The 105,141-nt window shown below is 32.3% G+C and overlaps 2 protein-coding genes and 3 long non-coding RNA genes across 6 annotated transcripts; 2 read left to right on the top strand and 3 right to left on the bottom strand.

Annotated features, from left to right (window-relative positions):
- Nucleotides 1–13,193: 13,193 nt before the first annotated feature.
- Nucleotides 13,194–24,269, top strand: LOC134725642 (uncharacterized). Of its 2 annotated transcripts, none has more exons than XR_010108579.1 (4): nt 13,194–13,330; nt 19,208–19,346; nt 22,196–22,245; nt 23,754–24,269. It is a non-coding gene; the product is annotated as an uncharacterized LOC134725642 (long non-coding RNA). The 2 variants fall into 2 exon arrangements; XR_010108580.1 differs by lacking the exon at nt 13,194–13,330 and adding an exon at nt 14,028–14,135.
- Nucleotides 24,270–30,616: 6,347 nt separating this feature from the next.
- Nucleotides 30,617–41,693, bottom strand: LOC134725641 (uncharacterized). The gene is made up of 4 exons (XR_010108578.1): nt 41,476–41,693; nt 33,532–33,670; nt 32,182–32,231; nt 30,617–31,182 (listed from the first exon to the last, which is right to left on the bottom strand). It is a non-coding gene; the product is annotated as an uncharacterized LOC134725641 (long non-coding RNA).
- A 4,588-nt stretch (nt 41,694–46,281) lies between these two features.
- Nucleotides 46,282–60,666, bottom strand: LOC134727227 (uncharacterized). The gene is made up of 3 exons (XR_010108740.1): nt 60,585–60,666; nt 47,872–47,990; nt 46,282–46,600 (listed from the first exon to the last, which is right to left on the bottom strand). It is a non-coding gene; the product is annotated as an uncharacterized LOC134727227 (long non-coding RNA).
- Nucleotides 60,667–73,155: 12,489 nt separating this feature from the next.
- Nucleotides 73,156–77,763, top strand: LOC134726608 (uncharacterized). Its single transcript, XM_063591019.1, has 2 exons — nt 73,156–73,482; nt 77,050–77,763. The coding sequence occupies exons 1-2, from the start codon at nt 73,465–73,467 to the stop codon at nt 77,761–77,763; spliced, it is 732 nt and encodes a 243-aa protein (XP_063447089.1). The 5' UTR covers nt 73,156–73,464.
- Nucleotides 77,764–84,535: 6,772 nt separating this feature from the next.
- LOC134725640 (uncharacterized) lies at nt 84,536–104,938 on the bottom strand. The gene is made up of 12 exons (XM_063589630.1): nt 104,680–104,938; nt 103,570–104,051; nt 102,120–102,218; nt 99,420–99,482; nt 98,730–98,810; nt 97,847–97,950; nt 95,974–96,057; nt 94,368–94,672; nt 93,057–93,232; nt 91,859–92,031; nt 90,236–90,456; nt 84,536–86,051 (listed from the first exon to the last, which is right to left on the bottom strand). The coding sequence occupies exons 1-12, from the start codon at nt 104,924–104,926 to the stop codon at nt 85,810–85,812; spliced, it is 2,277 nt and encodes a 758-aa protein (XP_063445700.1). The 5' UTR covers nt 104,927–104,938; the 3' UTR covers nt 84,536–85,809.
- Nucleotides 104,939–105,141: the final 203 nt, after the last annotated feature.

Here is a 105,141-nt window from a genome sequence, read left to right as displayed (position 1 = left end):
GGGAACAAACTGTGCCCCTCTATTTCCCGACTTGTTCCATTGAGGCTGACTTCATGCAGGAACTTCTTAGGAAGAAATATAAGAAGTTAGCAATATCCTTTAACTCTACTTTTCTCTATATAGATGATGTTCTATCACTAAATAATTCAAAATTTGGTGACTATGTGGAATGCACCTATCCCATCGAACTAGAGGTAAAGGATACTACAGATACAATTAAGTTGGCCTCATATCTTGACTGACAACTAGAAATTGACAATGAGGGTCGGTTGAAAACAAAACTTTACGACAAAAGAGATGATTTCAGCTTTCCAATTGTGAACTTTTCATTTCTAAGTAGCAACATTCAAGCAACACCTGCATACAGGGTATATATATCCCAATTGATACGATATTACCGTACTTGCATACCTATCATGATTTTCTTGATAGAGGGTTGCTGCTCACAAGGAAGCTATTAAACCAAGAGTTCCAAATGGTGAAGCTGAAATCATCCCTTCGTAAATTTTACGGACGCCATCACGAGTTGGTTGACCGTTATGGAATAAACCGTTTCACAAATGATATATCGGATATGTTCCTTACGTCGTACCTACAACCCCTTTCCCATTTATGGTAGTGACCTACCGAATTGGACTATTTACCGATGTGTTATCACATAAGCAACACGACGGGTGCCACATGTGGAGCAGGATCTGCTTGCCCTTCCGGAGCTCCTGAGATCACCCCTAGCTTTTGGTGGGGTTCGTGTTGTTTATTCTTTACTTTTCTATGTTGTGTCATGCTACTTTTGTTTGTCTGTTTGTCTTTTTCATTTTTAGCCATGGCGTTGTCAGTTTGTTTTAGATTTATGATTTTGACTGTCCCTTTGGTATCTTTCGTCCCTCTTTTATATTGTTTTTAAATGTTTGTTGCTAGCACATTTTTCGTATGCAGTGTGACCTTTCTCGTAGAAATCCGGTGATCGCAATACGCAAGGGCGAAGGAGAAAAACAAACGTACACATCGCGCCATCATCGAAATAAACTGTTTATTACTGTCCATGCTTCTTTGTTGATTGTGTACAACTGTGACAGACAGTAAATTTCGGCTTCAAAATACGACCATTAATTAGCTGTCATATTGTCACAATAACACTGACCAATTGAAATATTTCTTTCACGAATATACGAAATGAATGCGTAAAAAGAGACTTAGTTTATGGTATATGTATGCATTGGTTCAAGAATCAGTTACACATTATTTTTCACCGGTCACTCGTTTCATATGACTTAATGGTGTCTTATTTTTTGTACATAAAAGCAAACAATGTATAAAACTCATGTACAATTATGTATGCCAGTAACAGTTTGTTAAAATCTTAACTCAAAGTACTGTCACTAATATTATATCCTCATTAGGACAGAGGCGGATTTAGGGGGGGGGGGCAGGGGGCCCGGCCCCCCCTTTTTGGGGAAAAAATTTGGTTGCCTATATAGGGAATCACTGAAGCGTGACTGGAGCGGGTCCCCTCTTAGGTCAGTCAGTGGGCCCCCACTTATGAAAAATTCTGGTTCCGCCACTGTAGGAGATAAGAGGTATAACATTTTGTACACTGAAAGCCGAACATTTGAAAACCAAGGATGTGTAAGAAACAAAACATCCGAAAAGCTATATGACAAAAAAAGGCTTAAAAAGATATCAAAATCAATCAAAAGGTCAACAATGCATGGGAATTGACACCTTAGCCTCATTAAAATTTCCAAATTTATAAACGGACAAGTTTAAGAACTGACTACTGTCTAGATCAGTAAGATGTGATGAACGAGAGAAAATAGGGAACTCTGGTGTCTAATCATGTCTTCTGGACATATTTAAAGTTGGACCATATCTAATAGCTACGAATTACCTAAGTCTTTAATTGAAACATATCTTCTGGACATATTTCAAAATATTGTTTAATTACCAACAATTACCTTTCACATTGTGCAAATCATCATGATTTTGTTTCTTTTAGTTTTTCATTTATTTCAATTTCTAATAAAGCCGTCCTTGAAAATACGTTTTTTTTTTTAATTTTATGTCCTTCTGTATTTACCCTTAGCAGGAAGATTGAAAAAAGTCATGAAGTAAATTATTGCCAACATTACACAAACCACTAACGCAACACGGTGATTGTAACAATCCAGAACATTTATAATTCTATCCTTTCTTTCATCCTTAACTATAAATAAAATATGCATGTATGTATACAAGGGTAATATATTATATGTGGAAGAGAGAATATATATCAAACGATAACAGCATACCCCTCATAAATTCAAATTGTTTTTTGACTTGGCTATACTTTTGGGTCCTTTTTTGTTTATTGTTCTTCATATTTTTAACAAGCTTTGGATTTTCAAATTTTTTTCTCCCTCGAGCACCACTAAAGAGTCATTGATCGAAAAGCGCATCTGGTGCAGAAAAAACAAAATACCGTTTATGTTATTATGAAGATTCTTATCCTATTAATCGAATGAATGATGAATAATTAGTTATCAAATGTAACAGGCTTATAATTTGAATCGCCGGACGCGCGTTCCGTCTGCATAAGACCCACCAGTGACGCTCATATCAAAATAGTTATATAGCAAATCAAGTATAAAGTTTAAGAGTTTTGAGTATCGAAATTTCCAAAAAGTTGTGCAAAATGCGGCTAAGCTAATCTATGACTGGGATAAGAAAATCCTTAGTTTTTCGAATAATTCATACTTTTGCAAACAGTTAATTTATAAAAATTACCATATAATTGATATTCAAGTCAACACAAAAGTGCTGACTACTGGGCTAGTGATACAAATCAGAATTTAGAAATTGTATGGGTCTATTAATACCCATGCAAAATCATTCATTAAAAACCCGAATGTTGCGAACACTTGTCCTACCTCCATGACAAATATGTTGTTTTCACCACAGATAAAGTCCCCAAAACATATGTTTGTGATTTAATTACATCACATAAACTGCTTGATAAATGAATTAGTATAAAAAAGAAGATGTGGTATGATTGCCAATGAAACTCTCCCACAAGAGACCAAAATAACACAGAAATTATAAACTTTAGGTCACCGTATGGCCTTCAACAATGAGAAAAGCCCATACCGCATGGTCAGTTATAAAAGATTCCAAATTGAAAATGTAAAACAAGTCAAACGAGAAAACTTACGGCCTAATTTATGTACAAGAAATGAACGAAAAACATATATGTAACACATTAACAAACGACAATCACTGAATTAAAGGCTCCTGTATTGGCAATTCACTTGATCGACAACATATGCGTTACGTTTGAAGGACGTATTTTTCAACAGACAATCGGTATTTCCATGGGAACAAAGTGTGCCATTTGTCTTGCCAACGTGTTCCTTTATTCCCATGAGGCTATATAGAAACGTCTGAGGAAGAAAGAAAAAAAGTATGCATTATCCTTGAACTATAATTCCGCTATATAGATAATGTTTTCTCACTAAATAATTCAAACTTTGGTTACTATGTTACTATCCTATCAAAATTGAGATAAAGGATACAACAGCTATAGTTAAGTCGGAAACCCAAATGTAAGTACACAAATAAAGGCAACAGAAGTATACCGCTGTTCAAAACTCATAAATCCATGGACAAAAAACAAAATCGGGGTATCAAACTAAAACCGAGGGAAACGCATTACATATAAGAGGAGAACAACGACACAACACTAAAATGTAACACACAGAGGAAACGGACCAAGCACCAGACAAAATCCCACGAAATTAACAAATATAACATCTAAACCAAATACATGAATTTGGGATAGACAAATACCGTGACACGTCTTATCGCAATGTGAATTTACACTAAAAAATAAGAGAAAACAAACGAGGAACTCGTTAACGAAAACGTATATCGACAAATGTAGACGAATTACATTGACCTAATAAAACCAGGGTGAATTCATTTTCTCGTAAATATGAATGAAATTAATAAAGTCATGAAATTTCTCACACAAAAGCAAAATCTGGGGCAAATAAATCAGAATCGTAAATAAACATAATAATAGCACGACATCTTATAAATGATGGTAAAAAAATTGAACATGACTTCAAAGATATCATATTTAACGCCACTTTGGCGCAATTGGGTCTTAAGAAGTGGTATGACGTTGCACTGGATAGTAAGGTTACCGAAAGTATACCGTTACATCGATTTAAATTATGAATGATTTATACTATTGTCGCTAGTGGTATTACTATTTCAACAATGTAATTGTAACATTACATAGAAAGTCATTATTGATGTTAAATACTTAAATGATATACTGGTCATACTTGGACTGAAACGAAGATGAAACGGAAAAGATCTTTATCATGTTTTTAAAATATTCACCGAATTTAACTAAAAACCTTGAACTGAATAACGGTTTCATGTAAACTATCCACCGAGTTATGATTGAAATCATTATACTTGAACTTACTTACAGCTTTTCAACTAACATTTACGATTAGCTTAAAGAAAAAAAATCTCAATGTTTTAGAAATGTTAGCACACTTCGTCTATTTTCTGGAAAAAAAAACTCTAGTCGCTTAATAAAAAAAATGGAAATTGCATTAATAATGTCGAATAATATCTGATAGCATATGGTAATGTAAACCGGCTTATATGATCACCAAAATGCACACGTAACGTAACTGTAACTGCATAAAAAAGAACATGTGGTGTGATTGCCAATTAATGAGACAACTCTTTACACGTGACCAAATGTTCCTACATTTTTCCCCTTTTTCTCTTTGTCAATTTTGATTTGATCACCTCTTCGACATTTATATCAGGTTTTGTTCATCAAAATATTTCGGACTGGAGAGGCTTTAATTGTCAAATATGCATCTGGTGCAGTAAAATTTACCTTGTTAATGTTATTACTACGCTGCGTCGATACCACTGCTGGCTGTCTGTTCGTTCACGAGTATATCACCAGCCAAGTAGCCAGCAGTTCGATACAGAAATACAATGTATATAATGTTTGTATTCGCTGTTTTGAAATTTGCACCCAATTCTAAAAAAAAGAATGTTTTCTAAGTTGGATAGCTGTGATTCCTTTTCTGGTTTTTGCTTTACTTTACGTCCTGTTTGGTTTTATCAGTTCTCCAACGTTCGAATACTATTCGAACTTCAAGCATCCGTGAAGGTACATCAGTTGTCGAATTGTTCAATCTGTACAGTAAGATTGGTATTGTATATGTTATTATATCGAACTATGATTTTGAAACCACAAAATTAAAATGAGTTGAATCCCGCCGAACTTTATATTGATTGTTCTATATCATGATAAATAGTATGACTTTGTATCGGTATAGTTTTAGTTCTTAATTCTATGGAATTTTTATTGTATTTTGCCATTCCTTTTAAGTTACAGGGTATATTTTCAAGTTGTTTTTTTCTTTGTTGAAATAATTATTTGTTTTATTGTGATTAAGATTATAGCACAATATCGACTGCTTTACCCTTATTTTTGAAATTTGTACCAATGATATCTGTTGTGTTTTACTCACAAAATATTGTAAATATATCTGAATTCTGTGCGACTCTCATAAAAGTGAAAGGTCTTACTAGCTATAAAACTAGGTGGAATCTACTACTTATTACACAAGGAAATACGTATACATAGACAGGAATATACTCATCATATATACCAAGATTAAATTTAGTATATACGCCAAACGCGCGTTTCGTCTACAAAAGACTCATCAGTGACGCTCGAATCCGAAAAAAGTTAAAAAGGCCAAATAAATTACGAAGTTGAAGAGCATTGAGAACCAAAATTCCTGAAAGTTTACAGCTAAGGTTATCTATGCCTGAGGTAGAATAGCCTAAGTATTTCCAAAAATTCAAAAAATTATAAATATAACCATATTAATGACAATTCATGTCAGCACAACACGTGCTGACTACTGGGCTTGTGATACCCTCGGGGAAATAAATCTCCACCAGCAGTGGCATCGACCCAGTGGTTGTAAATGAACCCAACATAGATACCAGGACTAAATTTAGTATATACGCCAGACGCGCGTTTCGTCTTCAAAAGACTCACCAGTGACGCTCGACTCCGAAAAAAAACCTAAAAAAAGGCCAAATAAATTACGAAGTTGAAGAGCATTGAAAACCAAATTCCTAAAGGTGTTGCCAAATACAGCTAAGGTTAACTATGCCTGAAGTAGAATAGCCTTAGTATTTCCAAAAATTCAAAAATTTGTAAACAGTAAATTTATAAATATAACCATATCAATGACAATTCATGTCAGCACAAAAAGTGCTGACTACTGGGCTTGTGATACCCTCGGGGAAATAAATCTCCACCAGCAGTGGCATCGACCCAGTGGTTGTAAATAAACTCATCATAGATACCAGGACTAAATTTAGTATATACGCCAGACGCGCGTTTCGTCTACAAAAGACTCATCAGTGACGCTCGAATCCGAAAAAAGTTAAAAAGGCCAAATAAATTACGAAGTTGAAGAGCATTGAGAACCAAAATTCCTAAAAGTGTTGCAAAATACAGCTAAGGTTATCTATGCCTGAGGTAGAATAGCCTTAGTGTTTCCAAAAAATCAAAAATTTGTAAACAGTATATTTATAAATATAACCATATCAATAATATATACATAGACAGGAATATGACAGTTGTTTTCCATTCGTTTGATGTGTTTGAGCTTTTGATTTTGTCACTTGAAATAAAACTTTCCGTTTTGAATTTTCTTGGGTTCGGCAGTTTTTTGTTATTTCACTTTAAATATATTTTGAAATTGTTATTTTTGGTTTGTTCTTATATTGTTTGGGTCAACCATGACACATTGACCGTCGTGTGAAAATTTATGCTGCATTGAAGGTCATGTGTTATTACTTCTGCACTGACATACTAAGGATTTGAACTACTTAAACCGTTCAATAATAATATAATAGCATGTCTCAGAACATAGTTTCTGTTATATTTATCTTTATTTAGATAATTCGGTCCTATAAAGCATCTGTATGTCCCAAAAAGGGTCCGAATCAAAAATGAAATATGTTAAATATTTATTGTTCAATTGTTATTGTTTGGCATGTTTGAACTGCAGTGAATGTCGTGACATGGCCCCAATTCCTTTCTTTTAAATATATAATAAATATCAAGATGACTTTTGAATTGCCGTTGTGACATTGTCCCAAATGTGATATCTTTTCAGATTGTAAATTGGAATGTAGTTTTGTAGGTGGGTTTATTTTATAAAACGGCCATAAATCGTTTGTGATTGATACTTTTACCAGAGTTATACGATAACTTAAGTGTACCTAAACAATGCATTATTTGATTTTATACATTATAAGTGATGACATGTGATCACAAATTATTATCTTGTGATCAACAGTGGCATAGAAAATCTTAAAATAAATGTTGCAATGATACACTGAAGTCAGTTTTACACAAATAATCTGAGATAATAAAGCAAACAATCTTAATGAAAGATGTGACCCCTCCCCCATCTCGCCCTTAATAAAAAAAATAAAAATTATATAATAATAATTTATTTTATTAAAATGTCACACACTTGTCTACAGATTGTTTATACAGATTATATAATATACATTGCACAATAATATAAAAAAGAAAAGTATTCAGCCTTATGATATATTGATCGAATTTTTGTTAACGCCACTTTTAAGCTTTTTGTTTGAGGAGGAAGCCGGAGTGCCCGGAGAAACCCACCGACCTTCGATAACAAAACTGACAATCCTTGTCAATTAAGATTGGAGTCGAGTGCACCTGCAAGAGCGGGTTTCTATCTCACAACTTCAGTGTGGACTGGCTTGAGTGATTACAGTAGTAACTACTTACACCACTCGGCCACCGAGGCCACTAGATAGATACATTGGAACATCAATGTTAACGACATCCTTCTTTATTATTGATTTAACTAACAAATTGCTAATCGTTTAACATTGATTGCCAGTGCTAATAATTTAGGAAAAATGAATTACATGAACGATAGTCTGCTAGAATAAATTGGGAAAAATGACCGAAAAAAAATATGGAAAAGAGAACTATAAATAAAATTGAGATAACTGCTAAAATTTTGATAAATATAGGGAAACATGTGCTTGAATTTAAACAAATGTAGAACTTTGATACTATTAACTTAATTCACTAATTGTAGGTGATCAGTTTTATAGTAAGACATGTTTCAACATATATGTTCATATAATTGCATGTGTCAGAACATAATTCATGTGTCTACTTAATATATGGTTTTTATTTCATGTTAAGAAATGTTATAGTAGAAATAAGGTATTGTTTTTAGATGCACATTAAGCTGCAACTGAATATATTTATTAAAACAAGGTGTTATACACTTCCCGTCACTATTGGGGCAGCAATGTTTACATTAAGCATAAATTCAAAGCAGGTCAATAAAATAATTAAACCTTTAACAAAGGCGTGTTCGTCGTCGTTGCCTCTAAATTATTAAATCTTTAAATTTATGATACAGAACACTAAACCCAATAAGCTCGAGGTAGAAATACGTCTTACAGTGTCACCTTTTTTCTCCAAAATTATTGTCAAAAGTCAAACGTGTGTAGGGTATATTTTTGTGCTTGTCTCGCAATAAGTTTAGTTCACCTTGCGCTAGTTATGCATTTTGTTGTGCCCTTTAGTGTAATTGCTTTTATATTTAATGGGACCATCCAAAGATTTCTGTTTTGGGTGGACGGTTAGCATCACATTTTCGACTGTGTGTTGAACCCTGTATGTCTTTTTTTGTGAGGTTTTTTTTTTGTCGTCGTTAAGTTTCATATTTGTCTGAAGCAGATTGAAGCATTTGGTTTTTTTTCATTTTGAAGAGAAATAAGTTTCACTTTTGTAGAATGCGCAAATATAATGTGTATTCAACTACTGTTTCATATCTAACCTGTTTTCTTCAATATTGAAAGGGATCAATGAGAGTTAATCTTAAGCCTCCTGCAAGGTTTCGAAAATGGTATCATGTTGTTTATTTCAGTATACTTAACTTATATGGGTTATATACTATTAATTGTAACATTTTCAGTTTAAGTTTAAGTTGCAGTAAATGGGCTTAGTCATAGATTTTCATAAAATTTTGGAAAGTTTTTTGAGCTTTTATTGAAAATCGAAACTAACTAATACGCACCTAAACATTACTGATTGAATTCCGTCAACATAGATGAACACCTACAGTGTGAAGTAAGCACATACAATCGGCAAAAACGTTCTTTAATTTGTTTTAAAATAATCAAATCTTTAATTTAATCAAAAAATTATTAACCAAAAAAAACCCACTCTTTGTTGTCAATTGGTACAATATTTTCCATTTTAATTATGTACACCGAGTTCGTTTTATTGTTTAACATGATTCAAAATAGTTTACTTGGTGAGAAATACCACATAATGTCGAAGTTATTTTAACGTCAACGCGTTATGGGCCCTAAAACGTAGATTTTTGATAATTTTGTTATACCATTTAGGAAAGAGTTAGGTTAAATCACAAAAAAAACAAGTCGGTGATTAGCATTTTTTTTTCTTCATTCAAACAGAAATTTATGCATTAACAATATTTTAGTTTTTTTTAAAGAAAAATCTATGGATTTGAATTTAGACATTTGATAATTTTTATACAAATGAATGAACGTTTTTCGATATGTGGTTTCACAAATGTTCATATATCTTGATAGAATTAAATCAGTAATATTTAGGAAGATAAAAGAGGTAAAGGCATTATTTTTTTATATAGATTTTCATATATAATTCAACGAGTCAAAGTTGTATACAACATTTTACCAAAAACTGTGACATACCATACTTTCTGTTCATTGACTTTAAACGGTTATCCGATATCCAGAGAGAGCTATTTTAATAAGTGGCATTGCAATATTGACAATTAAATCCTAAAATAAAGGTAAACTTCTACCAATTTCATTAATGTTAGATTTACATAAAAAGAAAGAGATAGAACGGTCACCTTTGAAGACAAGACTCCCCTTTATTATAATTATACAGAAACATTTTAATTGTTTTCGAACAAAATGTCAGTTAACCGAATAATATAGACTCACCCCGTCACCGATTCTCACCGATTGAGTCACTATGATGTAATTTCAAAATTATTTTTTGTCATTTTTTTAACATTGTCAATTTAAAAGGTTATCAAGTAACAAGAGCGGGTCATATGATTTTATATCTTATTTATGTATGTGGCACTGGCTATGGCATTGAAATATTGATTTAAAATGAATGTATTGATGTTAGATTAACACACACACAATAAAAAAAGAGATGGAATAATCATTGTTGCAGACAAGACTACCCTTTTTATGTAATTTTACAAAAACCTTTAAATTATTTTCTTAAAGCAGACAGTTCGGTCCTTCCAATCACTGCTTCCAACCAAAGATATTCACTCAACAGCACTCGGAGATCGCCGGAACTAAACGATTGATAAACTGTAAAGATTTGAATTAATGTTCTGTTTCTATATTCCTTTCGGGGTTTCTTTGATATATATATGAAAGAGTTATCAAAGGTACCAGGATTATAATTTTGTACGCCAGACGCGCGTTTCGTCTACATAAGACTCATCAGTGACGCTCATATCAAAATATTTATAAAGCCAAACAAGTAAAAAGTTGAAGAGCATTGAGGATCCAAAATTCAAAAAAGTTGTGCCAAATACGACTAAGCCTAAGGTAATCTATGCCTGGGATAAGAAAATCCTTAGTGTTTCGAAAAATTCAAAGTTTTGTAAACAGGAAATTTAAAAAATGACCACATTATTGATATTCATGTCAACACCGGAGTGGCGTGCTCTGTACTTATACATCCCGTTAGTGTGCTATTATAAAACATTTTTGCGAATGTGCTTTTATTGTCTTTATGCATTTTTTTTGTGTTTATTTGATACCTATATCTTACGAGGCTCTGTACTAATACATCCCGTCATTGTGTTATTGTACTATGGTAAATTTGAGAATTCTTGTTTTTAATTGTTGCTAAATGATTTGTCTTAATGACATTTTGTGATTATTTGTTACATATTTGTTTGTTTTATAGTGATTAAGATCACAATGTTGACCGCTGTACCCCTATTTTGAAATTTTTACCTTTTATGTCTGTTTTTTTTGTGTTCACGTATCGTTGTCAATATAATGGAATTTAATGCACTGTTATACAAGGGAGAGACTAGGGTATCACCAAACCAGTATTCAGCACTTCGGTGTTGACATGAATATCAATTATATGGTCATTTTATAAAAATTTTTGTTTACAAAAGTATGAATTTTGAGAAATACTAAGGATTTTCTGATTCCAGATAATGATTACCTTAGCCGTATTTGGCACAATTTTTTGGGGGAATTTTGGTCCTCAATGCTCTTCAAATTTGTACTTGTATGGCTTGCATTTTTGTGATTTTACTTTTGAATAACTATTTTGATCTGAACTTCACTGATGAGTCTTAAATAGACGAGACGCGAGTCTGACGTATTAAAATATAATCCTGGTACCATTGATAATTATTTAAACCTGCAGGTTAAATTCACCATTTGTGTACATATTAAGAAATTGCCTGTACCAAGTCAGGAATATGACAGTTGTTATCCTTTCTATTGGTGTGATTGAGCTTTTCATTTGATTAGGGACTTTAAGTTCAGTATTTTTGTGATTTTACTTTTTAATACTAATTTGTTATATTTATTCTATCTAATAAGGTAACGATGGGAAACGATGATATATATATAAATATCCGTTGTAGTCACTCATTTATCGAAGATTCAATTATTTTTCTTCACGATTTTCTTATTTGTCGTCTTTTGAAATCAAACCATCTAACTAAAAAGAAAATCAAATTTAATTAAATGATGCTACATTTGAAAAAGAAGAATTGATTTTAACTCCTAAACATTTAGTCTATTACAGTTACACTAATTGTCGTGCAATACATATCGTGAGAATATAACTTTATATAGTTAAATAAATAATAGATATAAGAAGGTGTGGTATGAGTGCCAATGAGACATTTCTCCATCCAAGTCAAAATGACGTTGGTAACGTAAAATGTTATTTTCTCGACGTCAAACTGTGATATATTGGGAAAGATGCATTTTCGACTGATTTTTTTTATCATTTAAACGTAATTAACTTGAAAACGAGTTCATGGAACCCTCTTTTCTAAATTAACACTTAGTTTGATTAAATATCAAGATAAGTTGTACCAATTTTTTATGAAAACGTCAATAGTGCATTTTTTTAATTTAATAAAAAAATTACGTGTTTTTCTACATTCATGAACATTTGATAAACATGAGTTGTTTTTTAAAAATAAAATACATAAATTTATAGGCCATTTATATGAAACAGAAATTGCAAATAATTACTATACTATATATAAAAATATTAATTTTCGCGAACCATTTAGGTCACGGAAATTCCAAAATATGGCATCAGTAAGGAGAGTTGTGCAAATAATGTGAATACACAGAACCCCCATCCAAATTATCTCTAGCCAAAAGTATTTATCTTTTTCTATTTTATATGTACTAACAATATTCAATTTTTCTATAATTTCGATTAAAATATTACAAAATCTGAGTAAAAATAGATCGAATGCCCCAAATAAACATTGTTTGATTGGTTGAAGTACTGTGGCGTCGATGCTTAGCATAATAAGCCTCGATGTAAAGCACACGCTTCACAGGAATAAGGAGAGTTTTACAAATAATGTGAATACACAGATCCTCCATCCTATTTATATTTTGCTGGAAATGTTGCAGTGTTCATCATTTCTGTTTTGATTCTGCTCACAACATTCCATTTTTTCTATTATTCCGATTTAAATATGTGGAACCCGCAATAAAAATAGATGGCCTCAATCACGTGGCCTCAATGGTTTAATAGCAACGCAAAAAAATCCATTAATCATGTTGTACTTTGTTACCAGTCGGAACTACTCGGCCTTTCTGGTTGCACGAAGTGAATAGCCGAGTAGTTCCGACTGACGATGTTACATAAGCCAAATCACGAGGTATATAATATACAAGGTTATAGATATTGTAACCCGGACTGTAACCTTGTATTTGTGCGCATGCGCGACCGGTACTGGGCGGATCCGGTAATTTCTACTTTCACTTTTTGAAAAAAAAATCTTCTATGTGGAGATAGATTTGTACGCTTTTATTTACATTTATCTGCGAAAGAAAATACACGTCGTGCTCAGTTGTTGAAGTGGCTCTCTTCCCAGTACTTCAGAGCACACATAACGTCTAAAAAGTAAAAAAAAACATGTGAAAGGTATGCAAAATAATGCATTGTAGCAATGAAAACATACATGATCAACTTTAAATGCAAAATAACATTTAAAACTAGGAAAGGAGGCTAACCCCCCCCCCCCCCCCCCCCCTTCTTTTCCTTTTCCAACTAAAAAATGTGATTTGGTTCAAAAGAGTCCGACAATAAATTCTTTTTATGTGTATTTATCATGTCAGTGTGCATAGGAGGTGACCAAATCATTTCTTGCGGCGTCAAGAAAGTCTTAAAAATATTGTTATGGATCGTGCATGTATGAGGGGGGATAGGGCCTTTATCAGGACTCCAGGATCTGGTGTTTTTAGGCTCAGGGTTTCGGGATCTATTAAGAGATAAGGAATTCTTTTTTTGAATTACTAGTACTGGATGTCCGAATTTAAATTTATTTAAATTCGGGATTTCATGTTTAAGGGATCAGGACCCCTCCTACCCCTGGTCATGTATGAGGGTGATACTTGTAATCCCTGGGAAATCGGGAAATCACAAATAACCGTTAAAAAAAATTGGCAAATGACGTTTATAACAGTAATTTTTGGTGCATGACTATAAAAAAGTACACATTCCTTTAGGTGATATCAAAATCAATTAATTTTGACACTGTCAAGAGTGGATAAATATCGTATTGCAAAAGATTATGTGGTGAAATCTGTTTCTCTGTCTTCATGTCGTCACAATGGGAATTTCAAATAATAGCCTAGATAGATAGATTTGTGTTAGGACTTGAAACTTGAAACCTATATGGTGAAAAATGTAACAAATCTTGTAAAACGAGAGTGGTTTGATGTTGATGGTAATTTACATACATCTCATCAGGGGCGAATCCAGCCATTTAAAAAAGGGGGGGTCCAACTATAAGTCACCATTCCAATGCATTGATCGTTAAAAAAAGGGGGGTTCCAACCCCCCTGAACCCACCCCTGGATCCGCCACTGCACCTTATCACTATGTGTCCACCATAACTGGATATCACACAGGTTGTAGTAAAATTTTGAAGTAAAAAAAAAACTGAAGCCACAAAGGAAAAATGATTGTCATGATTGTTGTATTCGTCATAAGTTCTATGCAGTCGGGTCAGCCAGGATTACCAATAATTAAGGTGTATTCAATATGATAGATAATTGCTATATATCTAGGACCTCACTTGATTTATCTCTTCTGTCACTTTATGATATTGATCGAGGGTGATGCGGCATGTGATACGGATTTTGCCATGTTATATACGCTTTATCATATATTTCACCAGACTTTATATATATGTCACCATACTTTATATATCTGTCACCACACTTTATATATATACATATTTATGTCACCAGACTTTATATATCTGTCACCACACTTTATATATATATGTCACCAGACTTTATATATCTGTCACCACACTTTTTATATCTGTCACCACATTTTATATATCCGTCACCACACTTCATATATCTGTCACCAGACTTTATATATTTGTCACCATAATATCTGTCACCACACTTTATATATATATGTCACCAGACTCCGTCACAACACTTTATATATCTGTCACCACACTTAATATATATCTGTCACCACACTTAATATATATCTGTCACCACACTTTATATTCTGTCACCACACTTTATATATCTATCACCAGACATTATATATCTGTCACCACACTTTGTATATCTGTCATTACACTTGACATATCCATAACCACACTTTATATATCTATCACTACTTTATATATCTGTCACCACACTTTATATTCTGCCACCACACTTTATATATCTGCCACCACACTTTATATATCTGTCACTGAACTTTCTATATCTGTCACCACACTTTATATATCTGTCACCAAACTTTATATATCAGTCGTCACACTTTATATATCTGTCACCATACTTTATATATCTGTCACCACATTTTATATATCTGTCACCACTCTTTGTATATCTATCACCATACTTTATATATCTGTCATTACACTTGACATATCCATCACCACAATTTATATATCTATCACCACTTTATATATCTGTCACAAAACTTTATATATCTATCACCACACTTTATATATCTATCACCATACTTTATATATCTGTCACCACACTTTATATATCAATCAGCACACTTTATATATCTGTTACCACACTTTTTAAATCAATCAGCACACTTTATATATCTGTCACCACACTTTATATATCTATCACCATACTTTATATATCTTTCACCACACTTTATATATCTGTCACCACACTTTATATATCTATCACCATACTTTATATATCTTTCACCACACTTTATATATCTGCCACCACACTTTATATATCCATCATGTCACTGTATATCTATCAACCCACTTTATATATCTGTCACCACACCTTATATATCTGTCACCACACCTTATATATCTGTCACCACACTTAACATATCCATCACCACACTTTATATATCAATCACCTCACTAAAAATATCTATCACCTCTCTTTATATATCTATAATTACACTTTATATATCAATCAACACACTTTATATATCTATCACCGCTCTTTATATATCTGTCACCACACTTTATATATCTGTCACAACACACAATATATCTGTCACCACACTTAACATATCCATCATCACCCTTCATATATCAATCACCTCACAATATATATTTATCACCTCACTTTATATATCTATCATTACACTTAATATATCTGTCACCAGACTTTATATATCTATCCCCACACTTTGCATATCTGTCACCATGCTTTATATATCTATCACAACACTTTAAGTATCTGCATCAAACCTTATATACCTGTCACCAGACTTTATATATCTATCACCACACTTTATTTATCTGTTACCACACTTTATATATTTATCACCACACTTTATTTATCTGTTACCACACTTTATATATCTCACCACACTTTATATATGTGTCACAATATTTTATATATCTGTCACAACACTTTATATATCTGCCACCACACTTCATAAATCTTTCACCACACTTTTAACATCTGTGACCACACTATATATATCCATCACCACACTTTATGTATCCATCACCTCAATGTATATTTTTCTATCACCTCACTTTATATATCTATCACTACTTTATAAATCTATCACCACACTTTATATATATGTACCATTATTTATATATCTGTCACTACACTTAACATATTCATGATCACACTTTATATATCACTCGCCCCACTATATCTATATCTATCTACTCACTTTATATATCTGTCACAACACTCTATATATCTGTCACTAGACTTTATATATCTATCACCACACTTTATATATCTGTCACCACACTTAACATCTCCATCACCACACTATATATATCAATCACCTCACTATATATATCTATCACCTCACTTTATATATCTCTAACTACACTCTATATATATGTCACCAGACTTTATATATCTATTCCCACACTTTACATATCTTTCACGACTTTTTATATATCTATCACCACAATTTATGTATCTTTCACTCCACTTTATTTATCTGTTACCACACTTTATATATCTATCACCACACTATATAAATGTGTCACCATACTGTATATATTTGTCACCACACCATATATGTCTGTCACCATACTTCATAAATCTTTCACCACACTTTTTATATCTGTCATCACACATTATATATACATCACCACACCTTATACACATCACCACACCTTATACACATCACCACATCTTATATATCTATCACCTCACTTTATATATCTATCACCATACTTCATAAACAAATCACCTCACTTTATATTTATCTGTCACTAAACTTTATACATCTATCACCACACTGTTCATTTGTCACTATTCTGTTCATCTGTCACTACACATTATATATCTGTCACCAGACTTTATATATCTATCACCACACCTTATATATCTGTCACCATACTTTATATATCTATCACTACACTTAACGTATCCATGATCACACTATATATATCCATCACGTCACTACATATATCTATCACCTCACTTTATATATTTATCACAGTAACTACACTTAATATATTTATCACCAAACTAAATATATCTATCACCACACTTTATAAATCTATCATCACACTTTATATATCTATCATCACACTTTATACATCTATCACCTAACTGATCATATGTCACAACACTTCATATATCTATCAACACGCTGTATATATGTCACCACACTTTGTATATATATCACTTCATTCTATATAAGTAAGACCTCATTTTATTAATATACCACCTCTGTTTATATATCTATCACCTTATTCAATATATCTATCAATACAATGTACATCTTTCACTACATTTTATATCTCTATCACCTCACTTTATACATATATCACCACACTGTGTATCTGTCACCACAATGTGTATATCTGTCATCTCACTTTATATATCTTTCACCTTTATCTTTCTCCTCATTTATATATGTATGACATCACTGAAAATATTTTATTGACCTCACTGTTGATATTTTTTCACCATATTTTATATATGTATCCCCTCCACATATGTATCTTTTAACTAACTGCACTGTTTAAATCAATCACAAGACCATTGATATATATATATATATAGACGTACTTATGAATATAATTATTTTCTGTGACTGTATCTTACATTAATTTGTAGGATCCTTTACTATAGATAATTTAGCTGATCTGTAAACAATCACATCTTCATGCCTTATATATCATGTACTGTAGTACGCCGCTTGATTAAAACTGACGTGGAAAGGTAACATATGCCCACCGAAAGCTCTTTTTTGAGAGCCCAGGTGGTCGTGTGGTCTAGCGGGACGGCTGCAGTGCAAATTTACAGATCTAACATTGTTGGGTTGATGTTTAGACGAGTTGTATATATATATATATATATAAACGAGTCTAAATTGAAAACTACGTTCAAACCTATGACTGCGTTGGATAAAAACCGCAATTTTTATACGTGTGCATGTCAAACAAATTTCGTTGTAGAAGGGTCTAAAAACAGCACAAACAACATTTTCCAAAAGACCAAAAGAGTGAAAAAGTATATTTAAACAAAACGCATTTGACTAACAGGTCGAACAACTGATGTTCTTTAACCCTGCTGACTGCCATTGGCGATTATATATATATATATATATTAGAACGTCTGAGTCAGTGACAACTCTACAACAGATGTATCCATCGGATCGCTATCAATGATGGTGATACATGGCTGTGTACATAATGTATATACAACTCGTCTAAACATCAACCCAACAATGTTAGATCTGTAAATAACATCTTCATGCCTTATATATCATGTACTGTAGTACGCCGCTAGATTAAAACTGACGTGGAAAGGTAACACATGCCCACTGAAAGCTCTTTATTTGAGAGCCCAGGTGGTCGTGTGGTCTAGCGGGACGGCTGCAGTGCAGGCGATTTGGTGTCACGATATCACAGTAGCATGGGTTCGAATCCCGGCGAGGGTGGAACCAAAAATTTGCAAATTTTTGGTTATATTATCCTTTTGTTTATATATCATCACACTGTATATATCTTAATACTGTTCTGTGTATTCTTTACCTCACTGTATATACACATAACCCCACTATAACTAATTTCACACTTATCACCTATCTATATCTATTTATCACCATCTTATCATATTTATAGTAACACAATGATTATATCTATCATCATTCTGTATCTATTTTTCACCAGACTGTATACTATAACTTGTATATTCTATAAGTGAGAGAAATATACTGGTCAATATATAATTTACTGTGAAAGGAGATATGCAGATATGCAATGTCTACTGAAAAATGTTTGTATAAGCGTGTATACTTATCATGTAGCGATTCTCAAATTCATTATTTATATTTTTTTTCTTCTTACAGAAATACCAAACGACATTTTGCAGGGATTTAGAGGTCGTTGCTGAAAATGAAAGAAAGAACATGGATACATCTAATTTTAAATGAAATAACAAGAATAGTTAAATGATTTACAACCAAGCAGCACTCAGTTATAGTGATGGTAAAGTATTTTTAGAAAATGATACTTGAAAAAAGATAACTCGAAAAAAAATGTATATAGTGTGGAGTTTTATATATTCCTCCATTGCTACAGTCGCTGTATTCATCACCACACTCTCCATATATATCCCAACAGTCTCAATAGGTACCCCCATACTATGATTATCTATCACTACAGTCTCAATAGCTACCCCCATACTATGATTATCTATCACTACAGTCTCAATAGCTATCTCCATACTATAATTATCTATCACAACAGTCTCAATAGCTATCCCCATACTATGATTATCTATCACTACACTCTCCATTCCGATGCCAACAGTCATTATGTATATATCATAATAGTCTCTATGTATATATCAGGATAATACAAAAGCTTCCCCTTTACTTTATTTATCAATCACCTCACTTTATATATCAATCACCACACTCTCTATATATATCCCCATACTCTCTATATCTACCCCAATAGTCTCTCTGCATATCTCCACACAATAAACCCCTATCATCTTACTTTATTTCTCAATCACCACACACACACTCTCTATATATCTATCCCCAACTCTCTTTATCTACCCCAAAAGTCTATCTGTGTATCTTTCCATAATAAACACCTATCACCTCACTTTATTTATCACTAACCTTACTGTATATATCAATCACCACACTCTATATATATATCCCCAACTCCCTATATCTGCCCCAAAAATCTCTCAGTATATCTCCACACAAAAAACACCTGTCATCTTACTTTATTTATCAATCACCTCACTTTATGTATCAATCACCACACACACACTCTCTATATATCTATCCCCCACTCTCTTTATCTACCCCAAAAGTCTATCTGTGTATCTTTCCATAATAAACACCTATCACCTCACTTTATTTATCACTAACCTTACTGTATATATCAATCACCACACTCTATATATATATCCCCAACTCCCTATATCTGCCCCAAAAATCTCTCTGCATATCTCCACACAATAAACCCCTATCATCTTACTTTATTTCTCAATCACCACACACACACTCTCTATATATCTATCCCCAACTCTCTTTATCTTCCCCAAAAGTCTATCTGTATATCTTCAAATAATAAACACATATCACCTCACTTCATTTATCAATCACCTCACTTTATATATCAATCACCAAACTTTCAATGTATATCCCAACAGTCTATGTTTATGACCACATCATAAATACCTGTCACCTCATTTTATTTATCAATCACCTCAGTTTATATATTAATCACCACACACTTTTTATATCTATCCCCATACTTTGGATATCTATCCCACAGTCTCTATGTTTATGACCAAATAACAAACACCAATCACTTTACTTTATTTATCCATCACCTCACTTTATATATAAATCACCACACACTTTTTATATCTATCCCCACAAAATAAACACCCATCATCTTACTTTATTTATCAATCACCTCACTTTATATATCAATCACCACTCACACACTCTCTATATCTATCCCCCACTCTTTTTGTCTACCCCAAAAGTCTCTCTGTATATCTTCACATAATAAACACCTATCACCACATTTTATTATCAATAACCTCACTTTATATAGCAATCAACACACTCTCTATATATATCCTCATAATCTCTGTGTCACTCACCACACTGTCAATATCTATACCCACAGTCTCTATGTTTATGACCACATTATCAACACCTATCACCTTACTTTATTTATCCATCACCTCACTTTATATATCAATCACCACACACTTTCTATATATATCCCCATACTCTCGATATGTATTCCCACAGTCTCTATGTTTCTGACCACATCATAAACACCTACCACCTTACTTTTTTAATCAATCACCTCACTTTATACATCAATCACCACACACTCTCTATATCTATCCCCAAACTCTCTATATCTACCCCCATAGTCTCTATGTTTATGACCAAATAACAAACACCAATCACTTTCCTTTATGTATCCATCATATAATTTTATATATCAATCACCACACACTTTCTATATATATCCCCATACTCTCGATATGTATTCCCACAGTCTCTATGTTTATGACCACATCATAAAAACCTACCACGTTACTTTTTTTAATCAATCACCTCACTTTATACATCAATCACCACACACTCTCTATATCTATCCCAAACTCTCTATATCTACCCCATAGTCTCTATGTTTATAACCAAATAACAAACACCAATCACTTTTCTTTATTTATCCATTGTCTAATTTTATATATCAATCACCACACACTCTCTATATCTATCCCCATACTCTCGATATGTATCCCCACAGTCTCTATGTTTATGACCACATTATAAATACCTATCACCTTACTTTATCTATCTATCACCTTACTTTATCTATCCATCACCTCACTTTATATATCAATCACCACACACTTTATATATATATCCCCATACTCTCAATATGTATCTCCACAGTCTTTATATTAATGACCACATCATAAACACCTATCACTTCATTTTATTTATCAATCACCTCACTTTATACATCAATCACCACACACTCTTTATATCTATAACCCACTCTCTATATCGACCCCAACAGTCTCTATGTATATTTCTACATATTAAACACCTTTACTTTATTGATCAATCACCTCACTGTATATTTTCACCTCAATTTATATTTTATTTCTATCACACCACTGGGTATATCTTTCAAAGCCCTATTTATATCATTTTAAAAGTAGATATGAGCATGATAATAATCCACCGTTTTGTACAGAAATCTGTTTATGTTTATTTAGATTTTAAACTTAAAATGACTCAATGTGACACCTCACTGTTATTATTTTTTTTCTTCAGAAAAATGAAACTAGATTTTTGAAAGATAGAACATAGAAGAAAAGGAAAAGGTAATCTTCATTGAAATTAAAAGTATTACTCATAGTTATCAAAGGTACCAGGATTATAATTTAGTACGCCAGACGCAAGTTTCGTCTACATAAGACTCATCAGTGACGCTCATATCAAAATAGTTATAAAACCAAACAAATACAAAGTTGAAGAGTATTAAGGATCCAAAATTCCAAAAAAATGTGTAAACAGGAAATTTATAAAAAATTACCAAATAATTGATATTCATATCAACACCAACACTTTACTCTTTACATATGTATGTAAAGAGTTAATTAGCAAAGTATTATACATATGATGTAAAGAGTTAATTAGCAAAGTATTATACATATGTATGTAAAGAGTTAATTAGCAAAGTATTATGCATATGTATGTAAAGAGTTAATAAGCAATTAAACAATCCTGGTTGAAATGAAATATTTTAAAAGAAATTATTTTTAAAGAATAGCTGCTCCAACATATCGTTCAATATTTTATGTAAATATCATGTCAGATATCTTTTCAATAAAAGGAGCAAATATGGTATACTAACTGTCAGTCAAAGATTCTAACATTCAAGATGAGTAAACCTTAAAAATATATTGTGTCAGTGTTATTGTACTTGTAACTAGGTCTACATGATACTTCTGCTGGCACACACATAACGTATATACCACCACATATTATATATCTAGTATAATTATGGCCACATATAATATATCTACCGCCACACATGATTAATCACCACACTACATAAATCATTCACCACAGTCTGTGTATTTATCACCACAATATTTTTGTCTATCACCACACTGTGGTCTATCACCACACTATTGTCTTTCACCACACTATGTTTGTCTATCACCACACTGTTGTCCATTACCACACTATTGTCTTTCACCGCACTATGTTTTTCTATCACCACACTATGTATGTCTATCACGACACTAAGTCTGTCTATCACCACACTATGTTTGTCTGTCACCATGTCTATCACCACACTTTGTTTGTCTATCACTTGAGTATGTTTGTCTATCACCACACTATTGTCTATCACCATGCTTTGTTTACCTATCACCACACTATGTATGTCTATCACTTCAGTATGTTTGTCTATCACAACACTATATATTTTAATCATCACAGTTTACATATTCACCAACACATTCTTATTACCAATACTTGATAAAAAGAAAAAAGTTATGATGAAGCCTTGTTTTCTCTCACATTGTCATTTCATAAAACAAAAAGGTAAATCATTTGAGTCATGGTTCTGTGTAAAGTCATTAGTAAAGAAAAAAATAATTTTAACTTTTCATTTAAATGATTGGTCTCACAAAAGAATTGTATTTCTGCATTACAAATTTTACAATTTGATACAATCTTGGGATTATGTTCTGTTTTTGCACTGATGAAACACTCCTCTTTATTCTTAGATGGAAAATAAATAACAACTGTTTGAGGCATTGAAATTCTGTATTGTATTGGACTTATTATTTATTCAACTGAACCATATATTATTTTGTAGGTTAAAGATTTAGTGCCGGCCTCACAATTAAGAAAGAATACGAACAAGCATTCTTTACAGAACAGGGGAGACTATTTTACTGTGCTTAGATCTGTGTTTTTGTTATAATTAATTAATATTGTAATTTGTTCTTGGATAAATATCTGCAATGTGGAGGACAACTGAACTGTGTTCTTATATATTGAAGACGTGCAATGATTTAAAATGCATTTAAGATGAACTTTTTACTACTCGGAAAATGGTTATCATTAAAGTAACAAACATAGAATTCATTTACAGGAATACATTTTATATTCTATGTATAAAATTTTATATCTAAAAGGTGAAAGTAAACAGATTCCTGGCTGTTTAAAATCAAATGAAAACAGTTTTATTGTGTAGTTAAGAATGTATATACGTTGTTCATGCATTTATGTATTGGAATATCTAGAATTGTACAATGTATTGAGTTTAGTGGATCTTTCGTTCTATGTTATTTAAGTTTTATTTTCATAAAATAAAAGTTCTAAAATTTAATCAATACTTTTACTTTGTATCAATGTGACAATTGTCCAGCAACAATCCTATATGATTGCTTTTCTGTATATATAATGAAATTCCTCATCTCTTTATTGACAAGAAATAAATATTGTGTCTATGATGATGATAAGAAAATGTAAACAGTCTTATGATATGGAGACTTGGAAAATCTTGAAATAATTATATATGAAGCTCATAAAATAGAGTCATTGGTTTCCGAAAATATTCAGATTATTCCAGAGGGAACATCTACAATCTTTTATATGCACATTTTATATGTTATCGACTGTTAGACATGCATAGGTACTCTAGTCAGGGTGAAATATATCCAAAAGACACTTATAGAGTAGGCTGTATGTGTTGAAATTCTCCATGAAAATTTATTCAGTAGGCTGCAAGTGTCAACCTTTGAGGACATCTACAATGCTTCATACACATTTGATATTTTACTAACTGCAAGGGATATATAGGTACATTGGTAAGGATGAAATCTTTCCACAAACATTTATACAGTAGGCTGCAAGTGTTGATATTTGAGAGGAAAAATCTACAATTCTTCATACATTTTTGGTATTTTCCCAACTGCAAGAGATATATAAAAGAGGAACGAAATATACAAGAGGAACAGTCAAACTCATAAATAGAAAATCTGAAGTACATTAGTAAGGATCAAATCTTTCCATAAACCTTTATGCAGTAGGCTGCAAGCGTTCATATTTGAGATAGATAATCTACCATCCTTCATACACATTTTGTATTTTACTAACTACAAGACATATAAAAAAACAAATATGAAATATTTCCAGGAAAATTATAAAGCTGTGGTTTGTGCTCATAGTTGAAGGCAGTATGGTGACCTTAAGTTGTTATTTTCTGTGTCGATTTGGTCTCTTGTGGAGAGTTGTCTCATTGACAATCATACCATATCTTCTTTTTTTTTATAATAAGGAGGATGTAAGTGTTGAGAAGGAACATCTACAATCCTTCATATATAGATATAACAAGATGTGATATGAGACAAATCTCAATTCAAGTCCCAAGTTGAAGAGTAACCAATTATAACATGTTTAAGTCAAAGTTCGGGCTTCAACACAGAGTTTTGGCGCACACCGAACGGCAAGCTATATAGGGCCCAAACTCATTAGTGTGAACCATTCAAATGGGAACACAAACGAATTTATCTAAATGAAAAAACGAGAAACACTTATGAACCACGTTAACAAACAACAACCACTGAACATCAGGTACCTAATGAGGACAGGCGAATAACAAATGCAGCGGAATTATTTTTTTTGATAGGTACCAAGCTGAACCCTTAACTTAACAACAGTGTTACATCACAACATAGAAAGACTCACTATGAAATATGAATTAAAATGGGTTAACTTAATCAAAAGACATATAACCACAAACTTGAATGTATACACTGAACGAATGAGTTTGATATATGCCACAATGATAATACAAAATCATTATAATAAGGGATTATATGTTAAACAATTTCACATGGATAACCATAACCTTTATTGTAAAGGATCACTGTTGGGAGTTTACCGACTACAGGAGCTATATAGATACTTGGGTATAACTGAAATCTATCAATGTACATTTATACAGTAGGCAGTATGTGCTTGAATTCGAAAAACAACACCTACAATCCTTTGAGTACATTTGATATAATACAAATTGCAGGATAATGGTCAGAATTTGTACAGTAGGCAGTATGAGCTTGAATTCGAGAAACAACACCTATAATCCTTTGAGTACATTTGATATAATACAAATTGCAGGATTATGGTCATAATTTGTGAATCTGCACAAACTATCGTATCGTTTATGTTGGCACCACCCACAAAACGTAAATCGTTAGTTCTTTATCTGTAATTTTATCTTCAAGTTGTCTTTGTGTTTACTTTTGTAGGACATGTATCTGCTCATTATATTACTCGTTGTAATTGTCACCATCTACTCTAAAACTCCTAACCGAAATGAAATAATCTTTTGGCATAATGTTAACTTTCTAATGGTGTAGTGCAATTTATATTGTAGTAGATTTTTGGGTCAGCATTGTATGTGGGTTCCATTACCGAAGCATGAACGTATTTTACAATTATAGGTTTATTTGAGAGATACACAGTGTTAAGGATTTGTATAGTGAGAAGGATTTTGCGGTTTATACACATTCTTGCCAATATTTATCCATAAATTCTGAAAACCCTTTATTACAATAATTTATACCTTCTCATAATCTTAACCATCTTACCATATAATCTTTAAGCATCTCATTCTTTTATCAGATTTTTATAGCGTATACTTTATGCACTTGGAGAAACACTTATATTCCCATGAAAAGCCTGAAATTAACAGATACGCAAGCTCAAAATATAATTGTAGTTATCTTTAAGGTAAATTCGTTTTGGCATGACTTATATCTCAATTATTATATAAATTAGGTTAAATCTTAAGTAGTTAATATACAGTTACACGAACGGCTGTTCTCTCAGTCGTATTGATTTAAATCAAGAAAGGATTTGTCTTCAGAATAACCGATATTGCTTCAATTTAATACGCCGTTTCAGACTGTGTTCCTTTTTTGAATAGCAGGTACACTTGTTCCAAGTTGGGGAGTAATTTTTAATCAATTATGCGACAGTTATATCAGTTGTCCATATAGTACTTAACCCTTTTGCACCATGGTATTGAAAAAGTCCAACATTATAGGTGTAAATCATATGTTAGCTGGTGTTCGCACATCAAACTTCAAGATCATTTAAGATCGACAGGTTATAGTTTTTAAAGTATCATCAGTCATCGAAACATTTAACAGAGTGTTGTAAGCAATTAAGATATTTTCTTCATTCCATTGTAAAATATGTTATAAATCTGAACATCGGACAGACGCTAAATTGATTTTTAGTCAAACAAATGTGTTAATGCTATACCTCCATTTCTATGATTACTGATAGAATAACTGAATGCAAACAAACAGAAAAATATATTGAAAACTTCTTCAAATCTTGTATCTTGTATGTTTTAACAAATAACAAAGTTTATTCATATATTTTTTTAAAAGTTTATTCACATGTATCAGGACAAATGTACACGTATCAAGTTCAACTTCTAACTAATTTTACTACTGACTTCTGTGCGTGAAAGATTCGTCGCTGGGCGTTGACCATTTATTCTAAAAACAGTTGTTGGCATGACACGTATTGAAAATGCCTGTACCAAGTCAGGAATATGGCAGTTCTTGTCCATTCGTTTTTGATGCGTTTTGTTATTTGATTTTGCCATGTGATTATGGACTTTACTAATTGATTTTCCTCTGAGTTCAGTATTTTTGTGATTTTACTTTTTATGTTCTTCTCATATATGTTATGATGGTATGATACTAAACCCCTTACGGGAAGGATTGTGCCTGATGTTCATATGATGAAATCATAATCATTCAGTCAGTTTAATCGAAGTCTGGAACTGGGATGTCAGTTAACTGCTAGTAGTCTGTGGTTATTTATGTATTATTGTCATTTTGTTTATTTTCTTTGGTTACATCTTCTGACATCAGACTCGGACTTCTCTTGAACTGAATTTTAATGTGCGTATTGTTATGCGTTTACTTTTCTACATTGGTTACAGATATAGGGGAGGGTTGAGATCTCACAAACATGTTTAACCCCGCCGCATTTTTGCGCCTGTCCCAAGTCAGGAGCGTCTGACCTTTGTTAGTCTTGTATTACTAGTATTTTAATTTTAGTTTCTTGTGTACGATTTGGAAATTAGTATGGCGTTCATTATCACTGGACTAGTATACATTTGTTTAGGGGCCAGCTGAAGGACGCCTCCGGGTGCTGGAATTTCTCGCTACATTGAAGACCTGTTGGTGACCTTCTGGTGTTGTTTTTTATTTTGTCGGGTTGTTGTCTCTTTGACACATTCCCCATTTCCATTCTCAATTTTATGCAACAGGAATCAATCAATATATATACCATAAAAAAAATCAAGTACTCAGAAAACGTGGAAAAGTTGTTCCAGCGAATGATTTAGTAACAAACAAATATGGTAGTCGGAAGAGGTAATACTTAATTAAATTCCATAAGAGTGAAATTATCTTCATTCAATAGCAAGTTACCTCTGTTAAGTAATTTTATATCACAACCAGATCTGAGCTTAAATCATGCCTTGAACATTCAACGATCCGTGTATATGAGAGAGTCGACAATTTGCTTAAATAAAATGACTATCTTCAGTTAAAAACCAAATCCTCTAGATATTTGCGGCTTCTGGTTGGTACTCCACAACATATATATTTTTTTTATCTTTTTATCTTCATCTCTATTATTAACAAATATCAGTCTTTTTCAATAATTCTAAACCACCCACGGAGAAAGATATGTTTAGTGAAGATTTTTGGTGTGGTTTGTGTTGCTAAGTCTTTAGGTTTTTTATGTTTTTTTTAAACTGTTGTTTGTGTTTGTGATTTGGTCTTTTTCTTTTTTATCTCTGGCGTTGTCCCTTTATTTTCTACTTCTCAGTTTGTAAGTCCCTTTGGTATCGATCGCCTCTCTTAAGCTTAACTTCTGCGAGGTTTTGAATAACTGCATCTGCTGTATGTTCCCTTCAAATCGATTGATAGTTGTGACTTTTTGAATCGCTATACTACTTTTTCAATCAAATGGTAGAATTTTTTTTTTTTATAAATAGCCATTTATTATCAGCAACTAATAATAGCATGTCCTCTTCGGTCAGGAAAATGATGAATACGGCATATATACGTGTAAAGAACTATGACGAAATCATCTTAGCTTTATATTTTCTCCATAAAACTGTATATTAATGTTCGGCAAATAAGTTAAAATGCATGACTGTAGTTTTTCGTATTTTTCGCCAGTGTCCATAGATTTGTTCGTGTGTTGTGAACAAAAGTGTATTATCAAGACATTTTCTTCATGAAAACTGTATATCAATGTTCGGCAAATAAAGTTAAAAACGCATGACTGTAGTTTTTTGTATTTTTTTCCAAATTACCCTTAGATTTGTTCGTGCACATGTGTTATGAACAAACGTGTATTATCAAAAGACAGCAAAGACCGTGTAGATTCCATTAACTACAAACAAGTTAAAAATATCTACCGGTACCTTTATGATTTTTTTGCTTTGAATAATTAAGACTTGATTTTCTCAATGCTAGTATGAAGAGATCAACTCTTTCGACTAATGTCTTTCTGGATTAGATATTTCACCTTATAATAAATTTCCAAGTATTACCCAAATCATGAAATAACGTCTTTTGAGTAACAAACAAGTTTTAACTAATTAACTGTGTAAATTCTTCAATGGTTTCAGTACATACAAATATACAAAAAAATACTGAGAACCACGGCTGATACAAACTGGTTCCTAGAATTCGGAACAATACCAACTGCCTATATCTCATAACCATAAACAAAACATATACAGACTGTATATGGGATTCACAGACAATAAAAAGACTAGATGTATCTTACAACCACAGAAATACAAAGACTGTTTTAAAAACCACAGACTATTTACATTCAGATAACTTTAAAGAACCAAAGACAATACATTCACGTACCTAACAATTAGACAATACTTAAGAATACATGCAGCGCTATAAAACCTGGTTAAATCCACCATTTTCTGCATTTGAGAATGCAGGTACGACATCAGGAATATAACCGTTGTTGTTTATTCATTTGATGTATTTCATCATTTGATTTTGCCATTTGATTGCTTTCCTTTTTGAATTTTCTTCGGAGTTCAGTATTTATTTATTTCACCTCCTATGCATTATGTTTGATGTGTTTGAGCTTTTGATTTTGCCTTTGATCAGGGACGTTCCATTTCTGCTTTTCCTAGGAGCTCTGTAATTTTTTATTTTACTTCATACAAATCAAGCATATTCTTTTTGCTCTGCATGTTCTTTTTTTGTGTCATGGAAGAATACCCATATCATGTGTTATTCTAATACATGAAGAAAATCTTGAAGTAATCTTTCAATTAAACATTGTTTCACACATGCTTAGGACTTAAAAACTTGAAATGTGGTATGATTATCAAGAAGATAACTATCCAATGGAGACTTTCAACAATGGCAAAACACATACCATATTGTATAATGTAGTTCAAAAGGAGAAAACCAACCATGTCATTAGTGTAGACAACACATTCAGAAAGTGAGTAGGTTAAAATCAATCCAGTTTAGTCTGATGTATAATCATTCTGTAATTGCCAAAAGTGCATTTGATATAAAACATGTATAAGGCAATTTCCTATAAAAATTTTATTTCCAAGGGACATTACTCATGGTGAAATAGTGGATTTGAAATGAATTTCAATCTAACCCTAATACTTGCTAAGATAAACCTTCAATATAAATTTCGTAGCAATCCTATGAAAGATGTAGATTTGAAAAGGCTTTCCATGCAATTTTTCGTATAATTTATATTTCCAAGGGGAATAGCTCCTTCAATAATAATTGTTTGGCACTGAATATGACTCCCCTATAAAAGGAATACTAAACACTAACTTTCCTAGGAGCTACATTACGTTTAAGGGTTATCAAGTATAAAGGTATATTAAAACTGCTTCTGAATTTACTAGTTGTTACAGATACACATGTTAGAAAAAGGTTAAAAAAGATATGCATTTGTCACTTTACTAAGAGTATCCCATGTTACCAAAGAACCCCAAGCATGAGAAGGAGAATTGACATAAAGTATTTTTAAAAGAACATAATATAACAGGATTTTTTGTACATAACTCTTTAATACTAATTGAATATAACTAAAACACAAATCTAAGTGCAGTACAAATAATCTCCTCTGTTCTGTAAACATTCTTGCCTCTAATTCTTTCTTAATTGTGTGGCAGGCACTAAATCTTGTTTAACCTAAAACATAACAATATGGTTCAGTTGGATAAATAATTATTCAAAACAATACAAAATTTAAAAGCCCTAAAAAGTTGTTATTTGTTTTCCATCTAAGGACAAATAGGAGTGTTTTATCCTTGCAATGGCAGAATCCCAAGACAATATCAAAATGTAAAACTTATAGAAATAAAATTCATTTGTGATACCAATCATTTAAATGAAAAGTTCAAATCATTTTTTTCTTGGGTAATTACTTTTCTTTGCTTTACAACTGTGATGATTAAAATATAATGTGTGGTGATAGACAACAATAGAGTGGTGAGAGACAAACATAGTGTGGTGATAGACAAACGTAGTGTGGTGATAGACAAAGATAGTGTGGTGATAGACAAACAGTGTGGTGATAGACAAACATAGTGTGGTGATAGACAAACATAGTGTGGTGATAGACAAACATAGTGTGGTGATAGACAATAGTGTGGTGATAAACAATAGTGTGGTGATAGACAAACATAATGTGGTGATAGATGTACACAGTGTGTTGATTGATTATGTGTGGCGGTAGATATATTATATGTGGTCATAATTATGTAATGTGTGGCAGTTGATACATAATATGTGGTGGTATATACATTATGTGTGTGCCAGCAGATGTATACTGTAGACAATGCTACAAGTGCAATAACACTGAAACAATATATTTATAAGGTTTACACATTTTGAATGTCACAATCATTGACCCACAGTTAGTATATCATATTTGCTACTTTTATTGAAAAGATACCTGACATAATATTTACATAAAATATTGCATGCCATGTTGGAGCGGTTATACTTTAAAAAACATTTCTTTTAAAATATTTCATTTCAACCAGGATTGTTTAATTGCTTATTAACTCTTTACATACATATGTATAATACTTTGCTACCTAACTCTTTACATACATATGTATAATACTTTGCTAATTAACTCTTAACATACATATGTATAATACTTTAAATTTCAATGAAGATTACCTTTTCCTTTTCTCCTATTTTCTATCTATCAAAAATCTTTTTTCACTTTTCTGAAGAAAAAAAATAATAACAATGATAGGTGTCACATTGAGTCATTTTAAGTTTAAAATCTAAATTAACATAAACAGATTTCTGTACAGAAACATGGATTATTATCGTACTCATATCCATTTTCAAGTTGGAATAAATAGGCATTTGAGAGATATACCCAGTGGTGTGAAAGACATAATGTATAAATTGAGGTGAAAATATTAACAGTGAACTGATAGATATTCTGAGTGAGGTGATACATATGAAATGAGCAATTGATTTACAAAGTGAGGTTATTGGTATTTCCAGTAAGGTGATATGGTATATTGTGTGGAGATATACATAGAGAATTTTGGGTAAATATAGAGAGAATGGAGATATATATAGAGAGTATGTGGTGATTGATATATGTAGTGAGGTGATTGATAAATAAAGTAAGGTGATAGGTGTTTATAATGTGGTCATAAACATAGAAACTGTGGGGATAGATATGGAAAGTATGGGAATATATATAGAGAGTGTGTGGTGATTGATATATAAAGTGAGGTGATTGAAAAATAAAGTAAGGTGATAGTTGTTTATTGTGTGGAGATATATACAGAGAGACTTTTGAGGCAGATAAAGAGAGTTGGGGATATATATATAGAGTATGGTGATTGATACATAAAGTGAGGTGATTGATAAATAAAGTAAGGTGATAGTTGTTTATTGTGTGGAAATATATACAGAGAGACTTTTGAGGCAGATATAGAGAGTTGGGGATATATATATAGAGTGTGGTGATTGATACATAAAGTGAGGTGATTGATAAATAATGTAAGGTAATCTAAGGTGTTTATTATGTGGAGATATACTGAGAGACTTTTGGGGTAGATATAGAGAGTATGGGGATATATATAGAGAGTGTGGTGATTGATATATAAAGTGAGGTGATTGATAAATAAAGTAAAGGGGAAGCTTTTGTATTATCCTGATATATACATAGAGACTATTATGATATATACATAATGACTGTTGGCATCTGAATGGAGAGTGTAGTGATAGATAATCATAGTATGGGGATAGCTATTGAGACTGTAGTGATAGATAATCATAGTATGGGTATAGCTATTGAGACTGTAGTGATAGATAATCATAGTATGGGGGTAGATATTGAGACTGTAGTGATAGATGGTCATAGTATTGGGGTACCTATTGAGACTGTTGGGATATATATGGAGAGTGTGGTGATGAATGCAGCGACTGTAGCAATGGAGGAATATATAAACCACCACACTGTATATATCTTTTTTTGAGTATAATTTTATAAAAATACTTTACCATCACTATTGCTGAGTGCTGCTTGGTTGTTAATTATTCAACTATTCTTGTTATTTCATTTAAAATTAGATGTACCCATTTCCTTTCTTCCTTTTTCACTAATGACCTCTAAATCCCTGCAAAATGTTGTTTGGTATTTCTGTAAGAAGAACACAAATATAAATAATCAATTTGATAATTGCTACATGATAAGTATGCAAGCTTATACAAACATATCTCAGTGGACATTGCATATCTGCATATCTCCTTCCACTGTAAATTATACAATGACCAGTACATTTCTCTGACTTATAGGAGATACAACAAGTTATAGTATACAGTCTTGTGAAAAAAAGATAAAGAATGATGATAGATATAATCATTGTGTTACTATAAATATGATATGATGGTGATATATAGATATAGATAGGTGATAAGTGTGGACTGGGGTTATGTGTATATACAGTGAGGTAAAGGATCCACTGAATAGTATAAAGATATATTACAGTGTGATGATATATAAACCAAAGGATGATATATATATATATACATACTGTGTGGTGACATATATATCAATGGTGTTGTGATTGATTGATTTAAGCAGTGTATTTAGTTAAAAGATACATATGTGGAGGGGATACATATATAAAATATGGTGAAAAATTATCAACAGTGAGGTAAAAAAAATATTTTCAGGGATGTCATATATATATAAAATGAGGAAATAGATATATAAATTAAGGTGAAAGATATATTAAGTGAGGTGATAGATATATAAGGTGTGGTAATGTGTATAAGGTGTGGTGATGTATATATAATGTGTGGTGACAGATATAAAAAGTGAGGTGAAAATTTATATAAAGTGTGGAGACAGATATATAAAGTGGGGTGACATATATATATAAAGTATGGTGACATATATATAAGGTTTGGTGATATAAAAAGTGTGGTGATAGATAAATAAAGTGTGGTGACAGATAAATAAGGTGTGGTGATAGATACATAAAGTCTGGTGACAGATATATAAGGTGTGGTGACAGATATATAAAGTGTAGTGACAGATAAATAAAGTGTGGTGATAGATATATAAAGTCTGGTGACAGATATATAAGGTGTGGTCACAGATATATAAAGTGTGGTGACAGATATATAAAGTGTGGTGACAGATATTTTAAATGTAGGGATAGATATTTAAAGTCTGGTGACAGATATATAAAGTGTAGTGATAGATATATAAAGTGAGGTGATAGATATATATATAGTAACGTGATGGATATATAATGTCTGGTGATGGATATATAAGGTGTGGTGACAGATATATATAGAATGGTGATAGATATAAAAAGTCTGGTGACAGATATATAAGGTGTGGTGATAGATATAAAAAGTATGGTGACAGTTATATAAGGTGTGGTGACAGATATATAAAGTATGGTGACAGATATATAAAGTCTGATGATGAATATGTTAAGTGTGGTGACAGATATATATAGTGAGGTGATTGATATATAAAGTCTGGTGACAGATATATACAGTAAGGTGATGGATATATAAAGTCTGGTGACAGATATATATAGTGAGGTGATTGATATATAAAGTGTGGTGATGGACATGTTAAGTGTGGTGACAGATATATTAAGTCTGGTGACAGACATATAAAGTGTGGTGATGGACATGTTAAGTGTGGTGACAGATATATTAAGTCTGGTGACAGACATATAAAGTGTGGAGATGGATATATATAGTGAGGTTATTGATATATAAAGTGTGGTGATGGATATGTTAAGTGTATTGACAAAAATATAAAGTCTGGTGACAGATATATAAAGTATGGTGGCAGATATATATAGTGAGGTGATGGATATATAAAGTATGGTGACAGATATATAGTGAGGTGATGGATAAATAAAGTGTGGGATAGATTTATAGTCTTGTGACAGATATATAAAGAGTAGTGATAGATATATAAAGTGAGGTGATAGATATATATAGTGAGGTGATGGATATATAAAGTGTGCTGATGGATATGTGAAGTGTAATGACAGATTTTTAAAGTATAGTGACAGATATATAAAGTATGGTGACAGATATATATAGTGAGGTGATGGATATATAAAGTGTGGTGACATATATATAAAGTATGGTGACAGATATATATAGTGAGATGATTGATTTATAAAGTGATCAGGTTATAGATATATATAGTGAGGTGATTGATATATAAAGTGTGGTGATGGATTTGTTAAGTGTATTGACAGAAATATTAAGTCTGGTGAAAGATATGTTAAGTATGGTGACAGATATATATAGTGAGGTGATGGATATATAAAGTCTGGTGACAGATATATAGTGAGGTGATGGATATATAAAGTGTGGGATAGATTTATAGTCTTGTGACAGATATATAAAGAGTAGTGATAGATATATAAAGTGAGGTGATAGATATATATAGTGAGGTGATGGATATATAAAGTGTGATGATGGATATGTGAAGTGTAATGACAGATTTTTAAAGTATAGTGACAGATATATAAAGTATGGTGACAGATATATAAAGTGAGGTGAGAGATATATATATAGTAACGTGATGGATATATAATGTCTGGTGATGGATAAATAAGGTGTGGTGATAGATATATATAGAATGGTGATAGATATAAAAAGTCTGGTGACAGATATATAAGGTGTGGTGATAGATATAAAAAGTATGGTGACAGTTATATAAGGTGTGGTGACAGATATATAAAGTATGGTGACAGATATATAAAGTCTGATGATGAATATGTTAAGTGTGGTGACAGATATATATAGTGAGGTGATTGATATATAAAGTCTGGTGACAGATATATATAGTAAGTTGATGGATATATAAAGTCTGGTGACAGATATATATAGTGAGGTGATTGATATATAAAGTGTGATGATGGACATGTTAAGTGTGGTGACAGATATATTAAGTCAGGTGACAGACATATAAAGTGTGGTGATGGACATGTTTAATGTGGTGTCAGATATATTAAGTCTGGTGACAGACATATAAAGTGTGGAGATGGATATATATAGTGAGGTTATTGATATATAAAGTGTGGTGATGGATATGTTAAGTGTATTGACAAAAATATAAAGTCTGGTGACAGATATATAAAGTATGGTGGCAGATATATATAGTGAGGTGATGGATATATAAAGTATGGTGACAGATATATAGTGAGGTGATGGATATATAAAGTGTGGGATAGATTTATAGTCTTGTGACAGATATATAAAGAGTAGTGATAGATATATAAAGTGAGGTGATAGATATATATAGTGAGGTGATGGATATATAAAGTGTGCTGATGGATATGTGAAGTGTAATGACAGATTTTTAAAGTATAGTGACAGATATATAAAGTATGGTGACAGATATATATAGTGAGGTGATGGATATATAAAGTGTGGTGACATATATATAAAGTATGGTGACAGATATATATAGTGAGATGATTGATTTATAAAGTGATCAGGTTATAGATATATATAGTGAGGTGATTGATATATAAAGTGTGGTGATGGATTTGTTAAGTGTATTGACAGAAATATTAAGTCTGGTGAAAGATATGTTAAGTATGGTGACAGATATATAAAGTATAGTGACAGATATATAAAGTATGGTGACAGATATATAAAGTATGGTGACAGATATATATAGTGAGGTGATGGATATATAAAGTGTTATGACAGATATATAAAGTATAGTGACAGATATATAAAGTATGGTGACAGATATATAAAGTGAGGTGATAGATATATATAGTGAGGTGATCGATATATAAAGTGTGGTGATGGACATGTAAAGTGTAGTGACAGATATATAAAGACTAGTGACAGACATATAAAGTGTGGTGATTGATATATATAGTGATTTTCCCTCTGGTTTATATGATCCGTTCATCCTATATTGACTCTTAAAATTCAAGAGTTATCAAAAAATGAGGGTACTTTTTCTAAAAATGAGGGTACTGTTGATATGGCCTTCCAAGTACCGTTTTGAAACATAACATCACTGAAGAGACATTTATTGTCGAAAACCGGATCTGGTGTACTAAGGAAATATTGACACCATATGTTTGTGGCACAACATCTTGGCCACAAGTTAACAAATTTTTTTTCTGTTTAGTATTATATTTATATTAAGATCCATTTTGTTACATCATGTGATCAATTTTATTTGGCAATCGCCAATGGCAGTCAGCAGGGTTAAAGAACATCAGTTGTTCGACCTGTTAGTCAAATGCATTTTGTTTAAATATACTTTTTCACTGTTTTGGTCTTTTGGAAAATGTTGTTTGTGCTGTTTTTAGACCCTTCTACAACGAAATTTGTTTGACATGCACACCTATAAAAATTGTGGTTTTTATCCAACGCAATCATGGGTTTGAAGGTAGCTTTCAATTTAGACTCGTTTATATTTTTTGTTTGGGCATGTATCATATTTTCCCTCCGGTTTATATGATCCGTTCATCCTATATTGACTCTTAAAATTCAAGAGTTATTAAAAAAATTAGGGTATTTTTTCTAAAAATGAGGGAACTGTTGAAATGGCCTTCCAAATACCGTTTCGATCCCCAACATCACTGAAGAGACATTTATTGTCGAAATCCGGATCTGGTGTACTAAAGAAATATTGACACCATATGTTTGTAGCACAACATCTTGGCCACAAGTTAACAAAAAAAATTTCTGTTTAGTATTAAATTTATATTAAGATCCATTTTGTTACATCTTGTGATCAATTTAATTTGACAATCGCCAATGGCAGTAAGAACATCAGTTGTTCGACCTGTTAGTTAAATGTGTTTTGTTTAAATATACTTTTTCACTTTTTTGGTGTTTTTGTTTGTTGTTTGTGCTGTTTTTAGACCATTATACAACAAAATTTGTTTGACATACACACATATAAAAATTGCGGTTTGATAATGACAAAAATATAAAGTCTGGTGACAGATATATAAAGTATGGTGACAGATATATAGTGAGGTGATGGATATATAAAGTGTGTTGATAGATATATAAAGTCTGGTGACAGATATATAAAGTATAGTGATAGATATATAAAGTGAGGTGACAGTTATATATAGTGAGGTGACAGATATATAAAGTGTGGTGACAGATATATAAAGTATGGTGACAGATATATAATGTATGGTGACAGATATATAAAGTATGGTGACAGATATATAAAGTATGGTGACAGATATATAAAGTATGGTGACAGATAAATAAAGTCTGGTGACAGATATATAAAGTATGTTGACAGATATATAAAGTATGGTGACAGATAAATAAAGTCTGGTGACAGATATATATAGTTTGATGACAGTTATATATAGTGAGGTGACAGATATATAAAGTGTGGTGAAGGATATACATAGTGAGGTGACAGATATATAAATAGATATAGGAAGATGTGGTGTGAGTGCCAATGAGACAGCTCTCCATCCAAATAACAATTTAAAAAGTAAACCATTATAGGTTAAAGTACGGCCTTCAACACGGAGCCTCGGCTCACACCGAACAACAAGCTATAAAGGGCCCCAAAATTACTAGTGTTAAACCATTCAAACGGGAAAACCAACGGTCTAATCTATATAAACAAAACAAGAAAAGAGAAACACATATATATTACATAAACAAACGACAACTACTGTACATCAGATTCCTGACTTAGGACAGGTGCAAACATTTGCAGCGGGATTAAACGTTTTAATGGATCCAAACCTTCTCCCTTTTTCTGAAACAATAGCATAACATCACAACATAGAAAAACACACGATAAAATATCAATTTGCAGACTTAACTCAATAAAAAAACGTATGATTACACAATGAATATATAAAGTATTGTGACAGATATATAAAGTATGGTGACAGATATATAAAGTATAGTGACAGATAAATAAAGTCTGGTGACATATATATATAAAGTATGGTGACAGATATATAGTGAGGTGATGAATATATAAAGTGTGGGGATAGATATAAAGTCTGGTGACAGATATATAAAGAGAAGTGATAGATATATAAAGTGAGGTGATAGATATATATAGTGAGGTGATGGATATATAAAGTGTGGTGATGGATATGTTAAGTGTAATGACAGATATATAAAGTATGGTGACAGATATATAAAGTATGGTGACAGATAAATAAAGTCTGGTGACATATATATAAAGTATGGTGACAGATATATAGTGAGGTGATGAATATATAAAGTGTGGGGATAGATATATAGTCTGGTGACAGATATATAAAGAGTAGTGATAGATATATAAAGTGAGGTGATAGATATATATAGTGAGGTGATGGATATATAAAGTGTGGTGAAGGATATGTTAAGTGTAATGACAGATATATAAAGTATGGTGACAGATATATATAGTGAGGTGACATATATATTAAGTGTGGTGACATATATATAAAGTATGGTGGCAGATATATATAGTGAGGTGATTGATATATAAATAGATCAGGTGATAGATATATATAGCCAAGTGATTGATATATAAAGTGTGGTGATGGATATGTTAAGTGTATTGACAGAAATACTAAGTCTGGTGACAGATATATAAAGTATGGTGACAGAATATATATACAGCCTTTTACAGAGTGGTGATAAATACAGAATGGTGATAAATATATACAGCGGTTTTAAATATAAACATATGTTGATAGATTTATAGAGTGGTGATAAATATATAGCATGGTGATAGATATATACAGTGTTGTAAAAAGTGGTGATTAATACAGAATGGTGATAAATATATAGCATGGTGATAGAGATATACAGTGTTGTACAAAGTGGTGATTGATACAGAATGGTGATTATTATACAGTGTGTTGATAGATTTTTAGTGTTGATAAATATACAGAGTGATGTTAGATATATTCAGTTTCGAGATTTTAATATATTGGTAATATATAGTGTAGTGATAAATAAAGTGAGGTGATAGATATTTATATTGGTGATATATATAAAAACAGTAGGATGATAGATATATACACTGGTGATAGATGTTTGTAATGGTGATATATATATACAATGGTGATATATGTTTACATTGGTGATAAAAAATAAATATTTTTTTTACTATGAAGATTTTTTTAACTCGTTTTATGGCATTCCCGACCTGATGATTATTTTCATTTAATCTAGGTGAGGTTAGTTTGATCTTAGTTGTTCATTGGTCAATATTTGATTATGACGTCAAATTTTCAGGCTATTATCTGAAATTCCCATTGTGACGACATGAAGACAGAGAAACAGATTTCACCACATAATCTTTTGCAATACGATATTTATCCACTCTAGACAGTGTCAAAATTAATTGATTTTGATATCACCTAAAGGAATGTGTACTTTTTTATAGTCATGCACCAAAAATTACTGTTATAAACGTCATTTGCCAATTTTTTCTAACGGTTATTTGTGATTTCCCGATTTCCCAGGGATTACAAGTATCACCCTCATACATGACCAGGGGTAGGAGGGGTCCTGATCCCTTCAACATGAAATCCCGAATTTAAATAAATTTAAATTCTGACATCCAGTACTAGTAATTCAAAAAAAGAATTCCTGTATCTCTTAATAGATCCCGAAACCCTGAGCCTAAAAACACCAGATCCTGGAGTCCTGATAAGGCCCTATCCCCCCTCATACATGCACGATCCATAACAATATTTTTAAGACTTTCTTGACGCCGCAAGAAATCATTTGGTCACCTCCTATGCACACTGACATGATAAATACACATAAAAAGAATTTATTGTCGGACTCTTTTGAACCAAATCACATTTTTTAGTTGGAAAAGGAAAAGAAGGGGGGGGGGGGGGGGGGGGTTAGCCTCCTTTCCTAGTTTTAAATGTTATTTTGCATTTAAAGTTGATCATGTATGTTTTCATTGCTACAATGCATTATTTTGCAAACCTTTCACATGTTTTTTTTTACGTTTTAGACGTTATGTGTGCTCTGAAGTACTGGGAAGAAAGCCACTTCAACAACTGAGCACGACGTGTATTTTCTTTCGCAGATAAATGTAAATAAAAGCGTACAAATCTATCTCCACATAGGAGATTTTTTTCAAAAAGTGAAAGTAGAAATTACCGGATCCGCCCAGTACCGGTCGCGCATGCGCACAAATACAAGGTTATAGTCCGGGTTACAATATCTATAACCTTGTATATTATATACCTCAAATCACACATACAGATCTTAGCGCTCAAATGTAATTCTTGGTGAAGTATACAGGTAACTTCGTTTACGAAAATTTATACACACTTTTTCATTAACATATTACCAGACTTTTGCATATATCAAAGATCTGTATATCCCATTTATCTCAATACTATCTCCGATGACAGAAATGTCAACTCGACCTACACTACCAACAATTTGACTAGCGTTTACATGTACATTAAATGCCGCTATAAAAACAGTTCTTTTAGGAAACATTACTAATCAGTACATTAAATGCCGCTATATAAACAGTACTTTTAGGAAACATTACTAAACAGTACATTAAATGCCGCTATATAAACAGTACTTTTAGGAAACATCACTATTCAGTGCATTAACTTTTATATCTTTTTCAGTAATGTTGGGAAAAAGTTGATTACAGTACTGAAAATTACAGTCATTTTTCAGTACTGAAAATTTCAGCCATTTTTCAGTACTGAAAATTTCAGCCATTTTTCAGTACTGAAAATTTCAGTCATTTTTCAGTACTGAAAATTTAATTATTTTACAGTACTGAAAATTCAATCATTTTTAAGTGCCAGTCTGCCTAAGAATCAGGCAGTGATGAAAACATGACAAAAAAAACCCACCCAATTTGACAGTAATTTCAGTTCATAATTTGTAGTTATGCACAAAAATAGCATTCATTTCTGTTTTCTGTTCTGGTAATAGAAGATACAATTTGGTTGAAAAGCACTAGAAATTAACAAATAAGGGGAGATAACTCTGTGATTTGCTATCGTTCTAACCAATATTCTAACCGAGTTATTTGATATTACCAGAAACACACAAACGAAAGACTTATAATTTTTAACTCAGGATGATGATTAGTATTAAATAGCTTGATTAGCTCGGTGGGTTTTTTCTGATCATGTTTTGATTTTTACCTTAATTGCCTGATTCTTACAAAGACTGGCACTTAAGTACAAAACCTAATAAAAAAAACTCGGTTATGCTATCACAAGGGGCCCTATCACAAATATCATAAGCCCCAAGGGTGAGTTGGGAATAGAAATATGCTCACTTGGTCCTGTTCCGATTGGCAGTAAAAAGCTAGTTAAAGTGGGGCGTCCGTCTGGCTGTGAAAGATGTACCAAGTTTGCAGCTACGTCCTGACAGAATGCATATATCGAGGTTTAATCCAATGTCTCGAGTAAAGAGAGTGACAAGATCTCTGCACGTTAAGAACCCTTGCAACAACTCTTCTTGTTGCATTGCAAATTTTTTGTCCCTTACTTATATACCTTTATTTTCAAGTGGAAGTCGAAACTCCCCCTGATCATCATCGGGATGGGCCTCTATTATTAAAATACCTACTAGTACCTGTTTTATTTATTGTTAACTTGTTCTCGTCCAGAACCATCGTGAAATATTTGCCACTGGACATAAAGCAATCATCAATCAATAAAAATTAATCATCAACAAATATCATAAGTTGGTTTGGGATAAAAACAAGAATTTTATTTTAAAACTCCATGGCTATATTTATTCTTTCATTTCAACACATTAATACATTAAAGAGGATTCTTTTGATGAACTTTATGACCACATTCGTTATGTGCCTGTTTCAAGCCACGACTTCTCACTTTTGATTGTTGTTATTTGTTTTATGTCATAACTGGCGGAAAAGGAGCTGTCATAAAAAACAGTCAAATTCAATCACATTAGCAACAAATACAAAACTATCAGACAGGGGTCACCAATACAGTTTTTCAATATTAAGCAGTCAGCACCATACAAGAAGTTCTGAATAGGTCCGAGAGAAAAAAATAGATGTCATCTAGATGTAAAGCACAATGTCAGAATATGTTCATCAAACTAAATGTATAACTACACAAAGACATATCTATAACATGACTTTGTCCGACTTGGGACAGAGGTGCATATAAATATGGCGGGTTAAACCGATTTTGTCGACGTCTGACGTATCCTTGTTCTGTTGTTGTTAGTTGGGAGGCATACCACATCTCCTTGTTTAAATAATAGACCTAAATATGTAGATTATATATATGCAGTCGTCTATATTAAAACTGTTGCTCTTTCATACTTTCATGTAGCACTTGAAATGCAATGACGTCTTTAATATAGTTCACGTTTCTCTTATAGATATAAAAGATTCTTTTGATGCCATGACAGTTTGTTATCAGTAATAATGCAAAAGTAATTTAAAAGAATAAGCACACGTTTCAAGATATTTTTATAACATTAACCTTGGATCAAGTCAGGAACCTGTAGTCTAGTGGTTGTGGTTGGTTCATTTCGGTAATACTTGTTGTTTGTAAATTGTTTTGTTATACATGTACATTAGGCAGTTAATATTCTGATATGAATTGTTTCATATTCATATTTCACATGTTTAAACCTTTTATAGCGACTTTTACTCACTCTATGAAGGTCGTACAGTCGACTAAAATTGCGTATATCTACCTTAAACTTTGGTGAATTATTATAGTTGTATCATTGAAAATTATAACAACATTCCTTATTTTTACCAACACTGATATTTTCTATTCAACGGCAAGAAAATAGAACTTTGCTTCGTATTGTTCTTTGTGTGGTTTTAATATAACATACGAATTTTGACAGCAGTAGATTTTGAATGAAAAGCTGGACTAGTTTTTAGGGTAGTAAGGCAGAATCCAATTAAAATACATAATTCTAAATATGAAAAGAAATGTTAGTTAAATCTCCACAAAACAGTAACACTTCTACAAAAGATATTTCAGTCTATTACTAATTGGAGTCTTATTCGGTTTTCTTCATTTTTTACGTTACAAGTAAAAGAGTGTTCAATTGCAAAAAAATGATTTTTTTTGTCCTTGACCTAAAACACTTTCAAAATCACGGTTAGTGTAAAAGATCTAAACTACAGACAAATGTTCTACCTATGAACCCAAAGTGAATCGAGCTATCACATGATTTTTTTTTTAATTGGAAATGAACACGAATCGAGTCTTCTCAAGAATTTAACAGTAACTGAACATATTGTAGATAATATTATAGAAAGTAAATATGACTTTTTTTTTGGTCGTGAGCATGTTTTATACAACCTATCTTTATTTCTTTCTTGTTGTTCAAATTTCTTGGTCCTCAACAATTAAAGTGAGTCCTGTAAGCTCTAACCAATAATGTCTCAGACAAATACAACTTATAAGATGCAACGAGAATGTTCAAGCTGAAACGTTTCGCCTGCTTTTATATTCACAAATTATTTTATTCTGATAGACCAAGGTTAGAGTTTTAGTACAGGTGTCACATACATCACACATTGTGAAAGATCCATGAAAATGAAGTCAATGTGAGATAAACCAATGTAAGTCAGAAAGACATGTATAGCTGACAATCATTATACACGCGTAATATAGTTTTTCTATTGCTTATCTCATACAAGAAACAGCCAAAACAATGAAAATTACATATTGACCAATGAACCATGAAAAAATAAAGTCAAGGTGACTCGTCAGATGACCCCTGCTAGACAAGACATTTAAATCATAAAATCATTTCATACACTATATCTAGTTTTATATACTAGTATTGCTAAAAGAAAAAGACAAAAAAACTAAATTTAACATTGACTAATGACCTGTGCAAATAAGACAAATAATAGTTCACAAGACACATAGAAAACTAATGACTAAGCAACACGAATCCCACCATGGGTTTGATCTCGGGTGCTCCTGAAGGGTATGCTGATGCTGTTCCACATATAAATGTAGCACCCATCCTGTTGCTCATGTTATTACAAACCCGTTAAATAGTCCAATTCAGTAGTTCATTAATAGGTAAGTGAGAAAATAACATAATAAAAATAGAAATTTGTTTTCATGCAGTTGCAGTCTAGGCCAACAGACATAATACAGACTTTCGTTATACATGTATAAGCCACAAGGTATGAAGCCTCTAGTTAAAGTCAATTACCATATAAAATATCAAGCTCAATACAAATAGCTAACGCCGTAGGATTGTTATCTGTATCTTTCGCATGTCACAGGCACGACAATAAAGCAAGAAGACAAGCAAAGTCATGTACTTGGATGACTCGCATCCTGGATTTTAGTTGTATTTGTTGATCAACTTTGAAACAAATTACTCAGGGAAAAGGGTCTTACTTGCAAAAGACAGGACGAAAGATTTTTTTCTAATCCATTTATCAACTTAATATTCTAAAAATAATTTATTCAAACGCCTGTACTAAGGTAGGAACCTTCTCATTGCTTGTCTCATGTCAAAGAAACATAAAAAAATCTTTGTTGATTTAGTTTTCATTCACAATGCAGAGCATGCTACATGTATCAAGTGTCGATGGTATGTTTTCCCTTTTGATTTTTGTTTGGTGTTTTTTATCGATTGATTGCTGTTGGATACGAATGCGTTTTTTTAGGGGGAGGGGGCAGGGACCCATTCCTCTATATGGAGCTACATGAATGGTGAAAGCATAAAATTTCTACATGTCACACAACATGGAAAGGACTATTTCAATGTGTTGTACTTAAATGTTTCATTTAAAACTAAATTTTCTCTTTTGAGACTTTATCTGTAATGTTCATACAATAATTTTAATTTAAATTGTATATTATTATGAACGAGCTTCTGGTTTGGAAAATATACACTCATGGCAAGTTATTATAGGTTCTTTCGGTCTCTTTAAAAATACACCACCACTGTATGTCTCTTACAGTTTTGTTTAAATGCTCTTCCCTGCACATAATTACTTATTTGTATGTTATATTCTTGTAGGATGTTGATTCAATGATAAAATCCTGTTTAATAAACCGTATTAGACTCTTGGAATTCTTCATTCTGTTGCTGAAATCTAAAAATAAAATTCAGGTACAATTTTCTTAAATAATCATCAAATACTACGGTAACCTTACCAATCAGGGTTATTATTAAGGAATTTTAAGATGAGTCCATATATTTAGCATTTCTGACACGTGCAATGGTGAGATTAAGGATTTTTTGTGATTTATAATTTATCATTGCAGTCTCCATGATAAACTAGAACAAGATAAACAAGAGTGCACACGCTGAAATGTCTCGCCTTCTTTACTTATCATTGATATTATGTTGATAGTCCTAAGTATAAAGCTTTATTAAAGACTGTCACATAAACTTAGCATTAACCAAGATGACTAAAAAAAGACCAATGAACCATGAAAATGAGGTCAAGGTCAGATGAACCATGCCAGGCAGACATGTACAGCTATGCTTCCATACAACAAATATAGTTGACATATTACTTATAGTTTAAGAAAAACAGACCAAAACACAAAAACTTAACACTGAGCAATGAACCATGAAAATGAGGTCAAGGTCAAATTAAACCTGCACGACTGACATATAGATCATAAAATATTTCCATACACTAAATATAGTTGACCTATGGCATATAGTATTAGATAAAAAGACCAAAACTCAAAAACTTAACTTTGACCACTGAACCATGAAAATGAGGTCAAGGTCAGATGACATCTGCTCGCTAGACATGTACATCTTACAATCATTCCATACAACAAATATAGAAGATCTATTGCATAAATTATGAGAAAAACAGACCAAAACACAAAAATCTAACTATAACCACTGAACCATGAAAATGAGGTCAAGGTCAGATGACATCGGCCAGTTGGACATGTACACCTTACAGTCCTTCCATACACCGAATATACTAGCCCTACTGATTATAGTATCTGAGATATGGACTTGACCACCAAAACTTAACCTTGTTCACTGATCCATGAAATGAGGTCGAGGTCAAGTGAAAACTGTCTGACGGGCATGAAGACCTTGCAAGGTATGCACATACCAAATATAGTTATCCAATTAGTTATAATAAGAGAGAATTTAACATTACATTCAACAACACTTATCTATTCAGTGATGCTCGTGGCCAAATTATTCAAAATCCAAAGCGTATATAAAAGATGAAGAGCTATAATAAGTTAACCCTTAAAATTAGATCTATGAATATTTTTTAGTCATTGCTATAACATTGTTTTTATTATCCATAGTTCATGGATGGAGTATGATGCATGCACAAATATTATTTTTTAAATTCTGTATTTTACTGATAAATATACTCACTTTTATAGTCAACATCACACTTTTACACTAACAGCAGCAACTGCAGGTGAGACACAGAGTTCTGTGGATCCATTTAGAAAATGTTCAATCTATGTATCCCTATGAAGATTTCTTGTTCCCTAGTTTGGTAAAATAATTAAGCTCATCAGTATGCAGAGGAAACCAGTTTTTACAATTTTAGATAAGTTAACGGACAATGATAACGGATAAAAATTTATGAATATATATAGATAAGACTTGAAAGAAATTATTTTGCCCAACATGCCCAGAGCATGAGGAAAATAACTCTCTGCAACTTAAAATGCAGGAACTAAATTGTGTACAAGTTAAAATAAACAGCTGCGCCATGATGCGCATGATACGCCTGTCGTCTTGTGTGATAGTTTAATGCAATAATCATAAATATTTTTTGAGAAAGTTTTAAGCAATAACCATATATTGTTTTTGAGATACAGAGGGACATATGAACCCCCAAAAAAACTGAATATCACTAAAATAAATTTTGAATTAAAACCAAAAAGTGTACAGATCTTAAGATTAATGTTACAAAGAAGTATGTAAAGTTTTAAGCAATAATAATTACATTAGATGTATGTTTCATTATAATACTTTATTTTGATTGGCTAACTGCACATTACGTGTTATTCCGTAGGCAATTGCATCACTCAATAACACTTTTCATTCATGATAGCACGTGGTCCCACAATAAAGTGCACAGGTAAATAAAATACAAAATTTATAAAATTCGTGTTTTAAGGTCATAGCTGAAAAATGTAATTATAAGTATTGAATGCTTCTTTTTGTAACTTTATAGGGTTGTAAAAGCGTTGACCGTGCGCACATTTTTGGTATGAAGCGCTTCCGCAACGACATCATACCATTATACGATTCAAAAAAATGTTTGAGGTCGTATAAAAAACACCTATAGTATAATTTTTTCATTTCACTGGATAATGAATTCCACGCTTTTGTGCCACTAAAAGAACCAGATGCTCCGCAGGGCGCAGCTTTATACGAAAACAAAAACTCCCAAAATCAATCCCAACCTTCCTTTTGTCGTCATAAACCTTGTGTGAAAATTTCATAGATTTCTATTTTCTTATACTAAATATATTGTGCAAAAACTAAGAAAAATGCTTGTTTTGGACCGTTTTGGCCCCTAATTCCTAAACTGTTGGGACCAAAACTCTCAAAATCAATCCCAACCTTCTTTTTGTGGTCATAAACCTTATGTTAAAAGACGTAGGTCCGGTAAGGGCCGATTTTGGTCTCAATTTTCAAGTTCATCTGACGAAATATTTTAGACACTTTTTAAACACTTAAGTGTCTATTTCAATTGATTCAATTAGTATTTGTGAAAGATTTCAACTGATTAAGTCATTAAAAACGCTCTGATTCAAGCTTAAATATGAAAAATCTATCAAATTCGCCAAAAATCGTCACTTTTCAGATGGTTTTGGTCAAAAATGAAAGTGGCCGCATCCGTGTTCATCCTCAACCTTTATATATATTATGTATTATCATCAAATACAACTTACATTTCAATATTATGGATGAACACGAATGCGGCCACTTTCATTTTAGACCATCTTCGCTAGCCAAGGGTTACGATCCACTCCCGCTCTCTCGTAACCCTTGGCTAGCGAAGATGATTTTAGACAGAAACCGTCTAAAATTTGTCTAAAATGCTGAAATTGTGAAGATTTCAGTAATTTAGCGTGACTTTATGATGCTAGTACCCGATATATGTGCATTGTATTGTCAAAAACAGCCCATATTTATGTACCAGAATCATTCTACTTTCCAATAAATGGCTTAACGATTACATTATCACAATTTTGTAAAACTGCTATATTTTGGGGCCAAAAAGGAGTCTTACCGTACCTACTCCTTTAATAGAATTCTGTTTACTGAAAGTTCTTGTGCGAAAACCAAGTAAATTGCTATTTTGGGCCCTTTTTGTCCCTAATTCCTAAACTGTTGGGACCAGAACTCCCAAAATCAATCCCAACGTTCCTTTTATGGTCATAAACCTTGTGTTTAAATTTCACATGTTTACATTCACTTATACTTAAGTTAAAGTGCGAAAACACCAAATGCCAACGCCAACGTCATACCAATATACGACCGAGACCACAATTGTCTGCTCTTCTTCGCTTCGTTGTTCACGAATATAGTCCCTAGTGTTTACTCGTTTAAACTAATATGATATGTTACTTGTAACTTTTCTTTTCATTTAAAGTACCTAATACAATACCAAAGAGCTTTCAAAACTTAAAATTACTGGAATTTATTACAGCTTTGTGTTTATTAACTTAATTCTCTGGTTGATGAGCTCTTTTGTGGCCGGTAACAGAGTAGAGAGTAAAATCACTAAATACTGAACTGAAGGTCGTGATAACGTCGCTGTGAGATCGTAGCGCAATCTCTCCGAATAGAAACACGCTTTCGCTACGCTCTCGCAACGATTGTACAGCAACCTTTGCGATCTTACTTCGATCTTAATGCGCTTTCACTACGCTTCTACCACGACCTAATTTCGCCACGACCGCACCACGATTGTTTTGAACATGTTGAGCGCTCTTCACGATCTTGAAGATCTCACCACAACCGTGGTACGACCTTACTGTGACCTACACGATCATCAAAATTTGCATTTTTTCCACAGATCGTAGTGCGATCGTGGCTTAGTGGGACTGGGGTATAAGAGAAAACTCAATTCGGAACATCCATAATCACATGGCTAAATCAAATAACAAAACGCATCAAAAAAAGGGATAGACAAGAATTATCAATTTCCTATTTTGGTGTCTGTATGATGTATAAAATATATAACTTTCTCACTGAATGTATACAAAGAGGGTAACCAAAGATTTTGCGACGATGCAAATATTAAACTTTACAATATAAATAAATATCTTTAACCAACGAATTCAAATAGCAAAAGTTATGCAATTAACAAATATATACTTATATGCTTCATGTAAATTATTTAACAATGAAATACATTAATTATGAAATTTGAAGTTTTACCAAGGGCGCTAATAATTAATTAATAACACTGTCTACCACACAGCATTTCGGGGACACTCCCTCTGGTATCTTTCCCCCTCTTTTATAGCTGACTATGCGGGGGCTTTTTCTAATTATTTGGGGCATTATGATGACATAAAGTTGCTAATGTTTGTGTCATATAGACACAGAGTCATCCGCATTGCTTCCCTCAATCTTTATTCTATCACCAATAGTTTCAACACCTAGTCTGATCATCTTCTATCCTATCATCTTTAAAAATTTTAATTTGAAAGATTTGCAGATTAAGTTCTACAAGAGAACGTTGTATAGCAGACGACATGTTGCCAGTATGAAAATAAACCCGAAAAAATTATACATGTTTTCGGTTATTTTCGGAAGTCAAACACCACCACATAATGAAACAAGCGAAACTGCGAGCTACTGCTCACTGATTATACCCCCGCCGCAAGTGGATAATATAAATAGTGTAAAAATATGCAAGTGTTCGGTAAACAGGAAGTTGTCGAGTGATGAATCTGAAAACGCATCACACGGTATAGCTGACTTATATAAATCCTGAAACCAAATTTCAGAAATCCTTGAATTGTAGTTCCTGAGAAAAGTGTGACGAAAATTTTCAACTTGGCTATCATGTGTAAAATCATACAAGTGTTCGGTAAACAGGAAGTTGTCAAGTGATCAATCTGAAAACGCATCACACGGTATAGCTGACTTGGATAAACCCTGAAACCAAATTTTAGAAATCCTTGTATTGTAGTTCCTGAGAAAAACGCGACGAAAAATATTCATGGGACGGACTGACTGACGGATGGACTGACGGACGGACGGACGGACGGACAGACAGAGGTAAAACAGTATACCGCCCCTTTTTTAAAGCGGGGGTATAAAAAAGCACTGAAAGTAATTGATAAACCACCTAGTATAATATATTTTGAACCAAACATAAAATATTTTGACCACTGATCATAAAGTTGTTTGAACTGAACATAATATTTATTTTACTGAACATAATGATCAGTCTACAGAACATGATATTTATTTCACTCAACATAATGATAACAGTTCTGATAATAAAGTGCTGCGCTTTAGCGCATGATACGCCCGTTGCTCTTTTAACTTGTTTTTAAAAGTGTTAGTTATTGTCCCAAAATTGGAAAATCCCCACTTTTTTAAGCATAAAAATTCATAACACGGAAATGTAAAATCTTAAATTTATAATAATTGAAAGGGAGCTTACATCAATAGATATAAACAATTCACCAAAGTTTCATGGACATTGGTGAAAGCCTTTTTGAGTTATTGTCCGAAGTGTTAAAAATCCCCCTTTTTTATGAATAAAGCCCCATAAATCCAAAACTTAAAATCTGAAATTTAAAAAAATTGAAAGGGAGCTTGCTGACCTCAATAGATATAAACGATATACTTAAAGTCTTGGAAAATATCAATGCAGATCCAGTTGTAGTTGGTGATGTTTCATTAAATGCACTTTTGTATGCAGATGATATTGTATTATTATCTGATAGCAAAGAGGGTTTGCAAAATTGTCTCAATACATTAAGTAATTATTGTTCTTCTTGGAAATTGCAAGTCAATACAGAGAAATCAAAAGTAATGGTTTTTAATTCAAACGGAAAGTCTTTTCTGAACGAATTTTATTATAATGGCAAATCCTTAGAGACAGTTAATACTTATTGTTACTTGGGTATAAATATTAGATATAATGGCAGTTTTAATGTCGCCATCACTTTGCTTATGGAAAAAGCTAGGAAAGCGTATTTTAAAATAAAGAAAACAATAGGATTAGATAACCCTTGTAAACTTCTGGAAAAACTTTTTGATTCCTTAGTAGCCCCTATTCTCCTTTATTGTAGTCAAATCTGGAGGATTATTTCGACATTTAAAGACAGTGATGCCTACGAAAAGTTGCATTTAAAATTTATTAAAGAAATCTTGGGAGTACACTGTAAGGCCTCGAATGATGCATGTCGTTCCGAACTTGCAAGACTGCCATTGAAAAATAGGATAATGTTATCTAGCATTAAATTCTGGGATCATTTAATCACTTCAGAAGGAAGTTTAGTTCACCAAATATATAATGCTACAAAAAAAAGCAACCCATGGGTTAAAAAGTTAAATATTATTATTCAAAACTTAGGTTTATCTTATTTGTCAAATGATAACCTTACTATTAAACCCCTGTTTGGTTTCATAAAACAAAGACTAACTGATCAGGGTTTTCAGGAACAACATGCAAATATTTCAGCATCTCCTAAATTAATATTTTTCCAGAGTGTCTACAAAATTAATGAACGGGCAGGTTATGTTGATGCTTTAAAAAATAGATCAGATCGATCATCATTATGTAAATTAAGAGTTAGTGCTCATAACCTTGCCATTGAAAGAGGAAGATATTTAAAAATGCCCAGAGACCAAAGAATTTGTGAAATCTGTAAAAGTGGCGAAATTGAAAATGAACAGCACATGTTGCTACACTGTAGCGGTTACTCCAGTATAAGAGAGTCTTTTGTATTAAAAATGTTTAATATTACAGGAAAAAGTGTAACCACATTGTGTGATAAAAATATAATAAATCTCATACTTAATAATACATCCTATAAGGCACTAAAATTATCTTCCTCTTTCGTAACAAATTGTTTTAATGCAAGAAGTAATCTATTGTAATAGATTTTCATTATACCTTTAATCGTTTATTCACATATATATATAATTGTTTGTATTTTACTACCATGTATAGCAAATTGTTTATCCATTCGGTCATTACCATTTATTGTAAATGCGTTTGTGCCAATAAAATATTGTCTATTGTCTATATTGTCTATATTGTCTATAAACAATACAACAAAGTTTCATGGACATTGGTGAAAGCGTTTTTGAGTTATTGTCCGAAGTGTGGACAAAGGACCCCCTTTTTTATAAATAAAGCCCCATAAGTCCAAAACTTAAAATTTGAAATAAAAAAAACGAAAGAGAGCTTACGTCAATAGATATAAACAATTCACATAAGTTTCATGGAAATTGGTGAAAGCGTTTTTGAGTTATTGTCCGAAGTGTGGACGACGGACGGACAGACGGACGGACAACGGTATACCATAATACGTCCCGTCTAAAGACGACGGGCGTATAAAAAGTGTGTTTGACCACTGAATATTTCGGTTTCTGTAATCAACATAATGAGAAATCTACATAATATAATAGTATGTTGACAGAAGATATTTTCAAAAGTACTGAATATAAAGACAAAAGTATATTGATTAAAGTGCTGAATATAATGCCAGATCTGCACAATATAATGATTATTCTACTGATCATTATGATGTTATTGTTCAACATAATTTTTATACTACTGAACCATGTGAACATAATAAAAAGGGCACTCATAATCGAGAAAAAAAGCTGAAAATAATTAAATTTTCACAGCATATACTAAATATGAACAACGAAAGACAGCGATCACAAATAGATTCTGGGTGTATCTGTGACTGAGAAATGTGTTGGTCTTGAACCACACACACACAATAAACAGTACGGACTCTGACTCTGGGACTAGCTCTTGTAACAAAAGACGACTCTGGTTAGCGCGATGTATAATTTAATAAGTGCAGCATGGAATACAATTGTACAGAGTTGGGACTGCTCAGTGTAATACTAAATCCATTTTGCCACATCAAAATAACAACATAGTTTATATAACAAACCAAAACTACTTGTACTTGACAAATATTTCTCTAAATGAGTGAGAAAATTCAAATAAGGGATAACAGAAAAATTAACACATACATGTAGATAATAATTAACAATTATAGAACATACAGACTTATTTATGGGATTAAAGCCTTGGCTTGTCAAATACGAATAATCTGAGACTACTATAACATGTGTTATAGGAGTTTCAGGAATAATAGATCATTTTGAAGTAAAATGTCGCCATTTTAAAAAAAAAACAAATTAAAACATGAAATTATATTAGTTTAATCTTTTAAACTTCACTTAAATCTTGCACAATAAAAATGTCAAAATCCCTAGTGAAATATTGCAAATATAACAAAATCACTGGTTTTACAAAATCTTTAACAAAATGTCCAAAAAGTATCAAAATAAATTTTTGTCCATTTTTCCACTGTGACACAGCTATGGCGTTCCATATTCCTTGTCAGTCCTATTATATTCATATATGGTATTTGAAATGAAAATAAGCACAAAACCAGTCATTTTAACAATTAAGATCCTATCAAGGAACCCTTTTAAGGTGACTATATCAGAGACAAAAACAAAATGTATACAATAAATATAAAAAAAAGAAGATGTGGTATGATTGCCAAATAGACAACTCTCCACAAGAGACCAAAATGACAGAAATTTCCAACAATAGGTCATCGCACGGCCGTCAACAATACTGCATAGTCAGCTATAAAACTTTAAAAAAATAACAATGTAAAACGATAAAACTAACGGCTAACTCATGTACAAAAAATGAACGAAAAACAAAATGAACACATAAACAAACAACCACTTAATAAGTATACAAGACAAAAAGAAAAGGACAGTACAAAATATGTTAAGAATCTAATCTAAAATAAAAATGAAAATAATCCTCAGTACAAAATAAATATTTAGATATAAAAAAAGGTGACTAGATGCTCTGCAAGGGTAATTAGCATATTTCGAATTTTACTTAATATGTTTTTGACCAGCAATTTAAAAAAAATAGTAAATACATATTTAAACAATAAAACAAAGAATTTTTCATCATAGGATCGGGATATTGTAACTTGATAAAGGAATTCGAATGTGAAATGGTGGTAGGTAACCACGGATCCAAGAAAAGACACGTATTATATGTCAATAAACACGATATTAAAATAAGAAGATGTGGTATAATTTCCAATTAGATTTCTGTTTACTACAAGCTATAACTACAGGAAGAAAAAGTTCAAATAAAATTAAATGTTATCAAGGATTGGAGAGGCCTTGTTATCTGAAAGACAGAGCAAACAACATGATTTTTTTATATCGGGAACTTTTCAATAGTCCCAACTATAGAATCCGACAAATTAACGAAAACTTTTTTTTTAGTGAGAACAACATTTTATCAAACCATAATTATTTATATCTTCAATATAAAAAGAAGGAGATGTGATAGGATTTTCAAAGTTAAAAAAATAAATGGATTTAAGCAATTATAGTCGGTAATAACAGGTTCCGACATGAAAAATAAGAATTAATACACAAACTGACGGCCTAATTCATAATCAAACAATTTACGAAAAACATATATGACATACACGAAAAAACGACAAACACTGAACTACGGGCTTTTGACTTAAAACAGGTACATACAGAATTTGGCGGGATTAAAAATGTCTGTGTGCGCTCATTTCTAAAAAAAAAAAAAACTTTCACAAAACAAGACCAAACTATAAAAAAAATCAGTTGAATGATCGGATCATCATTTTTACTATCAATGACGATATCAGATCAGGTGCGGGATCCAAACCACGGAACACCCTGAAATTCCACAAAATAAAAAAAAATCGAAAAACTTGAATGGGGTTTCAATCTCCACTCATGCCGGATCCGCTCAGTCAGACTCAACTTTTGAGTGTGTAATTTAGGTATAAAAAAATTACAACAATACAAAATAACTTACTGATATTAAATTGTAACAAAAAAAGGAGAGAAAATCATTCCAGACATGTGTTGCAGCATTGGATTACAGTAGTTTTGATAAATATTTATATGACAGAAGTATCATGGAAAACATAAACTAATCATGAATGTGGCAGAAGAGATAGTACACGGTTTATGTTCTTCTCATTGATATTGTTCAGGAAGGCTCAGAGTGATTGTACAGTAAACTTGCAAGCGATTGTACAGTCAATAAAAATATCCGACATGGAGAAAATGAATATATTTGGATTTCTACTGGAACAATGACTTCAAAACTTTCAGACAGGTACGACTATATATCAGAAAAGGTACATGTGGAAATTCAAGTAGCAAACATTGATTTTTTGATGTTTTTTTAGACATTTTTCGTCGTTTTTTTTATACATTTTTGATCCCTTTTTGATCGTTTCACACATCATGGAGCTCCATCATTCTAAGGAAAACGTTTGGATGCACATAGCTTTCTTATTATTTTATTGCTTCTTTATGAGAATATTTAAGCTACCAAAACCTGAAGCAGAAACTTTACATAGCTATATATAGTAACATAAGAAACCATCAAATTTTCTTCAAGCAACTTGTTATTTTGCAAATGTCGGGGCCCCTTTTGACAGTCTCCCGAATGACCAAATTATTAGAAAACCGTACAGTTCCGTTTCCACACTATGGTACTGGTCTCTCCGAATAGAATCACGCTTTCACTACGTTCTCGCTATAATGATACAGCGACCTTTGCGATCTTACCACGACCTTAGTGCGAACTCACTAATACCTGATTCCACCACGATTGCTTTGAACATGTTCAAAGTTGTATACGCTCATCACGAACTTGAAGACCTCACCACGACCGTGATACGACATTACTGTGATCTTCAAGATCGCGCTACGATCGTCATTATTTGCATTTTTTCATAGATCGTAGTGCGATCGTTGCCTAGTGTGACCGCAGAATTAAACTTTATTAGTTGAATAGAGCCACATGAGCTTAACAAAAAAATATTACTTCCCTTAGCCCCATATGTTTACCATTTCCTGGTAACAGGACTCAATTTGGCAAAAAAGAGGGAAAGTGCAGAGTTTATAAATTAGCCAAATTTTGTTTAATAAAAAGAAAAAATATAGCTATAGATATTCAGACATTTAAAACTTTTCAGTTTAAAAAAACAAATAAAAATTGTGTTCAAAAGTAAACTTTCGTTAAAAAATATGGATTATTAATTGAAGAAGAAAAAACAACAAATTGCACACATTTAAAAACATTTTATATATAAAACAGAATTTACAAATAATTTAGCATAACACAGATAATGCTTATCTGTTTATCTTTTAATACAAAAAAGTTATGTATTCCTGTCGACAGGAAAAATATGTCCACAAATCCGAATTTTGAGCGTCCGTCGTCGTTAACTTATAAACAAATTTTCTCCTCTAAAACTAATGGGCCAAATTTTACCAAACTTAGCCATAACCATCATTGGGGTATCTAGTTTAAAAATTGTGTCCGGTGACCCGCCAAACTAACAAAACTAACCAAGATGGCCTCCATGGCTAAACATAGAACATAGGGGTTAAATGAAACCAAAGCATTGAGCAAATCTAACAAGGGGTAAAATTGTTAACTAGGTCAAGATCTATTTGCCCTGAAATTTTCAGATGAATCGGACAATCATGGGTTGTTGGATTACTGTCCCTGAATTGGTAATTTTAAGGAAATTTTGTCGGTTTTCTGTTATTATCTTGAAAATTATTATAGATAGAGATCAACTGTAAACAGCCGTTATGTTCACCAAAGTAAGATCTACAAAAAAATCAACATGATTGAAATGGTAAGTTGATCCCTTAAGGAGTTATTGCACTTAATAGTCACTTTTTTACCAATTTTTCGTAAATTTTTTACAAAAATCTTCTCCTCTGAAACTACTGGACCAAATTCAACCAAACTGAGCCAAAATCATTATTAAAGTATATTTTTTATATATCTGCTCTAAAAAAAATCATATGAATTGTACAACTGGTTGGTTGGTTGCTGTCCCCCAATTGGTAATTTTTAAAGAAATTTAGCCGTTTTTGGTTATTTTCTTGAATGCTATCATATATAGAGATAAACTGCAAATAGCATTAATGTTCAGCAAATTAAGATCTACACATAAGTCAACATGACCGAAATGGTCAATTGATCCCTTTAGGAGTTATTGCCCTTTATAGTCAATTTTTAACAATTTTCATTAATTTGGTAAATTTGGGAAAGTTTTTACAAAATGTGTTCCTCTGTAACTAAAGGGCCAAGTTCCTTACAAATAGAGAAAATTGTAAGTAGCAAGAATGATGAGTAAAGTATGATCTACGAACAGATCACAATCACCAAAAAAAAATTTTGTCATGAATCCATCGTTTTCCTTTGTTTAATACACCCAGGTGCGCAACACAGGCTCTTAAGAGCCTCTAGTTATACTTCATTGAACTCTTGATGCCGTCCCTTAGGCCGTTAGTTTATTTCATCTTAATTGTTTCACATTTTTTTGTCGTGGCTATTTATAACTGATATACAGTATGGGTATTTGTCATTTTTTGTCAAAGGCCGCACGGTTGGTTATAATTGATAATACTACTTCATTAATCTCCAGTTGATAGTTGCCAAATTGGCAGTCATACCACATCTCCTTACTTGTTATGATATTGTATACATTTTTCGTACATGACCTTAAATTTCGCGTCCTGTCTAAACTATATATGAAATATTAGTCGCTTGACATTAAAAGCAAACAACTAAAAATCAATCAATTTAAACTCGTGTTTAATAAGTAGAAAATCAATTAATTTTTGGGTCAAAAGGGGGAGGTGGCAGGAGGTCTTTGAATGTAAATATGGTGGCCTGGTAAGAGCTGGAATCAATAGGCATGCTTAGCGACAAGTTAAGACTTTAAAAATAATTAAAAAAATCCGCAAAAAATCGTGCTGCCCCATTCCCATCCTTAGAATAACAAAAGGTCGTACCCTTACTGTTATTGTCCGTGTGTTTTATCATTTATCCAGCTAGTTGTCCATATAGTGTCCTTCTAAGGAGGCAACTGTTTAATATTCGGGGGGGGGGGGGGCCTTGATAATCACAAAAATAAATGATTTGTTCTGTGGTAGTTTCAAATACATAACCTGACTTACATTGCATTGAAAATAAACTCTGCAGGTCTATTCGAAAGTATTAGATGGCCACAGATTCTTCATGAAATTCATTTTTTCCCAAAAAAAAGGTCGTGAAACACTTCCGAAAAGTTCATATAATAAAATTATTAATACTATTTAAAATATACTTGAAATGTCTGAAAAAGGGTTTCATTTAACTTGAGCTATATTGTGTCAGATACACATACCTCACTTTTATTACAGGGCAGTAACTACATTGAGGCAAATTTTATGCTTACGTTATAATTTTATATATACTCAAAATTGGAAAAAAAAAAGAAGTATCAATTTAGATATTTCTCATCAGACTAGTTATTTTTCCTTAAATCTTTTATTTATTTATTTATTTATTTCAAAGTCTAATTTTCTGTCAACCAATGTATTCGCTGATACTGTTTTTCTCTTTAGCCCTTTTTAGCCTTTTTTGCTGCAATATACTTGATACATAATTTTCTAAAGTTGTTATTTTACAATTTTTTATGCCTCAATTATGGGCATTATGTTTTCTGGTCTGTGCGTGCACTCCTCCATCTGTCTGTCCCACTTCAGGTAAACGTTTTTGGTCGAGGTAGTTTTTAATGAAGTTGAAGTCAACTTGAAACTTAGTAAACATGTTCCTTTTGTCTTTGTCCGAGTTGTCATTATAGATGGTCCTAGCTGTCTTTTTTAGACGGTCCGAGTTGTCCCAGGACGGACATGTTCTGCAACTAACTAAAATGCCCCAAGTTTGAACACGTTATTTGATTTCGTGATCACCATACTAACCAAATGAAATGTGAACTACATTGATATATTTTGTAACTTTTTACCTTAAAAAATCCTGGTCCTATGGAGATTTGGAAGTTGTCGTCAGCAAAAGATTAAAACACCGTTCATTGCGGGCTTCCGTTGTTGTTGATTTCAATATTTTATGCAATGTCAATTTCATCATGCAATACTTTCTCCGCAATCAGGGGTTCATTAAGGGATACACACAGTTTGATATTCATGCTAATAATATATAACAGTTACGATTTAAAAATCAATTTTAATTTAGGTTGCAGTAAGAAAAAAACAATATTAGTAGGTCAATGTCATAAAGATATAAACTTTTTAGTATTCTGAATAAAACTGGGGAAAGAAAGGGCGCATTTAAATCTTGCCCTATCCCAGTTTCGCAGTCTCATACATATTTTTTGTATGAGGCTAAGAATCTTGGGAAGGACGAGGTTCTACCGAGCCCTTCCCCAGTTTTGCGCCAAGCAAAAAAAAAGTTTATATTTTTCTGACCTTGACCTAATATTGTTTTTATACTGCAACATAAATTAATAAATTGATAGCTATTCAAATCGTAACACAAACGAAAGACTTATTTTCATCCCTTCATGAACCCCTGATTGTGGAGAAAGTGTGCCATAATGAAATTGACATCGTACACAATAGAGCTTTGTTACAATATTTTATATAAAATAAACACAACTAGTTGCAGTATAAAAACATTTTATATTTTTCTGACATTGACCTTATATTGTATGTGTAGAAGTACTGAAAGATGACAAAAGTTTTCAGTACTGAAAAATGACTGAAACTTTCAGTACTGAAAAATGACTGAAATTTTCAGTACTGAAAAATGACTGAAATTTTCAGTACTGAAAATGGCTGAAATTTTCAGTACTGAAAATGGCTGAAATTTTCAGTACTGAAAATGGCTGAAATTTTCAGTACTGAAAAATGGCTGAAATTTTCAGTACTGATAAATGACTGTAATTTTCAGTACTGTAAACAACTTTTTCTCAACATTACTGAAAATGATATAAAAATGTATGTACTGAATAGTGATGTTTCCTAAAAGTACTGTTTATATAGCGGCATTTGATGTACTGTTTAGTAATGTTTCCTAAAAGTACTGTTTATATAGCGGCATTTAATGTACTGTTGAGTGATGTTTCCTAAAAGTACTGTTTATATAGCGGCATTTAATGTACTGTTAAGTAATGTTTCCTAAAAGTACTGTTTTTATAGCGGCATTTAATGTACTGATTAGTAATGTTTCCTAAAAGTACTGTTTTTATAGCGGCATTTAATGTACATGTAAACGCTAGTCAAATTGTTGGTAGTGTATTCGTGTCGAAAGTGAAAATCGCATCTATTTGATGAAATAATTTCTTCTTCAACGGTTCATGCATTATTTTTGTATTATTTGATAACCAATCACATTCACGTTGCATGTTTGCATGAAAATGGTTATGTATTAGTGAATTGTAAGGGCGATGCAACATGCGAGGTCAGTGCGCGATCACGTGACATTATTATTTGTAAACAAACATGCTCCCCGTGTAACACGTGTCTGAATTATCCTTTCAAAGTGTTATGAATCTTTCAATCACTATTTTATGATATATTTCTTTTTGTTTTTACAGGGGTTAAAAAATTTTGTTACAGCTAACTAGCCCAGGACTTTTTGGCAGGAGGATTATACTAGCCCTGTTTCAAGAACTGCTAGCCCATCAAAACCAACCTGCTAGCCCAAGTATCACTTACAAATCACTCAGGGTTTGCTGCATAAGACGCTGGGAATGTGTGTCATGTTTTGAAGGCATTTGTACACTATAATTTAATAAAATAAAATACATAGTCTCAGGCTTTTCATCCTCAACAACCGACCTTGCCCACGGGAATCTTTCATTCCATGTCGCTATGAACCTTCTTTTTCGCTTGTCCAAATCGTACTTTCTATTTTTTTTTAGATGTATCAGCCTCATAAGAATCCCCTTCATTTGCCGATTTTCGTGTTGAACTTGAAGTTGATGAAGTTTCTGCGCTTGCCTTAGTAAAATATGTTGATATATTTTGTTGCATTGACATAGTTTCGTGCTCCCTGCTTAAACAGTTGTCCGACAAGAGTCTAGACGGATCAATACCTATCAATACATTATACCCCCCGGTACCGTTAATTGAAAAACTCGACAGAACCAATGAAAAATATCCCCGTTATAACATATAACGAGAAATCGATATTGAAAGTACAATAACTGCGATCAATACATGATACCGGGCCACCCGGAGTTATTTGTTCTATTATTAAAACATGTTACTGTGCATGAGGTGAGAACCTGTACAAACCAGTTCAAATTCTTGGAATCCCGGATGACGTAATTGAATCTGATTTGCTAAGACAGAAAAGTGATGAAGGGATTTTCCACTTTCTATTTTAGACACGCCAAGATTTTTTTGTTACTAGTCCGTCGGGCATACTGGGTTATAAGTTTTGGTTGCCCGAGACGTAAATGTCTAGTCCCGGGCGTCGGGCTAGTGGATTTTTAAAGCAATTGCTTTCATGCCGTCGCGTATGGCCATCTTTGTGACCCAGATCAGAGACTCCGCCCAGATCAAGCCATAGTATTTTGTTAAACAGGCTCCTGGTCTGTCATTCTTAAACACCTATGTATGTTTTCTAATGCAATACATAGCTTGAAACTTTTGAAAAACGTTAGTGGATTTAAGAAAGTTCAGCATACGTTCTTGTAGATGTATTTTTGTATTTAGGGGGACAACCGTTTGACTATCAAAAAAACATAGACGTCCGAGTGAAAAAAAATGCATTTTTATACCTGCGATTCCGTTTTCCGTTCGTACGATGTTTCAACAAAATATGGAATCATTTCAGTTGTTGATTTAGTATTGAAAATTTGACTGAATTATCTTTTATAATATACGGTTTAATTGGTGTTTTTTTAAGAAAGAGGTCAGGTGCTCTTGTTCATTCATAAAATTGTCGTTCATTCATAAATTTATCGTAAAATCAAAATCACTACACAGGTTATCAGGTTATACGTAGTGTCAAATGATTACCTGTAATCTAAAAATAGACAAAGTTAACTGACCTATTTTGTTGATTTGTTTGCGCAAATAATTTGGAGGAACGAAACCCTTGTTGAAACACATAACAATAAGTTTGTTTTCCTTTTTTCACTGGGGTAAAGCTGATGACCGTAACTGCATTCACGGTCATCCCAAGATGTCGGACGAAAAATTAGGTCAGTTTCTGTATTGTCTGTTAAAGTGTTTCTATATCATTTTCTTTACAAATCATACATTGAAACGATGTAAATTTATAAAAGAATCACTCGGAAATCACTAATTACTTCCGAAAAATGTGCATGAAACGGGAAATTCGATTTGAAAAAATCGTTAAGATGACCGTAAATCATAATCAAAATATTTTCAAGATGACCGTAACATAAAACAAGGATGACCGTGATTGGTAAAAAGATGACCGTAACTTGCAAAGGATGACCGTAATTTGTAAGGACTGACTGTAATTTATGTAGGACGATCTTAACTTTTATAGGATGACCATCAATTCTAAGAAATATCCATATTGTATTCAAAGCTTTTTTGTTGAGTTTGTCGATCTCAATTGGGATATAAATATGTTTCATAAATTTCTTTTTTTAAACTATAATATAATTGGCCGTATTTTGGATTTATGACAATGATAGTTAATTTGCATATTTCTCGTAAACAATGAAATATGTATTGAAAATGACGTTAAAATTTTAACACAAATTGACAGCGATACGACGAAAATGTGAAGAAATATGAATTTGTTCCTAGTACACGGATGCCTCATCAACACTAGCATTTTCTATGTTTAGTGGACTGTGAAAATGGGATAAAACTGTAATTTGGCATTAGAATTAAAAAGATCACACCATAGGTAAATTGTGTACTAAGTTTCAATTTTATTTAACTCTAAGCTGGACAAACGGACAAACAAACGGACGAACGGACGAACGTACGCACAGACCAGAAAAACTTAATGTCAATAAATGGAGCATTAAAAACATTAATAATACATACGAATATTTGGTAATCGAGCCCATGTGTATGGTTTCAGAGGAAGCAGATTAAAATCTTAATTTGTCTTGATATATGCAGGCGGAGACACTTTTGAAATAGAACAAAAGAATCGAAGCTCTTTGTTTATCGAGAAAGCGATAAATGTTTACTGTAATGTTTGATATAGTAACAAAATTTTAAAAAAGTTAATAGAAACAAATAAAAGGTCAATTTTCTTCTCAATTACGAAGTGTTTTATTTTAAAAACCCCATTTGCATAAGTTTTCAATGTATCTATTACAAAGTAATGCAAAACAATAAGATATCAAGTCGGCGACATGGTTATCTCACAGGCGCTTGGGTCTATGATACAGATTTTTTTTTTTTTTTTTTTTTTTTATTAAATATTAAATTTTCTATATTTATAATACATATCTATCACTTCTGTGCATGTTTCACCTAGTTTCGAGTGATTTAAACGACCCAGAAAAAATACCCAATTTTACTATCCATACTAATGATACAGATTTTTTTTTTTTTTTTTTTTTTTTATTAAAATATTCAATTTTCTATATTTATAATACATATCTATCACTTCTGTGCATGTTTCACCTAGTTTCGAGTGATTTAAACGACCCAGAGAAAATACCCAATTTTACTATCCATACTAAGAAACAAAAAGGCAACTAACTCGACGCCATTTTTCTGCTTTCTATAAATAAATAGATTGACCTACCTGGATTCCCCAACGATTTCTCTGGGAAAACGTGCCTTCCTTGCCGTCAGATCGCACACATCGTTGATATTTATCAAATTGGTATTGTTCGTAACATTTTTAGTCCATCTCCAGCATATAATAAAAAGATTTTAACTATTTTGACTAATTTCAAATTTACGTGCCCGGAAGTTGACTGTTTTTCCCGAACTTTTGTTAAAGGGAAGTAATATTTTCCCAGACTTTTTCGGAACATCTCTCCAAGTACGTAAGAAAATAACAAAGTGATACGATGACTTCCGAACTAATACTATATGTTAACAAACAGATATGATGAACAACGAACAATATCAAGCCCCTCTTTTGATTGTTAGTGGTCATAATCTTTTAATTTTCAAAAATCACACAGTTTTGATTTTATGTTAGAAAGGGGAACTGCAAAATTTGTAAATATTGCCCCCCCCCCCCCCCCCCCCCCCCTTTTTTTTTTTACTTCAGTTAACATGACCCATGTTTTGTAATAATTAAAACAAAGTCAATAACATTTTCGTGGAAAGAAAATATTAGTCAATTTCCTTGCAAACCCCCCCCCTCCCCTTTTCCACCAATTAAATAAAAATATCAGATCAAATGGTCAATGGCTTAATTTTTTTTTGATTCCTATCATAAGTCAATTTTGTGTTAGTATTTGTATATTCATAAATTATCATGAATCAATGTTTTTTTAGTAACTTCCTTTGGTTGAATTGTCATCATTTCAGACTGAATATGATGACAGATTCTTTTCCGGCAATTGGAAAGTTGCGCCTTTTTTGTAAAAGTTCGGAAAGCATCGTATCACTTTATTATTTTCATACGTACTTGGAGAGATGTTCCGAAAAAGTCTGGGAAAATATTACTTCCCTTTAACAAAAGTTCGGGAAAAACAGTCAACTTCCGGGCACGTAAATTTGAAATTAGTCAAAATAGTTAAAATCTTTTTATTATATGCTGGAGATGGACTAAAAATGTTACGAACAATACCAATTTGATAAATATCAACGATGTGTGCGATCTGACGGCAAGGAAGGCACGTTTTCCCAGAGAAATCGTTGGGGAATCCAGGTAGGTCAATCTATTTATTTATAGAAAGCAGAAAAATGGCGTCGAGTTAGTTGCCTTTTTGTTTCTTAGTATGGATAGTAAAATTGGGTATTTTCTCTGGGTCGTTTAAATCACTCGAAACTAGGTGAAACATGCACAGAAGTGATAGAAATGTATTATAAATATAGAAAATTGAATATTTTAATAAAAAAAAAAAAAAAAAAATCTGTATCATAGACCCAAGCGTCAATCTATTTATTTATAGAAAGCAGAAAAATGGCGTCGAGTTAGTTGCCTTTTTGTTTCTTAGATATAGGAAGATGTGGTGTGAGTGCCAATGAGACAACTCTCCATCCAAATAACAATTTAAAAATTAAACCATTATAGGTTAAAGTACGGCCTTCAACACGGAGCCTTGGCTCACACCGAACAACAAGCTATAAAGGGCCCCAAAATTACTAGTGTAAAACCATTCAAACGGGAAAACCAACGGTCTAATCTATATAAACAAAACGAGAAACGAGAAACACGTATATATTACATAAACAAACGACAACTACTGTACATCAGATTCCTGACTTAGGACAGGTGCAAACATTTGCAGCGGGATTAAACGTTTTAATGGGCCCAAACCTTCTCCCTTTTTCTGAAACAATAGCATAACATCACAACATATAAAAACATACGATAAAATATCAATTAGCAGACTTAACTCAATCAAAAAACGTATGATTACACAAAGAACGAATAAATTTGATCTGCGATATCTGAATACAAATGCACAGTTAATTAAATATTAGAGACTTTAGAATGGATAGTAAAATTGGGTATTTTCTCTGGGTCGTTTAAATCACTCGAAACTAGGTGAAACATGCACAGAAGTGATAGATATGTATTATAAATATAGAAAATTGAATATTTTAATAAAAAAATAAAAAAAATAAAAATCTGTATCATAGACCCAAGCGCCTGTGGGTTATCTAGTTGTCGGTTTTGATTATATTCCTGCGGAAAGTTTACGCAATAGCATATGTATAGACCTGTTATTTAAACTTATTTCATTCTGCTTTCAAAATGGTAAAGTGCCTGATTTATGGTTAAATGGAATTATTAATCCTATTCCAAAAAATGATAGTGGTTGTAAATTCGATCCTATGTCATATAGAGGTATAACTATTCTATCTATCCCATGTAAAATTTTTGCTGACATTTTAAATAAGCGTTTGAATAAATGGCTTAATGAAAATGAAATTTTATGTGATGAACAGAACGGTTTTCGAAAAGGTAGAAACTGTACAGATCATGTTTATGTATTAGATAATATTGTTAAAAGTAGAAAAAATGCAAAAAAGGATACATTTGTATGTTTTGTTGACGCAAAGAAAGCATTTGATACCGTTGATAGAGACTGTCTAATTTTTAAATTGAAAAAAAGTTGGTATTAGCGGTATATTTTTAAATTGTATTACTTCTTTATACAGTAATGTTAATTGTGCAGTCAGAGTAAATAACTTTATGACATCCTTTTTTCCTGTTGCTCTTGGTGTAAAACAAGGCTGTGTTTTATCGCCGACTTTATTTTCTATCTATGTAAATGATTTAGTCTCAGATATTAGAGAAGCAAATTGTGGTATTCAAATAGATGACATTATGGTCTCTATGTTATTATATGCTGATGATATTGCATTGATTGCACCTGATGCAGAGAAACTGCAAAAGCAGTTGGACATTTTAAATAAGTGGTGTGAAAAGTGGAGATTAACTCTAAATAAAAACAAAACCAAAATTGTTCATTTTAGAAATAAATCTGTAATAAGAAGTAATTCTCAGTTCAAATGTGGCGAACTTTGTCTTGAATATGCAGCTTGTTATAAATATCTTGGTGTACTTTTGAATGAATTTTCAGATAATTCTATAATTGCCAAAGAATTGTATAAATCAGCTAATAGAGCTCTTGGTGTTATTAAAGCCAAATTTTGTAAAACTGGTGGTATGAATTTTGATGTATTTACTAAATTATATGACACTTTAGTCAAACCCATTTTTACATATGCTTCCGGTGTATGGGGCATTAATATACATAATTGTATAAATAATTTGCAAAACAATGCTTGTAAATTTTTCTTAGGCTTAAGCAAAAGAAGCAGCAACTTAGCTGCTAGAGGTGATATGGGTTTTTTATCAGGCGATGCACTACTGAAAGTTGAAGTTTTTAAACTTTGGAATCGTCTAAAATGTGACAATACTAGTAATATATGTAAAAAGGTTCATACCTGGGCGATTAGAAGAAAATCGTCATGGGATTATAGAGTTTTACAGTTAGCTCGTAAATATAGTTTGATTATAAATGTAGAAGATGAAATTAATATGAGTAATGTATGGGACTCTATACAAGTTTTTGAAAAAGAATATTGGCACCATGAAGTATGGAATGATAAAAATAATGTCAATGGTAATAAATTAAGATTTTATAGATTGTTTAAAACTTGTATTGGTACGGAGCCTTATGTAAAGGTAGTTAATAATAGATGCCACCGACGTATTTTGTCACTATTCAGAGCTGGTTCGTTACAACTTAAAGTTGAAACAGGTCGATATGCTAGACCACCAGAACCTCTACAAGACCGTTTATGTATTTTTTGTGATAGTAGCCAAATTGAAGATGAAAAACACTTTCTTTTTAATTGTTGTTTTTACTCTGATATCAGACATGAATTATATGCCAAAGCCTGTCTTTTAAATGTTGATTTTGAGAATTTATGTGATGTTGAAAAACTTCGTTATCTTATGTGTAATGAGAATATGGTTCCTCTTTTAGCTAGTTCCCTTTATCATATGTTTTATCGACGAAAACATTTCATCTAGAAATTATATATGTTTTGTTATTTTTAATTTATTTTTTTTAATTTACGAAATACTTTTTAAATGTATCAAAGCTGTCCTTTTATGTATGTATTAGATGTTTGTTTTAATGATAGTGTCTCATAAGTCGTTTTCGGCTGGCATCCTTTTACATAAATGTTGGGTTCTTATGACTTTATGTGTATATATATATATTGATATTGTAATGGATGGTGACACTTTAATAAAATAAATCTTATCTTATCTTATCTTATCTTATCTATAAATTGGATGTAGAAAATGTATAATTTGATTTTTTTTTCCACGGACGGAGAACATATCAATATTTTAGTTCAAAAATTTTCGTGTCTGCCCTTCCATTATGTGACTGAATCGTGAAAAAAATCCACAAAATAGGTAAAGATTGTATCGGAAAGAGAAAGTCGAGTGCACCTTTTTATGTTAGGGTATGTTTGGTGTATATTTTGCTTACAAAGCAAGAGTATTTGATATAGCATATCACTTCAGATTCTGTCATTTTTATAAATCAAAGCTACAGGTTGATTTTATAACGTCAAAAAATCACAGTACGAAAAGATGAAATGTATGGGTCAAGTGAAATACCTATCTAATGAATCACAAAAACAGAGTAGGTGTGTTCGAATAGCTATTTTTTTTTCTAAAAGTACTTGACGTCAGTCTTTTAATTTGGATGATGAAAATGGATATCTTCGAAAAAAATATGACTTTCTTGTGTGTGATAACTAGGGTTTATAATCTTCAACCACTGAAAATGTTTAGTCGGCCCTTCCAAGGCACAAAATATTTAATTAGAATTTTTTTAAACGCTTAAGAATTTTACAAAATTCCACCTGACATCCGAACAGACAATATTTTTAAGTTAAATCAATGCAGACAAGATCATTAACTGATGCTCATTAGCTAGTAGATACATTTGTCTTTTAAGATTTAACTGATATATAACGATCGATCGTAATGGTACTATGTGGATAAATTTATCAGTTTTCAAGAGCAAAATTGGCAGAGCGTCATCCCTACAATGGCTTCCATTTCTACGATTGTGAGCATGAACTGGCGTAATGGGGAGACAATTTTGAAGAAGTAGAATCCTGACTGTATGAATAACACTTCTGTATATATACAAATTGACAACGTTCCGCCTTGTGATACGCTATTCGTACAAGACTATTTTAAGGATCTACTGTGCTGGAGCTCACCTTCACTAGTTTAGCAGTATAATATTTTCAAAATAGTTCTGTTATTTTATTTGCACGACAAAATGGAAGACGATATAATAGCAATGGGTTTACATGCATGGCCTTACTTTAACCTATAATGGTTTACTTTTTAAATTGTTATTTGGATGGAGAGTTGTCATATTGGCACTCACACCACATCTTCCTATATCAATTGAAATTTTTAAAAATGTGTATTTATCATATGTCATTAAAAGGAATCCCAGAAATAAAAAAAATCTTTTGTCGAGCAGTTGGAGGCTGTGCACCGCATTTTTTTCATTATACTTGTGAGGTGTAATTTTATAGCGCTTTTGTAGCATGTCATTTTGCAAAGTCATTTTAAAATTTAACCCTCTACTGTAAAAAAGATACATATGGTAATCTTTGCATTTTAAGGACTACTTATTTCCTTCTACCTATAGGATAATACTATCATATTAATATGTTTATACCAACACGATTAATCATTTGATACAAAAAGGTAGTTATATAAATACGGATATTTCTTAGAATTGAGGGTCATCCTTTAAAAGTTACGGTCATCATTTACAAATTACGGTCATCTTAAAAGCAATTACGGTCACCCTTGTTATGAATCGCTGATTCTGTTACGGTCATCTTGATTGTGATTTACGGTCATCTGAGCGATTTTTTCAAATCGAATTTCCCGTTTCATGCACATTTCTCGGAAGTAATCAGTGATTTCCGAGTGATTCTTTTATAAATTTACATCGTTTCAATTTATGAATTGTAAAGAAAATGATATAGAAACACTTAAACAGACAATACAGAAACTGACCTAATTTTTCGTCCGACATCTTGGGATGACCGTGAATGCAGTTACGGTCATCAGCTTTACCCCAGTGTTTTTGTAATAACTCCGTAAGATTTATCGATCACCTTACTAATGAAATGGACCCGTCCAAACGTGATAGATGCCAAGTCCAGATGAAGAGATATTTACAATTTGGAATTTTCTAGTTTCATAGATTAAAAAAAGTACATCCTTTTTGGATATCATATTCAAAACTGGGTATGCATGACAAATGATGAAACCATTATCCTCGTCTTTCCAATGGACGAGTCTACTACGTTTGTTGACCCTCGACGGTCCACCGTGTTTGCAATTTTATTTCACATGTTTTCGAAATATTGAAGATCATTTTCACAATGTTTCCTGAAAATTGGATAAATATCAAAACTGTTTGTTCTTGTTCGTATAATGACGATTTAATGTCATGTTTGTCTGTGATGGCCCCTCTTTTCGGGATTGCATGAGAATTATAGTTATCTCGTACCGCATGAGGATGACACATATCAACTGAGCAATAATGTTTGGGACTTAGTTTTTAAGAAATGATGACAAAGTAACATTATGAAAATATTTTTAGTCAGCTGAAATATATATTTATTTTTTACATGTTTATGTCTTGTAAAATATTTTGTTTCTTTCCCGTTTTTCAACATTTGCGTCTGGAAAGTTGAAATGTTTTAACTGAAGTGTTAAATTTAAAGTAATTATGAAAATTAAATCAATAAAGGAAATTATTGCCCAGTTACAAACACTACTAGGGGATAATCCATAATAATTTGTCTTGGAGTTTATATGTTTCAGCACATGTATATTTGACCCCAACTTTAGCCTGGTAAATGTGTTGTCTCCTTGTGAAATATAAAACATATTAAAAATGACTTTCTGCTAAAGTCTTTAATTGATATAAAGTTAAAACCTTCTTAATTCTAACTAGACAACACTCCTGTCATGTTTAATTCTTATATATATGTGGATGAAAAAAAAGTCCCCAAAACATAAACATGGCAGCAATTGCTTTTACAGCCTATCAGGCTTTGATTTATATGGCATGGTATTGGTTGCAAAAATTTGATATTTTTCATTCAAATGCAATATTTTTCATTTAATTGGTATATTTTTTCATTTATATGCAATATTTTTTCATTTATATGCAATATTTTTTCATTTGTATGGTATATTTTTTCATTTATATGCAATATTTTTTCATTTATATGCAATATTTTTTCATTTATATGCAATATTTTTCATTTGTATGGTATATTTTTTCATTTAAATGGTATAATTTTTCATTTATATGCAATATTTTTTATTTTAATGGTATAATTTTTCATTCAAATGGTATAATTTGTCATTCAAATGCAATATTTTTTATTCAATTTGTATAACTTGTCATTGTAATGCAATATTTTTCATTCAATTGGTATAATTGTCGTTTTTTTATTTATATGCAATAATTTTTATTTATATGCAATAATTGCATTATGGGAAATTGTTTGACGTCACAAGGTCAAATTTGCAACAACGTTTGTGATTGGTCGATATAGTCGGGCAGCCCCTGCTTGACTCACATGTTGAAGTTGGCACGTTCTCTATGAACTCCCCTGGTTTGATTAGCTGTTGATATCTATATATGAGAAGGTAACGTTTTGTATAACTGTTTGCATTCCCCCTTTCTTTCTCAACACGAATGCATGACCAAGAATTAAAAAAACGCGTCGCCCCACTAACTAAATCTTGCGTTCATGCGAGTCCGGCATTGCAGGCTGATACTGTTAGTGTTACTGTTAGGATTATGTACCCTTGTGTTGATTCCATACTAAACATATGGAAAGTTTATAGAAAATCCATAGTCCAAATAATTATGACGTCTGGCAAGGCTATTTTGATTTTTTTTCTTGGACGCCTTCCTGCGACCAAAATAGCCTTGCCAGACGTCATAATTATTTAGACTAGAACATGGATCCACAGCCTTTTCTTTTTAATCTTGTTCCCTCAAATAAGGCAATTTAATAACTGATAGATATCGGAGTATTGCTCGAAATTTCCTCAAAACAAGTTTATTACTGTAGTTATAATAATGGTTAAAACAAATAAAAAATGAGCTCAAATTAAGTACACCTTTTAGGGTGCACTTGACTGGCTCAGCACCACTCCAGATGTTTGGGAATTTACAGGTTGCTTATATTTTTTTGTAAACAATTAATAAACACAAGCAAATTTTCGAAAAGCAAGTGAGTAATCTATGTTTGAAATTTTATAACAAAAATCTCTGTATTGAAGGCTGTGGATTTTCTATAAAATCTTGGTTTATTTGCCACAAAGTACTCGCTTTGTTTATAAAAAATCCGTAAACCAGAACTGGAAGTTGACAGCAGGTTCATCAGATGGAAACACTTGTTGGAAACAGTTGGGGTACATCTAATAACCAATGTAAAAAAGTGCCGAAATATGCACCACAATGGCCGTTTATGGAAAAATTGGAATGTGTTCTAGTTCCCATCTCTGAATCCCCGAATTAGATTTTTTTTCAACGTCCCACTGTAGTTAATAATTACTATATGTCTTTGCATATTTCAAAACATATTTTTCTTCAGGAATTGTTAGCTCTCTAGAACTTTTATTTGTCAGCATATTTTGTTCATATTTATACACATAATGCAAGCTATATATATTCATAGCCTCTCATACACCTTGTATCATCTTACAGCGAATATAGGTACTATCCAAGCAGGCGTGAGCGATTTTGATCTTACACGGTAACGACAAATCTTTCTTTTGTTCACATAATATCAATGTGACTACTTCAATCTAAACATAATTGCTGTTTTAAGAAATGATTTGATCGTAGCTTGACTAATTAGAGATGTCTCATTATTTTCCCAAAACAAGAGGGATTACTAAAAGCATGTGCAAATACTTGTAAAAGAAGTTGGCCCTCGTCTCATCCGATAGAATGTCAATGTGTGTGTATAATAAGTATAGCTGTTTCAATAATTGGCACTGAAATCTTTTCGATATTTTATCCCTAAAGAAGCCTTGTGTATGGTGTTTGGCTGACCACATACATCCTTATGTACGGTGCATAGTTAAGTTGTTGTACACCGTACACAAAAACTTTATTTTCATACTCGTTTATTACCCAAACAGTTTCAAAGAATGAGTAATCACAGGTAGCTTTATGATTGGTAACCATTACTGTTACCCTGTAATAGGTTTCTTTCAGATAAAACATGTAAATGTCTCAACAACTGTATCGAAATTGAAAGTGGGTGTTGACTTTCACAACTATTTGCGCATGTTATTTGTTCTTATTTGAATATCAAAGTTTTTTTATGAATAGGAAAAAATCGATGCAAAAATTATTTGGGAGCAGGAATTTCAAATGTTGAGAAATGTACATTGAATAATGAAAAAGCAAAACAAAGATTTCCGTTACCTTGTAAGGTCAAAATTGATCATGCCCGCTTGGTTAGTACCTATTTCCAGTGTACTGATGATACACGGTGTCATAGGACAATTTCGAATTTCGGCCAGATTCACTTTTATTTCAAGGAGAAATTGCCCTTTAATTATATGAATGGAAATTTGTTGTTTCCAACTTGTTAGCACTGACTAGAATAATGCTAAGTAACATAAAACTAAGATTAAGTTCAAATTCAGGTGGTGTCACTTTGACTGTTTCTGAGTTATGTCTTTTCCAATTTGCACTTGTTCACCACCTATTTAAGCATGACAATCAATCCATTTTGCCAGTGGAGGATCCATGTCATCAGACACAATCTTGTTTTATTATGCGACCACAAAAATATATTTAGGATCATAATAATGGTATGATGAAGTAATTGTTGTCCATGTTGTCTGCGTCGTTGTCCTTAGACACATTACGTTTCTAGACAATAACCATGATAACTTTAGTTTAAGTGTGGATCTAGATATGATTTTTTTTTAGAAGGTTCAATACCACAAGGTTGGGATTAATTTTGGATGATGGTCCCAACGGTTTTGGAATTCAGACTCAAAGGGGGCCAAAATAAGCATTTTTCTTTAAGTTATTACCATGAACTTAGAAAAATGCATAATATATATAAGATAAACACATAACAAATCAAAAACAAACAAACTGTGCGCATCAATGAATACATTTTATGATTTATAATCACCAGAGCATGAAATGAAGTACTATGCAAGCTTCCAAGTCATGCAAGTAATTCCAAAGTGTCCCATGTAAAAAGCATTATCGCTATTTTAGGAAATTTTCCTTTGATCTTGACTGGTGATTTCCTTTCTCAGCAGGAGTCAAGACAAGTGATATGAACAATGATGGCAAGAAACTAAATTAAATGAGGCACATGGATCCTAATGAAACTGACAATGTCGTCATAGTTACAAATAGCGATCAACAAATTATCATTGCAATTGGTCATCTCAACTGGATTGCTTTTCTCATTTTAGCCATATCATCTCAGGCGAGAAAATCAATCTTGTTGAGATGATCAATGATAATCTGTAAGAACATGTATCTAAATTATATGCCTTTTAAAGCTAACTAAAGCCTTTTCCTATTGATTTAGTATGGTTCATCAAAAATGATTTACTTTAATTAGAAAATGAGTTATTCAGTCCATGTATTCAGTTTCTGCGCAAAGTTTCAAAAATTCTCAAGTGCCTAATTAATATAAAAAGTAAAATATTAAATATTTGGTCAACAAATAACAAACATGTGTTACTAAACTATTAGGAATAAAAAGAGAGGAGACAACTCGCGAAAGCATGTGTAATCACACTGTGTGAGAAATTAACTAAGTTTCCACATCCCATGTCAGAATCTTTCATAATAAAGGTTGCAGTCTTGAAATTGACTGCTCCATAGGCTAACATGCAAAACAGCTGATCTTTGAAAACAAAAAAATAAAAAAATAAAAAATGCTAGCCTAATTTTGCTATATATAAAAAAAAATTCATGTTCATATCATGTATGTACTAATGTGAAATTGTGATTTAATCGAAAAAAAGGGGGTTCTTGCCACGAAGAATAAAAAGTGACGCAATCCTGAAGTCAAAACATTTTTTTCCTACTTTCTGTTTGCTATTTTTACTAGGCCGCACCACTTCCAGTAAACATGATATCCTTCCACTTTCATGGATTGATATCCCCAAAAGATGCAAGTCTATATATATGTTTCAATTCAGCATAAACCTACATGTATAATCAAACAGAAAAAATTGAGTTCAGAAAAAAATTCAGAAAAAAATGCACTATTTTGTTCCCCTCCATGTTTTGACATGCACCCGAAACTGGAGTTGTAATACAAGACTGCTACCTAAAGGTTAATACAGTCAAAAATTAAATACAATACTGACTGCCAATCCTGCCTAAAGTTTTTAAAATCTGACAAAGTCAAAGATGAAGCTTAGTAAGTTACAAAAATTACATCCTTGGTCCCTTGCTATTACACATTGGTGGGTTTTCATATAGCGCTCAAAAGTGACTAAAGCCCTCAAAATCCTAGCTTAGATCCAGATTCACACATGCATGTTTATTTCTCTGAAATGAAAATATTTAAGTTATACCCTTGACTGTTCAGAGTGTAAAATATCACTGATTTATACATAGAAATCTGATAAATTGCAGAATACTATACATGCTGTAGCTACAAATGCAACACCATGGATATTAGCTGTGAAATATTGGCTCATGTGATAGGTTTGATGGCTTAATGACATTCTTCTTTTTTTTGCAGAAGATGGCAACATACCCAGATCATGAACATGATGAAGAGCAAGAAGAGTCTATTTTTGAAATTTTTTTCCAAGACTTGGACGAAACGTTATCATATTGTGAAAATATCCCAGATAACCCTCCAAATTGTGACATAGAATACTTTCGCAACAGATTGAAAAGTGCAGTGGATGGCTTAAATTGTTTAGAATTTAATTTAGTTATAAATAGAGCTGATCAGAGCTTAATTGAGCAAATTCAAACCCTATTATCTTGTCTTCAGCCCCTGAGAGAACATTGGAGCACGATAGATTTTTCTATGCCATCTAGTTTCTTGAGCATTGTTGATGGAGCAGGATGTATTTCAGCGACTGATAGGCTGGGAAGGCCTCCTGCTTTTATATGCACCGACCAAGTGGAATATTTGTTTAAAATTGGTTTTAAGATAGGTGAAATAGCCAGAATGTTCTTAGTGCACAGAACAACACTATCCCTTACAGAAATGAAAAGTTTGCTGCAATATTGCAACAATATAGCGGCAATATTGCGGCAAACAAATTTGTTTGCAAGAAGTGTTTGCAAGAAAGTTGCAGGTTGTTGCAGCTACCTGCAATATTCCTGCAATGTTACTGCAACAAAATTTGTTTGCAAGAAAATTGCAGCAAGTTTGCTGCAATGTTGCAAGAAAGAATTTGTTTGCCAGAAAGTTGCAGGAACCTTTTCTTTTATTATTTAAGGAATGACTATTTGCAACAACTTTGCAAGAAAAGTTTCTTTAATAATGTCAGACATGTAGTAATGCACCAATATTTGAAGCATTTTAAAATATTACATTTTTAAAGATTTAAGGTTCAAATAATACACAACGTATGATTTCTTTGAACATTCAGTTGTGGAATTACTTCAAATTATCTAAATTTGTTATGGTCATACTTTATTTAACTCAGATAAATCTGGATATTTGAATAATTTATTTGAAATAATCTTCAAATAACAATTAATGCTTATAAAGAATTCCTAAACTGCACGTTTATCACAATTTTAGATATTTTGTAAGGAAAGAATACTTTGGTATTCATTTCAACAAATTTAATCTAAATAATTGAGTCATAATACTTTTTGTTCTATATGTATTATTATGCCTTTTTGTCACTTTTTTGTGACATTTTTCTATAAACAATATTTTTAATTCTAATATTTTCCATCAAATGAATTTAGCCTCACCATTGCTCACCTGCAGTTTAATTTCTAGTATCATTATTTTAAAATTATTTATACACAAATTATCTTTCTCATCTCAATTAGTAATATGAGCTGGTGATAGAAATGTAATGTGCCATGCACATCTGGTTTTCTTTATCTGTGGAGTGGTAAAGACAGGAAGTACCATAAATTAATGTACACAGAGTTTGAGGCCAAATTAAGGGCAGAGCATTTCTTGTTTGTATATATTTCCATTATAACTTATAACACCAAAGATAAAAAAAAATGTATTTATAATTATTTATTTATTATAATAAATAACAAATATTCAAGATTTAGGCAATGGATATTTATAATTATGGGCAAATTTCAAAGGGATCACATTGAAACAATACCCTAAGCAACCTTGATCAACATATATTCAAAATTTGAACTGGACATGAACATGCATACAGCAAACAAAGATGTCTTCTATCAGGAACAAAGTAATATGAATTTTACAATGGATTTAGACATGTTAGATCCAAAAGATCCAATTGATTCTATTGACACTGGGTAATGCAGATGATAGCCTTCAGTTGACATGACTCTTGGATTCAGGAAGATTGGTGTTTACACACAATTTGGACAACATCTTTTGGTAAGTAAAATGGAGTTGAATGTCCACCATTTTGAATAAGTGCATGCTCTTTAACAGTTCAAATAGTGATAAATAAAGAGTCTTCTTAATTTAATAGAGTTGGCAAAAGTATTAGACAATAGATTTATGCACATGAATATTATCAAAATTGTGTAAGACAGTAGATATTTTTTTAAATCTTTTAATTACTGTATGTTTTAGAAATAACATTACTTATATTGAAACAAGAAATCTTCTAATAAAAGCAGTTTGGTATTAAATTAGAGATCTGTGATTTAACTGTGCCAATAAGAGGTTTGTCAACAAATGGCAACAATGTATAGCTTTCATATATACACAACTTATCACAAAAATTAACATTTTAAAGAATAGACAAGACCAATTATGTTATAGTTCAATGAAAAACAAATATTCAAAAAAAACCAATAACAACCTAGTACTGGCATGAGGTTAAATGTATTCTATAGTTATATGCAATTTCTAGAAGGACTTAATCACTTTTAGACATTGACCCTTTAAGTGAAACAAATTCATTCATAGCAAGTCATTTAACAGTGAGCACCAAATTTGTTATGTTATTTTGAATAGACAGAAAAAATATTGCAGTCATTTCTTATAATTTAATACTAAATTCCATTTTAAACCGTAAAAAGCTATGAAAAAACGTTGATGATGTCACGGTCACAAGACTAAATTATGTATATGGGCTGATAACAAAATAACGTCAGCCAATCAGAAGACACGTTACATCCAAAATTAAACCATATAGTAGTAACTAATATCTGTGTATCTTTATAATTTTAGTTATTTTTTTTATGTCTACTAATTAAAATTCTTCAACTTTTATTTTGCAGTATTTTTGAAATCAGAAAATTCAACTTTAAGGACAGTGAGACTTACAGAGAAACAGAACTGAAAGCTACACAGATGTAACACGACAACCTATAAAGGACAGAGACCATTTTCAACCTATAGAGGACAGAGACATTTTTTTTTATTATTAAATCATAAATTATTAAATGTTTAGTTTTTAATTCCAAATTTTACACCTGAATTGTTGAAAGATTTGCTGCAATGTTGCTGCAATATTGCAAGAAATTAATTTTCCTGCAATATTGCTGCAACATTGCAGCTAATGAACTTGCCGCAATATTGCTGCAACAATCACAGCTACTGATTTTCCCGCAAACATTTGCAGCAATATTGCCGCAATTTGTTGCGGCAATGTTGCAGCAACTGTTTGCAAGAAAACTAATTTGCATACGAAAAATGAATATTTGCAGCAATATTGCCGCAACTATTTGCAGCAACATTGCCGCAAATATTTGCAAGAAGCCTTATTTTTCTGTAAGGGATGGAGACGACTTAAATATGAGGAGAAGAATCTGGTTAGACATACTATGATAAATGATTCAGAATTGATGTCAGTGATGCGAGAAATCGTTAACAGTCAACCACATACTGGTGTGAGTATGATGATTGGCCACTTAAAAGCAAAAGGTATAAGTGTGCAACAGTCACGTGTAAGGAGAACTCTGCGTGATATTGATCCAGGAAGCACCTTGATACGATGGGGCTTAACTGCAGTTCGCAGGAAATACTCAGTTGCAGGGCCTAATGACCTATGGCATATTGATGGACACCATGCGCTGATCCGCTGGAAATTAGTAACACATGGAGGTATTGATGGTTTTTCGCGATTAATAGTGTTCTTAAAATGCTCGAACAACAACTTGGCGGTCACTGTTTTGAACTCGTTTTTGAAAGCAGTTGAATCGTACTCATTACCATCTCGAGTCAGAGGTGATCAAGGAAGTGAAAATGTTTTAGTTGCTAGATATATGGAAGAAAGGCGAGGCTCTGATCGTGGTAGTTTTATAGCAGGAAAATCTGTGCACAATAGCAGAATTGAAAGGCTTTGGAGAGATGTTTATTATACTGTAATTCAAACATTCTATTCATTGTTTTACTATCTAGAAGGAAATGATCTGCTAGATGTTGATAATCAAAAGGATCTGCTGTGTTTACATTATGTGTTTATACCTCGTATCAACGAAGCACTCTCTCAATTCGTAGTGGCATATAATAGTCATGGGTTAAGAACAGAACGTTGTTGGTCACCACAAAAGATCTGGGTGAACAGCATGATTCAAAAAAACATTCATTCAGCTGAACTGAATAGTGAAAATATTTTAATTGATGGAATTGAGCAGTATGGAATAGACCCTCAAGTTAATGATGTTCAAACACATGGTGAAGATATTGGCTCATTGGACATGCTGAATATGCAACCAGATCATGTAATTGTAGATGTGGATAACTTGTTGAGTCAGGTTGACCCTCTTATTCCAAGTAATGAACATGGAGTTGATGTTTATCTTGCTGCAAGAGAGATTGTACGACATGATGATGTGTAGAATTAGATAAAAATAAAACTCTGTTTTTTTTTATTTTCACTGGTACATGTAGATTATTGTACACTGACCCTGTACTTGCCCATGTTAAGATGATGTTATTCATGTTAAATTATATTTTGTGAAGTCAAAATTACTTTAAATGTATAACATACATGTACATTTGAATACATTGTATGAGACAACAAACCTTTACAAAATGTGAAATAAAAAGATAAATACAAAACATAAAATGTACAACAAGAGAGTACACACTGAAACGTCTCACCTGCTTTACTTTTCACTGATATTATGTTGAAAGTCCTAAATATAAAGCTTAACTATAACTATCACACATGATCCAAGAAAATGAGGTCATATAAACCAATCAAGAAATACAGCTGAAGGATGTCTCCGGCTGTGGGAATTTCTCTCTACATTGAAGACCTGTTGGTGACCTGCTGTTGTTTTTTCTATGGTCGGGTTGTTGTCTCTTTGACACATTCCCCATTTCCATTCTCATTTTTAGCTCACCTTTCCTGAAAGGAAATGTGAGCTTTTGCCATTACTTGGCGTCCGTCGTCGTTGTCCGTCGTCGTCCGTTGTCCGTTGTCCGTCGTCGTCGTAAACTATTTCAAAGATCTTCTTCTCTGAAACTACTGAACCAATTCCAACCGATCCTTAGGGTATCTAGAATAAAATTTGTGTTTTATTTTCCATTTCTTCAAAAAACATGGCCGCTATGGCTAAAAATAGAACATAGGGGTAAAATGCAGTTTTTGGCTTATATCTCAAAAACTAAAGCATTTAGAGCAAATCTGACATGGGGTAAAATTGTTCATCAGGTCAAGATTTATCAGCCCTGAAATTTTCAGAGGAATCAAAAAACCCATTGTTGGGTTGCTGCCACTTAATTGGTAATTTTAAGGAAATTTTGCAGTTTTTGGTCATTATCTTGAATATTATTATAGATAAAGAGAAACTGTAAACAGTAAAAATGTTCAGCAAAGTAAGATCTACAAATAAGTCAATTTGACCAAAATTGTCAATTGACCCCTTAAGGAGTTATTGTCCTTTAAAGAAAATTTTACACAATTTGTTCATCATATTTGCTAACTTTAAAAAATCTTCTCCTCTGAAACTACTGAACCAATTTCAACCAAACTTAAGGTAAATGATCATTAGGGTGTCTAGAATAAAGTTTGTGTTTTATTTTCTGTTTCCTCAAAAAAGATGGCCGTCATGGCTAAAAATAGAACATAGGGTAAAATGCAGTTTTTGGCTTATATCTCAAAAACTAAAGCATAAAGAGCAAATCTGACATTGGGTGAATTTGTTCATTAGGTCAAGATCTATCAGCCCTGAAATGTTCAGAGGAATCAAACAACCTATTGTTGGGTTGATGCCACTTAATAGGTAATTTTAAGGAAATTTTGCAGTTTTTGCTCATTATCTTGAATATTATTATAGATAAAGAGAAACTGTAAACAGCAAAACTGTTAAGCAAAGTAAGATCTACAAATAAGTCAATATGACCAAAATTGTCAATTGACCTTTAAAGGACTTATTGCCCTTTAAAGACATTTTACTTAATTTGTTTTACTTGTTAGCTTACTTTAAAAAATCTTCTCCTTTGAAACTGCTGAATCAATTTCACCAAACTTAGGCTGAATGAGTTTCAGAGTATCAAGTATAAATTTTATATTTTATTTCCTTGTACGTCAAGAAAGCCTGTATGGCTAAAATAGAACATAGGGGTAAAATGCATTTTTTTGCTTTTGAAGAAGATATGACCAGATTCAAGAATATTTATATAAATTGAAAAGCCAAAATAATCATTGATGAAAGATTTAAGCAAATAATTTAAGGTGAGCGATTCAGGCTCTTGAGAGCCTCTTGTTATGTCGTGTACATGTTACAATCATTCTATACACTAAATATAGTAAGTTGACCTATTGCTTATAAATAGCTTCAAAGAAACAGACTGAACTATGGAAACTAAACAATGAACGATGAAAATGAGGTCAAGGTCACATGAACGATACTTGGCAGACAATTACAGCCTACTATACTTCCATACAACAGACATATTTGACCTATTGCTTATAGTTTTACACCAAAACACCTTGCAATGAACAGTGAAAATGAGGTAAAGGTCAAATAAAACCTGTGAGACCGACACATAGATCATAAAATATTTCTATGCATCAAATATAGTTGACCTATTGCATATACAATTAAATATTACAAAAAGACTAAAACTAAAAAATAATAATTTTTTTTTATCTCTGAGCCATGAAAATGAGGTAAAAGTCAGATGACACCTTACAATCATTCCATATAGTAAAAGAAAAAAGACAACAAAAAAATAACAACTGAACCATGAAAATAAGGTCAAGATCAGATTGTCAGTTTTCCTATCGAAGGTCGGTGGTTTTCTCCAGGCACTCCGGCTTCCTCCACCAATAAAAACTGACCGCCACGAAATAGTCCAAAAGGGGTGCTTAAAAAAGGCGTAAAAACACCAAAAAAAAAAAAAAAAAAAAAAAGGACAGATGACACTTGCCAGTTGTACATTTTCACCTTTACAGTACTTCCGTACCAGAGAAAAACGAAGACCATTTGTTCAGGACATGTCATAGATCATGACTCTTAAGTTTCAAGATTTTTGAAAATCGGAGGCTCACAATGACCCTGCATGTGTAGCCCTTTTGGCAATCCTTTTTTGGTCTATCTTAAGAGCTTTATAATATTCAAATATATGTATGGTTTAATTTGTTCATATATCATCTACTTTGTACTTGAGAAATTGGAAAAATATGATTTCCCGTAGGGTTTCTATGTAAACTTTGAACCCTGGCTGTGGCCATTTTTCGTCAGACCAGAACAAAATAAGGATTTATGTAAAGTTTCAAACCATTTTGTCTAGTAGTTTCAGAGACAATCTTTGAAAATTGGCCAAACAGAATCTAAGATTTGCTCTAGCGGACATGTTTTTCATTGGACTAGAACAAAGTAGGGTCATTTGTTAAGGACCTTGCACTGACCATTCATGCGATTTTTACTTAAAATCTGTCAAGAGGTTTCAGAGAATGAAAATGTGAAAACTTTATGACAAATGATGGTCATAACTTGATGGCAATTGGACTTTTACTTAGGTGAGCTAAAAAGTGTTTATGAAAATCTTCAAAATTTATTATAAATTTCCAAAAAACATACATGTAAGAATGTGGGTTTTTGCACTTGGACCTATATTTACACATAACACATACTTTAATAAAACATTTTAATGAAAATAAACCTGACAGTTATGTTCTCCATAAATTGCAAAACAAAAGTTCATAGTATTATGATAACATTAGATCTAAATATTTTATTTTCAACAACTCATCAGTTTCCCTAACTGTTATACATGTTTTACAAAATAATCAAACTCAGATGTCTGTGCAGTTTGAGTCAAACAACAATTTAACATATAAAGCACCCAAGTTTCTTTTTGGAACTTGTTCAAAACTATAACATAATAAAATGTTTGGCAGGGCACAGCTTGACACGACCGCAGAAGTGGAACCCTGAAAATGGGGAGCAAATATGGACACAACATTCGAGTTTCATACAGCTCTGAATTTGGATTGTGATTAAAAAGTTGACACTGCATAGGTTTCTGACACAGAATGAATGGGGTCTAAAAGCTGAAAAGTTTTAAATTGGACATTCACTTTTTATGGTCCATTTTCCAAAATTTAAATACATGGTTAGATTCAGCGTATCAAAGAACCACAAGAACTCAATTTTTGATGAAATCAAATAAAGTTCCAATTTTGGACCCTTTAGACCATAATGTGGACCAATTTGATAATGGGGACCAAATATCAAAAATCTAAATACATGGTTAGATTGAGCATGTCAAAGAACGAACCCCTTATATTCAATTTTGGTTGAAATCAAACAAAAGTTTAATTTGAACCCCTATTTGGACCAACTTGAAAACTGGGCCCATAATAAAAATTCATACATTTTCAGATTCAGCATATCAAACAACCCCAAGAATTATTTTTTTGTTAAAATCAACTAAGTTTAATTTTGGACCCTTTGGATCTTAATGTAGACCAATTTGAAAACAGGACCAAAAATTAAGAATCCAAATACACGATTAGAATAGACATATCAAAGAACCCAAATAATTCAATTTTTGATGAAATCAATAAAAAAAAAAAAAAAGAGTTAACATTTTACCCTTTTGGCCTCTTCCTCCTAAACTGTTAGGACCAAACTCCAAATATCAATCCCAACCTTCCTTTTGTGGTAAAAAAAACATGTGTTTAAATTTCATAGACTTTTATTTACTTATACTTAAGTTATTGTGTGAAAACCAAATGTCTATGGACAACGACAACATGATACCATTTGTATAAGAATTTATATAATCAATATATTTATACAGAAATATTCAAATTTGTATTTGTAACAACCTTTGTACCAGGCAAGACAAAAAATGAAGATGAAGTATGGAAGAGTATTAAAATTAAAGACTCCCATGAATGGTTTATGCCAGTCCAAAGCCTGGTGAGTTTGCAATTCCAAAAGTCATGTTTTTTTTGAATGTATTAAAATCTTCTGAAACTGGAAGCTTCAACTCCATTGAGCATGTGTTTGCTTTTGGAAACAATCCTGAGTCATGAAGAAAAGTAATAGATGGTGATGGATCAAATCCTAATGGAGGTACACAGTCTGCTCCAGTTGCAAATGATAAAACATCACCTAAGGTAATTTCACCATCCTCATCTTCTGAAATAAGACAAATATTAAAACTTTATACAAAATGTTGACTTCAGTTGAGGTTTACTCATGTTTATACAAACCAGGTAAGTAATTGATCGACCAAAACCAACAGCCAAGCTGGTAGTAGATTGATCACAGGGAATGTCCATATAGTCATAATTATACAAAAATCAAAGAGGATAACTGATTCATTAAATGTTATGTAACAAAGTTGAACTTTAGTTGGCTATAAAAGCTAAACAACCTCACTCAATAAACTTTCATATTACTACATGAACAATATTTTTTATGCTTCACATCTCAATGAGGTCCCAATATGAAATCAAAGCCTTAAAGGCTGTAAAAGCAATTGCTGTATACTAGTAGTAGTTAACATTTTTTTAAACATCTTATTGACAGTTTCCTTGTTTTAGCAGTGGCGGATCCAGAATTTTTCATAAAGGGGGGAGCTCCAGTCATGCTTCAGTGATTCCCTATATAATCAACCAAATGTTTCCCACGAAAGGGGGGCCGGACCCCCAGGGTCCCTCCCTGGATCCGCCTATGTTTAGCTAATTGTTTACGTCCACGTACGACTTCGGACCGTGCGTCAAAGTTACTGTGACAGAGTTTTGAACGTGCCCCGATCGCAACTTCTCCTTTCTCGTGAAGAAATTGCAATGTTCTTTTATGCATAGAAAAAAAACACATTAAGCTCCAACTGTCTGTGTCAACTACATTTCACATTCCGTTGTCGGCTAAGTTTTGCAAAGGCATAATTGAGGGTTTGGATGGGGTTAAATGATTATAGAATAATGCCCTTAAAAAATGAAGATTAGAGAATAACGGGCAAAAAAATGAAGATTAGAGAAATGTGTGGTCTAAAAATATAATGAATATTGAATAATTAATAAAAGAAAACGCTAAAAGTTAAGTGTTTACAGAATTTTCCCTTCTTAAAATTTAAAGAAATTTGTAAAAATATAAAAGTGAAAACAAACTCTGTAAACTTTTTTTGGTTTCGTGATAACAGACTATAGGATTCAGTCAATGTGAACTGGTTTCCGATACTTCTATCAAAGAAAACTGGGGAAAAAATTAGAGAATAATGCGTAAAAAAATCACTTTTGAAGAATAGACTAATTTTTTGAAGATTAGAGAAAAAAAGGGTAAAAATTAAATGTTTACAGAATAACAGACCACCCCCCCCCCCCCCCCCCCCCCCCCCCCCCCCCCCCATCAAGACCCTCATAATTGACGAAATCGTTTTTCCTCAAAAGTCGTAATTTCACCACGAATTCCAATCAAATGAGACGCAAGGGACATCCTGCAACTTGAAATTCGTCCACCAAAATCAGGGTTTGATATATTTCCGACGTGCAAACAGAGGATTCATTTCAAAATCTCGGCAAATCGGTGATTCACAGATCTATGATGAAAGCGGTCTCACTAATTAGAAACAAAAAGCGTCAACAAGCGACTAAAAAGGCGATTTTTGAAATTAAAAAAATGGCGACAAGGAAATTAAATTAGCGATACCAAAGGGGAAAATAAGCAACAAGAAATCAAATCAAGGGTCAATCGAGTTGAAAATATGTTTGCAATCTTGTAACTTATTTCCATTTTCTTGTCGCCAATTTCATTTCATTGTTGCTTATTTGCCCTTCCTAGTCGCTTGTTGACGCTTCTTGTCTCTAATTAGTGAGACCGTGTTAATCTATTTATATTTTCGTGGGAGTTGATTTGAACAAAATCGTGTTTTGGGGCTATTTTAACGACCCCTAAGATGAAATTGAACAATTAGGTTAGTAAATTCAGTGTCAATGTAATCAAAACGGGAACATTGTGCTTCTTTAACAGTGAATAACCATCGGTTTCTTTACTATAACGTGCGTAATAATTTAAAACAATTTTATGAATGAACCATAGTTTTATGAATGAAAAAGAGAAAATTTACTACATGCAAATAAAAACACGAAACAATCAAAATAAAATCGTATAAGGAATAATTCATTGAAATAATCAATATTAACTCAACAACAAAAATGATTTAAAATTTATATGAAACATAATGAGAACGAAATATCAGGGGTAAAAAACGCACTTTTTCCATGCGGACTTTCAAAATAATTAGAGAAAACAAATGGCAACTTAAATGTTAAAATGCATCTTCATGAAAATATTTTGTAACTTCACAAAACAACGGTTGTTTGTCTATGTTTGTCTTTATGTATGTAAGAAGAAGACAAGTAGGATTTTGTCAGAATATTTAATGAAAAATCTGTTTAAAATTTGGCTTGATCTTGATCTTGATAGGCTTGATTATACGGGATTATACTATGTAATGTAGGTCAAAATGGCTATGTCCCATAAGAATAAAGCAACTTGCCTGGCAATTGCTTTAAAAAAACAAAGTCTGTCTTTACATGGTTTATTATATCACTGGTCCCTAATTTTTTTAAAGATAAAAACAATGACAAGAATGTGTCCTAAGTACAGGGATGCCCTACTCGCATTATCATTTTCCATGTTCAATGGACTGTGAAATTGGTGAAGTTTCAAAGTTGAAGGCACATAATTTCAGTCAAATCAGCAGAGCAGAAAGAATGGTATACTTTTATCTGCAAATTTTTGAAAAAAAGTTGGGATTGACTGTGGACAAGTCAAAAACATCATTTCCTTCGCAACTTGGTTGCCTTCGGTACATTAACATGCATTGTGAGATAGAGGCTGAATTTGGATTTTAATTAAATATTTGACACATAATAGTTTTCTGTCACAGAATAAATGTAGTCAAAGAACTTAAAATTGGTTAAATGATTTGAATTTATTTTCAATTGAAGATTTCATGCTGTTGCGCAATACAATTTGCTGTTGCGCAATACACTGCTGTTGTGCAATACCTGTGTTTAGACTATAGACAAAAAAAAAGCAAAATAAATTGTGAGAAATCCTAAAATTAAAAAAAAAAAATTGCCCACCCCCCCCCCCCCAAATTTTTTTTCCAAAAAAAGGGTAATTTCGTTAATCTTGAAGAAAAAAAAATCCCCCCCTCCCCAAATATTTTTTTTTTACCCCCCCCCCCCCCCCCCCCACAAAAAAAAAATGTTAAGAAATTTTATTTTTGTAAAATGTGGTACAATTTCAGAGATATCCATAAACTTTAACACAAGTTAGTCTGAAAACTAGAAAAATACTTGATTTGGGCCCCTTTTTGGCCCTTCATTCCTAAACGGTTTTGGCAAATACCCCCAAAATCAATCCCAACCTTCTACTTGTGGTATTGAACCTTGTGGTACAATTTCAGAGCAATCAAAAATTTATTCACAAGTTATTGTCCGGAAACTAGAAAAATGCTTGTTTTTGGCCCATAATTCCTGAACGGTTGGGATCATTACCCCCAAAAACAATCCCAACCTTCCTTTTGTGGTATTGAACCTTTTGGTTAAGTTTCACAGAGATCCATTCACTTAAACTGAAGTTATTGTCCGGAAACCAATCTGTCTACGGACGACGACAACGACGACGAAGACGTGATAGCAATATACGAACGCAAATTTTTTGCAGTCGTATAAAAATCAAAAGGGAGCACATGTGAATAGAATTAAACAGTTTCTAGTAAGTTGGTGATTTTTTTTTCAAGTTCTTGTCCAAAAACTGGAAAATCACCCCTTTAGTAAAACTCCCAATACTTGGAAAACGTAAATTTGAAATTTGTAAAAAAACAAAAGGGAGCTCAAATCAAAAGATATAACAATTCAATACAGTTTTATGCATAGTGGTTAAAGCGTATTTGAGATAATGTCGGAAATGTTGAAGACGGACGGTAAACGTTATACCATAAGTCTTGTAAAAGGGCATACATGTATAGAAAATATAAGAATGCTATTCAGTCCTTTTGGGTAGTTTTACCCTATATATCCAAACAAACAATATTTACTTTCTTCTGTTTCTGATAATGCTTGGTTTCATAAGTTTCTTTCTAATGACTGTCCCTTACAATATTGCAATGCAGGAAACTCTAATTTTGGTTAAGAATTAAAATATACATGTATTAAAGATCAAGAGCATTCTTATGTTTTAAATTAAGCCTTCATATAGAAAAATTAAAATTCCAGATCAGAATATGTGCTTCCAGAAGTGGTGGTGTTGAATCAAATTTTATGTTTATATAATAAAAAGAAGATGTGAGGCATATATTTTACAAGTACCTTGCAAGTCAATTAAAAAATCTCTCCAATATCCAACAATGTTCTCCTCGTCCCGTCTTCTGTTGCTGCCTGGAACTGACATTTTGATATCCATAAACACCACCTCCATCATTTCAGCGGTCAATTTTTCATTTCCTTGACAGACAAACAAATCCTTAAATGCTTTATAATGCTCTTGAATGTACGTTAATACATCAAGTGTCTGTAACCCATCACGCAACCTGTAATTGTATACCAGTTTATTAAACACCAACATATCAACCATGTAAACATATTTAAGATATGCATTGTATTCAGCTGAATTAAACAAAAATAGAACCTATTAGAAGAATAATATTTGTGATAATCTTTAAATGGCAATCTTGAGAATGATAAGTGAAAGACACGACAGACAATTCACCTCATCTCACTATTTGTTTGGTGGAAGAAAATGCATATATCCCTTTTGTGTTGCACTTGAAGATGTTGGGGACATAAATAGACTTCATTTAATTATTTGACCTTAAAGTCAAAGGTCAAGGTCACTAATTTTTTTAAATTAGGTGATATATACTCACATACAAAATACCAAAAGCCTATAGCCTAGACAAATTTTTGAATGTATTTGACTTCGAGGTCAAAGGTTACTGTGATTCGTTACTGACTCTAGTTAGCAACACATGTCCTCGACATGATGCACCCATGTACCAAATTATAGATATCTACTTCAAAAGAGAAACAAGAATGTGTCCCCAGTACACGGATGCCCCATCCGCACTATCATTTTCTATGTTCAGTGTACCGTTAAAATGGGGGATAATTGCTAATTTTGCATTAAAATTAGAAAGATCATATCATAAGGACTTCAACTTCATCAAAAACTACCTCGACCAAAAACTTTAACCAAAACTTTAACCTGAAGTGGGACAAACGGACGGATGCACAAACGAACGAATGAACAAATGCACAGACCAGAAAACATGGGGCATAAAAAGTCATGACATGGATAAAATTTTGTATGAGGAATTCACACTTAAATAATATGTCTTCATTCTTTGAAAGAGAGACATCTATATTAACTGTTCACAAAAGAATTACACATTATATCCTGCAACAAGACTTTAATGTTGTTGAAAAAACCTAAGTTAAAAGTTTCATAATAGCTATATAGTTTACAAACATCTTCAGGTCACCATTTCCATTTTCAGCAGGGTCTTTTAGATGAAACAGGTTATCAGGTTAAGGATGCTTTGTAATACATTCAAGTTCAACAGAAATGATTGCATGTGAAAAACTTCTCATTGATGACTTTTAAAAAGAGTTTATACTTAATACCCTCCACTTTTCATGTCATTGCATGTATTGATGACATTTTCCTTTAAGGAGATATTAATGTATAATTTACCCACTCAGTCCAGAGTATTTCATTTTCTGTTGAATGGAAGTGTCAGTCCTGTCTCTCTAATACCATACAATACTTAGGAAGATGATGTATGAGTGCCAATGACATAACCAACTGATAACTCTTCATCCAAATAACAATTTAAAAAAGTAAACCGTTAGAGGTCAATGTACACCCTTCAACACGGAACAATAACCTATAAAGGGCCCCAGTTTTCCAATCAAAAATAAAATATTACTCACTGGTGAAGAGGAGTACTGGTTCTTTCCAGGACCAAAAATCTGACAATATCCATGATTAATTTATCTTTTTGTTGCATGTTCAATATAGGCCTGAAACATCCCGCTGTTATCAACAGGGTTGACATTGCATTCATTTGTTTGTTCAAGTCTTGCAAACTTGATGCATCTTTTAACTAAAAAAGAAAAACAGGTTATTAAAACTCTATCAACAATCTAAGTGTCAGGTGACATTTAGCACATAGGTATATAGCCAGCAAGAACTACATATATATATATTTAGAAAATAGAATTATCTGCTAATTTGTTTAAATTGGGTTAAAACAGGCATTCTGTGAGTATTGCATGACATTATACAGTCAGTTAAAAATTCATTTTATTGGAACAATATGCGATCATGATCTATAACTTGTAACAGTGTAAAGTATATAACAAGCATCAAGTCAAATTCTTCAAGCTTGAAGAATAAAAAAGTTTAAACTATCCAACGACCATAACTGTGCTCAACATCTCATCAAACCAGAACAACATTTGATCTTGATCTGTAACCAATAATCAAATCAATATCTTCAAGCTAATTAACAAAACTAGAGGCTCTAATGAGCCTGTGTCGCTCACCTTGGTCTATGTGAATATTAAACAAAGGAAGCAGATGAATTCATGGCAAAATTGCATTTTGGTGATGGTGATGTGTTTGTACATCTTACTTTACTGAACATTCTTGCTGCTTACAATTATCTCTATCTATAATGAACTTGGCCCAAGTAGTTTCAGTGGAAAATGTTATTAAAAATTTACAAATTTTATGAAAATTGTTAAAAATTGACTATAAAGGACAGTAAGTCCTTATGGGGTCAATTGACCATGTTGGTCAAATGTTGCCTTATTTCTAGCCTTCGAGGTCTTACTTAGCTGTACATTATTGCTGTTTACAGTTTATCTCTATCTATAATAATATTCAAGATTATAACAAAAAACGGCAAAATTTCCTTAAATGACCAATTCAGGGGCAGCAACCCAACAACCGGTTGTCCGATCCATCTGAAAATTTCAGGGAGATAGATCTTAACCTAATTAACAATTTAATCTCGTCAGATTTGCTCTAAATGCTTTGGTTTTTGAGTTATAAGCCAAAAACTGCATTCTACCCCTATTTTCTATAACAATTCTTATTATCAATCCAATACTTTCTAAATACTACCTTTTGAACTTCTCCTCTCAAGTCACCATCTGCTATATCTTCAATATTCCTTTCTCCAGCTTGTCCTACCAACGCATTGTACATAACTGGAGAAAGGAATTTTGGTGATGGTCCTCCGTGTACAATGGATAGGGAAAAGAATAATCCAACATCTCTGTACAGATTGTCTTCTAGGGCTACAATAAAACAAAACTAAATATTTTGCTAAAATGTGATAAAAGATTTAAGATATATTAAATTTAACATTTAGAGGCCTTAATAGACATGATAGATGTCAAAGAATAAATTTTACTATTCATAACTATATATTATCAATCCCTGATTCAGTGATATAATATATATCATGTTTGTTTTGTGTTTCACAGACCTTCCAGAAATCAGAACCAAAATGAGGGAAACAAGAATGTGTCCCTAATACATGGATGCACCATCTGCATTATAATTTTCTGTCTAGTGGACCGTGAAAATGGGGTAAAAACTCTTATTTGGCATTAACATTTGAAAGATAATATCATAAGGTACAAGTATACTAAGTTTCCTCAACTTCATCAAAAACTAACTCAACCAAAAACTTTAACCTGAAGCCGGACAGACAGACGGAAGAACAAATGAACGAACAGACCAGAAAACGTAATGCCCATAAATGAGGCATAAAAATGGTCCTTCCCTTTAAAACCGTAACAAGTGTCTAGATCCCCAAAGTGTCCCCTATTGTAAATGGTGTGAGGGTTATTGTGAGAGATGGGTCAAGATCCCTAATGCACCAGCTCTAGATGAGGAACCCCAAGTAATGTGTACAAGAAATCTCTGTGTATTGATATTGGACATGTTTCTATTTTTTACAAATGATTGAGCTTAACCATTTGTGGTGATAAGGAAAGTAGAGGGACATAGAATAAATGTGTAAAAACTATGGAGCTATTAAAAGTTCAAAGAACTTATTGTGTTAAAACAGGGATTTTTGACCACAAGGAGCCGCATCACAAAAGAATACTCTGGGTTTGCTAATTTACAGAAAAAGTAATCTCACTTCGTACCCTGAAAATTTAACCACAAATAAGAAATTCTCAGCTTCAAAACGAGCCATCATATATATCCAAGTTAACGATATGGACTGAGCAACAGAAGAAAACGTTACCATTACGGCCTATGGAGAAACAATTGCAAACCTTCACCCAGATGACTGATAATTAAACATGACAAAATACCTCTCCATCCCTATAAAGTGGGAGACATAAAAATGTAACTGTATAGAGAATACATGAAATTCCTTTTTTAATCTTTCACCAAGATGAGACAATATAAATTCACCTGATGTACTATAGGCCAAAATTCTTCTGTTTTCAGGACCTTCAAAAATGTGCAGGTATTGGATCTTTTTCATCAGCATTCTCAAGAACTCTCTTTTTGGTCCACCTTCATCTACGGCACCTTCTGCGATTCCTACATCGTCCGTAAACTTCACACTTATCTTGCTTTTAGCACAGAAGGATTTCCTTTTGATGGCTCTCCGAGCACCATCTAAAACAAGGTTTCTGTTGATATTGAATTTCGTTATCTTCTCCAGGTCAACCTGTGACTGTAACTTTATTAATAACTCTGGCAAACTGATATCACTAAAATGAACAAAAAAGTATCACCAATGAAAGGGATAACCAGATGCTCCGCAGGGCGCAGCTTTATACGACTGCACAGTTCGAACCCTGAACATTGGGGCAAGTATGGACACAACATTCAAGCTTGATACAGCTCTGAATTTGGATTCTGATTAAATAGTTGACACAACAGAGGTTTCTGACACATAATGAATGTGGTCTAAGAACTTAAACTTAAAAACTTTAAATTGGACATTACCTATTATGGTCCAATATCCAAAATCAAAATACATGGTTAGATTCAGCATATCAAAGGACCCCAAGAATTCAATTTTTCACGAAATCAAATAAAGTTCAATTTTGGACCCTTTAGACCTCAATGTGGACCAGTTTGATAACCGGGCCCAAACATCAAAAATCTAAATACATGGTTAGATTAAGCATATATCAAAGAACCCCATATATACAGTTTTTGTTGAAATCAAACAAAGATTAATTTGGGACCCCAATTTGGACCAACTTGAAAATTTGGCCTAAAATCAAAAATTTAATACATGTTTAGGTTCAGCATATCAAAGAACCCCAGGGATTCAATTTTTGTTGATATCAAACAAAGTTAAATTTTGGACCACAATTTGAACCAACTTGAAAACTGGGCCCATAATAGAAAATCTAAGTACATTTTTAGATTCAGCATATATCAAATAACCCCAAGGATTCATTTTTTGTTAAAATCAAACTTAGTTTAATTTTGGACCCGTTGGACCTTAATGTAGACCAATTTGAAAACAGGACCAAAAATTAAGAATCTACATACACAGTTAGATTAGGCATATCAAAGAACACCAATTATTTAATTTTTGATGAAATCAAACAAAGTTTAATTTTGGACCCTTTGGGCCCTTTATTCCTAAACTGTTGGGACCAAAACTCCCAAAGTCAATCCCAACCTTCCTTTTGTGGTCATAAACCTTGTGTTTAAATTTCATAGATTTCTATTTACTTATACTAAAGTTATTGTGCGAAAACCAAGATAAATGCTTATTTGGGCCCCTTTTTGGCCCCTAATTCCTAAACTGTTGGGACCAAAACTCCCAAACTCATCCCAACCTTTCTTTTGTGGTCATAAACCTTGTATCAAAATTTCATAGATTTCTATTTACTTAAACTTAAATTATAGTGCGAAAATAAAAAAATATGCTTATTTGGGCCCTTTTTAGCCCCCAATTCCTAAACTGTTGGGACCAAAACTCCCAAAATCAATCCCAATTTTAGTGCAATTTAAGTATACATAAATAAACATGAAATCTTCAAATACGTACCCATCCATTGGTATGGTTTTGTCACCTTCATCATCGGAGTCATCAACTGTTACTATTTCAGTTTCAAACAGCTGGACATATGACCTAAGTAATAAATAAATCTTGGTTTGATTAACCTATTATTCATTCTGTTTTCCTTTTTACTCAATGCTATTTTTTATGTCTGTAATGTTTATATGAAGTTAGACATTTATGACACAACTTACGTTGAAACCTCCAGGTTAGGTACTTGTCACCAATACGGATATTCAATTGAAAAAATACATATAAAGTATGCTGGATTTTTGTATCAAATCTTTGACAAAAATATAAATAATCAACTATCACTTAGTTTGTCTTGTTCTTAATATTGTCTGAGTGTTCAACTGCGAAACACATGACTTTGCCTAGATGATAATCTACTATCTAGGATGCATGCAAATACAAGGTTAGATGAATCTACCATGTATAGTTATAACACTTCACATACACAAATTTTTCTTACGATTGCTTACGAATCTCAAAACTTTACCAGATTCATAAAACTTTCACAAGCTGCTGATAGGGCATTAAACCTTAACCAATCAATCAAACCTAAATCTTAAATCAATATCAAATACATTTGCAAAGTACTCGAATATATCCCAAAACAATCGGAAATGTATATTCATATACATCAAGAAAGTATTTAAATTTATTCCTAAACTTGTGGCCAACCAATTATAAACTATACTCAATCATTTGTAATTGATTCATAAAGCAATCGTATTCAATTACACACAAAAGACTTTTCACCATTCTTTAAGAATAGTGTTTGTGTTGTTACATTAAGTTAACAATGCTTTACAAATGACTAAGACTGGATGGCGAGCTATTTACGAATGAAGTTATCTAAAAACAATCAGCCATTTGTTGAAAATTATTTGACATGTCAAATCAGGGATCAGCAGAATGTATAAGAGTTGTTTTAAGAGTTAAATTCCAATGCTTGCTGTGAATGACAAAAAATTTGTAGATTTGTGAGCATTTATAAGAAAAAAATTCTGTATGTGAATTGGTATTACTAAGAAAGATGTGAACTTTGAAGTAAACTTAAATGTAAGTCAGTCAACAGTCAGGGGTATGACTCAAACAAGTGATTTCATTATCGCTTATTTCAGTGATTTTCAAATTTCAGTAATCACTTATTTAAGTGATTTTGGTGTTTTCTTTGATCTTCAAATGCTGATTTCACTAATTTTCCATAAAATGGCAATTTTTTCTGTAATTTGTCTACATAGATCAAATATCTTAATCTTGATATATCAATTTCATCAGTGCGCTGGGGCAGTAAGTTAGTGTGCTGAAGCTTTTAAAAGAACCCTTGGGAATTTTTCTGTAATCAAATTTTCATTAACTACTCTATCAATAACATAAAAGTCAACACATTTATGTAACCTGATTTGTTTTCTTTATAATTAGAATGATTTACTTCAAGGTTTTGACCTTATCTACAGATTATTCCAGTTTAAGCATAATCCAAATAAATTGTTAAAACTGACATACTAATTTAGCAAAAGAGCATTTTTGTATGTATTCAGTTGTTTTTTCAATAGAATAGTTGTTTTTTAAACCCAATGTAGATCTAGCTTGTGGATAAATTATCAAGAAAATGTTATAATCACTTTCATAAGTGATTTAATGTTTACATCTCAAATCACTTATTTCAGTGATTTTAAAAAGTCTGTTTCTAATTTTGTAAACATTTTTCATTTTTCAATAGCGAAATCACTTTTAAAGGTGATCCTGAAATCACTTGTTTAAGAAGTAGCCCTGACTGGTCAAGTAAAAAATATAGGTAACAGTGATTCATTATATCAAGAAATTGTGTCCAGATTATCTACAAATAAAATACCTGTAAGTTGAAGGACATGCCAGAGCATCATTACCAGTAGATGACCGCAAGCTTAATCGAGATCTACGCTCTCTACGTTCTAAGCACGATGGATGAAATGTTATCTATAAAACAGGGTAATCCGTCTTAAAATTAACCAATTTCAAATTGTAAAACAATTGCAGAGTATTCTTGGTCAGCACATATAGCATTTCAACGTATCATACATGCATGTTATTTTAATTCATTTTGATTTTTTAACAAATGTATACTGCTTGTCATCTAAATCAGGTTTCACTTTCTAAGACCTACTGCTCACTATTTACAGATTCAGTTAATACTGCCATTTTTCTGAAATGAAATCTCCCTAGCCACTTTTGTTTTCTTTTTGACATTTCTTTAATAATAGTTTCGGCAGGCATTGAAATATCTGAATTGTCCATTACTAAAGATTACAGAAACTCAGTTCAGAACTGATACTGGTAGATTTAAATCAAAATTGATCACCTGTGGCGTAAAGAGCTATTTAGAACAAGAGATTGAAATAAATTTGGGGCCTTTCTTTTAATGCAATAACAAATTTTCAGTACTTGTTGTATGTAAAATGCAAATTTTGTAATAGTGCCTCCTAGAACATGTAGAATACTCTGTAACTAGTTTAATCAAAGTCCATTGAAATATATTAAATCCACAGTGCTCACAAGGATGAAACAAACTGAAAATTTTGAAGTTCTGTTTGCATATGACAATCAATCTAGGATCTTAAAAAAGCAATAACATTTGAGGTCATGATAAAGACTTATAATGTAATGAGTTTGTTAAAAAGATGCATGACACACATTTCATAATAAAACCTTTTCACATCCATTCTAATGGAATAGCTAAGTTACATGTAAATACTAACTGTCGGTGTGCCTGTATCTTCCGGATCACCTTCCACTATATCTTGACTTTGCACAGTTTTGGTGATGTCTGTTTGTGGTTTCTACAATATTCATAAAACTATATTATCCTAGTTCAATAAATTCCTTCAGGATTATTATCCTACAGGAGTGTGTCAAAAATACACACCAGAAACATACACTTCAAAATATTGAAGTAATATTTAGCACTAAATTCATAGAATACTGCATATAATAATTTATTAGTTTAAACATATTTAATTATACTGGATTGGGAAACAAGTTTTTCATCTTATATTAATCCCTTTCCACTTGCAGGTGCTAGTGCTGCTTGTAGCGGCATTACCCTGCTCTTTTTTTCGAAATCTACAAGGGTGTCTTTTACGTGCAAGAGATATGACTCTCTCTGAACACTAATTCAATTTATTGCATACAACATGTACAAAGAGCTGTTCGGGAAGTAGTTTCATACTGTACACTTAAAACTTATAGCACATCATGGAATGCTGTTTGCAATTGGATTTACATTAAACATAAACACTGTCATTGAAGCAAATGCCATTTTTTTTTTAAATAAAGCATATGTTGTGGAGCCCAACAATAACCATATTGTATATTTCCATGAGTGTTTATTCATTTCATCACAAAAAAACAACAACAAAAAGTCTAAAACTTAAATCATAAATACTAACTGCGGATGAGCCTGTATTTTCCTGGTCACTGTTCATACTTGCATTTGTGTCTGCTTGGGGTATCTGCATATTAACACATGAAAAAAGAAGTGTACATTTAATTGCAATTCAACTCGGAATATCATGTTTACCATTAAAATAGCTTTCATATGCTTTTGACTTTGATACAATAGTTTACATGCAAAAATAAGCAAATAAATGCATATTGACCCCTTTATTTTGTTCTGTACCCCACTGCTAAGACCTATTGTTTGTTATTTTTTCATTTTTTGTTGTGAGGACTTTTTAAAGCTCTAGTAGATGAGCTCAACATTAATTTAGTGCTTATAAAACTGTGTAATGGTTTTCAAGATACAAGCAAAAACATGTGAAATTCTGACAGTTTTGCCCCTGATGATTTCATTGTAGCCCTAAATCAACTGAACAATTTGCAATTTTTTGGATCTAGCTAATGTACCGTTTTCCAGAGTCATAAGCAAAAATATGCGAAGAATACAAAACTTGAAGTATTTAAAGTGAGATACATCATGTACATCATGTACATGTACAATAAAACTGACAATTTTGCCCCTGCTAACTTTTTTGTAGATCTTAATGAGCTGAACAATTTGCAATTTTCATTTTGCAGTTTTCAAGTGCACAAAAGAGAAAAATTAAATAAAAGGCCATACCACCTGGACTGGTTAATATCAGATTGACTTTAAAATGTCTGTATGGGTAGATCTTATTATGTACTTATCAATTTAATCTTATACTAGAATTTTGATATCTGTAACAGTTTTTAAGTAAATACATGCAAAACCCAGGTGTTGGATGCCATGGTCTATTTTTAGCCATGGCAGTCATGTTTTTGACGAATCAAAATTTTCCTTACAATTTTAAATAGAAACCCTGATAATGTTTTTGCCAAGTTTGGTCCCAATCTGTTCAGTTATTATCAGAGTGGGAGAAGATTTTTATTTAAATTTATGACAAGGACGGACGCTCAGTGACAACAATAGCTCACATGGCCCTATGTTGTTTGCTCATTTTCAGACAATTTGGATACTCAATATTTTTTCTTTCCCTTTCCTAGACATCCCCCCTCATAATTTTAATGCAAAGGTGTCATTTTTCTTCTGAAAAGTGTTAATATGGTAAATGTCACAACCATAAACAAACAAAAAAATCATTTTTAAAAATGCATGAATTTAGCTAACAAAGTGTGGTCATGAAAATATGTTTTATAAAAGAATGAACGTCAGCGAGTCAATCGATCTATATAAAAAAAAATTGTTGTAGGGGCAAAAGATATAAAATTTATTTCATGAAAAGCTTAACGTTAACATCATCATGATGGTCCATTTATCTGAATGTGTCACAAGATTGCTATTTAGTGTTACATGCACAATTGTTAATTACAAACTAGACTGTACTGTCTTCAAGGGAACCTGTATGTCGCCTGCATTTTATTGATAGCATTGCACACATTATTTATGTCCGCAGTCCACCATGTGTAATTTCAAAGTTTTTGATAAACAGGATGTAGTTGAGTGACAGTGCAATGAAAAACAATTCTAAAGGATAAAGCATAGAGATGCAAAATATCAAATGTCTGTACTGCATGTAGTTGTAAAGAAAACTGCAATGAAATTTTGCATACATATTTGACCAGCATGCCTTAAATATCAAAGTTTTTGGTATTAAATAGGAATTAAGCAAAGCCATGAAAATGCTTTACGCGTCATAGTACTTCCAGATAAAGCATTCTCCAAAATATTAAAAGTCTGCTGCATGTAGTTAAGAAAACTGCAATGAAAATGTGTGACAACATTGCGGTGCATGCGGCAAAGGTTTTGGAAAGATGGATTTTGTCAAAGTGACCCCTATATAAAAAACAGGCGACATAAAAATATATTATATGTATCAGTATATACATGAAGTGCACTTGGATAAGAATATTAATCTATAGGTACATAGAGTGAGTATGATAGGATTACCAAGCATTTCATACCTGTTGTGTGTCGAGTACGAATACAATTTTCTGCCACTGTACAAATATTGTTTTTATCCTGTATTTATAAAATGTACAAATTATTTTTTCATACAAAACAGAATTACAGAAAGACATTCTTAAAAAAAATGATTCCATATGAACAGTGAACACATCATATAGGAAAGCATGAATCATGTAAAATTGAAATGGGTCAAAGACAGAAAGGGCCAGTTTTTGTTAAAACAAGAAGAAGAGCTACAAACCTCACTCTGAAATCACATCTCATTGATGTGAGAGCCCATACAGAAGCTGCATACCAAATATGAAGAGCCTGCGATTTTTAGTTCCTGAGATAAATATTAAAAATACAGTATTTCCCTGCGACCAACATTCACATATTATAATTCAGCTGATTTTTCAACTCGCAAAATCCAGCCAAAAATCATTAATCTAACTTGAAGGTAAAAGACCATCATCCTACATGTAGCAAGAGCAGATTTTATCACCTTCATGTGATCTATCCACATGCAAAATAATAAAAGCCTAAATCACAAATTTTAGGTACATGCTAGACATGATTTTGTTTTGAGTGGCAGCTGTAGACTGATTACTATAGTGCGACCACCACTAAGAAACGTTTGATTTATTGTCGATTAAAACTACATGTGTTATATCCTGTGTTCTATGGTTTTGAGCTCTAAAATGTTATGATGCTGCATAATTACCTGTAAAGAGTGTGTCTTGCCGAATACTGGAAGTTCCTCGTCTGTCATGTCTGTGTCATCTAATTTGTTTTGATCCATCATGTCCTTATCATTTTCAAACTAAAAATGAATTCATACTTGTAAAACAACTAGCTATCAATATTTTTGCAGTAATATACTATGTCACTAATTAGAAAACTTTTTATGTGTGTTAACGAACATTGTAAAAATCTGCACCTAAAATAAGAACATTACATTAAATTATATTTCTTTCCTTTAAATGGATATTGCAACTCCCTCAAGACTCATAATACATTTTGATGAGGGGGGGCAAGGGGTATAACTGTTATGCTGTTATGGGCCAATTTGAATCTTTGTTATCTGTTATTCTGAAGAAAAAAAATGCTGTTATCTGTTATTGACTATTTCTGTTGCTGTTATAGGACTTTTACTTTTTTTGTTATCTGTTATTGTGAGAATGTATTTTTTGTTAACTTTTATTGGACCCCCTCTTGCCCCCCCCCCCCCCCCCCCCCCCCCCCCCCCCCCCCTCTTTGATGTTATTAATTCTTTAATAAATATTTTGCGGCCCATATTTTGTCATACAACTATAAGTAGGTGTTTTACTGTTTACTTTCTCAGGTAACAGTTAACTTTGTGATCAATGCTTATGTGTAGTTGTCCTTCATGTATAGTTATACAATATTAAACTGTATTTGTCATATAAGTAACATTATACTTTTAACATAAACAAAAATAACAACAACAATAAAATAACTGAGTGGAACACACACATATCTAAATATACACAAGTAAAACTAACTAAGAGTTCCCTGTCCTCAGTTCTTAAAAGACTGTTGTTAAAAACATAATAAAGGAACCTGTTTTTTCTGACACTTGGTTTATATTTGACGGATTTAGTAGGACTACTAGTTTTTCAGTATCAGATAGATTTGGAAACATAGCATTATCTATTGCCATGGCATTAAAAGGTTTTATATGTAAAGCATTATTGATTTGACAGTGGAGGAGAAAGTGATTTTCATCTAAGGTTTTACAAGTTGGACACGACGTAACGTTCTATTGTTTTGAGGTATGTTTAGATTATCTGCCCTTCAATGATCAAATTATGGTAACTAATTCTAACTTTTTGTAAATAAATGTCTAGTTTGTTTCAAAAATTTGGATGAAGATAAAATTTTTGGTCTTGTTTGACTTTAATATTTTTGTATAAAAGAAAGAGTTTGTTATTTTCCTTTAAACTGTTCATGTTATTTTCCAGTAATTCTGAATTAAAGTTGCATGTAATATTCTTAATCAAAGTCTGTAGTTTTTCACTTGTTCCATATTTTCACAGGACACTATTTTTTGTATATCAATATTCATTTCTTGTGTTGAATCTACCAGAATTTTTCTAATTCCATTTTTTTGGAAATATTGTACAATGAATGATAAAATACAATGTACAAACCTCAGGGCCCTCGACGAGAACATAAAGCTTCCCTTGACCAATCAGAGCCTTCAGCCCTATTCCATCAAATTTGAATGTTGATGGTACATTTGGTTTGGATAATTTTTTGTGTGAGCACGATAAAAAAATGATCTTGGTGGGATCTTTGTCAGTGCTGTCAAATATGTCAAGTAGTTTGTTTTTAATAGTGTCCTCTGTATCCTCCGAACTTATGTTAATTAATCCTTCTTCTAGGATAATATCTGCACACAGAATGCCTGGCAATTTTATATTTCCAATAAAAACAACTTTATATGACTTTTCAAATAACTTCTTCTTCTTTTTCATTTGTTGTCTAATGTCTTTTCTGGAGGCAGCTCCCTGTATTGGTGAGAAATGTGTCCTTGGGTGTGAAGTGGCTTTTGACGACTTAAACACAGAAGTAATCTGCTGAGCCAATCCACTTGTACTTGGCCTGTTGCCAATGATATCTCTTGCTTGTCCTATATTAAGTAAATATTATCATAGTAAAATTAAAAAGATAAAATTAAAGCAGTTGGCGATTATCATGACAAAATTTTAAACTAAACAATTATTTGGAAAGATATTACTTCAGGTACATGTATCCCAACTTAAAGACACAGATGAAGACGGTATCATACCATAATTTTTCAACACATTTTTTGGCCGTCATGTACTCAACTAAAAGTACTGAAGTTTAAATTAGGTATCAAAAATCCTTTCACCCTTTTTATCATCTGTTTCAACCCTTATTTTCCAAAACAGTAGAAAGCTCAAAATCACTCACAGTCGTCGTATAGTACTCAGATATCTTATTTTCAAAGTTCCTAAAGAACAATCAACTAATACTTTTAAATCCTTCGATAGTATTGCAAAAAAAATTCATGAGAATTTGCTCAAAATATATAGGTTTAAAAAGAGCCTGTTCGAGACATAATTCATTGAACTTTTTTTTCATCAATCTGCAACAAAAGTGGGCAACTGATCTTTGCCAAGCTATTAGGTTTTTTGTTGAGTTTCATCAATACAAAGAGCTCAGCACCTGTACATCCTGTAGTTCTGTTGTACAAAAAAATAATTGATTTTTCTACCAACCATGAATGTACATACCAGCACATTCTGCTGTTGTTACAACAATATATCTTCTTGTTCCCCAACCTCCATCTGGAGAAGAAAACCCTCTTGTATCAGCTGCAACAGCTTTCAACACCCCTCCTACATGGTACCTCAAACCCACTGCTGAAGGAAACTGTGATTTGAGTGTCTCCCTCTCCAAAACATCTTCTTTAAGTGGCAATAAGACCTCAGCATCATAACAAAGTTCACTATGTGAAACCTTTATATAACCTGACATCATATAAACCTAAAAACAGAAATATGGAAACCAATTATTGATCAGAGCCTGAATCGTTCACCTAAAATATCATGACAATTGCCACCAAATATTTGAAATTTGGGAACACAACTGGACTATTTTAACTCACTTGTGCATATAATACTGGTTTCCATTGGCATTGATTTTGAATATTTTTTCTAATACATGTATATCCCTATCCTCTCCTCTCTATTTAT

This window comes from Mytilus trossulus, chromosome 7 (genome assembly GCF_036588685.1).
Source record: "Mytilus trossulus isolate FHL-02 chromosome 7, PNRI_Mtr1.1.1.hap1, whole genome shotgun sequence".
NCBI lineage: Eukaryota > Metazoa > Mollusca > Bivalvia > Mytilida > Mytilidae > Mytilus > Mytilus trossulus.
The sequence above is the reverse complement of the archived record's forward strand: the minus strand, read 5'-3'. Positions and strand labels throughout refer to the sequence as shown.

Coding starts and splice junctions, on each gene's coding strand:
- LOC134725640 (XM_063589630.1), bottom strand. CDS start 104,926: ATGATGTCAGGTTATATAAAGGTTTCACATAGTGAACTTTGTTATGAT. Junction 104,052..104,679: donor AACAACAGCAGAATGTGCTG/GTATGTACATTC, acceptor TACTTAATATAG/GACAAGCAAGAGATATCATT. Junction 99,483..102,119: donor GCAAGACACACTCTTTACAG/GTAATTATGCAG, acceptor GTTAATATGCAG/ATACCCCAAGCAGACACAAA.